General features: G+C 48.6%; 2 protein-coding genes across 4 annotated transcripts; both read right to left on the bottom strand.

The window, feature by feature from the left end:
• Positions 1-61,883: 61,883 nt before the first annotated feature.
• On the bottom strand, positions 61,884-63,129 carry RPL37A (ribosomal protein L37a). Its single transcript, XM_040986404.1, has 4 exons — positions 63,066-63,129; positions 62,652-62,780; positions 62,428-62,510; positions 61,884-62,001 (listed from the first exon to the last, which is right to left on the bottom strand). Exons 1-4 carry the CDS (start codon positions 63,066-63,068, stop codon positions 61,938-61,940), a joined length of 279 nt encoding a protein of 92 aa, XP_040842338.1. The 5' UTR covers positions 63,069-63,129; the 3' UTR covers positions 61,884-61,937.
• Positions 63,130-72,523: 9,394 nt separating this feature from the next.
• SMARCAL1 (SWI/SNF related, matrix associated, actin dependent regulator of chromatin, subfamily a like 1) lies at positions 72,524-122,464 on the bottom strand. 3 transcript variants are annotated; one of them, XM_040986484.1, is made up of 18 exons: positions 122,278-122,464; positions 121,517-121,552; positions 120,071-120,886; positions 119,451-119,501; positions 116,898-117,107; positions 115,104-115,154; positions 110,869-111,055; positions 107,537-107,687; positions 105,979-106,140; positions 103,129-103,194; positions 91,968-92,108; positions 89,523-89,741; positions 85,644-85,714; positions 82,791-82,893; positions 78,072-78,254; positions 76,939-77,039; positions 75,564-75,660; positions 72,524-72,797 (listed from the first exon to the last, which is right to left on the bottom strand). In XM_040986484.1, exons 3-18 carry the CDS (start codon positions 120,825-120,827, stop codon positions 72,585-72,587), a joined length of 2,763 nt encoding a protein of 920 aa, XP_040842418.1. In that variant the 5' UTR covers positions 120,828-120,886; positions 121,517-121,552; positions 122,278-122,464; the 3' UTR covers positions 72,524-72,584. The 3 variants fall into 3 exon arrangements, with proteins under 3 accessions (XP_040842418.1, XP_040842421.1, XP_040842420.1); XM_040986487.1 differs by lacking the exon at positions 122,278-122,464 and adding an exon at positions 121,975-121,993; XM_040986486.1 differs by lacking the exon at positions 122,278-122,464 and having other exon boundaries at positions 121,517-121,881.
• Between the last annotated feature and the right edge of the window lie 20,772 nt (positions 122,465-143,236).

The raw sequence follows: 143,236 nt of genomic DNA, 5'->3' as shown, positions 1-143,236 counted from the left end.
GTGGACAGCATATCCAGGTGTACGTGGAAGATGTGCATTGGAACCTACAGAGGACACCTGGTATCACAACAGAGGTTGGAGAACAGAACAAATCAATCAACTACTCCAGCCAAACATGGGCAAATCGAAACTCTAAGGTGGACTATATCAACCAGTAGATTCTGGAGAGATTTCATTACGCTTGTAATTGCGAGATCGGCAGTAATTCAGAATTGTTGAATTATCAAAACCTTTTGAGCAGGACCCTCAGAGCATGCCCCACATTGGGGACCCTGGGATACTGTCGGTTGGCTGTCCTCCAGCCCTGGGTGCAGAGGTTTTTGAAAGCATGGGTGTGGCTTCTCTCCTTGCCTCCCTTCCCCCAGATACAGAAAGGGAAAAAAAAGAATGTGGAAATGGTGATCTCAACCATTTTCCTGTATCCCTTGACCCTTATCACCCTAATCAGCCATCATAAAAAAATAAACATAATTAATAATAACAATTTTTTTTAAAAAAGAAGTTGAGCAGCTGGGACACAAACTGATGCCCACATGGGATGCCAACACTCACAGGCAGAGGATTAGCTAATTCAGCCATCACACCAGCCCCAGACTCCATGGAATCCTACTGGGATAAAGTAGTTCTGAGTTGGATCAAACCCACTGCAATCCGTTGGAAGCTTCCATGGGTGAGCCAATGCCTCCAGCCAGAGTGGCACCACATGTCCTTGAAAGGAATCCTCTTTTGCAGACGAACACACCCTTCTATTGAGCTGGCATAAGAAAAAATTTCCTGCCTGTCAGTTCTTGTCACACTGAGGAATGGGCATTGAAAATCCCTCCAAAGTGCATCATGCTCAGATCAGATCTGGGTTGGTGTGAACAGCCCTTGATTGTCCTGGGTTTGCTTGGGTTCTGATAGGAGAGCTCAACTGTTAGAGAAACCAGGCCACCTCCATCACTGCTGGACACCACCAGCCCCAGGAAAGTTAATGTGCTGTCATTGCACCTCATCCCAGCTGTGTGGCTCCAGCTTGGATTCCTTTTCTACCTATAATTTTATGTTACAAGGGTTTTTTTTTAAAATGATAATTAACAAAAGTTTACCAGTTCTGTGAGGGTGTGTGTATGAGTGTGTGTGAAAGCAAGAGAGAGAAGGGGAGACAGGGAGAGAGAAGGCTGAGTTAAACTCTATCAGAAAAACAGGCAGATACAGTCTAGCACCTTGTATTCCCCACATTCCTGACAATTGCTCATCTTCTGCTGCTTGATAGCTTGGTCTTTGCACACAATGTCACACAATCAGGCCATAGGTTTTGCATACAAGCTTCCTTCAGTTACCACTATTCTTGAAACACTCCTCTGTGTCTTTCTATGACTTAATACCTCATTTCTTTTTATAGCATATATAATGTTTTATAATATGTAATATATTTATAATACATAATAATATGATATAACATAATAAGATTCGATTGCATGAAAGTACCACAATTTTTAAACTATTCATCTATTTATTTTTATTGGAAAGGCAGAATTAATGAGAGAAGGAGAGACACAGAAAAAGTTCTTCCATCCACTCCCCAAATAGCTACAACAGCTGGATCTGAGGTCCAAAGCCAGGAACCAAAAGTTTCCTCAGGGTCTCCCACATGAGTATGACCTGTGCTACTTAGTGTGAACATAGGCTATCTTCCCCTTTGGATAATTTCCTAGGGTTGCAATTGCTAGATGACGTGCTAAAACTAGATTTAGCTTTATAAGAAACTGCTAACCCATCTTCTGAAATGGCTGTGCCATTTTTCATCCCTACTATGACGTAGTTTTTAGTTGCTATTAAATACCATCCTACATAAAGAAAAAAATAAAGCTTTAATTTATTAGCGTGATTTTTCTTGTTCATATTATATACTGCCAACTTCACTTTTTAATGATTTGTTTGTTTGTTTGGGAGAGAGAGCTCTCATCCACCGGGTCTGTCTTTAAATGCTCCCAACGACTAATGGGAACAGGGAATGACAGAGCCAGGAGACAGAAACAGAAACACAACCCATGCGTCCCAATAGTTGGGCAGGGATCCAACTACTCGAAGCATTACTGCTACCTCCTGGGGTATGCACTGGTGGGAAACTGTAGTCTAAAACCAGGAATGGAACCCACGCATCCAGATGTGGGATTAACCAGTAGGCTAAATGTCTGTTACCAGAAATGCCAGTTAGAAATGAAAATATAACAATATTAATTCATAAGTAGAATCACTGAAATCACAGTTTTCTTTTTTGTGGTTCATACATGCATGCATATAGATTTCAATCTTATGAGAGAGTAGAACTGCACAACCCTAATTCAAATGTTGGTATTATGTGTGGATTCCACTGGCATTCCCTACCTTCAATTTAATTAGCTAGGCAGGACTCAGAGGAAAGGAACTAAGGAACTGTGTGTTTGCCTGGCCCTCCCTTGCTTTCTAAGTGATCATTTCCAGCACACTTGGTTAACAACAGAAATCTTCCTTGGTTACTTCATTTCTACATTTGAAACAAGTTCTTGTCTGAATGGCAAGCATGGCCTTTTAGGATCCAAAAGTGCAAGTACAGTCGTGCTGATAGGAACAGAGTAAGGAATGCTGATGTTCAAGGAGATTCAAGCATGCCAACATCCAGCACATGCTTATTTCATTCTCATTGAGTCTACTAGACAACTATGCCTGCTGCATCTCCTGGAATTCAGGACTCATGGAGAACCTCAAAACCTATATGAAAGGGACAAGAAACACAAGATGCACACATTGGCCCATATCTCTTCAACACACAAGCATGTGCCATTGTTTAACCAGTCTTCACTTACAAAACAGCTTCAGAGATTTGATTACAGTGGACTTTTAGATGATCAGTAGAGCATTAAACCAAGTATAAGGGCCTTTTCTGAGTATAAACCCTGTGACAATACACAAGTTGACTACTCATTGAACTGGCTCCGTCCTGTTCCATGGCGAGTCGTAGCTTTGTCCTGACACAGGAAGAGAAAGTCCTCCTATTCTTATCTGCCTAATGATCAAACCAGGAATTAGAATCCTGTTGAGTCCTGTCTTCCCCTTCGAAGTCCATATTCAATCACCAAGCCCTGTCAGCTCTCCACAGAAATGTCTCCTGATCTTCCCACTCCGCATGCCACCTGTTGTCACAGGGCTTAACTTGCAAATGCTATAGGAGATGCCTGATAGATTTCTTTGCCTCCCATTTCTCCCTTCTAGGGGGATCCCCACATAAGCATTCAAAGAGAAATAGAAGTTTCTGGTTGAATCATGGAGTGACTGTCGTGTTAACCACCCTTCTTTTCATTTCCCTGGGGCCAGTTCTTTGCTAATTCACTCACATTCCTTGGCAGGCTTCATATGCATCTTTATTGGGGTTTTTGGTTCAACAAATACTTCCCAATTTTCCATTTGTCAACAACAGCCCAAAAGACCAGAGACTGCATGAAAATACCAACCTGTAAATGAAATCAGAGCTTTCTGGGCCATCCTCCCTCCCCAGGGAATACATTTGTTTGGCCCAGTCTACAGTTTTTCCAAGTAGGGTCAATCCAAGTTGGCAAAGCCACAAAGAGGGGAAAGGAAATAGGGTAATTTATTCCATTTCCATCAGAGAACATCAACATTGCACACAGGACAGCTAATCCAGTGTGAAGCAGCTAGCATTAGCACAAAACTAATTTAATGCATTTCTCAAAACACCTCATATTGTTGCAAAAACTCTCTGTCCTATTAGAGAGAGAACAAAAAGAAGAAAAGAACAAAACAAAAAAGTTGAGAGCAGAGTGTCGGAATAGGTTCACTTCAACACCAAAGTCACAGCAAAGCAGTCTTGTGGGAGTGCTGACTGTAAGACGTCCTTGCAGAACTCAGGTCATCCACCTGCCTCAGAAGTTGGCCTTGATCTCTCAGCCTTTGCCTCTGCCCCCTGTCCCACTTCACTTGTACCACATGGTATCCACTGTGGTCCCTCCCTACACAGGTGCCATCCTCGGTCACACACAGCTTCTAGGGATGCTCAGCCTCTTCCATGGCTTTCTCAACTACGGTGATCTCAGCCTCTTTAGTTTCCCTTTGTCTTCGGTTCTCCGTTGTTTTCTTATGATACATCTAGAAGAGTGGCTTCGTTTATCTCGTTTGGGGTTTGTTGGGATTCTTGAATCATATCTTTCTTCAGTACTCAGCCATTCTCCTTCATTTCTCTTCTGGAGATTCCTTTTGGTTGTATGTTACACGTTCTCATTTTATTTTCTGTGTCTCCAGAGATGTTTGGGATTTCCATCTCCATCTAGATAATTTTCTAGTTAACTCCAAGTTTTCAAATTCCTCCTCAATTATATCTAACCTATTACATCATCTGCTGATGGACTTTTAAGCTTTTAAACATGTCTTTAAAATCTCTGCCTTTAGGACCCTCGAAGCATAGGCCACATCAGGACCCTGGACCCTGGGTCAATATTGGGTGGTCATTCCCCATCCCCAGCTGCTGGGGTGGTTGGAAGGCTGGGTGTGGCTTTTACCCTTGACTTATCCCTCCCCTCCCCCTAGATCAGGAAAAAGAAGTGGAAAACTTGGAAACAATGATCACACCCACTTTTCCCTGACCGTCAATCCTTCCCACTCTGATCAACCATCTAAGCAGCATCTAAAAATTAAAACAAGTTAAAATAAAAACCTCTGCCTTTTACTCATGTTTTTTAGATGTGAATGTTTCTGACACCTTCTATTAATCATTTCACCACACTTACTTTATGATCTCTTTGACGGTGCTGTAATCTGTATTTTGAGAAAATCTAATCTGTGGTTTGTTGGGCCTGCTGGCTCTTGCTCAGGTTTTTTTCCTTGTGTGTTGCATGATTTCAGATTGTGAGCTCACCTTAACAGGGCTCTAATCTGGAGACACCAGTATAATCAAAGCGTTTGCTTCTCACAGAGTATGATTGGCCCAGACCAAATTTTATGTTATTGCTTAGCCTAAGGACTTTTAGCTAGTGTAAGAACTACTTATTGAAACGTTAAGTTTATTGAAAGCTCATGTCAATGATTTTGAATTCCTAAAAGAGGCCTTTCTCTCTCCTGAACCAAAGTTCAGTTCAAGATAAACAAGGTCTCTTCTCATAGGGATGAAAATGTATCTGTGATAACAATAAAGACAGCCCAGGTATGTTGCAAACATGCCACCTCCCAAGGGCTAAGAATTTGGTTTCTGTCTCTACAGAGAATTAAAGATCCAAGCCTAGCTAGCTAGAAGCTAGGATGTCCACAGCAGACATCAGCGTGGGTTTGATTCGTTGTTCCTGCCCCTCACTCTAACTTGTAGCCAGTGCAGCCCGAGAAGCAGCAGACAATGGCTCAAACGTTTGTGTCCCTGCTGCCCGCATGGGAGACCTGGGTAGGGTTCTCAGATCTTTCGCCTGGCTCAGCCACAGCCATTTCAGGCATTTGGCAAAGTGAATCAATTGCTCTGCTTCTTGAAAAAAAATTAGTTAATTTTTTAAAATCTAAGCCTCCATGTAAGTTAGATCAGTTCTCACACCAGTATCACTCCTGGGGGCAATCCAAACATCTAGCTTCCAGCTCCCTCTTGCCTTTGAGGCTGTGGGGATGTTTCATTCACTCAGTGTCATGAATACAGGCAGGTCTCTTGCTTATAAGCACTGGGCACCATGATGAGTGCTTGTTGTGCCTGGTTGACTCATTTTACTGCTCTGTTATCCCTTGGGGTAGATTCTATTAGTATCATTTCCATTTTCCAACAGGGAAATTAACTCCATTGTCTTAAGGCTGGTAGCTGGAAAATCTTAGATATAAAACATGGATGATGTAACTTTTGAGCCCAAGCTCTTAAGCAGCACTTCTCAGTGGTGTCTTATTTAGGATAATTCAGTACTTTGTTACTTGCAAACTTCTCAGACACCATGTTGCAGGTCCGCCCAAATTTCCCCCTAAATATCTGAATCAAGTGCAACCACATGAGCAGAAAGCATGCTACCTAACAGACAACCTCAAAATTGTTACTTGCTGGTTGCCAGAGAGGAAGTAGAGGATTGCGCATTGAGCACCGAGGAAGAAGTCCAACCCAAGCATCAGTGCGAGCACTTCTGTAAAAGCACATGATTTTGCTGCTGAGGGAATTTCAGAATGTCATCAGTACCAGGAACTTTAGAGACAGTGTCTCTCATAACCCATGAATCATCCGCATCAAAATCAACCCAGGGACAAACTAGAATTCTTCAAATCAAGTCCAGAAATAGACTTTTTAAAAAAATAAATCTTAGGCCCGGCGGCGTGGCCTAGTGGCTAAAGTCCGAGTCTTGAACACGCCAGGATCCCATATGGGCGCTGGTTCTAATCCCGGCAGCTCCACTTCCCATCCAGCTCCCTGCTTGTGGCCTGGGAAAGCAGTTGAGGACTGCCCAAAGCTTTGGGACCCTGCACTCATGTGGGAGACCTGAAAGAAGTTCCTGGATCCTGGCTTCGGATCGGCATAGCATCGACCGTTGCGCTCACTTGGGGAGTGAATCATCAGACAGAAGATCTTCCTCTCTGTCTCTCCTCCTCTCTGTATATCTGACTTTCCAATAAATAAATAAAATCATTTTAAAAGATTTTTAAAAATAAAAAAAATTATTTATCTATTTATTTATTTGAAAGCCAGAGTTAGAGAGAAGGAGAAACTGAGAGAAAGGGAGATCTTCCACCCGCTGGGTCACTCTCCAAATGGCCACAGCAGCTGGTGCTGAGCCAGGTCTCCCACATGAGTGCAGTGTTCGTCCAGGTCTCCCACATACGTGCATAGAGCCAAACACTTGGGCAGTCTTCCGCTGCTTTCCCGGGCATGTTAGCAGGGAACTTGATCAGAAGCAGAACAGCCAGGACTTGACCCAGTGACCATATGGTTTGTTGGCATTGTAGGTGGTGGCTTAACCTGCTATCTCACAGTGCTAGCTGCCAGGAATCTACATTTCACAATAATCTTTCAACCAAGTTTTAATTCTGTTGTGGGACTGTGTTAAAGCTTAATCTGGACCATCCAAGTTCCCCCTCAGATATGACCACAACAGGTGCATCAAAGCTTCTTTACTGCCCTTTTAGTCCCCATGGCTGGTGTATCTCCCCATGTAGTCTGTGAAGGTGGCAAATATTCTGTGGTTAGCTCTGTAATCTAGTTGCCAGGGCTTAAATTGTCCTTTTCAACTCTCCTTTTGAACTCTGCCATTTGAACAGTTTTTCTTTTTTTCTCAAACTTTTGCAGGACATGTGGAATTTCCTTATTGCCCACAAGAAGTCCTAGGTAAAGGTGGCAAGGCATTCCCTCTCACCCCCCTGAAACCAATTGAGACACAGGGATTGCTATCAGCTATCCAACTGGGAGGGCAGTGACCATGGAGAAGCAGCAATGTGGGGATTTCCTGAGGTACAGCAGCCTGGACTGCAACAGCTTCAAAATAAGACATTTATCTTTCCTGGGTCCTGTGCAGTAGCCTAGCAGCTAAAGTCCTCACCTTGCACACACCCAGATCCCATATGGCTGCCAGTTCTAATCCCGGCAGCCCCGCTACCCATCCAGCTCCCTGCTTGTGGCCTGGGAAAGCAATCAAGGATGGCCCAAAGCCTTGGGATCCTGCACCTGCATCCTGCACCTGCATGGGAGACCCAGAAGAGGCTCCTGGCTTCGGACCGGTTCAGCTCTGGCTGTTGCGGCCGCTTGGGGAGTGAATCATCGGGTGAAAGATCTTCCTCTCTGTCTCTCTTCCTCTCTGTATATCTGACTTTCTAATAAATAATAATAATAAAAGTCATTTATCTTCCACTCTTAAAGACAGGATGCTGAGTTGAGATGCAAGTAATTGCCCCTACTTCTTTCCCTCTCCAAACCTGGCCCTTTGATTTGCAGACTTGCCGCTTTGTCGCTACAGCTGCTGTAAAAAAACACAGGAAGGACCTTGTGTCAGAGACATTCCATATCTCAACTCTCTTTCAACGCCCGCTACTCCCACCCAGAGAAAGGAGTAGCCCAGATGATTGACCACTCAGAAGGATCTCCGATCCACCCCCACTTTCCTTACCCCAGTGTGTTTCCTTGCTTGAGATCAGCATTACAGAAGGAAGCCTTCCCATCTGGTTCTTGCAAGACACATTTTAATCTAGCTCTTTCTATGTGGCCACATTGTGTTTTTTCCAGAGATAACTGACATGAGTAGGACTTTGGTCCCCACCCTGACTGTTCAACCAGGAACACAGATATCCACATGCACCTAACCCAACATCACATCAGGACCTTATGCAGGACCAGCTTCAAGCTCACAGCCAGCTCGCATGTCTCCTTCCTGAACAACTGCAGCACCTTTGACACTTGATGGCCGGGGTCATGTCCTAGAGGTTGCTGTTTTAGGACTCATGGCACCTGTCTGGTGTGAGGCGCCCAGGTGCCAGCAGTGACCTGCACCTTTCAATGCCAGCAAGCTCAGCCTGCCACACACCTTTCCCACATAGGAATGTAAAATCACCTGTCTTTCTTACTCCCTCATGCAGGCTCACTTCTGTGTGACCCTGCAGTCTCTGACTCCTCATCTTTCATTTTGGCTGCACTTCCACAGCAACAAGACTGGACCTGCAGGCTGGGAGAGCTTGGCCTTCTGGGACCATAGTGCCACCACCAAGAAAGGACAGAGTAGCCATAGAACCGGCCGGAGCTCACAGCCTGGTGAAAGAGTCCCTGTCGCATGCTCCAACTCCACGCCCCAGAGGTTCCAGCTCACATGTCTGCTAGTACATTTCTTGGTGTGTTGATAAATGCACTCAGACACACACCCAGATAAATAAGCACGAATGTTCATGGATCGAGCACAGGAAACAAAAAAGCCATGTGCTTAGGAGGTGGTGTGAGATGCACCAGCTCCCTCCAGCCCCTCAGAGGCCCTGTAGGGTGGGGAGATGTGTGATTACTAATTGCTGAGAATTCTTGGCTCATGCCTGCAGTGACCCTCAAACAGCATCGTGGCAGGCTGCCAGACAAGAGACACACGAACCCAGGTGAAATCAATTTAAAATGTCTGAAGGACTATTGTCTGCAGGTTTTAAAGTCAATATGTACAAAAGAAGATGCAATGAGCAGTTTACTTTCAAATCTTGTCCCACCATCTCCCAGCTCCTTTTCTTATTGCCTTCCGGAAACATTCTGTTCTTAAACACGAAAGTACATTCACCCAGCACCCATGAACGCATGAACAGTAAACTGTGGCTCTTTCAACTGCTGCCCTTTCTTTGCTCTCAACAACATTCCTTGAGGTTTGCTTCCTACATGTCTGCATAAAGATAACTTTTGCTTCTTTTTTTTAAAAGATAGATTTATTGATTGATCTATTGATTTGGTTCTTTATTGAAAAGTCAAACTCACAAAGATAGACAGAGAGAGAAGGATCTTCCACCCATTGGTTCACTCCCCGGATGGCCACAGCAGACAGCGCAGTGAAGCCAATAGCCAGGAGCTTCATTCAGGTCTCCCATGTGAGTGGCAAGACCCAAGCACTTGGACCATCCTCTGCTGCTTTTCCCCTGGCATCAGTAAGGAACTGGATCAAAAGTAGAGCAGCTGAGTCATGAACCATTTGCACCCATACGAGATGTTGTCGTATCCTCTCTACTGCCTCTAGAACTTTCTCATTTGAGGGCTTTCTTTTTAAATAGCTGAATATGATTCCTTTGTATGTCTATGTCAAAATGTGTTTAACGAATTCCTTGCTGAAGGACTTTGGGGATATTTCCAATCATTTGCTATTATGATCAATACATTAATAATGATGATGCTGTTGTAAATGAACACTACATTTTTAATGACTATAATTGTACATATGTGCTATTCTAGACATAATTAAGAATAAATGCAGGCTTGGCATGATGGATCAATGGATCAATCCTCCCCCTGCAAGCACCAACAGCCCATATGAGTGCCAGTTCATGTCATAGCTGCTCTGCTTCCAGCTCCCTGCTTCTGGCCTGGGAAAGCAATGAAAATGGCTAAAGTCCTTGGGATCCTGCACCCATCTGGAAGGAGCCCTTGGTTCCTGGAAGGAGCCCCTGGAAGGAGCCCCTGGTTCCTGGCTTCAGATTGACTCAGCTACAGCTGTTGCAGTCATTTTGGAAGTGAACCAGTGAATGAAAGATTTTTCTCTTTGTCTCCTCTTCTCTCCATAAATCTGCCTTTCCAATGAATAAATAAACAAATCTTTAAAAATGAAGTATAAATGCTATTAGTAGAATGGCAGTGTCAAGGAGTTGATGTTAAATGAAACTGTCAGTTACAGAGGACAAAACTTAATGCCAGAAAGACTAAAGATAGCTTTTGCTATTCTCATTCTGCTACTCCAAATGACCCTAAAGTGTTTGCATCACTCTTTTTAACCAGTGAGTCTGTCCAGACAAGATTTGGTCTGCCCTATTTATCATGGATGCAAATCCTTGGCATCTAGCACCATGCCTAAAGCATAGTGTCAATAAGTTGTTGCTAGAGGAAGGGAGAGAAGAAAGCAGGGATGTCTTAAATATAGGTTCATCCCTGGGAATGATGATCCCAATGAGATCTGCCACCCACAGGCTCCTGAAGTTTCCAGAGTACACCAGAAGGAAAAGTAACTCAGTCCCCAGGCAAAGCCACAGGCAAGCACATGAGCACACATGTGTTGAGTGAGAACCATGTGTTGGAAGTCAGCCTCTCTGCTCCAGGAAGCAGAAAGCAGAGCTGGAGATAGAGCTGGCTCATGGAGGGGTGAGCCACTCAGCCCGAGGCCTCAGCTTAGTTTTAAATAGATCCATATTTGCTCCCCAGCTTGCACATTGAAGGTGACAAATGTCTTTGTTTTTCATCCAGATATTCTTTGGATGACTGAAAGCATCCCTCAATGGTAGATGTTTTGGCACAAATGTATCCACAGGACCCTCACATGGTCTTACCCCTAAGCAGGTGCAAATTCATTGGCACTAACTGGGGTTGTCTTCAACCCCAACGTGGAGACCTATGCTCTTTTTAAAAATGGAAGTCTGGGGCAGGCATGCCAAAATGTCAAAATGCCATCTGTCATACCCACACTCAAGATTAGAGTGCCTGGGTTTGAATCCCAGATCCACTCCAGATCCCAGTTATTATGCACATTGGGAGGCAGCAAACAGTGGCTCCAGTATTCATCTTTTTGACATATCTTGGAGTCCCAGATGGAGTTCCTGGGTCCTGATTCCTAGTTAGCCCAGTCCTAGCTGTCTTGGATTCTTGGGAAGAAAATCAGAAAATAAAGGATCTCTCCCTGTCCCCATGACATTTCTTTTTTTTTTTAAGATTTATTTATTTTATTGCAAAGTCAGATATAAAGAGAGGAGGAGAGACAGAGAGGAAGATCTTCCGTCCAATGATTCACTCCCCAAGCGGCCACAACAGTCAGAGCTAAACCGGTCCAAAGCCAGGAGCCAGGAGCCTCTTCTGGGTCTCCCATGCAGGTGCAGGGTCCCAAGGTTTGGGCCATCCTCGATTGCTTTCTCAGGCCACAAGCAGGGAGCTGGATGGGAAGTGGGGCTGCCGGGATTGGAACTGGCAGCCACATGGGATCCCAGCACGTGCAAGGCAAGGACCTTTAACCACTACGCTATTGCGCTGGGGCCCTCCATAACATTCTAATGGAAACTGTTGGTGGTCCCTCAGTAAATCTTGTTGAACTGGCCAAGTAATAAAGGCAGACAAGGGTTGGGGGTTATAGAAAATTTGTACCAAGGATTCAAGAACCTCTTCCCTCGCAGTCCAACAAAACTAACCAAGTTTAGGAGGATGAAGAAGAGGAAGGACAAGGGGAAAGGGCATGTGAGGGAGAGCAGAGAGGATGGAGATAGGATGGGAGAGAATTATTCCTGAAAGGAAAATGCTGGGTAAGCTGGAAAGGGAAGGGGAGGGGAGGGAAAGCAGGAGGAAGGGAGAGGAGATGAGGGGCGGGGAAGGCAGGGGAGGAGAGGCCAAGGGAAATGTGAAGACCTGCATGATCACTAAGGTGCCTTCTCCTAAGCCTAGAAGGAGAACACACCTAAATCCCCCAACTTTCCTTCGTGGAGAAGGAAGATCTTTCAGGGGAAAGACCACAGGGTCCATGCCAGATTACTTCCTGGGAGGTTATGGAAACAGAGGCACCGGTCCGCAGACAGACGCATTCGGCTGATGGTCTGCCCCGGTATGTGAGCAATTTTTCCTGTTTAGATAGTTGGCAGCCACTTAAGAGGCAAAATGGAATTTATTAACAGAAAATATTTGTCAGGGATTGTTTTCTCTACATACTCCCACCATTCCTTTTGTTCCTTTTCTTTCTTTGTGAAATCTTCTTCCCAGGGTGGAGGACCTCATCAGCATGGCTCTTCTGTCTTCACTTGTGGTTTGGATCCCTAAGCCCAGAGATGGCTTTAGGGGAAGTGCTCACGCCTGCCCCCACCACGATGGCTTCTTTCTCTGAAGGCAGGTGTCAGTTTTCTGGCAACAGAACAGCCTGGATGGACTGGGAATTGCCTTTCCGAAGGAATGCGTTTGTGTGCTCTGGCCTGGTTTTGGAACCCACAGACCTGGGTGGATTCCATAATCCACTGCATCCATAACCCACTGCTTAGAAGCAGTGTGGTTCTCATTCTCTTTGAGCTTCTACTCCGTTGGTGGTAAAGCGAGGGGAGAATAATACTTAACTCATACTCTATTATTTTGAGCATGAAGAGACAGGGCTGTTCAGGGTCTGGCACACAGCAAAAACTCAGTGGATATCAGCCTTTCAGGAAGACTTCCACAGGGTGTGACTGCTGGCAACCTGCTCTCAGTGTTGCTCAGGTAAGGATTCAAACATGGCAGCTTTGAGTGTCACATAATCCAGAAGAAAGAAGATCCAAAAACTGAGGCCATTCATTCATTCACACCTCATTCAACTGAGGTGTTCTGAACACTTGAACCACTTATGAACACAGCTGACCTGCAGAACGCTCCTGCTTTGGTCCTACTGCTATGCCCAAGGTTAGACCATGGCTGAACCAGCACAGGAACCTAATCTTGCTAGCACACCACCCTATTTTCTTAACTGTTGTAAACACCACACACACTGCAGCAACAAAAATGAGCTCGGAGTTAAACCTTTGTAGAGACTGAACAGGCTCAAGAAGCCAGTTTTCCAAACACTTGTTTAAGAAAAAAGGAAGGGAAGCACCAAGACAGGCCATTCTCACCACAGGCCAGGTAGCTGGTGCGGGTGCAGCCAGCTGCTGGGCGGTGTCTTACAATGAAAGGAGGAAGGATCGGAGCCACTAGGGAGAGATGGCTGGTTAGCCACACTGCCCTGGAGACCGGCAAATCTTAACTGAAATGCCAAAGCGGAATTTCATCCAAATTCAACCTAAAATCCAAGCCCACACCTTTGACTGTGTGTCCATCCAATGGAGACATCAGGAAATACATAGGCCTTAGGCAAGCTGGAGAAAAAGGACCTCTGGGCCAGGGGCCAGCGAGCAGCTGAGAGGCCACTTGAAACTCATCCCAGAAAAGCTGGAATGTGGCAACTGCAGGAACACAACCCCAGACACAAATGTGCATCTCTGTGAAGATGCAGAGCAGGAGGACCTGTGACCATGCCTCTTAGGGGGCCAAAGGAGACACTTGCAATGACCTTAAGAATGCACGGGGTAAAGAAGAACATGGGAAATTGGAGTGCCTTCGGAGGCCAAGAACTCTGAGGTCGCCCAGCCCCATTTGGATCTACCACATTGGATGGAAGAAGCCCAAATCCTTCCTTGCATGATCCAGGGTTGTCGGAACAATAGTCAGGAGCCCTGAACAGTCTGCAGAAACAGAAGAACAATAAACTTACTTCGGGAATAGGGAGAGGAGCCTTTTCTGGTCCTTATTTAGTTCCAACTTTGAATCCTCACCCCCTTCTCTTGCAATGACCATCAGGGTTGCTCCAGAGCCCCCCCCCTCAAAAAATATTAGAATAGATAGAGAAATACAAGGAAAGCGTAGAACTAGACAGGAAACGGTCAGCGTGGATCCACATATACCTTACTAGGTAGGACACAAAGATTAGTTACTCCTCACTAGGATATTGAAGATTTCTCTGCCCACCCCTCCTAAAACTGTTCTGCACCTCAACTGTTGACAAATGCCTTGTTAGATTTATAAGCCAGTTTAGACTATCCTAAAATCTGCCAAGTTCAGCAAAATTATGCTTCAACGCTATAAACTGCTAAATACTAAAATGAAAATAGACACAAGACAGCAGGACAGTACCCTATAGCCACTTTAAGGTGTATAGCAGCCAGTTCTGTGTATAAACTAAAAATGAAATGTCAATGAAGTAGTCACAGGATGTGGTTAAGAACTTGCATGGTTTTAACACATTGATTATTCAATACAATGTCAATCAATTCCATAATGTTGTAAATTGTTGTTGATGTTGTGCTGGAGCTTTCAATTTATCGAGATGACATTCTGCCAGCTCTACCTTTAGACCAGAGATGGTCTCCCCAAGAAACTGTTGAATTTATCTGGACATAAGATGCTGGACTCTATGTTTGTTATATGTTTGCAAAGAAAGAATCTGGACTTAATTTGATCTGTAATACTACAACAAGGTGGGGGAATCCACCATGGGGGAGGACACAGGGAGGGGTTGGGGGAATCCCAGAGCCTATGAAACTGTGTCACATAATGCAACATAATTAATAATAATAATAATAAAGAATGCATAGGTTATGGCCTGGTGCAGTGGCCTAGAGGCTAAAGTTCTTGCCTTGAATGGGTCAGGATCCCATATGGGCTGCCAGTTCTAATCCCAGCAGCCCCGCTTCCCATCCAGCTCCCTGCTTGTGGCCTGAGAAAGCAATCGAGGATGGCCCAAAGCCTTGGGACCCTGCACCCGTGTGGGAAACCCACAAGAGTTCTGGCTCCTGGCTTTGGACTGGTTCAGCTCTGGCTGTTGCGGCCGCTTGGGGAGTGAATCATTGGACAGAAAAATCTTCCTCTCTATCTCACCTCCTCTATATGTCTGACTTTGCAATAAAAATAAATGAATCTTTTTTTTAAATGCATGAGCTGGTCTCTATTTTCTCCCAGCTAGATGGAGCCCATCAAACCTCCCCACCCCCAATAGCCATACACATTGGTACAGCACACAAGCTCTTAAAAACATTGCAAAACATCTGCACCCCTTGGGAAATAGCCACTACCCTAAGCCCCTCCAGTGTGCTCGTGTATTTCTCTCTGCCTCTCCCTATCTGCTCTCTCCTTTCTCTTTCCCTCCAATAACTAGACAGTAAAGCCCTGTTCCCTACAGAGAGCCCCGGGTAGCCTGCTCCTGCCTTCAGAGTTAGCTATGTGTTCAGACTGATCTAGGACTAGACTCATCCTTACTGATTTTAAATTTCTTTGAATGTCAACCCTCCACCACCCTGCCCCCATGAAGCTACCCAAAAGAAATGAGCCATCTAAACAGAGTCACATGGGGTCCATCTGGGGTGGCTTTGTGGAGGACAAATCTTGCAAAGCAAATCTGAAGAGGTAAGAAACAATTTGGTGGCTGGGAGAGTGGAGGGTTGGCCCAAAGCTGGGATTAAGGAGCAGTCCTCCCGCAGCATGCTAGGGTTTAAACACAGGGTTCAACACAGCATGCACATCTCTCTGCCCTCAGCTGCCCTCTGGGCCTTCCCCCAGCACAATCCCCACCAGGGACTCTGAGGACAGCCCGTGGCCACATTATTAATACTCCTTGATCTGCTGCACTCCCTGTGGTTATCCTGCCAGCCATGCCCTCCCTCCCTTCATTGCACACACTCAGGGCTTAGGCTCCTAGACAACACATGCTGGAAGCCTGCTGGCCAGAACTGCTGGCAAGGCACTTCCCAACAGACCACAAAATCCTCTGCCCCCAAGGTCATCTGCACAAGGGCAAGCAGGCATCCCCTAGTTCAGACATTTGCACAGACAGAGCAAGTTTCAACAGCCCCTGTGACAGCTAGGAAAAGTTTCTGTCTTTATCCCAATCACCCATAGTTTTAAATGGAGAAAGACAAAGCTGGGGCTGGAGGAGGGATGAGGCCGATTCGCTTGCATTGAGAGCTATGGGAATGAGCCAGACCCCCTCACCGGCTTTGGTGCCTGGTCTATACCTGTCACCAACCATCGAACACAGGTGGTGTAATCCCCGGAGACCCAGTTTCCTCACTTGTGGTCTCAAAACCATCGTATCCCAGGGTCCTTAAGAGGACTAAGTGTGGTCAGATATGGAAGGCTTCTACCCAAATGACCAACACTTTTCACTCAAATAATCCTGCCACCTGCATATGTTCTCCCCCAATTCACCTGACTTTATATTCCTCATTCCTGGCCCCTTTTATGGGAGTAAGACGATGAGTGCTGCCCAAACAATAAAGAGATGGTTTCCAAAGGCAAACAGACACTTCAAAAGGAGTGACTTGTGCCAGTTTGTGCCACGAAGGATTCCCCAAAATGTCATCATGTCAGGTTTGGGGAAATATTTACTGAGAGAGATAGAAATAGCTAACTAGCTAGAGAGAGAGAGACTCATAAAATAGCAAATACGGTGAAAAGTCTCAGAACTACTTCATGGCAACAGTCATTTGCATACAAACAAACGAGTGGAAGGAAATTCACCAGAATTAGAGTACTGTTCAACTCCACGCAATTGAGAGTCAGCTTTATTCTAAATGTCATCCCTATATGAAACAGACAATTTGGAAAATGAGGACTGGTATAATAAGAAAAGAATGATTTTGTGTTTTAAAATATCCTTGGGGGGAGAATCAAGATGGCAGAATAGGGTAAGGACACGTTTAAATGGACAGAAAAACATTTAATCAGGATGAAGCAAAGAGGATATATTTCAGAAAATAGGAAAGGACAGAACAACAGCAGAGGGGTACCTGGAGACTGATAGACACGGTGTGGTGCTGCACTGGCTAATACTCCAGCGGCACTCAGCGAACAGCGATCTGAACTCCACCAGCAGTTGGAACTCCACCAGCAACCAGGTGGGAAGCGACTTTCACTGGGAGCTTGGAAGGTGAACCCAGACAAAGAACTGTCCATCCTGCTTGTCCGTTTGATTTCACCAGGAGCAGAGACAGAGCAACAGATCACAGAGAGGCAGTGCCAGAACAGCGTGGATTTCACAGCCCAGTCAGTCTCCTAGAGCCGAATTGGGCACCATTTTGTGTAAGGAGGCAAAGGCAAGGGAAAGGACTGAGCATACAGTGAGCTGGGAGTGAACTCATTTCTAACTCAGTGAACTGCAGTGACATGGCATTCTACAGGTTCCACTCCAGACAGGTCTGGGAGGCCTCAGGTCTGACGGCCAGCAGATCAAGAACTCTAGTAGTGGTACATCGGGTGCCATTTTGCACACTGTGGCAATAGCCTTAGGGCTGCAGTGAACTGTGCATGTGCTGAGCTAGCGAGAACTCACCGAGTTCAGTGAATAGTACTGGTACCACAGGAAAATAATACTGACTGAGGCATCGTATGGGTCAAAATAGGTCCTTGTGGCACCCAGACCTAACATCCAACAGGTTCCCACAAGATCAGCGCCACCAACAACCTAACTAGATAGGACACCTAGTGTCTCTCTAATCCTCGGACCTGCTCCAACCGGAAGGGGGAGAAAGTTTGCAGAGACAATGGTGCAGGCTCAGCACAGTATCACAGGAGCTGGAGAGTGGTGAGCCAGGAGCCGGTGCTGTGGAGACCATGGTGGAAATCTGACATAAGAACCCAGACCTGGAACTTGCTGGAGGTTGTGGCACAAGTGGCTGCAAGCAAAAAGTTGTGTACCAACTGCAACAAATAAAATCACACTGTAGACCTGTGGGTGACACAGCTTAGAAACCTGCCCCAAGAAGAAGACTCTGCTAACCAGAAGTGCAATGACCAGAAGCAAAAGAAGAGACAAAGGCACAATGAATATTACTGAGCACTCCCCTGCAAAGGAGCAAAACCCTATGCCAACCTCAGTTAACTGAGAAAGACATCAAGAAAATGGGGGACACAAAATCCATTAGACTCATTTTAAAGCTTCTGATCAAAAATGAGAAACACATAAAAGAGTTCAAAGAATTTAAGGAAGCAATTAGGCAAATCAAGGCTAGTATATCAGAAATTAAGAACACAGTAGAGCAAATTAAAAGTACAGTGGAGAGTCCCCAAAATAGAATGAAGCAAGCAGAAGAAAGAATCTCAGAATTGGAAGATATTTCCTGTCACCAGGGGAAAGCAAGCAAAAAGCTGGAAGTGGAGCTGGATCAGGCCAAAAAAAGTATTCAAGAATTGAAAGACACTATTAAGAGGCCAAATGTAAGAGTTATGGGAGTCGCAGAAGGTGCAGAAAGAAAAGGTGAGTTTGCAAATGTATTTAATGAAATAATAAAGGAAAATTTCCCTAATCTAGACAAAAAATTGGGAAACAAGATCCAGGAGGGGCACAGAACTCCCAACAGGCTTGACCAAAAGCGATTTTCACCAAGACACATGATCATCAAGCTCTCTTCAATTGAACATAAGGAAAAGATCCTTAATGTGCACATAAGGAAAAAAAATCAATTGACATATAAATGAATGCCAGTTAAACTCACAGGAAACTACAGGCCAGAAGAGAATGGAGTGACATATTCCAGATTCTAAAAGCAGCAAATTATCTGCCCAGGATAAAGTGCCCTGCAAAGCTTTCTTTTTCTTTGAAAATGAATAAAATTCTTCCACAGTAAAGCAAATTTCAAAGAATATGACTCTTCCAAACCTGTCCTACATAGGATACTTCAAGATATTCTCTTAACAGAGAAAAGGAATAACACCCACTAAAACCAAAGGCAAATGTAAAGATCAGGAGAAGATTAAATCAATGTACAACCCATTGCTAAAATGACAGAACCAAATTACCACCATCCATATTAACCCTGAATGTAAATGGTTTAAACTCATCAATCAAATATTATAGATTAGTAGACTGGATTAAAAAAAACAAAATGTATCTATTTTGGAGACATAGCTCACCAGCAAAAAAAAGCAGAAACTATATTTCATGGATTTTTATTTTTTTTAAGATTTATTTATTTATTTATTGGAAAGTCAGATATACAGAGAGGAGGAGAGACAGAGAGGAAGATCTTCCGTCTGATGATTCACCCCCCAAGTGAACGCAACGGTCGATGTTATGCCGGTCCTAAGCCAGGAGCCAGGAACTTCTTCCAGGTCTCCCACGCGGGTGCAGGGTCCCAAAGCTTTGGGCAGTCCTCGACTGCTTTCCCAGGCCACAAGCAGGGAGCTGGATAGGAAGTGGAGCTGCCGGGATTAGAACTGGTGCCCATATGGGATCCTGGCGTGTTCAACGCAAGGACCTCAGCCACTAGGCCACACCGCCGGGTCCCAGATTTTGATTTTTAAATTTAGTTTCATCTCTTCAAAATTCTTTCTCATTAAATTCCTCACTAACTCATAGATCATACAGTAGCATCATTTTCTTCAACAAGGTTGTTGATTTTCTTTTTCATTACTTCAGTGACACATCATTCAGTAGCATTTAACTTCAGTTGCATTTTTAATTTCTTTCTTCCTGTTGTAGATTATGTTTTGTAGCTTTTCATTTAAGGGAATGTCTAGTAACTGTGTAATGGAGACTGTCATATCTAGTAGCATGCTATTTAACTTCATGGTATTGTAAATTTCTTTTTTCTTCCTGTTTTTGATTACATATTGTAGTTTTTCATTCAAGGGGATGTATAGTAACTACGTAATGGAGATGTTCAGATGCTAGGATACAATGCAGTATGTATCTCTACTTCAAGATCAAAGGTGGACTACCAATGAAACTGTTTACTATATCTTGACAATAGGATGTTGGACTCTTTGCTATTGTCCATGCCCACAATGATGGACGTATGACTATTCATGAAGAACAATACTATAGTAATAATATAGGAGAACTCAGTGGTGGGGAGGGTAGAGGGAACTTGGAGAGGGGGTAAGGGAAATCCCAGGGCTTATGGAACTGTATCATAAAATGATAATAATAATTTAAAAAGTAAAAATAAATTTAAAATATAAATAAAAATAAATAAGATATCCTTCAGGGCTTGGCGGGGTAGCCTAGCGGCTAAAGTCCTCGCCTTGCATGCACCAGGATCCAATGTAGGCACCATTTGTAACCATGGCGGCCCTACTTCCCATCCAGCTCCCTGCCTGTAGCCTGGGAAAGCAATGGAGAAAGGTCCAAAGCCTTGGGAATCTGCACCTGTATGGGAGACCTGGAGGAGGCTTCAGGCTCCTGACTTTGAATCGGTGCAGCTCTGGCCACTGCAGGCGCTTGGGGAATGAATTACCAGATGGAAGATCTTTCTCTTTGTCTCTCCTCCTCTCTGTATATCTGGATTTGCTATAAAAATAAATAAATCTTTTAAAATAAATTTAAAAATTATAAAACTAAAAAATATCTTTTAAAAAACAGTTTGCTTTTGGACAACCCGCAAAAACGAAGAAAGTTACAAAAATCATCTCCCTGACCAGCTGTTCCCACCTGCGATTTACACAGCACCACCCTCTGTGCACACCTGCAAAACACACACGCTGAGATTTCCCCCAAGTCTTACAGTGCCGTCCTGGCTGGGAAGAGATCCAGGAAAGGAAAACCTGGAGGAGAGAACTGTGAGGGAGAAAAGAGGGCTTATAGAAACAGCAGTCCTGCTGCTTCACTTTGTTCTGAGAGACAGGAGGAGTCTGCAGGATGCTTGGGGCTAGGAGTGCTGTTTTCAGGAAAATAGAAACAATTATCTGGAGGACTTGGAGCATCACTATCCAGAACCAGGTACTCCAGCTTTCCACCGTGGATAGCAGATCGCCTCAGACTCGACAGCTACAGGACGGTAAACCTCCCCTGTGCTCATGGACTGTGGTCTGGGCAGAGTCCAGGAGAGAGCACGGCTCTGTCCTGCGTGCTGTCAGCTCGGGCAGGTTGACTAGGACACCAGGGATGCTGCCCCAGGGCTGGCACACTGGTGCTGGTGTTGACCAGGACCTTGGCCAGGGCTGTGAGCTTGGGCGATCGACTCCTCTTCTCCCCATGGTCAGTTCTGTCTGGCTTTCTCCCAGTGCTGTGGCTGGGTTCCAAGAGCACGTATCCCCAGAGGCAGGAAGTGGGAACTGCCAGTTTCTGAAAGGTTGAGTCCGGAAATTGGCACAGCACCCTTTCTACTGGTATTCATTTGTCGAGGAGTCACTGTGGAGTCCAGGGAGGTGACAGATCTTACCTCTCAGAGGAAGGAGGGTCAATTCAGGGACCATGTTTTAGAACTGCCACAGAGGTGACTAGACAGGATGGGATTAAGTTGGGGCTGCCGCAGGCCGAACTGTTAACATCATGCTGCTCATGGGTGCAGAAGCTTGGCTTATCCATAAAGAACGAGCCTGTTCTGGCCTGAGAAGCAGAAGTCTCACTTCCACCTTTGCCCCACTTCCCCAGACCCTGTCAGCCTCAGGGATCCTCTTCTTTCCATCTCTGGAGCATCCTGCAACACCACAGAGCCTGTCCTGATCCAGGACTACAGGAACCAAAGGCCCTTGGTGTCCCTGGAAGGGCACATGGACCACTTTTTCACTGTGCGATGGACAGAGAGAACTGCCTATGTTGTGCCCAGCCTACGTGCTCCTCTGCCAGGGTTGGGCTTCTTGGGTGGGGACTTTGACACCCGCAAGCCTCTGTAAGGAAGTTTCAGAGATGAAGTCCAGCCCCGACATGCACATATACACACCAATTCCAAGAAGGAACACAAGGCTCAGAGAAGGGAAGAGGCTGGTTTAGGAGACTTAGACACCAGTTCTCCTGAGCCCCAAGTCCAGGGTTCCTTCCACCAGCCCATCTCTATATCCTATGGAGCTCCCACTGTGAGAAAGGCTCTCTGGCACCCCCACTCAGAAATCTCTAATGGGAAAGCTAGGCGTTGTCTCCAAAACAGCCAAGACCTGAAGAATGAGGATCGCAAAGCCCAGGTGAAAAGGCTCCTAGTCCAGCCCGCAGCACCCAAAGAGAAGCTGCTTACAGTCACCAGAGAATCCTCACTAGGTTAAAACGATCATCTAGGAGACTGTGACAGGCTCATGAGGAACTCATCAGCCCCTGGTCCCCCATGTGCCTCATAGCCAGGGTAAAGTGCCCAGCCCCGGGTACAGGCTTTGCTCTGTCACTTGAGTTCTTCAGCCAGCAACATTACATGGAAAAAAATGGTTCCTAAGCCCAATGTGTGGGCAAAAGAGCCAGGAGGGTTTGCATTCTCCAACAGACAAACAGCCTACCAGCAGGCTTTCCCACCCACTGTGCAAGCCCTAGAACACCAGATGAAGGACAAGTGGCAGCTGACATTCTTGGCCTGACATATGACTTGTGCCCCTCACTCTTTCCCGTTGGCCAGCAGCACTTCTCCCAGGATTTCTGGTTAATGACTATAGGATCTGTGTTCCAACCATGGAGCGTGTGTGTGTCAGAACTGAGCCTCCTGAGCAGCTGGCACCTGTGCAGTGGACGGCATGCCCAGATGCACATGGAGGACATGACAGCTCATTGCCTGCAAAGATGTCTAGTACCACGGCAGAGAATGGAGAGCAGAGTAAATTGGACAACTCTCCCAGCTAAACTTATACAGTGAGTTTCTGGACAAGTGGAGACTCTAAGGTGGACCATGTCAGCCAACAGACCTTGGAAGGATTTCCTCAACCTTGGAGCAATGAAGAGCATCTCAGAATTACTGGAATAATTTGAACAGCCCCCTCAGAACATGTTCCATACTGGGGGCCCTAGAACGACATCAAGTGGGAGTCCTCCGTCCCCATTACTGATACACTTAGGTTGCTGGGGATGATTCTCTCCCCCTCTCTCCCTCTTCCCCCCAGATACAGGAAGGAAAAAATAATTGGAAGCAATTGTCTTTCCCCCATTCTTTCACCCTTCCCACCCTTATCAGTGGTCTACATGGGCATGCATCCTTCTCAACTATGTAAACATCATCAAAACCAAAATAAATTTATTAGAAATAAATAAATGTCTCAGTATAAGAATTTGGAGAGGGTGGCACAGTGGCTCAATTGGCTACTCCTCTGCTTGGCAGCCCATATGGGCACCAGTTCATATCCCAGCTGACTATGTCCCATCCAACTCCTTACGTATAGCCTGGGAAAACAATGGAATGTGGCCCAAGTCCTTGGCACCCCTGCACATCCATGTGTAAGACCTGGAAGAAGTTCCTGGTTTTGGATTGGTTCAGCTCAACTATTGCCGTCATTTGAAAGGTAAAGCAGCAGATGAAGATCTTTTCTGTCTCTCCTTCTTTCTGTAAATCTGCCTTTCCAATAAAAATAAATAAATCTCTTTTTTTTTTTCAAATGGCCAAATGACCTGGAGAGACATTTCTCAAAAAGAAAATATACAGGAGCAGGCACTTGTCCTTGCTTCTAAAACACTTACTTGAAATATCTGTATCCCACTGTGAAGTACCTGCTTTTGCACCTGGTTCTCGTTACTTCTCTAGCTTCCTGCTAATGCCGACCCTGTGAGGCAGTGGGGATGGTTGGGCCCTGACATCCAAACTGATGACCTGGATCAACTTCCTGGCTCTCAACATTGGGTTAGTTTAGCTCGAAAAAACGAACTAATGAGCAGCAGCTCTCTCCCTGTCTCTCTCTCTCTCTCTCTCTCTCTCTCTCTCTCTCTCCTCTGTGTGTGTGTGTATGTGTGTGTGTGTTGTGCTTGCTTATTAATAAATAAAAGCGTACATATAGACTGTGATCACTCTGAAGTCAAGAGCCAGGTCTAATTCCATCCATCTGCGTGATCTATATTAAACACAATGTCAATGACTCAGGAGGGAGTCAATGGACCATCACTTGAAGGTGATGAATAGATGGACCATCACTTGAAGGAATGAATAGATGAAGATACATCTCCCACACAGACATAACTTCTTGGTCTCTCTTTAAGTCAACATTCTCCACAAATTTTTTTCTTCTAGGTCACAGAGGGTTTGTGCTATAAATTCTCTATGGGGATGGGGGTTGAAGGGAAAACTGGGCAGATGTACTTCGGGACATTTGAAAAAAAAACTAGGTTGGCATTGAAGAGAAAACAGCCAATATATTTAGCCACCCATGGCATGCCAAAGCCTTATTGAGATAGAAATAGGCACCGTAGGAGGAATCTCAATTAAACATTCAGTTCTGGGCTTTGCCTTCACAGGGATGTGGAAGTTGGGTGAAGCACAGAACAAAATCGAAATGTGAATCATCTTGAGGTCAGCTGTTTGCAGAGGAAATCTGGGAACCCCTGGGGACAGGGGTGCTGGTCCAGCTTCCAGATTCCAGGAGAAGTACCTCCTTCTGACAGGTGCTTCTCAAAATTGCCTACAAATGAAAGACCCAACCTCTTCTTCATACCTTCTCCTAAATGGCATTGTACATCTCCAATGCTCTTTGTAGGAGTCACACGCAGTCATTCCTGTCAATTACCACTGCCTTAGAATGGCAGCTCACCTAGAAAAGGTTCCTGGAACAACTGGAAGTGAAACAATGACACTGAGGCCTGGCCCTCTGCCTTGCCTCCTGTTTGGCAATTCTTGGTTAAGCCATGCAGCACTTCAGTCCAGAGGGGGTAGGGATGCTCATGACAGACTGAGCCAAGCATGAGGGTATGCTCTCCTGCTAGGCAGGGTGAGGGTGGAAGTAGACAGCTGCTAATGGCATGGATGATTCAGTACAGAAGCCAAGTCCATCTTTCAACATACACATGTGTGAATAATAACCCATGTCTTTCCTTTTTTCTTATTTCCGCTAGTCCACGTTTGAAAACAGCTTTTCTCACTTAAAAAGGTATCACCAGTATTTTTCATGTCACCAAATATTCTTTCACAAGTTGATCTTTAACATCTCTATAGCATGCCTTCATTTGGAAGTCTTATTTTATCCCCAGCTGCTAAGCATTTAGAGTGTTTCCTGTTATTGTAACATTGAAATGAGCACCATAGGGTGAATGCTGTGTTCATTTCTAATCATTTCAAGCAGGCAGGACTGCCTGGTGGTTCAGAACAAGGGCCCTCCAGCTGTTCTCCCAAAACTCAGCCCCAGTATCACAACAGGTAAGCTGTAGACCTTACTCAAATCACTTAGTCTCTCTAGGTCTCTATTGGTAAAAAGTGTTACAAGTGCTTCTTTTATAAAGTTGTCTTAAAGAATAAATGAATTAATAGGCATAAAGTGCTTAAAATAATATCATCCCTGACATCATGTCATTGGTGGACAAAGTATTCAAAGTTTATTATACCTTTTCAGGTTCTAGTTCTTGAGGACTTTCTAGGTAAGCAATTTTGCATGATTTTTAGATTTATTTTCGTTTTTATTGAAAAGGTAGATTTATGGAGAGAAGCAGAGACAGAAAGAAAGATCATCCATCTGCTGGTTCACTCCCCAAATGGCCACAATGGCCAGAACTGGGTTAATTTGAACCTTGGGGTTTTCTCTGGGTCTCCCATATGAGTTCAGGGTGCCAAGGATTTGGACAATCTTCTGCTGCTTTCCCAGACCATAAGCAGGGAGCTGAGTCAGAAATGAAGCAGTCAGGACATGAACTGGCACCTGCATAAAATGCTGGCACTTGCAAGCATAGGATTAGCTTTTTGAGCCTCTGAGCCAACCCTGCATACCTGTTATGACTATTGAAACATATTGCCTAGGGCCTACCTGAGGGATTGTACCAACAGTTTATAGACGGTTGCACCAAAGCAGTTTATAAAACTGTTGGGCTCTCCACAGTCATCAAAGCTCCTCTTGTAAAATGCCCACAGTATTTGCTATTATCACCACGAACCAGCCTGCAAGGGTAGGAGTTAGCCTGATTGACCACATTCTCTTTTAACTCTATTCCTCAGTCTCCTCCATCCCAGATCTTTCTTTCCTCACATCCCCTTTCCTGAGACCATGTCCAGACCTCAGCAGTCTTCTTTCTACACATCCTACCCCTCAGAGATCTCCTCCACAGTAACCATCCTGCAGCTTCCCTTTCCACTTGACACCTCTAGTTCTCACTCTTAGACCACCAATTACTTAGCAATTTTGGATGGTTGTTTCAACACTTCAAATCTCCAAGTCTAACTCCCAATCTACTCCATCTGGCTCCGTCTTCCCCTCCACCGGTTCCCACCTTACCTGTCACCATAACCACAGCCTGAAACACAAAGGGACCTTGGACTCCTACCCATGACTTCTGAGCAGGCAAACAGTGTACATTCTTTGTTTCTCTGACCACTTCCTGAACTGCCTCTTTCTTTGTATGGCCGATATTATAATCCTTCTTCAAATTTTTATCATAAGCCAAGTGCTATGTTTTTTAGAATTTGCCTGAAAGGCAAAACAGGGTGGAGAGAGTCCTTCCTTCTGCTGGTTCAATCTGCAAGTGCCTGCAACAGCTGGTGCTGGACCAGGCTGAAGTGAAGAGCACAGAACTCCTTCCATGTCACTTACGTAGGTGGCAGGGACATAAGTACTTGGTCCAGCACCTTCCACCTCTCAGTAGCACCTTGATGTGATACTCCTTCCACAGCATTGTTAAGGGGGTTAAATAAGATAGTGTATGCAAAACTCCAGAAGTTCTTGGCTCATAATAAAAGCTGTGTTTAAGGAAACCTGGGTGTTTCCACCCTAAAGGCTAGACAAAAATAATCATGGCATTCCTGTACCACTTGCCATGTCATAACTTGGCAAAGCCATGGATCCAGTAATGGCCAAAAAGTCATGAGGGAGCCTACTGGGAACTTTTCAAGGATACTGCCTTAACTCTTAACAAAGGGGACATGAGAATACATGGCCTTTAGTTTTCTCTTTGAAAAAAGAATGCTCTTTTATTTGAAAATCAAAGTTAGAGAGAGAGTGACATTTGCCATCCACTGTCTCATTCCCTAGATTGCTGCATCAGCCAAAGCTGAGTCAAACCAAAATCAAGAACCAGGAGCATTCTCCCACGTGAATGACAGGGGCCCACGCACTCTGGCCATCTTCTACTGCTTTTCCCAGGTAATTTGCAGGGAGCTGAATTGGAAGTGAAGCAGCCAGAATTCAAGCTGACGCCCATGTGGGATGATGTCATTCCTAAAAGTCTCTATCAGCTACACCACAGCTCCAGGCCCAGGACTTGTAACTTTCTAGACAGCTCGATGTGTGAAGCCTGAATGTGTTGCAGGGACTCCGTGTTGATTGATGATATCATTGGAGGCCAGATCCTCTCTTGGCTTTGCTATCTCTCTTCCATATGCCTGAATCTTTCAAGCAGTAAGTTGTCTTCAGCAGTTCCCCTCATTGTGTTGTGAGCAAAGAAAATAAATAAACAGAGAATACCTTTCCCTGTGGCTCTTTGAGAATAAGTCAGCAGACCCTATTTAAACCTCACTGTGTCACTTGACCCTTCTTGAACCAATTGATGGTGAAGGAAACAGAATTTTTCTCCAGTCCAGTCAATTACAGCAAACCTATAACGAGAAGTTGACTTATCATCTCTAAAGACTATAAAGCATCTTCTAGCAACTGCTTTAACTATATCCTTCATCCCCTGGCAACAGTGTCGCCAAAAAAAGATTTCCAGGTAGGACTCAAGAGAGCTGAGATCTTGTCCTGGCACTGTTGCTTGCTGGCTGACTGGGTGCTGCCTTTAAACAACTCATTTGACAGCACCTCTCCCCCGCCCTCAACAGTGTCCTCATCTTGAATGAGGATAGTGATAACACTTCGCTGTTTGGAGACTAATGAGAGGATGTGCAGAGACATTTTGGGAGCTTGAAGCTGCTACATGCAGTAAAGAGCTAAAGATGTAAATGGGGTGCTGCCTTTCTTTCAAACTTCACTCTTTCAGACTACAGAACTTTTAGAGCAAGCGTTTAACGAGGGAAGGTGGTCAAGAATCCCTGGGTCCTTGCTGCACACTTCTCTTTGGGACTCCCTTGTCTCACAGTCCATGGTAAAATCTGCATCCTTGCCCCAGGCCAACTGTCTCTCTCCATACCCTCCCCAGTCACAGGCCTTTTTTGGACTGAAGTGTTTTTAACAAAGAAACAGACCCCCACATCCTTGAGAAAATTGTCACTAAAATCTCAAGCTCCAGAAGCAGATGGTCTGTAAATCAATCTGGGCTTCATTTATTCTGTAGCTGGAGGATCTAAGTCAGCTCAGCTGGCCTTTGAATCCCAGTTTTCCCACCTGTAGTATGGAGGTAGGATGCCTACTTTCTTCGCCTGCTCTGAGATAAGATGAAATGGATCAGCCACTTAACACAGCGTGTGGTCTCCAACACAAGCTCACCAAGCAGAAGCTGGACTGTTCTGTTTATAAAACTCCGGGAAGAAGTGTCTCATTCCAGCTCTTCTCTAGCTCTTGGGAAGAGAATAAGCGGATCTGGGTTCAGTCTTGGTTTATCTTGATGAACCATGTGGTCTCGGTCACCTCTCAACTTCTATTTCCTTGGCTCTCAAGTAGGAGCCTCAGGGGGGAACCTCTGAGGTGCTTCTTATGGTGAATGCTCATGAGCTTACTCCGTGAGCTTTCAAGTTCTTCCCTAACAAGACTCTCCAAGTCTGTCCTATCTCGGATTTTCAGAAGTGGCTCCCAGGACTGTTGTTTCCTGGCATTTACTCACCATTTTCGGACATAGATGTGTTTCCAGGTCAGACCTGTTGGTACCCTTTTCACTTCCATCAAGATTTACCATAACACTGTCCCCGCCCCCATCTGTGTCCCCCAGACCTCTTTGTCCTCCCACTTGTATGTCTCTTATTCAAATTCCTGACTCCTTAAGCCAGGTAAGTAAGTAGTTTAGTTCCACCCAAGCTGGCACTTTCTCAGAACCTCCCCTGCCTCTGGCACATTCCTCGTGTTTGGGCAGAGCCCAAAAAGTTAGAGAATTCCTCACGCTCCTTAGCATGGGTCCCTATGTTGGCATGCCAACAGCCCCAAATATTTAAAGCAATCATGAAAATGAGCTCAGAGTCTCATGCCAGAGCCTTGAAAGGAATTAGGCTAAAAACAGGACAAAGGAAGGAGGGAGGCCAAATGGAAAACGCCATGAAAAGCACTGCCCGGCGTGGCCAGAGCCCAGGACTCTGTTCCCTGTCTTCATTCATCTCCAGCCAGGTGCTGTGCTGAGCACTGGGGAGGCAAAAGGGGATGAACTTTCACTCCTGTCCTCAAGGAGTTCCAAGTGCAATGGAGGAAGCTATCCAGAGAGCCACAGCACAGTGGGAAAGGACAAACCAATGCAGCATACAGCCACCAAGGAGGGAGGCGGCAGCTGTGCCTCCAGGTCAGGAAGCATCACCTACAGTCTTGGTCTGAGCCAAGGAGAAGGGTAGAGTTGGGGAAAAGGCAGATGACAGGAAACAGCAATTGCTGGGGCCTAGGAGCATGAAACAGGGTGGAGGAGAGGGAGAAAGTACCCCTGCGTGCCTGCCCTGCAAACCAGAGAGCCCCCACCTCTGTACACCAGAACTCCCCATCTCTGCTGGGCATGTTTATGCACATGTATGAAGCAGTAATTAGACCCAGTCTCAGAAATGCCCATGCTAGAAAACATTCACACCGATGCTCCGATGCTGGTCAGCAGAAGGCAAGTCTTGAGCAGAAAGCTTTTATCAGACGGTGCTTTCAGAGCGTGTCAAGTCCCCTTACACGGAAGTCAGGCACCCAGCAATAGCACTTGTCCTATGATTATGGGGGGACATGGGGGACTCTGTGCTGGATAGGAGAAGGGGTTTCCAAAGTCCTTTGTGGGATGCAGGATTAAGGGCAACAGCCTTAGAGGTCTGACAGGACCCTGGGGAAACCGGCACAGCCCAAGGGAAAGTGCCCAGGTCAAAAACAGATGCCTGAGTGAAGCATGAATAAGGGAGCGCCAGGGTCTCGGTTTCTGAGGGAAGATTGGAGAATCAGCAGGTCCAGTGTTGCATCCTGCCGAGAGCTGCTCAAAGTCCTCATGGCAGGTGGAGGTGAAGGACTGTGACCTGAATCTTGGGGAGCTGAGCAGCCACTGTGAGGGTTCTTTCAGAAATGAGTAAGCCAAATGGAAGCAGTACGAGCAAAGAGATCACCAAGTGACACTGAGAGAAACCCATCGTGGGACCAAGATGTCAGCTAGCATCACCGGTGTTCTTCATCATCACTGCTCTCACCATCATCATCATCATTGTCATCACTGTTTTGACTTGTTTAAATGTTTCCAGCATTTACTAAGCACTCAGAAGTCAGGCTGTATTAACCTTTACAAGCACTTCATCCTCACAAAAATCTGGAAAAATAATCAGTATTTGTACTAGTCCTACTTTGCAAAGGGGAAAGATGTCCCCTAGGAAGGCTAAATTAAGGTCTAAGATGCCCTTAAACAGAGTACATTTTTAAGAACATTTATTCATTTATTTGAAAGGCAAAGTTAGAGAGAGATTTTCTTTCCGCTGGTTTTATTCCCCAAATGGTTACACTGGACAAGACTGAGATCAAGAGCTAGGAATTCCATACAGGTCTCCCACGTGGGTGCAGTATTCCAAGTACTTGGGTTATATTCTGCTACTTGTCCAGGTACATTATCAGAGACCTGGATGAGAAGTAGAACACCCAGGACTCAAACTTGCACTGATATGGGATGCCAGTGTTGTGGGTGGTAGCTTAACGTGCTATGCCACAACACCAGTCTGATTTCAAACATGCTAAATTCTGTTTCACTTTACAAAATTTCCACAGCAACATCCTAACCACTGGGTCCCCAGAATGTGATCATATTTGCAGGTAGAGTATTTAAAGAGGTGATGGAGGTGAAAATTAGGACTTAAAAGGGGCCCTGACATCACAAGACCAGTGAGGAGAAGTTGGGATGTGCACACACAGAGGAAAATCACAGTGAGAGGGACATGGGGAGAAGACAGCATCCCAGCCCCAGAGAGTGCAGGGCTCAGCCCTGCCGACAGTTTGAACTTGGATTTTCAGTGTCCGGCACTGAGACTAAATGCATTTTTGTTGCTCCGGTTACCTGAGCCATCTGTCACAGTGAGCAGGGACCCAGGAAAGGTGGGCCTGTCGGGGCTGACACCCAAATGCCTTTGTCTTGCTCTTGAGCCTGAGGACCCCAGAGCCCCCTGCAGGGAGCTTGTTGAATAACAAGCCCCAGACATACTAGGACGGTACAACAATGATGCGTCCCATGGGACAGATGCTTGAGAACAATGGGAGTCCAGCTGGGACCAAAAGAAAGGAAAGCATGAAACCTAACAGAAAGCAAACCTGCCCTCACCTTCTGCCTTCCAGACTCTTGTGCACCAAACCACCTTAACAAGTAGGGGCGGGGCAGGCCAATACCCCATGGGGCTTAGGGAGCAAAATCAGTGCTTAGTAGGAATTCACTTCCTCCTGGGCCCTGGTCCCAAGGCCAGAGGATGAACCCTCCTACCCTCCTGAGAAGCATCACAGGCTGGAGCGAGGAAGCGGGGATCAGCCACTGGGTCAGCAGTCACTGTGTCTTGGACGCTGGGATTCCTGGAAGCCAGTTCATCATTAAAGGGATCAGGTAAAAGTATAGTCTTGAGGCTTGACTGCACTAACACTGGTCCAAACCCAGAGTGGGGTGGAAAAGAGGGTTTCAGGAATGCCGGGCAGTGCCTGATGCAGGTGCAGACACACACTGTGCCATGGAGCCTGCACTCAACACAGAACCCACCAGAAACCCAGAGGAGGGAGGATTGGTGACTGGGGCCTGAGAGTCAGAGAAAGGCATCCTCTACCTCCCATGTCTGGGGCTGGTACAGTGGCATAGTAGGCTAAAGTCTCTTCCTTCAGTGCCAGTTGGCCATAAAGACACCAGTTTATGTCCCAGCTGCTCCACTTCTGATCCAGCTCCTTGCTAATGCACCTAGAAAAACAGCAGAGGCTGGCCCATGTCCTTGGGTCTCCTGTACCTACATGGGAGACCTAAAGAAACCCCCAGCTCCTGGCTTTGAATCAACCCATCTCTGACCATTGTGGTCATCTGGGGAGTGAACCAGTAGGTGGAAGATCTCTCTTTTTCCTCTCTCTTTCCCTTTGTGAATCTGCCTTTCAAATAAAAACAAATCTTTACACTAGAAGGTCACATTTCTGTGTTAAGCACATACTTCTCAACAGGTGCAGGCTACTGGAATACAGAGCAGGTTAGCCAAGAGGGAGCAGAAATAAGGAGGACTTTCTGGAGGGTGCAGTGTGGGAGAGAGCCCTGTGGGAGGAAGGAAATGAGCTCAGAGGACAGAAGGCGAGTGCTTCATCTTATAAAAGGGTGAGAGATAGCCAGGGAAGTTCCGAAAGCAAGAGGCTGCAAGAAAGAGTTTAGAACTAGACAGGCCTGAACGGCACACGTATGCACGCAGCATGTGATGTATGTTGTATGTGTGTTTCTGTGGGTATAGAGCATGTGTGTGCCTGTGTGGTCTATGAGGGGTGCGGGGCTCCATGATACCTCATGGGGTATGGCTAACGAGAGCAGGTAGGGTGGGTGGGTGCCTGCCTTCCACTGCAGAGGAGGGAGGGGAATGCAGGGTCACGGGCAAAGCAGGCCTGTTGGCTTTTCCAGCAGACCTGTGGGGTCAGGTTTCAGCTCAAGTGATATCCAGATGTCCCCCAATTTCTATTTTATCATTTCCATACTGACTTCCAGTAAGCAGAGTGGACCATCTGCACAAAACCCGGCCCAAGAAATAAAAGCCAAGAGGAAATTGCACTCCGGCGCAGCCACAGCAGCCTGAGCCCCCGGGATGGCGGAGGAGACACCCCTCAGAGTGCCCGCGCCCAGCCTGTTTATGGGCAGGAAGTCTCTCATTCAGTTTGGGTTTGGGGGCAACTCCAAATCGCCCCGTGGAGGGATAGGGTAGTGTTTTCTGATCACCCCTGTTTCTCCATCACTTGCTCACAGTGGCTGCCCGTGAGTCTCATGTGCTGACAAGTTACACAACCTCTGGACGAGACGTCGGGAGGAGCCCTGTGGTTTAAGCATCAAGCAAAATGGTACAGTAGGGAGGCGATGCGAGGCAGCTGTTAAGTGACAGGGGCAGGAGGGGACCTGCCCGCTCTTCCCAGCCCTCTCCTCCTCGCCCCACTGACATGTCCTCTGCAGCCAGACATGTAAACTCTTGGGCGGCATCTCTTCGCATGGAGAGCAGGCTTGGCACTACCTTGCAGGGATGTGCTGCAAATGAGCCTCTTACACAGGCAAAGCCCCTAACGTGGTGTGGGGCACACCCACTCTACTCCAGGAACACCCTGAATGGCGATAAAAGCAGTGAACACTCCCAAGCGGGGCTGACTGTACACCATGCACAGTCATATGCCCTTTGGACAGAATAACCTGTAATGAAAGAGTCCACTTCGCATTGAGGGGGAGACCAAGGCACGAAAGCATCTGTAACCTCCCTAGATTCATAAAACTAGTTGAACTTAATCATCTGCCCCTTCTTAGAGGTCAAGAAGTGAAAATCCAAATGAATTCATGAAGCACTGATGGGTACTTCATGAATGGGTGAACAAAAACCTTGTCTGCCCATGGCTTCAGCAAGCAGTAGATCATGGACATAGCTAAGTTACCAACCCCAAAACCTGGTATTCTTTTTTGTTTAAAAAAAGAATTCTATTTATTTTTATTGAAAAAGCAGATCAGATTTATGGAGAGAAAGACAGATAGATCTTCCACCTGCTTATTCACTCCCCAAATGGCCACAATAACTGGAGCTGAGTCAATCCGAAGCCAGGAGCTTCTTCCAGGTCACCCACATGTGTGCGGGATTCCAAGGCTTTGGGTCATCCTCCACTGCTTTCCCAGGCCACAAGCAGGGAGCTGGATGGGTAGTGGAGCAGCTAGGGCACAAACTGGCACCCATATGGGACCCCAGTGTAATTCCAAGGTGAGGATTTAGCTACTGAGCCATCGCACTTTCTCCAACCCACCCCCTCCCCGTTTTTTAAAATAAGATTTACATTTATTTTTATTGGAAAGGCAGATCAGATTCACGGAGAGATGGAGAGACAGAAAGACAAAGTTGGGGATTTTAATCCCAGCCTCACAAAGTCCAGGAAACATGATTACTTGAGGTGAAGTGGCTTCTCTAACCTCCTGTGGGAGCCAAGGGCTGGGCTGCCATCCTTACTGGAGCAAGGCTGAGAGCAGATGCCATCAGCTGGAAGCTGAGACCAGAAATGACCCAGGGGTCATGTGACTCCTAATTTTACCTTGGAAGAAACAGAGACAAGAGGCTGGGCATGTGACCAGCCCAGGGCAGCAGCACCTGCAGGGGCTCTGCCATTTCTATGCCCAGCATCATTTCTACCTGTGGTTTCTCACATCTGGACATCGGGGAAGGAAGCATGGTTTTAAAAGCAGGTTGAAGTGGCGCCTACACCTCCTGTCCAACACTGCAAGGAAGTCCCTGACTATGTGAACCTGGTCAAGTCTCCCCTGGCCCTGGCACACAACAGTCCACTTGTACAGGGATGGAGTACTTGTACAGAATAAACCCTACACTCAGAATACGCAGCCACTGTCCCCCAGACCATGCCTAGCCCACTCTACATTTTCACCAGGGATCATGCTGACCCACTGCTTAAACCCTCCTGGTCCTTTTCCTTTCTCACGGGGCCCAAGAGACAGTTGAAAAGCTGCCCTCTCTGCAGGACTTCTCCAGTTCTCATGGCCCAGAGCGATTTTCTGAGATTCGTGGGAATCTGAGCCAATGGCACAATGTCCTGGCTCCTATTGTCAGCCAGCCCTGGAGCTCTGGCCTCTGCTCATCCAGGTGGGAGCCTTGGCAAGTGTCTTGTGGTCTGCTAATCTCTAGGTTCCCACTTACCAAGTGGGAATAATAACAATGCCCTCATCACAGGGTTCGGTAAATAAGAGTAACATATGCTCAGAAGGAATTTAGCAGAGCCTGGCGCCCGGTAAGTGGCAGACACAGCTGCCTCCCCAGGAGATCTTATTCCACCTGCTGTTTTGATTTATGATTGTGTGGCTTTGCTTCTTATCTCCCCTCCTAAAGAGATAGATATTTTCTGTTGGCAGGAACTGTGTCAAGTTCATCTTTCCATTCCTGCTGTGCCTGACTCTTGTACAAAGGCAGTGCTGTGTGAGCATGTGCAAGGTAAACTAGACACAGGAAAAGAGCAGGTTAATGGTAGCAGGGAGCAAGAGCCATAGTTTTTGTAAGGAAAAAAAATGAAAGAAGGAAGGAAGGGAGGGGGAGGGAGGGAGAGAGAAAGAGAGAGGAAGGAAGGAAGGAAGGAAAGAAGGAGAGAGGGAGGGGGAGGGAGGGGGAAGGAGAGAGAGAGAGGAAAGAAAGAAAGAAAGAAAGAAAGAAAGAGAGAGAGAGAGGAAGAAAGAAAGAAAGAAAGAAAGAAAGAAAGAAAGAAAGAAAGAAAGAAAGAAAGAAAGAAAGAAAGAAAGAAAGAAAGAAAGAAAAAGAAAGGGAAAAAGAGAAAGAGAAAAGCCACCTGTGGCTCCTGCCTTTATAATAGTCTTCAGATGATCTAGGTGATGGGGTCCAGTGCTGTGGTGCAGTGAACTAAGCTACCACCTGTGATGCCAGCATCCCATATGAGCACCAGCTCAAGTCCCAGCTGCTCCATTTCCAATCCAACACCTTGCTGATGCACCTGGGAAAGCAGTGAAAGGTTCTGTAGATGGTTGGGCCCCTGCATCCAGGTAGTGGACCCTAAGGCAAGTTTGAGGCAGTTCCAGCCCTGGCTGTTGCAGTCAGAAAGATGGAAGATCCCACGTCCTATGTCTGTCTCTCCCTCTCTGTAACTCTGCCTTTCAAATAAATAAACCTTTTTGAGAGAGAGAGAGAAGTTCTTGGTAGGAACAACAAAAGATGGGCTGTGAGCCTTAGCTGTCAGGATCAGCAGTTTTCTTAAGGTTAAGTAGTTCCTAGGACCTTCGTGTCAAGCTCTTCATACTCTGTTGCTTACAGAAACCCTGTGAAGTACACGTTACTGTCTCTGTGGAAAGACAGGGAAACCGTGCGATAAACAGGGTCATCACACATCAACACCCAGGTGCCTAATGTCGAGCCCAGCCGATATTAGAACCCAAGGCTGCCTGCTTCCCAAATGCCACACTGTCCGCCAAAGGCATGCAAGCTGCGTTCTTCCGTCTAACTGGGAGACCGATACCATAAGGCCACCAAGCTAAGATGGGTTTTTATGCTCAAAGCGGTGGAGAAAATGCAAAGATTAATACCCTGCGATTTGTGAAAATTATATGACCTCCTATCAATAATGATTTATTAGAATGCAGCTATGTGTTTGCTTGCGCATTGGCTGCTCTTGGGCTCAGAAAAAAGAACTGAGGCATCCGCACCCCCTCAAAGCCTAAAATACGTGCTGCCCAGCCAAGCACGCTGACCTCTGCTCGGCTTCGTGTCGGTATAGTGAAGCAAACTTTTCTTGCCATAAAAGTGGAACAGCGCGGGAGGCGCCCACGCCTGCAGCGAAATTCTCCATCTTGGGATGCTGACTTTTTGCGTTCAGACTCTCCTGGTTGGAGGAGCGGAGCCCAGGGCTGCCCCTAGATCCGACGAGGACACAAGGCAGACATGTCAGAGCAAGCCTGGACGCACGGGGGGAAGGGATTTGGACCCAGGTGGCAGCTTGGCCTCGTTCATGCCTCCAGTCCTTTCTTGATTCACCGTTTCCTGCCGCATCTTGTTGAGCTGCGAACGTGCGTGCCCAGGGGGCCCCCCAGCTCCGCAGATCCCTCCTCTGAGGCCCTGCAGATCCTCCCCCAACAACCTGCTCCTCCTCAATGCTCTCCTAAGTCTTCGCGTTCCTCTTAAGTAAGAGGCTGGCGCAGCTGCTGCCTTTTCCTTCACACTGCATGGCCACTCCACCGGCTGTCTCTGCCGGATGAGTGCCAGCGAGTATGCTTTGTCCTTCGCAGCGTTCCTCCCTCTAGCAAGGCTTCTGAGCATCTGTTCTGTGTGAGTGCGTGCATACGTGTGTGTGTCCAGCTCTCTAACGATACAAAGGAAGTCGGAGCTACGGAGCAGCCGCGGTTCAGTCCTTGCAAGACTCAAGCTGGAGCTTTGAGACGACCCCAGCCAACCAGGGCTTCTAGAACAGAGGCTGAGCTCCGGGTGCGCGATTGCCAGGCCGTAGTGCTTTAGCTTAAGCTAAGGGAGCAGACCTGTGGCCCAGCCACTTTTACAGATAAATAAACCGAGATGCTGAAAAGCTGCCAATAGACCAAATAAATGACTGCTAACGGGGTGGGGCTAGGTTTTCTTTGCAGGTTTCTTGGATCCTAAAACCTGTGCATCTTTGGAAAACTTGGAGTGGCTTTCTCCACCAGGGTCATTACGCACCTTGGCAGGTGTAGCACAAGAATACTAAGACAATTTTTCCTTTTTTTTTTTAAGATTTACTTTATTTTTATTGGAAATTCAAATATACATACAGAAGGAGAGACAGAAAGATCTTCCATTCGATGATACACTGCCCAAGCAGCTGCAGTGGCCAGAGCAAGGAGCCCAGAGCCTCTTCCAGGTCTCCCACACGGGTGCAGGGTCCAAAGGCTTTAGGCCATTCTCGACTGCTTTCGTAGGCCACAAGCAGGGAGCTGGATGGGAAGTAGGGCTTCCAGGATTAGAATCAGTGTCTATATGGAATCCTGGCATGTGCAAAGCAAAGGCTTTAGCCTCTAAGCTACCCCACCAGGCCCTTAGACAAATTTCTTAAAGAAAAAAGTCTTAATTAAGGCCTTCCACCAGCAGCTGCAGCTGCAGCAAGAGCGTGGAGGTTGTAATCCAGAGTTCCTCTGGCTTTAGAAGGAAATGTCACATGGTCTCCTGGATGGGACCCTGGAGAACAACCTTAGATAAAAACTCAGGAGATTTAAAATTCACCGTGGGTTTCAGCACATAGCAGTGTTCCAGTATCACTTCATTATTTGTCACAAACACAGCAGAATCATGCAGAATGCTAATGACAGGGAAGCTTGGGGGCATGGGGTTTCTGGGGACCACCTGCTCAATTTTTCTACAAGTCAAAAACTGTTTTTAAGATTTTTTTTTTAATTTTTATTGGAAAGGCGGACATACAGAGAGGAGAGACAGAGAGGAAGATCTTCTGTCCGATGATTCACTCCCCAAGTGAGCGCAACGGGCCGATACTATGCCGATCCGAAGCCTGGAACCTATTCCAGGTCTCCCACGCAGGTGCAGGGTCCCAAAGCCTTGGGCCGTCCTCGACTGCTTTCCCGGGCCACAGGCAGGGAGCTGGAAGGGAAGCGGGGCTGCCGGGATTAGAACCGGCGCCCATGTGGGATCCTGGGCGTGCAAGGCCACTAGGCCACCGCACCGGGTCCACTCTGAATGTTTAAATTTCTTGATTTCTATTTTTATTTATGAATTTATTTTCATTGATTTGAAAGAGACACAGAGCAAAGTTATCCTCCATTTGATGATTCATGCCCTGAAAATGCTTATATCAGTCAGGACTGAACCAGGCAGAAACCAGGAGTCTGAAACTCCATCCAGCTTGCTCCCATAGGTGGCAGGGACTCGAGTACTGGAACCATCTACTAAGGTAGCATTGGTGGGGAGCTGAGCCGGAAGCAGAGGAGCCAGGACTTGAAACACGAATTCTGTGGTGTGATTTGAGTATCCAAACAATGCCTCTGCCACAGCCCCAAACGCCCATCCCGATCTCTCTTTATAATGAGTGAAGGAACATCTCGGGCGCAGGCCCTCTGTAGGCAACCACCAGCACAAATGCAGCAGGACTGTTGTTTTCGTTGTTTTTGACAAATACATCTTATTTGTTTTTACTTGACAAATACATCTTATTGCTTAAAACTATTAGCTTACAACTTAGTGATAGAATGTTCCTTTGACAAATACTTTGGTTCAAAATACAAAAACAGACAAACAAAAAAATGACTTTCACCTCTCAGTCTGGAAATCAAATTGCAAGTTTGAAACGCAATTCGATGGTGAAACTGTGGGGAGGCATAAATGACTAGGCATGGGTGCATGGCTGCCAGGATAACAGTGGGTGCCCTGCAAGGGTGACTCAGCAGCAGCTCTCCAATTTGTAAACACACACAATCTTTGACCCTGTGACTTCAAACCCCTGTTTCTGGTGCCTTTGATATCACTGTGTTGATAATCTTGGGTTCCCATAATAAAATATCAACTGGGCAGCTTGAACAACAGAAATTCCTCGTGAGTCCGCAAGTTCAGTATCGGGATGTGGACTTTTTTGATTCTTGGCAAGGAATATAGGCAGTCACCTTCTCGCTTTGTTTTCACGTGGGGAGACAGGGGAGCAAGAACAACAGCAAGAGCAAAAGCAACAGAGAGAGAGACGGGACACGAGTTCTCGTCTTCCTTTTTTGATTCCCCCTCCTTTCTCTTAAGTCTTCTTCTTCCTTTTCTTTTTCTTAAGGCTATGAAATGCACACACAGAAACAGAGAGCTCCCAGCTGCTGGTTCACTCTCCAAGTGCCTGCAGTAGCCAGGCGTGAGCCAGGTTGAAGCCAGGGACCATGACCTCCGTGGGCTCCTTAGGTAGGTGGCAGTGTGAGGGGTGAATTGAACATTGGCACTGAAGGCCTCAACCATATCTGGACTCTGTACTATTTTAGATATCTGCTTCACCTTTCCCTCAGCTGACAAAATTTGCGCTGTTCTGGTTGTCCACCGATGAGATGTGACCTCATGGTGTCTTACCTGAGAAGCCCACCCACCCGTCTCTTGCAGCTCTTCCCCCTAATTCCTGCCCACCTACCAATCACCTGTAACCTCGATAATCTCAGTCACCAATCCCTTGGAGCCCGCCCACAGCCCCTCCCCACCAACTCCCCACGCCCCACACACCTTCCAGGCTACCTGGCTCTCCCCGTGCTCCTGCCCTCCTCCAGCCCTCTTCCCCTGCCCTGGCAACCCCATCCTGCCACCATGCAGGAGATGTTTCCCTTCTTGTTCTCTCTCCCTCCATCCCCACTCTAGTTCCTGCCCTGCTGGAATTAAAGACCTCCTAAGTACCTAGTTGCATCTGGTAATTTGGCTTGCAATGAACTAATTGTGAAAAAAAAAAAAAAACAAACTTCGCTGCAGGAGTTAGCTACAGGTAAGAAGTTAATTACGACTAAAAACTAAAAGGCAGGAGCCCAAGTACCCCAGCCATAATCTACTGCCCACCAAAATACGTGAGCAGGAAATTGCTACCAGGAACCAAGATGGGACATGAATCCAGCCACCCTGCAGTGACAAGAGGGCGGCCTCAGAGTAGACTCACCTGCTCTATCACATGGCCACCTCCTCTTCTGCGTCTGTGGGCACCAGTTTTACCAGATCTGGGTCCCTCCTCTCTAACGTCATAAAAGCTCCAACTCCTCCTCACGAACCCACCCACCAGAGTCATGGTGAGCTAGCTCACCAACACGCAGAGCCTCAGTCTACAACACTTACATGAAGCTAAGTCCACCATACATGCTGAAAAATACAGTGACAAGAGAAAAGCAACACGGCTATGAACAGGTTTTGGAAAGAAGCTACATTCATAACAGCACTGTTTGCAACAGCAAAAAACTAGCGCCAACTCTCACAGTCATCATTGGCCGTCGGGCGGTCACAGATTCCGGTAGAGGCACTCACACAATAGAGATGTTATGGCACCATCAGAACCCAAGAATGAAGGGGCACCTTATGGAACACGAAGGAAATGTTTCCAAAGTAGCTGGTTAAACAGAACGTGCAGGTGGAGATCTCCTTAACCCACACAATGTTTGAGTAGAACAGATAAGGAGTACAAGGTGGGTAAATATGCTTGCCCCTCGTTAAATGAGCTTACAAAGTCATGGGAAGGTTAAATAAGAAGCTGCTCATTGGTCAGCAATGAGGAAGGAGGGAATGGGATTATGGGAGACAGGGCAAGGGAACTTTACAAATAGTTTTCCAGTTCTTAGTTTTGAATCAAATGAATGCAAGTTGTTATTCTAAAAAGTAAGTTGGGGGTCCCGGCAGCATGACCTAGTGGCTAAAGTCCTCGTCTTGAACACGTCAGGATCCCATATGGTGCTGGTTCTAATCCTGGCAGCTCCACTTCCCATCCAGTCCCTGCTTGTGGCCTGGGAAAGCAGTCGGAGATGGCCCAAGGCCTTGGGACCCTGCACCTGTGTGGGAGACCCAGAGGAAGCAACTGGCTCCTGGCTCTGGATAGGCACAGCTCTGGCCATTGTGCTCACTTGGGGAGTGAATCATCAGATGGAAGATCTTCCTCTCTATCTCTCCTCCTCTCTGTATATCTGACTTTGCAGTAAAAAAAAAATGAATAAATCTTTAAAAAAAAAAAAAGCTAAGTTGGAAAAAGAACCAAGACGAGATGATTCATAGCAAACTATTCACTCGAATGATAACCCGGTCGTGTCTGGGTGAGGCAGAGTGCTGAAGGCCGGCTGCACTGGCGGGGTGAGAGACGCCATCCCGCTCTTCTGACGGCCTCCTGACACGGCCTCCGTCTGGCTCCTGTTAGCTGCTCGCCTGAGGATTGATCTCTGCATGCGTGTCACAGGTTGCAAAAATCAACTGAGGAATGGAGAAAAAAACAGCAAGACTATTCTTTCCAGACTTTCAGATGGAAAGAAATTAAGAGAGCCCACAGCACAACATTCTCACAAAGAAAACGGGCGCATGTGTAGAGGCAGGGCTTTAGCCTAAGATTAAGATACTTGGGCCCTGCATCAGAGGGCCTGAGAGCGATTCCTGGCTCCAGTTCCTGACTCCAGCTCCCTGCCATGCAGACCCTGGGATGGGCAGAGATCGCTCAAGTCAACGGGTCTCTGCCACTTCTGTGGGCCACCTGGATCGCTTTCTTGGCCTTTGGTTCAGCCACTGTGGGCACTTAGGGAATGACTGAGTGGATGGAACTTTTTCTCTCTGTGTGTGTGTGTGTGTGTGTGTGTGTGTGTGTGTGTGTGTTACCTCTTTCTCTTTCTCCCTCTCTACTTAAAAAAAAAAAAAATGTGTGGGTAGGAAAAGCAAGCTAACCAGGCTGCCGGTAAGGTTAATGAAGACCTTCCAAGGCCCTGGCACTTGTCTCATGGAGGATAATTATTAGCAGCTTGGCGAATTCACGGCTGCTTACGACTCCTGAATAGTTACCCTGAAATTGTGGGACATCTACTACATGCAAAAACCTCAACCGAAAGTCATTTCCTTGAGATCTTTTTTTGAGTTTATTTAGTAGAAGGGCACAGTGACAGGTTGGTAGCAGGAGACAGAGACTGAGAAATCTTTCATCTGATGATTCACTCCCTCGGATTCCTGCAACTGGCAGGGATAGGCCAGGCTGAAGCTGAGAGCCACGAACTCCATCCAGTCTCTGAGGACAGAGCCATCCCATCAGGCAGGCGTTCGCCTATTCACAACGCAACCAGGTATCATTGCAGGGTCTGCAGAGAGCACCTTCTTGACCACTTAACCAACTCCTGCACTTGCTCAGTGCTTCACCAGCGTCCCTTGGGCCCACCTGGCCACTCAGCCTTATGAGCACCCAGAAAGCACCCACTTGAGTTTAGTCCATGTGCCCAAACAGTTAACACACGGGGGCTTCCTTCCTCTGCCCAGATTTTTGCCAGGTGCCCTCCTCTTGCCACATTTAATTCCCAGAGAAATTCTTTGAATCTGAAATCCCTATTCTATGTGTCTTTTACAGGTGGGGAAACAAAGGCTTAGAGAGGTTGATGTCTTCCTAGGTCCTCTAGCGCTGGGGAGAGCCAGGGAGTCAGGCTTGCGTCCATCCTCTGAGATAGCCACAACAAGCCACCTTGTTGGCTGTCTCCTGATGGCTGTGACTGGTGACCCCGCTCAGTCTCAGCCATGGAAGCCTCAGAGTGTCATCCCTCAGGCGCTGTCCTCAGCGACACCGCCCAACTCTCGGCAGAATTTTATGCCGCAAAGCTTGACCCTGTGTGTATGGGTCCCCCCATAGATTCCTCTAGTACCCTCTTGCCAGAGAGAGTCAACCTGCTGCCCGCCATCAAGCGAAAAGGCCCTGGCCAATCAGTCTTTCTTTGAAACAACTTGACCTCCACCCTCTTTCAAGCCCAGGGCTCTGTCCTTGGCCGCCATCTTGCTCACCCCGTGTAACCCAGTAACCTTGACTGTTAGTCGTCATCTTGTTGACTTAGTGACCTTTTCATCCTTTGAGCCTCGTAGCCACCCTAGGAGGCAGGCAAGGCAGACCTCAGTCACCAACTTCAGCTGGTGGCCAGTTCAACTGGTGTAATTCAAACCCAGCTGTCTAAAGCCAAAGCCACGGTCGATGGCTAGTGCCACAGCACAGAACCTGACCAATCACATGCCAGGGGAAACAGAGGAGACAGAAAGGAAGCTGCGGTTGGAGCGTCTTGGTTCTGGGGGTTCTGGTCTCCTCTGAAACGCTCCCTGCTGTAAACTGCATCTCTCCACAATCCACAGGTTGACATCCTAACCCCCAAGGTGATGGCATTTGGAGGTGGGGTCTTTGCAAGTCAGTCAGAAGGTTAGCATTGCATGCCCTCCTGAAGGCAATTAGCATCCTTACAGAAGAGGCCCTAGGCGGTTAGCAACCTCTTCCTGCAGCACAAAAGCATGCAGCAAGGAGGTACACCAGCGTGAGTTCTCAAAGCAGCTCCTCCTCTTCACGTGTGGGCAGCTCACCCGTCACCTTACATGACCTTGGGCAGTCAGCCTCTTCTGTTGACACTCAGCTGCCTCAGTTGCAAAGCACAGCTAACAAGCAGCCCATTCCCCAGTGCTGGCAGTACCGGAGCAGATCAAATAAGACAGGCCAAGGTCTTTGCAAACTCTAAGACAACAGAGAGATGTCATTATTTTTATTCACTAATCACCTTTACCCTAATTGACTGTTGTACACAAAATGGGTCCGAGCTTCTGCAATTAAACTGTTTTAATGGAAGAGATAAAAGGCAACTAGACTTAAAAAAAAAAAAAGCATAAACACTAGAAAGTGGCACAGAGAGGTGGCCTCAAGCTCAGGTCCACAGCTTGAGAAAGAAATGCCAAGTCCTCTAACCTTTGCACCGCACTTCAAAGCGCCCTGACCTCTGGCTCAACAGCAACACAAATATTTTTTCCTCCACTGTATCTCTGTGTCCGTGGCACTCATTTGCTTCTCCTGAGTCTTCTGCACACGCAACCATATTACGGCTCCTTTTAAGCTGTGAACGTCAAACTCCGAGCGCAATCCAAGTGTCACAGGTGACAGGTCTCTAGGGCTTGCACCTGGAGACTCCAGGTGGGTCCCATGAGTCTGAACAAGCTCCCTGGGCGACTCTTCTGTCCTTCAAGACCCATTGTGGCCGACAGAAAGACCTGCTCTTGGAGAGGTTCCGCTGCAGCCAAGTCCCAGCGAGCCTGAACTTCGCCCATGCCCAACACTCAGACAAGATGCTTGCGAACAATTAAGAGCAACCAGAAAGTTTTAAAAGCTTCCTTCAACAATAGAACTTTCTGTCCCCATAATATTTTATATAATTCCCAGTCCTTGTAAGAATAAAATTCCAGCAAACGTAGACAACACCCCTTGGCTAGATGAAGTGGTCTTATTCTGAGTTTCCACTCTCTCAAGTCAGAACCAACACCTCATGTTCTATTTGTCGGTCTCACAGTCCGCCATCACAGGATAGAATTCTCTCTTCCCCCAAAGACAAGAGCTGTGTTCCTTCCCCTTTCTCAGCACTCAGCCGCAGAACTTAAGGTAAGGAGCCATCAGGCAGACGGGAAAGGATGGGCCAGGGGAGATACTTTGGGAAGGAGAGAGGGAGACTGAACCCTCTGCCACACTCTGCTACAGAAACGATCCTAGGAGGAGCTACAGGAATGTGTAATTCATTTCTAATGAGTGGAAAATGTTCACTTATCCACAGTCTTAGGACTCTGAGAAATAATTTCAAAGAATAGCAAAATGCAGACCCAATGCGGTAGCCTAGTGGCGAAAGTTCTTGTCTTGTATGCCCGGGATCCCATATAGGCGCCGGTTCATATCCCAGCAGCTCTCCTTCCTATCCAGCTCCCTGCTTGTGGCCTAGGAAAGTAGCAGAGGATGGCCCAAAGCCTTGGGACTCTGAACCCGCATGGGAGACTTGGAAGAAGTTCCTGGCTCCTGGCTCCTGGCTCCTGGCTCCTGGCTCCAGACAGGCTCACCTCTGACTGTTGCGGCCTCTTGGGTAGTGAGTCAGTAAATGGAAGATCCTCTCTGTCTCTCCTTATCTCTGTAATTATGACTTTCAACAAAGATAAATAAATCTTGGGGGGAAAAAAAGCAGTAGCAAGATGCTCCTTTGAGTGCTGGGAAGGGCCTTCCAGTCGTTCATACATGCTGGGGCAGGTTGGGAACACCGTTGGTTCATGTACAAGGTTTGTCCCCACAAAGATCACCTTTGCTGCCTTAGCAGATTGTCGTAACTTGTAGCACTCCCCACCAAGCACGTTTACCCTCGTTGTTGAACTCCCATTTGGCCACAGGGCTTTTTTTGGCCATGAAATGTGAGCATGAGTGATATGAGTCACTTCCTCAGGGCCAGCTTCATCTGCTGAGGTCCTGGATTGAGGACAATAATAACAGAGGCAGAGCCCACAGCTGACCCATCACGGAGATCAAGTGTGAAGTAGAAACACACATTTGGGAGTTGTTACTACATCATAACTTACCCTTTCCCAGCTCCGGGCCAGATGCCTGACATGGCCCCTTAGTTTCAGTCAATGAAAGAAAATGTTCACGCATGCCTAGGTGGACTTCATGACTTTCAGATATATGTCACCTCTTTCGGCCTTGGTTTTGTTATCTTTACATCAAGGGAATAACAACGCTGAGAAAAAGACCCGTCATGAGTTTAATGCACATCACGGTCAGGATAAATTACCTCCCTGGGGAAGCAGTTTTGCAAAGCGGTTAAGATGTTACTTGATCAGAGCACGGGGGTGTGGGAGCATGGCACAATGGCTTGAGCCTCTGCCTACACTGCTCGCCTCCCATATGGACACCAGTTTGAGTTCAGGCTACTCCATTTCTGATCCAGCTCCCTGCTAATGTGTCTGACAAAGCAGAGGAGAACTCCCCAGGGCTTGGGTCCCTGTGCCCATGTGAAAGATCCAGGAGAGGCTCCTGGCTCCTGGCTTTGGAGTGGCCCAGTTCCCGTTGTTGTGGCCATCTGGGGACTAAGTCATTGGGTGGAAGATCTCTCTGTGTTCTCCTCCTCTCTGTAACTCTGCCTTTCAAATAATATTGTTTAAATCTTATTTACAAAATACTATTAGGTGAGCATTACTATTATCCCCATTTTATTGACCAGAACACTAAGGTCTGGAGAGATTCGAACACCTGTCCAAGGCTACCAGAAACAATTCAGCTGCTGGGAATGGCCACTGATGGACTGCAAATGGACAGACAGCAGAGCACACCAGGGCTCCTCCAAGTCCTCGTCCATCTGGAGTCACCAAGACTCTGTGAGATTAACAGATGGTGACAACTGTCCTAGGACTTCAGTTGGGAAACCAAGACCTATGTTGACCACTGCTCTATTCTCATAGGGTGTAGCAAACTATTCGTGCTGCTGTCTGAACGCCTCAGAGGAGATCTCCAGAGAAACAGGCTTGATGCAGTGGTTCCCCGGGCAGGACCATGCCCACCTGCTCCGGAGGGCAAGAGCTCTGCTCCAGCTGTGCCCCTTCCAACATCAGAGCTTCCCTGAGGAGATGATTGCATGGCAGTGCTAGAGGCCAAGGTGTGGGAGTGCGGCCCCATGACCTCATCTATGACCCTGAACTCAGGTTCACAGTGGCTGGTCCTTGGCAGTTTTGTTGACTTTGTCTTACCAATCCTCACAGCAGGTGCTCCTCAGCCGCCTAAGAATGGCGCAAGGGTTGAAGGTGTTGCCAAGAATGGTATCCTGCTCCTTTCATGGAACAGCATTGGTGGGCCACAGGCAGACTCCCCGTTCTCCTGTGCCCAATCCAACCTTGGCACGAGCAAAGCTGTCTGTATCCCACGCCACCATGCTTCATGAGGCAGACACACATTCAGAGGAAGTGATTTTCACTTTCCAGAGCCCTTGCCCTGAATGACCCATCTTTTTTGTTTGTTTGATTAAAAGATATATTTATTTATGAGAAACACGTAACAGAGTTAGAGTGAGAGAGGAGAGATTTTGATATCTCACATCCGCTAGTTAACTCCTTAAATGGACACAATGGTCAGAGCTGAACCCATGCAAAGCTAGCAGCCAGGAGGTTCCTCTGGTTCTCCTGCACAGGTGCAGGGTCCCATCCATGCTGGGCCATCCTCTGCTGCTTTCCCAGGCACATTAGTAGTGAGCTGAAACAGAGGTGGGCCAACCAGGCAGTGGCTTACCCTGCACAGCGCCAGCCCCCATGATGCTACATCTCTTGAGGATGACACAGGCTCAAGAGTTCAACTGACCTGAAAAGTGAGCAGCTCCTTCAGAGAATCAGAGACATCAGGCCAAGGGCCCCAGGATCTCAGTCACTGGATGGTAGTGAGCCCCATGTCCCAAAACCTGTGCACAGGACACCCCAGGCCACCCCCAAGACCTGTTGCCTGGATCTTCTGATTGAGTCATGGAAAGATGCCTGGACCAGGGCTCTGACATCATCTAGTTGGTGACTGTGGCCAAGTCATTTTGCTTCCCTACACCTTTATCTCGTTCCCTTTGAAATGTCGAAGTTGGATGAGACAATCCTCATGTATGCTCTCGGCCACACGGCTCCAGGATGCTGCAAGGGCCATGGTTCTGAGGACAGTGTTGGCTTAAATGGCCTGCTCAACTGTTAGCAGAAACAGCATCGTTGGCTTACTTCTTCCCATCCACTCTCTCCCTCTGTAGCAGAAACACTGATTCACCTCAATTCCATCCTCCACCTTTCCTTCCATCCACATCCCACTCTGCAGCCCTCAGTACCACTGTGCATGACCCATGGGGAGGGAGGGACAGAAGATGCCACACATGCCATCAATCACTTTGCCTTATCCTCAGCAGCTCTGGCTAAAGGACGTAACTGCTGGGTCCATTTGAGAATTCAATTCATCTGCCTGATTCTCATCTTCCATTAGCAGTATTCATTGGGGGGGGGGGGGGAACAATTCCATTTTGGTACCTCTGAAAGAGTAATTAATATACCAAAGAGACAGATGCATAAGTTCTAGGGTTCTCAGCCATTGGATCTGAATAACCCCTGTGTCTGTAAAACATTTCAACAGCCAACAGGTCACAGAGGGTCGACTCCGTCCCTATGGCCCTCTGGCCAGCCTCTCTTGGCTCTGTACCATACTGCTCTTCATCAGGTGCTCCTCCCCATGCCTTCCTTTGGATCACAAATTCTTCCCTCAGTCCCAACTTCCAGCAGCCTGCCAGCACCTCCAGCTGATCTTGGCCCTGACTCACTGGTGCTGACTCAACAAAGAAAAGCAGATACTTCAGGCAGCCGGAAGGTGGCTCCAAGCCAGGGCCTGCTGGAGTGGGTGAAAAGGCAGGCAGAGGCAGGCAGCCCATCCATCAGCGTGTCACCCAGGCTTTGCTGAGCCCCCTAAAGACTTGGTTCCACACTGAGCTGCACAGTGGGGATTTCAGGGAAAGCTGGAGAGAAGGCAGGAGTCTTTATTTTGTGGCAACTAAAGAGGTGGACTTAGAGCTCCTTCCTTTTGGGGAGGCCCCCAGACATGACAGGAGGGACATTGGCTGCTGCCAGTAAAGGCCACAACAGAGTTTGGCGACAGCAGGACGGAGCACTCAGGGAGCATGCCGAGGCTGCGTCTGCAAAGATACCAAATACAAATTATAAGGTGATTTTTAAATCCCCAAATCCCACTTCTTGGGCACTGTCTTTGCCACTGGTCCCGCACATTTCTTGCCCAAAGCTGTGCTGGGTGTGGAGCACCTGCTCTGACTGAAGTTATGTAGCTTTTTTTTCTTTTCATGACACAGTTCCATAGGCTCAAGGATGTCCTCTTCTCTCTATTTTTTCCTCCCCAACCCATTGTTTTTCCCATATTATTACAATAGTATAGTCCTTTAGCAAAGTCATGTGGCTGTGCAAAATACTTCAAAATACTCTGAGACGAGCTGAGTGGGCCCACTCGCACGGATGGGGTGGAGGCTGTAGAAGGCGCAGGGCGCAGGTGCTGACTTTGGCCTGTGAAGGGCACGCATCAGAAACCTAAAGCCTTAGGAGCCAGCACCCTGGCCTAACTACTTCCCTTCTCATCAACGCCCAAGGGCACTGAGAAGTCAGGCACGGTAACCGGCACCCATCTCTGCTTCCACTAGGGAAAGAGTCTGAAGTTGCTGAGTGACGTGAGAGTGGGGAGGAACAGGGTCGTCATGGAATGCCAAGAGAAAAAATGTCACTTTCTCCGCAAGTCCAGTAAGATTCTCTGCAGGGACAAAACTTCCCTAGGGCTCCCTCTGCTGTCCACTCTGCGCATCTACCTTTCTTAGTTTGGGTCACAGAGCAGCCCAGGTCCCACCCAGCTCCATCGGTGGAGTCTTGTTTTGTCCTTCGCTCACAGCATCATTGGAAAGAATTCTGTCCTTCTTCTCCCATTGCCACTTACATTCTGTCACTCTGCCTACTGATTTTAGGCTTCTGTTTCCTGCCTAGACAGTCCTCCCATCTCAGTGTGTCCCTCTGCGCCTGTGTCTCTTCTTACTGCAAGAGTAAAGCTCTGAAGAGGAAGGTGGGAAACAGCAGGTCCTCAGCAGGATGGCGTACCTGCTGCAGCCAGAGCTCATCCTTTCCCCACATCACAGTCCCTCTCTGCAGCATCTCGCCTTAGAGCACTGAACATCCCCCTCCGCTGCTTTTGTCTGACCGACCAAATGGGAGACATAATGTTACTGAAGTCATGATTCTGGCATAAAGACACAGCGAGACGATACAGGAGCAAAGGCACCTGCGTGACCAAAAGAGCATGGTGCACGCTGTCACTTCAAATGGGTGCACAAGTGGCAGGGAGGGTCAGCGTGGCTGGCACGCAGCCTGGAAATGGGACAGTAAGGGGACTGGAGGAGGCGGGGACCCAGCCTCAAAGATCCTTGTGAACTATGGGTCCCTGCTTCTCCAGGGCAGAGCTGTCATGAGGACTGAGTGGGTCTATACATGGCTCTGTCCGGCTCATGAGCAATGCATGGGTCAGGTAGTTCTCTTCTTTATGTGAAAGGCAGAATGACAGAAAAGAGGCAGCGAGAGAGAGAGAGGGATAGTTCACAGCATCCGGGGCTAGGCCGAGCCTAAGCCAGGACCCAGGAACCACATCCGGGTGAGATGAGCAGCAGCAACCCAGGTGCTCAGGCGGCCATCCACTGCCTCACAGAGATGCTAGCCGGAAGCTGAACCGGAAGCCCTGAGCAGCCAGGACTCAAACCAGGAACTCTGGCATGGAGGAGTGTCCCAGGTGGAGGTTTGATCAGCTCAGCCTGTACCAGATATTTCAAATAAGCCTGATTCTCATGATTCATCACTTAGAACCAAAGGCAGGGAAAGTGTGAGCAAAACAGCTCGGAATTAGCAACATAAAAGAGTAGTTGCTTGGGCAAGGGTGGGGATCGCAGTAAAAGGCCGATGGCCGACCACCAGGGGAGAGCAGTGGAAACCCAGGTTGGCTGTCTAACACAGCTCTCGGACCTTCTCAGCCTACCTCTGCCCATGAGCATGTGTGTGCACGTCTCACACACACACACAGTGCTCCCACCGACAGAGCGATGCCCCTCTCCTACTGGCTCTCTGCCACTCTGTGCTGGCCCTGGGCACCCTGCTGGCTCCACCCAGTGGCAGCACCGTGAAAGTGTCTCAGCGCTGTAGCCTAACTCCCTTTAGAGGGGTTGAGCTCACACTTAGCTTCCCCCTTTGGTTTGTCCTCACTGCTCTACTGACTTGAATACAAAGTTCAGGGGTTGGCATCAGGCACCAGTTAAGCTGAACACGATGATACTGGCATCTCATATGAGCACTGGTTAGAGTCCAGGCTATCCGACTTCCAGTCCAGCTCGTCGCTGATACACTTGGGAAATTGTCTGGGTCTCATACCCACATGGGAGGCCGAGACGGAATTCCAGGCTCCCTGCCTCAATGTGGCCCAGCCCCAACTGTTGCAGCCATTTGGGGAAGGAACCAGCAGATGGAACATCTCTCCCTATCTATTTTATGTCTTTCATTTTCTGCCAATCTTTAAAATAAATAAAAATAAAATCTTTTTTTAAAACATTGCATGGCCCTGGCATGACGACTCAATGGCTAAATCGACACCTCGCAGGGGCCAGGATCCCATATGAACACCAGTTTGTGTCCCAGCTGCTCAGCTTCCCATCCCTGCTTATGGGCTGGGAAAACAGTAGAGGGTGGCCAAAGGCGTTGGGACCCTGCACCCACATGGGAGATGCGGAAGAAGCAGAAGCCCCTGGCTTCAGAATGGCTCAGCTCTGGCCATTGTAGCCATTTGGGGAGTGAACCAGCAGATGAGAGCTCTCTCTCCCTCTGTCTCTCCTTCTCTCCATAAATCTGATCTGCTTTCCAATAAAAATAAATAAAGCTTGGGCCTGGCACGGTGGCCTACCAGCTAAAGTCCTCACCTTGAACATACCAGGATCCCAATGGGCACCGGTTCTAATCCAGGCAGCTCCATTTCCCATCCAGTTCCCTACTTGTGGCCTGGGAATGCAGTCGGAGATGGCCCAAAGCCTTGGGACCCTGCAGCTGCATGGGAGACCTCCTGGAGGAAGTCCCTGGCTCCTAGCTTCGGATCAGCCCAGCTCCAGCCATCGCTCACTTGGGGAGTGAATTATTGGACTGAAGATCTTCCTCTCTGTCTCTCCTCCTCTCTTTATATCTGACTTTGCAATAAAAAATAAACAAAATCTAAATAAATAAATAAATAAATAAATATTTTTCTTTTTAGATTTATTTATTTTTATTACAAAGTCAGATATACAGAGAGGAAGATCTTCTGTCCGATGATTCACTCCCCAAGTGACCACAACGGCTGGTACTGCGACGATCCGAAGCCAGGATCCAGGAACCTCTTCCAGGTCTCTCACGCGAGTGCAGGGTCCCAAAGCATTGGGTCATCCTCCACTGCTTTCCCAGGCCACAAGCAGGGAGCTGGATGGGAAGCAGGGCTGTCAGGATTAGCACCAGTGCCCATATGGGATCCCGGTGTGTTCAAGGTGAGGACTTTAGCCACTAGGCCATGCTGCCAGGCCCAATAAAATAAATCTTAAAAAGGAAAGAAAAGGAAAACTTGCATTAGATAAGCATGGTGGCATAGCAAGCTAATCCTCCACCTGCAGTGCTGCCATCACATACGGGTATTGGTTGGAGTCCCAGCTGCTCCACTTCCCACTCAGCTCCCTGATTGCAGCCTGAGGAAGCAGTGGATCGCTTGAGTCCTTGTGCCCCTGCACCCATGTGGAGGCCTGGGAGAAGCTCCTGGCTCCCGGCTTCGGACCAGCACAGCTCTCAATGTTGCAGCTACTCAGGGAATGAACTAGTGCTTGGAAGACGTCTCTCTGTCTCTTCTTTCTCTGTAATTTTGACTTTCAAGTAAAATAAATAAATCATTTTTTAAAACATTTACTTTTATTGGAAAGTCAGATATACAGAAGACAGAGAGGAAGCTCTTCTGTCCATTGATTCACTCCCCAGGTACCACATCAGCCAGAGCTGAGCCGATCCGAAGCCAGGAGCCTCTTCCAGGTCTCCCGCACAAGAGCAGGGTCCCAAGGCTCTGGGCCGTCCTCCTGCTTTCCCAGGTCACATGCAGGGAGCTGGATGGGAAGCAGGGCTGCCGGGATTAGAACCAGTGTCCATATGGGATCCCGGGCATGCAAGGCAAGGACTTTAGCCGGTAGGCCACGATGCCGGGCCCAATAATAAATCTTATTTTTAAAAGTTTAAAAGTGCAGCATTAATGAGGCATATTTAAGTCTGTCCTGTACTCATCTATTTAAAGGGAATTTTTTGGAAAATCCTGAAACTGGGGCTGGCCCTGTGACTCAACGTGCCTATCCTTTAGCCTCAAGCGCCACCATCCATACGGGTGTCAGCGTGTGTCCCAGCTGCTCTACTTCTGATCCAGGCCCTTGCTGGTGACCCGGGAAAGCAGTAGAGGATGACCCAAGTTCTTGGGATGCTGTGCACCCACATGGGAGACCTGAAAGAAGCTCCTGGCTCCTGGCTTCAGAGCAGCTTGGCTTCGGCTACTGCAGCCATTTGGAGAGTGAACCAGTAAACTGAAGATCCTTCCTGCTCTCTTGCCTTCTCTCTGTAAGTCTGCCTAATAAAAAATAAACATTTTCTTTAAAAAAACCTTGAACCTGTGTTGAGACCTACATGCCCTTTTTGAAGAAACACATAATAAAAATCTAGTCATACAAAAATTTTTTTTTTAAGATTTATTTTTATTATTTTTTTCATTGGAAAGGCGGATATACAGAGAAGAGAGACAGAGAGGAAGATCTTCCGTCCGATGATTCACTCCCCAAGTGAGCGCAACGGCCGATACTATGCCGATCCAAAGCCAGGAGCCAGGAGCTCCTCCGGGTCTCCCACGCGGGTGCAGGGTCCCAAAGCCTTGGGCCGTCCTCGACTGCTTTCCCAGGCCACAGGCAGGGAGCTGGAAGGGAAGCAGGGCTGCCGGGATTAGAACCGGTGCCTATATGGGATCCTGGGCGTGCAAGGTGAGGACTTAACCACTTGCGCCACCGCGCCGGGCCTTAGTCATACAAATTTGAATGATGTCTTATTGCTGCAGAAGTATTAAGATTTATTTATCTGGGGGTCCAGCACCATAGCCTAGCATGGGATACCCAGAAGAGGTTCCAGGCTCCTGGTTTCAGATGGGCTCAGCTCCAGCCACTGCAGTCACTTGGGGAGTGAATCGTCGGACAGAAGTTCTTCCTCTGTCTCTCTGTATATCTGAGTTTCTAATAAATAAAAAAAATTTTTTAAAAATCTTTAAAAAAAAAAAACATTTATTTATTTGGAAGTCAGAGTGAGAGTGAAAGAGAGCTTTCATCCAATGATTGGTTTCCCAAATGGATTCCTGGCCAGAACCAAGAGGAGCCAGGAGGGGTAGGAACTCAGGCATACTTGGTGGACTTCCACCACCTTCCCAAGCACACTGGCTCGGAGCTGGATTACAAGTGGAACAGCTGGGCTCTCCCACGGGACACTGGTGCCGTAGGCTGTACCAGAGCTTGGTATGCCAGGCCCAGAGGCTTTATTCTTGCAGCAGGTAAAGATAACTGGTAACATTATATATAAATGCAAACACTAAAAATTTTTTTTTTTTAAAGATTTATTTTTATTATTTTTTTATTGGAAAGGCGGATATACAGAGAGGAGAGACAGAGAGGAAGATCTTCCGTCCGATGATTCACTCCCCAAGTGAGCGCAATGGCCGATGCTATGCCGATCCAAAGCCAGGAGCCTCTTCCGGGTCTCCCACGTGGGTGCAGGTTCCCAAAGCTTTGGGCCGTCCTCGACTGCCTTCCCGGGCCACAGGCAGGGTGCTGGAAGGGAAGCGGGGCTGCCGGGATTAGAACCGGCGCCCATATGGGATCCCGGGCGTGCAAGGCAAGGACCTTAACCACTGCGCCATTGCGCCGGGCCCAACACTAAAAATTTCTAACTAGAATATCCCATAAAAGACATCAAGGTTCATCTTAACTGTATTGGTAGTGTATTAGTCCTGAGATTTCATTTTGTACTTGCCTTAGGCAGCCTGGCGGCATTACGGAAGCTTTGTGATAACTTCCTGCTGGGCTGTAATTTCACACAAGCCCTTGCCGATCTTACACGTGCACTTAGGATGAACCTTCCATTACTGCTGCACCCTGCTACACTTCAATAGCAGGACGATAGACTCATGACGGCTTACGAAGGACTGTACTATTACAATATCAGGGAAAGAATTGGAAGGGAGGGAGTTGGGGTGGTGGTAAGTGAAATCCCAGAGCTTGGGCCCAGCGTGGTGGCGCAGTGGTTAAGGTCCTCACCCTGCACGCCCGGGATCCCATATGGGGCGCCGGTTCTAATCCCGGCAGCCCCGCTTCTCATCCAGCTCCCTGCCTGTGGCCCAGGAAAGCAGTCGAGGACAGCCCAAAGCTTTGGGACCCTGTACCCGCGTGGGAGACCCGGAGGAGCTCCTGGCTTCAGATCAGCATAGCATCGGCCGTTGCGCTCACTTGGGGAGTGAATCATCGGACGGAAGATCTTCCTCTCCTTCTCTCCTTTCTGTATATCCGTCTTTCCAATAAAAAAAAAAAAAAGAAATCCCAGAGCTTATGGAATTGTATGAAAAAAGAAATGAAATCGGCGAGGGGAGGGGAGGAGAGCAGAGGGGAGGGGAGAAAAGGAAAAATGAAAAACATGCCCTTTCCAAACATTGATTGCACTTCATTGTCAGGTAACTCTTCATGTTTACACTCTGTCGCCCCCTAGTGTTGAATACATTACCTGCAGTCAATATACATGTTGACCAATTTCTTCGCTTTGTTGAAAGCATGAATAAAATCTATAAACAAACATTTTCCACACGGCAGCTCCCATGCCCACATGGGGGGCTGCCCCGGGCCTGCCAGAGCCCCGTGGACTGTCCTCCTTTGGAACCAGAGATGGTCTCCCCAAGAAGCCGTTGAACTTATCTGGACAATAAGATGCTGGACTCCATGCTTGGTACATGCTTGCAATGAAGCAGTCTCAACTGAACTTGAACTGTGGTTACACAACAAGGTGGAGGAATCCACCATGGGGAAAGGGTTAGGGGAAGGGTGGGGGAAATCCCAGTACCTATAGAACTGTGTCTCATAACACAATGTAATCAATAAAAAAATATATATTTTCCTAATTTATAGATTAGGTTCCCAGAGCAAGTATATACACACATTAGATTCTGAGGCAAAAGTGTACCACACACGTGTAACAACAAAACAAAAACCTGGTGGGATTATTGACTCCACCGTGACTCCTTGTGAAGATGACATTCCAACGTCACAGTATGGACAAGGCATAGTATGGTGCGCATGCAGCTCTTTGGGGCTTGGGGTCAGTCCAGGAAATAAAGTGAAGCTGCAGGCTTCTGTAACAGAAAAAAGCATCTCGACTTTTTCAGTTGTTTCCGAGAGGCATCTATGAGGCCCAGCATGATGGCTCAATGGCTAGGTTCTCACCTGGCAAACACAGATCTTACATGAGTGCCAGCTCATGTCCCAGCGGCTCCAGCTCCCGTCCAGCTCCTGCTTGAGGCCTGGGAAAGCAGTTGAGGACAGCCCAAAGCCTTGGGACCCTGCACCTGCATGGGAGACCCAATCGAAGTTCCTGACTCCTGGTTTCAAATGGGCTCAGCTTCGGCTGTTGCAGTCACTTGGGGAGTGAATCATTGGATGGAAGGTCTTCCTCTCTATCTCTCCTCCTCTCTGTATATCTGACTTTGCAATAAAAATAAATCTTTAAAAAAATTAACTTTTGGAAATGTAATTCTTTTATATTTGCTTCCTATAGACACTAATGATTCTAGATTAATCAGATCCAATTGTAGATTAAGGTGACTGGAACATGGACCCAGCAGGGTGGATCAACAGGCCAACTCTACTTTGCAGGGCTGGCATTCCATACATGCACCAGTTCTAGACCCAGTTGTTCTATTTCCTATCCAGCTTCTACTTACGACCTAGGAAAGCAGTAGAGGATGGCCCAAAGCCTTGGGATCCTGCACCAACATGGAAGGCCTAGAAGAAAAGTCCAGGCTCCTGGCTCAGCTCCAGCTTTGCAGCCAACTGGGAAGTGAACCAGCACATGGAAGACCTCTCCCTCTCTTCTCAGTGTGAATCTGCCTTTCAAGTAATAAATAAATCTTTTTCAGAGATGATTAGATGGGTCCGTGAGCTCCAGGGACAGGGGGCCCAGCAGGGCCCACGTTGCTTGGCCCAGGCTCTTTGTCCTGCCTCAGGTGGATGCTGGGTCCATGAGCCTGAGGGGCTGTGGGGTCCGGCGGAGCACAGGTCACCTGGCCCAGATCCTTGGGCCCGCCTGTGAGGACTGGGTCTCAATGTAAACGATGGACGGCAGACCTTGGTGCATACAGAGAACATGGAAGCTGACTGGCGCCTGCAGAGGACACCTGGTACCACAGCAAAGGAAGGAAAACAGAACAAATTGGACAACTACTCCAGCCAAATGATGACAGCAAAAACTGGGGAGGACGGAGACTCTGAAGTCCACTGTGTCAGCCAATGGTTCCCTCATCCTGGATGCTGAGATCAACAGCATTTCAGAACTACTGCAACCACTGAAGAACCTGGGTGTTTTCTGCCTTTTGTGACTTCTGCCTTAATTGATTGGCTGGGGGCTGTGTGAACTCCAGGCCTGGCAGTCTACTGACACCCGACAGGACACCTGGCAGGTCACATAGGCAGAGCACTCCCCAGGAAGGAGGTCCCTGGCGTTAGAAGATTCACCACACTATAGCCCATCAGTTTGTGCCTTCTGAAAGTTGCTTGCTTCAAACCCACCAAGAGTCTGCCTACTTGCTTTTTCTGAAAGTTAACAGTTAAAACTGACCATTCATGACTGTATAATTATATGGAATTGTGCTGAAATGGTAAGAACCCTGTGCTGTTCTACCTCACCCTTTTTGCTTTCGCTTTTTCCGCCCTGCTGGGCTGGGGGAGGTGGCTGGGACACCTAGGCTAACCTGAATAAACCACCTTTATGCCTTAGCACCAACTTCAGACTTGATGATTTTCTGGGGATTTCAAAATCCAGCACACCATCAGGGCAGAACCCTCAGCACATCACACTGGGGCCCTGGTTTGGCATTGGATGGCTGCTCCCCATCCCCGGGTACTAGGGCGGCTGGAGGCTGAGTATGGCTTCTCCCCTTATCTTCTCCCTCCGTCAGAAACAGGAAGAATAAAGTTTGGAAATGATGACCACACCCACTTGCCCCTAACCCTGGATCCTTTCCGTCCTCAACTGTGTTAACATCATGTAAAGTAATAATATAAATAAATCTTTAAACAAACTAAAAGATTAGTGGAACATATCTCCCATTTCATTAAGAGTGCTTGCTCTTGGGCCCAGCGGTGTGGTCTAACGGCTAAAGTCCTTGCCTTGAACGCGCCAGGATCCCATATGGGCCCGGTTCTAGTCCCAGCAGCTCCACTTCCCATCCAGCTCCCTGCTTAAAGCTTTGGGACCCTGCACCTGTGTGGGATACCAGGAAAAAGTTCCTGGATCCTGGCTTCAGATCGGCATAGCATCGGCCATTGCACTCACTGGGGGAGTGAATCATCAGACAGAAGATCTTCCTCTCTTTCTCTCCTCCTCTCTGTATATCTGACTTTCCAATAAATAAATTAAAAAGTGCTTGCTTTTTGCCCAGTTCTGCTCCCAGGGCACAGCCCACTGCAGTCCTCCTTCATGCTGGATCCTCCACCAGACTGAAGCAGGAGCAATATCCAGGCAAAGCCAAGGCAGCTTCAGAGAATCCTAGAGGCAGGAATTCAGGGGAGGCTTTTTAGAGAACATCTACTCACACTCAATTTCTTTAAGATAGACTTATTTATTTATTTAAAAGGCAGATTAGATTTACAGAGGAGAGCCATGGAAAGAGCTTCCATCCACTGCTTCACTTCACAAATGGCTACAGCAGGCATAGCTGAGTTAACCTGAATCCAGGAGCCAGGAGCTTCTACCAGGTGTCCCATGCAGGCACAGAGTCCCAAGGCTTTGGGCCATCCTCTTGAATTCCCAGGCCACAAGCAGGGAGCTGGATGGGGAAGTAGAGCAGCTGTGACATGAAAAAGTGCCCACATAGAATCCTGGCACTTAGAAGGTAAGGATTTAGCCATTGAGCCATTGTACCAGGCCTCTTGAAATTCAATTTTTTCTTTGGTAAAGATTCATTTATTTTTATTAGAAAGACAGCTAGGAAGATCTTCCGTCCGATGATTCGGTCCCCAAATGGCCACAATGGCCAGAGCTAAGCCAATCTGAAACCAGGAGCTTCGTCAGTGTCTCCCACACATGTGCAGGATCCCAGGGTTTGAGCCATCCTCCACTGCTTTCCCAGGCCACAAGCAGGGAGCTGGATGGGAAGTGGGGCCACCAGGATTAGAACCAGCACCCATTTACACTCCTGGCACATGCAAGGCAACGACTTTAGCCACTAGGCTACGACACCAAGCCCCAAATTCAATTAGAATATTTTTAAGATTTGTATTGGAAAGACACATTTACCAGAAGGAGACGTAAAGAGAAAGATCTGTGCACTGACTGACTCCCCAAAGTGCCTGTAATGGCCAGAGTTAAGCTGATCTGAAGCCAGGGGCTTTTTCTGGGTCTCCTACCTAGGTACAAGGCTTTAGGCCATTGTCTACTGCTTTTCCAGATTACAAGCAGGGAAGCAGAGAAGTAGAAATACAAACCACTGCCCATACGGTTTTTCAGGACCTTCAAGTGTGAATTGCACCAGGTACAAACACTCAATGTTTAACAGTCACCTCTCTGGGACTCTGCCCAGTTCACAAATTATCAGAACAAATCAGTTGTTTGATCAGTTATGTCCATTTGTGTTACATGGCCATCTTTTTTAGGTCAAAGAAAAGGATCTTATTACTTGTAGCTCCACCATAACCAGATTAGTATAGGACTTAAATTTCAGGAGCCAGAAATAATGTCCATTATAAAATACACGGAAAATTAAGAAACTATAGAGATATCACTATGAGCATGTTAAGAGGAGAATATGAAGTCTGCAAGTGCCAGATTGTGAGGCTAGTGTCAGACATGCAGCTTAAACCACCACCTGCAATGACAACAACTCTGTGGGTTTGGATTTTGGCTCCCGTGGCTCCGCTTCCAATCCAGCTCCCTGCCAATGCACCTAGGAAAGCAGCAGATGTCGGAGGACTTGGGGCACTGCCACCACGTGCTTCTATCTGACCCATCTATCTACCATTTGGGGGGTGAACTAGCAAATGGAAGTATGTCTCTTTCCTTAAGCTACTTAAAAAAATCGTCAAAGATTACTGTAAAACATCTGATTTGGCAATAGGTTGTAACAAAAGCAGGATATTCTAATAGGGTAAATGAGGGGCATTTTAAAAAGGGACTATGTATAATGGTGTAAGGAAAAGGAAAAATCACCAAGCAAAGCGCCCCAGGGCTGGTGGGAACCGCCATCCTTCACAAGCCCGAGATGGAAAGGATGGTTGTTTGTGCGAAGGGCCACTAGCGGGGCAGGAGCCTCCACCAGCAGTCCACCTAAACCTGCTCTACAAGCAGAAAGGGGGAAATAAGTCACTATACTTTCACCTGTTGGTTATTTCCCACTTAGTGCACCCAGCCAGAGCCAGGGGCCAAGGTGATGCGAGTATCCACAGAAACCACCTTTTCTTCCTGTTGTTTCAGGGATTACGGCAGGCCACAACCCACCTAGACCGTCTCTGGAGATTCCATGCAAATGGTACCAAAGTTGTGTTTCATGGAAAACATCTAACATCCACAGACCTTAGCAGCTCCAAACTGACCAAATCCAAGGTCAGAAGCAGGAAAAATCAAAATAACTTCAGTGGGTCAACTGGTACAATCCTCAGGGGGGAAAGTCCACCTGCACCGCTTAGATCTATCTTTTAAAAGATTATTGGAAAGGCAGATCAAATCTATGGCAAGTGATAAAGATCTCCCATCTGCTAGTTCACTCCTCCAATGACCGCAATAGCCAGAGCTGAGTCCATCTAAGACCAGGAGCTTCCTCGGGGTCTCCACGCAGGTGCAGGGTCCCAAAGCTTTGGGCCGTCCTCCACTGCTTCCCCAGGCCACAATCAGGGAGCTGGATGGGAAGTGGGGCTGTGGGGATTAAACCAGTGTCCATATGGGATCCCAACACACACAAGGTGAGGACTTCAGCCGCTAGGCCCGTGCCGGGCCCAAGTCAGTGCTCTTGACTTCAGCAGTATGCCACCCAGCTCCCCAGGCAACTGTGAAATCCTCACTGTACACTCTAGAGTCCTAGACGGAAAGGCCCAGGTCAACCTAACTTCCATCACGTCCGATCTCACTCCTACTACGCATGGCAATACTGTCAACTCATCATTGTCACAAAAACAAGAGGAGCGTTTACCTGTGACTGGTCACCACTGCAGGTGTCCAACCCAGTCACGGAGCACGGCCCTGTGATGTTGGGACAGCAGAGAAGTGAGGAAGCGGGCCAAGGCCTCTGAGGACCCAGCAGGAGTGGGCAAAGGAACAAGTTCCAGGATAGGGTACAGGCTAGAAGGAATCGGAGGTTTTTGCTCATCCCCGATGGGGAAACCTGTCTGCATTCTCTGGAGTGGAGAACACAGCAGACCCCAAATCCAGATCACACACAGCGTTTAAAAAGCTTCACGGGCAAAACTGACAACCAGGGAACCGTAAAAAGCCTGTCCTCCAACGAATCTCATTTTCCAAGTGGCCATCTGTATGAAATTTCATCTTCATGAGTATGTGCTTTAAAAACTCAAGTTCACATAACCCGATGCCAACTTTGTATATCAAAGTCAACAAGCAAGACAACGACACGAGAAAGACAACATCTAACCTGTCAGGCTTGGCTGCCTAACCACTGCGGTCTCAGCAGAGGCGTGGACCACAACCAATCTCAGCTGCAAGGTAACGCAGCCCGTCACATCTAATTCAAACAAACCAAGACCACTTCGTAATATAAATTAACCCATTTATTACAGGCTGCTGAGAGCTCCAAGATGGCACCTCTACTGGTCTTTCAACTCCTTCAGTCTTCTGATCGCAGACTTGACTGTGACGGCGGAAGTGGTGCTGTGAAGGGAGAAGTCGTGAGCCTGTTAACAAAAGGCAACCGCGCCTGCCCCGCGCCTCCCGGCCTGCGGGAGAGCTCCGCAAAGCCCTGCCGAGGACGACACGCAGCCCGCTCTCGGGGGATCAGGCCCAACACCTAACCGTGCTTCTATTCCCAGCTGGGACACCCCCACTGCAGCTCGCAGCTCCTCCTCCAGGCCTGACCCCCAGCTCCCCACTGCGCCACCTGGCCGAGTTGCCAGCACCCGGGAAGCGGCAGAGTCTGTGCCTGTCGCAGTGGGTACCAGCTCCCGCTTCCAAACGGCCTCCGCTGCCGGAGCGCAGGGATCAACGCAGCGGGGCCCAGCCCAGGGCTCCAGTCCCGAGCCGGCCTCCACGTCCCACGCGCGCCCCACGCGAGCCCCGACGCGGGAGGGCGGGACTCACTTGTAGGTCCAGGCGCCCCCGGCCACCGTCTTCATGCAGGAGCCGCAGTGCCAGATGCCCACGGCGCGCCTCTTCATCTTGGTCTGCGCAGAGAAGGAACGCCCCCGTCACCGTGACGGCTCGGGACACGAGCCCGGGGCGCTTCGGCACACGGTTTCCCAGCCGGGTGCCCCCGGCCCGTCGCCGCCTCCCGCCGCCCGCCCCTCCCGCCGCAGCCCCCTTACTTTGCCGCAGAAGGAGCAGGTGTACTTGGCGTGCTGGCTGATTTCGATCTTCTTCACCATCTTCCGGAGGGAGGCGCCGTAGCGGGTCCCGTATTTACCCACGATCCCGACCTTCTTGGTGCGTTTAGCCTGGGCAAGCCAGCGACATTCAGTGCTGCGCCCCGGACCCGCCACCCCTACCCGGCGCCGTCCGCCTCACTCGCGCCGGGACCCACATCTCCCCGGGATCCCACCTAACCCAGGCGGCGCCCGAGGCCGGAGGGGCCAGCCTCCGCCGGGACCGCGTCCCCGGGACTCCCAGGGAGGCCATGGGACAAGGCAGGCCAGCAGAGGCCAGTGAGGAAGAAGAAACCCAGAAGGAAAGAGCGGATGCCGGGGGATAGCGATCCAGGCCGCACAGGACCCGATTCTCACCATGTCGACGCCACCGAGGTCCGCGCCCAGAGAGGAAGAGCAGCCGTGCGCAGGCGCGGTTTCAGGCGGGCGGGCGGAAGCAGCGCGTGGAGGCCTAGCTAGGAATCGAGCTCTATGGTCTGGAGGTTTTCCCGTTGCCTGCTGGGAAATGGCTGCAGGGAAGGCGGGAGCTGACAGGCCCGGATGCACCTTGCTGCGCCATCCAGCACTTACCTGGGCGTGCTGACGAACAACCGTCAGCTCCTCAGGGACCGGCCTGCACCCTTCGCCTGCATCCTTGCGCTGCGACTCCGCGTCTCACTGCCTCTCCCGCCCCCCTGTCTTTTCTGAAAGCAGCGGATCCTGCGCAGGGTGACGGCAGGTGTCAGGCCGGCTTACTCAGAGAACCGCCACAAAACAAGGCTCAGAGTGGATTCCCGACACGTGTTTTCGAGCCACACTTGAGTCAAGATGAGGAGTGCATGGATATCAGTGCTGCACAGTTTCACTGCCTTTGCTCGGGAGGTGGACAGAACACAGGAGAGAACGCTCCAGAACTATTGGAGGGGCGGGTAAATCGTACAGATCTGGGTTCAAGTCCCGGCTGCACCGCTTTGCTACACAGCTCCCTGCTAATGTGCCTGGGGAAGCGGCAGAATTTGGTCCAAATGTTCTGGTCCTTGCTATGCATATGAGAGATCTGGGTAAAACTCGTGGCTTTTGCCTGGCTCTCCCCCTCTTCCTCTCTCTCCTTCTCTTCTCCCATATTTCTCCCCTCTCTCCCTCTTCTGCCCTCTCTTTCTCGCTTGCTCTCTCTCGGGGCTGGGACACACTGACTCCCATCTTCCACATAAATTGCTGGCATTTACACAGTTAATGTAGCCGGCACAGTTTTAGCTCTGCAGCGTCCTCGCTCGGTGTCGCCCCCTGGTGAGTTGAGTGGGAACTCTTTCTCACACTATCTTTCCCCACGTGTTGCTCTGGCTCAGGCTGTGTAAATCCAAGGAGAAGCAACAAATGGATTTTTTTTCTCGTATACATGCCTGCATTTTCTACTTATCTTCTATCATGAGCATGAATTTCTTTTAACAGAAAAATGTAAAAAAAAACTCCAGTAGCAGCCAGACCTTGGCTTCCACTACCAGATTCTGTAAAAAAAGAAGCATGATAATGACTGTTTATGAAGAATTAAACTGTTGTATTAACATAGGGGGAATCAGTGGAGTAGGGGGAAGGGAGAGCCCAAAACCTATGGAAAGTATCATAAAATAATTTTTTTTTTTAAGTGTGGAGGCTTGGAGAAGAGGCTGATTCCAAGATCATACCAGGAAACACACAAGGTGAGCTTGGCATATCTTACTGTGCAAGAAAGTAAGGACCTCTCTAACAAACCAGGAAACCTTACACGGATGAGGATTTGTCAAAGAGACGTAGGGGCAAGGCTTCCAACACCAAAAGCTGGAGGGAAAAAGTTTAATTTTATTTACTTGAGAAGCAGAGGGGCTGGTGTGATGGCCCAACTGGCTGATCCTTCACCTGCAAGCTCCAGAATCCCATATGGGTGTCAGTTCGTGTCCCAGCTGCTCCACTTCCCACCCAGCTCCCTGTTTATTACCCAGGAAAGCAGCAGAGGACGCCCCAAAGCCTTGGGACCCTTCACCAGTGTGAGAGACCTGGAAGGAGCTCCTGGCTCCTGGCTTCGGACTAACTGAGTTTTGGTCATTATGGTCACTTGAGCGAACCTGATCTTTCTCTCTGTCTCTTCTCTCTGCCTTTCTAACAAAAACAAAGAAATCTTTTAAAAAAAAAAATCCTAATAAAAGAATAAAAGAAAAACAGAGACAAGAGACAGTTCTTCCCCGACTGGCTCACTCCCCAGTTGCCTGTAATGGCTGGGACAGGACACCTAGGGTAACACAGCAGGAGGTTGGGATGAGAAGGGGCAGGACTCGAACACAGGCAGCTGTGTGGGATGTGGGCATCCCAAGCCGCATCTTGACCACAGGGCCAAACACCTGCCTCGCATAGCTGAAAACATGAGTATGATTTATTTATAAACCAAAGTAAAGAATAAATATCCAAGAGTTCACAGTTGGGTGACTTCAGAAATCAGTAAGTGACAAGCAGTTCTTTGCGGTCTCCGCCCTCCAGAAAGGGGTGGACAATTGCCTGTGTCCTAAGTGAGGGCTGTGCCCAGGGACTTCCTGCCAAAATTCAGCTTACACGGGGGAAGGAGTGAGGTTCCTGGGGCTGCAGCAGACATGCCCCCTCAGCCAGGTCACCAAGGCAGCATCCTCAGGGCAAATGTTGGTCAGGTGCATCCATGGGAGGATGGGATAAAGACATCACACCCTCTGTGGTCTCCCTCCCCCAACCCCTAAACATCAGTATATAAAACACTCAACCAGTGTTCCTCAAAGAGATCAAGGCCATCCAAACAAGATGAGTCAGGAATTGTCACTACTGAAAGAATCCCGAGGAGACATGAGAAGGAAATGTCACATGGATGGGACCCTAGAAGAAAGACTTTAGGCAGAAAACAAAATAAAACAAACAAACAAACAACATACACCACTCTACCAGCTCGCTGTTGATGGGCTGGGAAAGTAGCAGAGGGTGGCCCAAGACCTTGGGACCCTGCAACTGTGTGGGAGACCTGGAAGAAGCTTCTGGCTCCTGGCTTCAGATCAGCTCAGTTCCAGCTGTTATGACCATTTAGGGGGCGATCCGGCAGATGGAGGATCTGTGTCTGTCTCTCTCTCCCTCCCTCTCTCTGTGACTCTTTCAAGTAAAAATAAGTTAATATTAAAAAAAAAAACTCAGGGCCCGGCGCGGAGGCGCAAGTGGTTAAGGTCCTCGCCTAGCACGCCCGGGATCCCATATGGGCGCCGGTTCTAATCCCGGCAGCCCCGCTTCCCTTCCAGCTCCCTGCCTGTGGCCTGGGAAAGCAGTCGAGGACGGCCCAAAGCTTTGGGACCCTGCACCCGCGTGGGAGACCCGGAAGAGGCTCCTGGCTTCGGATCGGCAAAGTATCGGCCCGTTGCGCTCACTTGGGGAGTGAATCATCGGATGGAAGATCTTCCTCTCTGTCTCTCCTCTCTGTATATCCGCCTTTCCAATCAAAAAAATAATAAAAATAAATCTTTAAAAAAATAAAAAAATAAAAAAAAAACTCAGATGTAAATACGCTATGGACATCAGTACGCGAAAATGTGACCATATTGTCTCAATAATTCTAACCACATGCAGCCTACTCTGTCTAATATAGGATGTTAATAAAGGGCTTCTACAGAAATCATACCATCTTGATTTATCCAGAAATTTAAAACTTTTAAATAAAAAAATCATTTTTAAAAGTAAGTTTATAGGGCCCAGCGTGATAATGTAGCGGTTGAAGTCCCCACCTTGAAAGCGCCAGGATCCTATATGTGCACCATTTTTAATCCCGGGGACTCTACTTCCCAGCCAGCTCCCTGCTTGTGGCTTGGGAAAGCATCAAGGACAGCCTAAGGCTTTGGGATCCTGCACCGGCATGGGAGACCTGGAGGAGCTCCTGGCTTCAGATTGGCTCAGCTCCAGCTGTTGTGGCCGCTTGGGGAGTGAATCATCAGATGGAAGATCTTCCTCTCTGTCTCTCCTCCTCTCTGTATCCACCCTTCCAATAAAAATAAAATAAATCTAAAAAAAAAGTTACAATTTTAATTGCAAGTCAGAGTTGCAGAGAGATTCTTCAATCTGTTGGTTTACTTCCTTAAATATCCAGGACAGGGCAGGCTAAAGCCAGGAGCCTAGAGTGCCATCTAGGCCTCCCATGGGTAGCCAAGCCCAAGGACTTGGAGAATCCTCTGCTGCTTTTTCAGGCACCTCAGCAAGGAGCTGGGTTAGAAGTGGAGCAGCCAGAACTTCAATGAGCAGCAACCACATGCAGCACAGGCATCGCAAAGAGCTGCTTAATCAGAAGTGATGCAAGACAAGCACCACCATCACCCAAGCCATGTTAACTCCAGGGAGACAGGGCGTCTGTGGCTGACCTCTGCATCCCAGCAGCCAGCACAGAACCTAGGACATCTGTGGTGATGGGTGGAGGGAGAATTGGTACCCAGGCTGCAATAATGGTGACAAAGGCAGGGTGGCAGAGACAGGGAAGGAGAGAAAGATCTTTCATCTGTTGGTTCTTTTCTCCCAAATGCCTGAGAATGCTTAGCTAGTGTTGGGCCAGGCAGAAGCCTGGGGGCTCAGAACTCTAGGCAAGAACTTAGGCCAGGGCCCAGTGTGGTGGCCTAGTGGCTAAAGTCCTTGTCTTGAACGCTCCAGGATCCCATATGGGCGCCTGTTCTAATCCCGGCAGCCCCGCTTCCCATCCAGCTCTCCCTGCTTGTGGCCTGGGAAAGCAGTCAAGGACAGACCAAAGCCTTGGGACTCTGCACCTTGGTGGGAAACCTGGAGGAAGTTCCTGGCTCTTGGCTTCAGATTGGCTCAGCTCCAGCCAATGCGGTCACTTAGAAAGTGAATCATTGGACAGAAGATCTTCCTCTCTGCATATCTGACTTTACAATAAAAATAAATCTTTAAAAACAATAACAACAACACAGAAGAACTTAGGCCAAACATTAGCAGGAAGCTGGACGGGAATCGGAGTCATGGGGACTCGAACCGGCAGTCTGACATGGGATGTGGTTTAACCTGTTTTGCTTCAGTTCCTACTAGTATGAAGGATTGTTTTATATGTTTGGGGTTTTCTGCCGTATAAGCTCAGTCCACATATGTCAGAACTGAAAAAGGCTTTAGAGATCATCTAGCCCCAATTGGAAACTGAGGCCCCCCAGACTCTGGAGGTCAATGATTAGTCCAAGGTCACATGGCCAGCAAGGGGCTTCCAGACTGGAGTTGGTGGTGGTTTTCTTTTTCCTACTTCTTCTTTTTTAAAGATTTCATTTTTTAAATTGGAAACTCATATATACAGAGAGGGGGAGAGACAGAGGGGAAGAGCTTCTGTCTGTTGATTCACTCAAGTGGCCGCAATGGCCAGAGAGCTGTGTCAATCCGAAGCTAGGAGCCAGGAGCCTCCTCCAGGTCTCCCACACAGGTGCAGGGTCCCAAGGCTTTGGACCATCCTCGACTGCTTTCCCAGGCCACAAGCAAGGAGCTGGATGGGAAGTAGGAATGCCAGGATTAAAATCAGTGTGCATATGGGATCCAGGCACATGCAAGGTGAGGACTTGAGCTGCTAGGTTACCGCATTAGGCCCTTTTTCCTGCTTCTTTAGTTGCATTAGCAGATGCCAGTTTCTGAATCAGATTTTTCAGCTGTAAACTGTGAATGCAATATGCCATGTGAGAGTCCTGGGAGGTTGAAACCCGTGTCGTGAAGCCCCCATGGCTTGTCTCCGTGGTGTTTCTTTGTTACCGCTGAACTGCTGCTGGCCCATTGCAAAGGCGCTGCCAGACCTGAGGGCCAACAGCAGGGCTGCTTTCTGCCCTCCTTAGAAATGTGCCCATGTCTTTTCTCCTGAATACCTAGCTGAGGTACAGCCAATGACAGCCTAGAGGCCCACGGAAGATGCAAGTGGCAGGTCATCACCGGCTCCATGCAGAGCACCCGCTGCATCTCTGGGTGCGAGACAGGCAAGGGTGAGGGAACAGGCCCTTCTCCATTGGATGGGAGATGCACTACGTGTGTGTGTACAAGAGACTTTGCAGTGCTCCCCATGAAAACCATGCCTGCCTCCAGAAAACGACACATCTGAACAGAAATGGATTCCTGTCGGCGCTGACAGATGGGGTAGGTGGCAGGAGGACTGAGGAACACGTGTTCTCTGTGGCATCGCTGTTTCAGGCTGTGCCACTTGGCCCGGCAGGAATGGCTGGCTCTCAGCCGGCCTTGGGGGCAGAGATGCTGCACAGAGCCAGCCCCCTGCCGGGGCAGCCCTGGGCTGGCTGAGGTGAACTCTCCTGCCTGGCTCTGAAGTCTAAGGAGGCTCGTGGCTTAGCTTCCTCGCTGCATCCCTCCTCCTGGCATAGCCGCCCACATCTCTGGCCTTCAGGGGCTCAGAGAGGGAGAGCAAGCGCGAGCGAGGGGAGCATGCATGAGTAAGAATGCCGCAGAGTGGCTGAAATGAGACACTCCAGAAGAGAAGGAAATTGCTCCCGTTCAAAGCAATTTTAATCAAAAGTGAACAATTCTCTCTCAACAGCAAGCTGCAAGATGTACAAATAGCACTCAGGAAATGAGCCCTGGGCGGCTCGGGAGAACTGTGTCTCACCAAGCCTGCGTTTGTCGTATCTCAGGGCCAGTAAATCTCCAATCCCATTGCAGGACTGAGACGCAGAGCGTGTACACCACAGTCCATCTCCTGGGGAATTGCAGGCCAAACCTTGAGCGAGATTTTACCCCTTCTGACTCTTCAAGGGCCAAAATTCTTGCTTTTAGAACAATGAATAAACTAAAAATTGCCTTCTTTTTACTGTTTTCTTGGGGCATCTGGAACATTTTATTCCTTAATTTTGTTTTTTTAGTTTTAATAATTTTTAACATCTTGCCACATTCACTTCATTCGTATATAATATATACATGCATTTCTCTGTAAATCTGCCTTTGCAATAAAAGATTTTTTTAAATCTTGTAAGAAAGGTGTGAGGTGCAAGCTCTGTCCCCAGTGTATCTCATGCTGAACCCTGCACGGTTTCACCTGCACTCTCGGGCCCTGTGTGGCTCCTCGACTCTGCATCTATAGCGCGTTCCTGCTTCCTGGAAGTGCCAGGTGACCGATGAGAACGAGCTTGGCATGGCAGCGTCCAAAAGCTGCTGGGCCCAAGGGAGCAGAGAGGCAGGCTCAGCAGAGGAGGTGAGGCCTGGACACAGCATCAGTGTGTCTGAAACGGGTCACGAGGATCAGTGGAGCATTTACACAGGCCGTGCAGCCAGCAGCACGCTCAGCACTTGCTTGGGAGCCTACACAGGGATGAAGGCCCACTGGTGTGAGGCAATGCCCAGGTAACAGGAAGGGGAAATGAGCCAGTTTCTGTGTGAAGAGTTTGATATGATTTTTGTTCAAAGAGATTCTATGCAGGCACTAGGACTGGACTATAAATGGCTCCGTTCCAGATCATTCACATTAACAACTGCCTCCTGGAAAAAGAGGGGTGGCAGGGAGGAGAATGAAGATGCCTGATTTTTTACTTGCACATTTCTGGGTCAGTTAACTGTATATCAACATCATAATATCGAAAATAATGCAGTACAGAGCAAGGATGAAATGACAATCTTTGCAAGTGGTGGTGTTGGGCTAACTCCACCTCTGTATGGAATATGGTGACCTCGGCCCTGTATGAAAACAAACTTCAGGTGGACGGTAGATCTAAATATTAAAGGTGAAATAACCAGGCTTCTAGAAGATATCATTTTCATGACCTTGGGTCATGGCTACCTAAGCATGTGTTTTTGATTGTTAAGCTATACACTGTTTTGTCATGTGCTTCATATTTTACATTTTTCTCAGAAGGAAAGGGGCTGACAAAGGAAGATGCTGGAACTTGATTGAATCTGCTAAATGGAGTGTACGGGGAAAATATGGGCGGAGGATGTTGCAAAATCAGATGGCTGCTGGCTGTCACAGTCCCCGCAAGACCATGACTCACGGGCTGCTCAGTACTTCATGCTACGATGAGGAATCTATTTCCTTCCCTGAGACCCCACAGGAAAACACAAAAACCCAACAAACCACATGTTGCGTGCTGCTTGACAATCCTGAACAGGTCATGAAAGCTTGGGATTACAATTGCACTTCTTCCTATCCACTCTGTAAGGGAAAAAAAAAAAAAAAGCAACAACAACAACAACAACAACAAAATACAATGGTACAAACCATCAAAAAACAAAGTCAAGGTCCTAACAGGAAACAAAGTGGACTGAGGCAGCCCCAGGAGCTGAGCAGGTGGGGATGGCAATACTGGTTCTGTTTTTCAGCTCCTCCACTAATGGTAGCAACAGGTTCATGGGAAGTCTAAAAGGGAAAGGCCATGAATTCAAGTCCCAGTGGGTCAGGGCTAGAGAGTCCTTGGTGCCCCTCAGCATCTTCTTGACAACAGCCCTGAGACCTACCTGATCATCAGGGTCACTTGAGGAAGATGTCACATTTAGAGGTACTGGTCAAGGGAGGTAGGGACAAGCCCTGTGGACCCCGTGCTTAAAAGGGGAAGTTAGCCAGCTGAGCCAATGTGCCGGGCCCTGTACATTTTATCTTAATCTTTTAAATGTCATATTAGAAACATTAAAATCGAGGTAGGCGTTCTAGTACAGTGGATATAATTACCTGCAATGTTAACATTTCACATGAGCATCAGTTCAAGTTCTCGCTGGTCCATTTCCAATCCAGCTCCCTGCTGATGGGCGTGGCAAAGCAGCAAAAGCTGCTGCAGGCACCTGGGTCCCTGCCACCCACAAAGGAGACCTGGATGGAATTGGGGGTCCTGCTTCTGCCCACCCAGCCCCAGCCACTGTAGCCATCCGGGGAGTGAACCCACAGATGGTAAACATATCTTTCGCTCACTAACTCTATCTTTCAAGTAAATAAATAAATCAATCTTAAAGGGAAAAAAAAAACAAAAGTTAAAATCAGAGGTGGCAATCACTCTAAAACATCATTTAGAAATTGGGCAAGTGCGAAAACCCACTGCCTTGCCTTCTGTACCCCCGGGAGCTAGAGTGGCTTCAGATTTTTAAATGGTCGGGAAAAAAATCAGAACAACCAGTGAGAGACGGAGACTAGTGTAATTTAAATTTCAGTGTCTATTAATAGGTTTATTGGAAAAGAGGTTGTATAACTACTGCTTTCCCATTGAATCAGCTTTTCAATGCCATGGTTTTTTTTTTTATTTTTTAAAAGATTTTTTAAATTAGAAAGTCAAATTTACAGAGATGGCAGACAGAAAAAGATCTTCTACCTGCTTATTCACTCCCCAAGTGGTCACAATGGCCGGAGCTGAGCCAATCCGAAGCCAGGAGGCAGGAACTTCTTCTGGGTCTCCCATGTGGGTGCAGGGTTACAAGGCCTTGGACCATCCTTGACTGCTTTCCCAAGCCACAAGCAGGGAGCTGGATGGGAAGTGGAGCAGTTGGGATATGAACCAGCGCCCATTTGGGATCCTGGCGCATGCAAGGTGAGGACTTTCGCTACTAGGTTACCGTGCTGTGCTGGGCCCGTTTCCCCCCCCCCCCTTTTTGCTTATCAAAATTACTGCTCTGTAAATATTTGTTGAGTCACTAAATTTTTTTAAAATCTAGATTTCAAGAGATGTGTGGGAAGCATTTCATTGTTTAAAGAACATAAATTAAGACCCACAGCTCCACTTCTAAGCCAGAAAAAGCCAAGCTTAACTGAGAGCCCAGCAAGCCTTCACACCATGCACGGGACTGGAGACGCCGCAACTGCTCCGGGTGTTCAGACACAGCCACTATGGCAGACACAGGAGCACAGGCTGTCAAAAACAAAGACTTTATTTGAATGGATTGCATGATTTTTAATTTTTGTTGTTGGTTCTCTCACAAAGGAGAGGTAAAACTGTCCCAGCTATCAAAAAAGTCAAATCTCCTTTTCTTGGGTGGACTGTCGGTCAGTGCGCCTTCTTCCAGGGTGTCTCCTGTGTCCAGGGAACCGGGGTCAAAGGACTCTGCTGCCTCTAGCAGCTCAGTATCACTCCCATCTTCCTCGAAGGACTTCTGGAATAGGTCGTAGATCTTTTGCTGCTTGGGGTCCTGCATCGGAGGAGGGACAGGAGAAGGTAAGAGGAAGAACGCTGACTGCAGTGCAACTCTCCTCTGTGGCTGTCAAGGAGCACGAAGAGCGGGCCCGAACACCAGTGGCATCCTCCCACGCTGCGTGAGGGTGGGTGTGCAGACTTCAGTGCACGGCGTGTCCCTGATGAGGCCTCGCTGGGCCTGACATCCTCCCTGCGGCTCGCTGATTTACCAAGGAGGAAAGGAAACGGCATCCGAGCAACACAGTGACTGCTCTCACTCTGTAACCCAGTTGAACATATTCTCTCCCTTCTCAGTCTCTGAACCAGCATATCAGGACTCGGCTCGCTGCAGCTCACTCCTTGCTAAGCTTTCCTCTACATGATCGGTTAGGCTGTCACCTGACTCCCACGGCGGCGTGGTTAGCCATGACTTACACTAGTGCTCAATATATGGAAAGGTTAGATGCTTGTGCCTGTTGCTGATGTTTTGTGAAGCTACAAATGATGAAAATGACTACCAACTACCTCAACAACCAGCTGCTGTTAACAGTTTAGTGTTAGAATCATGCCAATCTTTCCATCTGGAGGTACATTTTCAATGTTCCTAGTGGCACCCAATACGTTCATATAATTAAACTTGCTTAAAATCAAAACCCCCTTTCTCATCTCTCACCTACGTCCCAAAGCAGCTTCTCCTCCCTACAGGGCTGTTGTTGCCAGCCTGCCAACATGCCCAGGCCTGAGTGCCTTACATCATGTCACGTCACGACACGTCACATCATGTCATGTCACATGTGAGTGCCTCACATCAGCCATTCTTGTCAGGGAACTCCGTTGACTTGGCCCAACGCAAGGATGTGCAATGATACAGGTGCAGCTCCTACCTCTGGCTCCTTCCCGTCGTCCCACACTGATCTTCCTCCAACCCTCACCTGCAGCCCCTAGGTTATCCTTCAGCAAGATGGTCCACCTCTAAAGCCTTGAGTCAGTTCCTCAACTGGCTATGATTTCTCCCCTGTTCCCTAACAAACTCCCTCCTCGTCAGTGAAGTCAAGTTCCCTGGCCACTGATCAGAGGGGCATACCATGATGAAGAGGTTCAAGTTACTCAGCTAACTGCACCACATATCGCCTGCCTGTGGCAGTGGGAAGTGACGTGAGCACGAAGACTGAACCCCACGCCATCTCCTGGTCCCCTCTAGGATACCCTCATCGGCTTCTTTCTGGCCAAATGCAAGGCCAAGGAAAAGCCATCCTACAAGGAAGATAATTCCAAGTGGAAACACCTGCTCGCATGCGTCTGCAGCACTGTAGGATACGGGGCGCATAATGAACTGGAAGCAAGTTCCAAACGAGACTGAGATTTCATTTCCGCTCTCGGAAGGAAGGCTGTCTCAGTGACCTGGATTTTCTCCTTTTGTCTCCCACACAGGAGGCTGCGTTCTCTTTTTCTAGTAGTTAAAAGTTTTGTTTTTTTTTTTTCAGACCTAGTTTAATAAAAAAAAATAATTGAAAGAAAGTGAATACTCAATAAATATGAATATATCTCATTTCCGTTATCTTGCATTCATACTTTGGGAATAAATTCTTAACTAAATCAGAGTAACTGAGGAGAGGACTAGGTGAGTTCATGAGTTCAAATGAGAATCTTAAAAATAAGGTTTTCTTTTCAAAGGGCACTGGAGGATACTTGAAAAAAATTTCATGAAGATAAAAGTAAAGATGAAACTTATTTTGAAGCAAAACATTCCTGAAACCCACGTATACAGCTGCATTATTACCTAGGCTTCTCTCAATGTATTGGTGATTCAGCTGAACTACAGAGCTCTTCCAAAGGCTTGACAACAGAGTCTGAAAACTGGCCTCCTGTTTATTCTGAAAAGGATAATTTATAGTCTACATTTAAAACCATGACCTGCGTCTTCCTTGTCCCGACAATTCTATTAGGAAGAAAGGTTTTATTGGTCAAGTAAATGTAAATGAGAGATCAGATCCACAATCTTAACTCCTGGCATCACCTGCAGGAGTTTGTGACTTTAATTCGTCCTCTAAGGCTAGCAATCCCTCGGCTGCTTGCCGAGTCACTGGCCAGCAGACCCCTGCACTCTTAGGCCGGATTCAAGCGGGAGCACACCCAGGCATCCCACTGTGCGGGCAGCAGTGCCCAGCTGCCCACTTGCCTTGGCAACCACAGAGCAGCAGAAGGCACACACAGGTCTTGGGGAGCCTGGGCCACTGCGTTCCAACAAAATGTTAGCTCAAGAGGCCTTGGCAGGTGCGGTTCACCTGGGGCTGTCCTTTCCAGAGGCACCCCAGCCTCTCTCAGCATCTGGGACCAGGCCCCCTTGGGAAGGGGAAGGCCCTCACTTAAGGGAAGGATGCCCCCTGCTCCTTTCATTCCTTTTATGACGAGGGACTGATGCCATGGGGAGCAATGCTGGGCTGAGACAGGAAGACGCCGAGTGACTTCACGGAAATCTTATTGCTATCCCATGTCTCAGTTTACCCTCCAGAAAATGGGAACACAACGAAACGACACGAGGGGAAATTTTGTCCTATGAAAGCAACACTCTGCGTCACACACTCTCCACTCTGTGCAGGGAGTCTGTCCTTGCTGTCGCCCCGCTGGGTGTGTTGCTATCTACATTTTGCGACAATCCAGCAGCTACCAGGGGGAGTTTTCCTTCAGTGTCTAATGATCCTGTCCACTCAGGACCCACCGGCACAGCAGACGGCCTGCTGCCTCCCTGCCCCTGCGACGGCGAGCTGCATGCTGCCATTACCTTGTGGAAGTAATCAGTGTCTTCTGTCATTTCTGAGAAGTTGGTCTCGGAAAGCCCAGCTGCCCCCAGAACTTTAATCTTCTCTTGAATCAGGGGCCTGTTGGAGGGGGGAGAAATGAGCTGTAGTGAACACAACGGGCACAGAACCAGCGGGCTGGTGGGAATGAGGGTGTTTTTGACTGTTTCACATCTTTGCACCTGCCGAGGCTCACACACACCCATTCAGAGATGTCTCCCCTCTCCATCATAAAGCAGCTCCAGTTTGGGGTTTGTGACATTAGGTTCAAAGTTCTTCTAATGGAAGAAGCACATAAAATAAACTGCCGCCTCCTTATGATAAAATTTTGAACTTAGTAATGTTATAAGCTGCTCAATCAGCAAATCCCCTTACCAGAGGTAAACAGGGGTGGCCCACGCATGTTGTAAAGATAGGCGCCTTAGCTGTAAGGCTGGAAGCAGATGGGTGGTGGAAACTAATGAGATCATCAAGAAACTGAGAATTAAGAAGGGGGGCGGACAGGGAAAAGGACCTGGCGGCGTGGCCTAGTGGCTAAAGTCCTCGCCTTGAATGCCCGGGATCCCATATGGGCGCCGGTTCTAATCCCGGCAGCTCCGCTTCCCATCCAGTTCCCTGCTTGTGACCTGGGAAAGTAGTTGAGGACGGCCCAAGGTCTTGCAACCCTGCACCTGTCTGGGAGACCTGGAAGAGTTCTTGGCTCCTGGCTTCAGATTAGAGCAGCACCGGCTGTTGCGGTCACTTGGGGAGTGAATTATCGGACAGGAGAACTCTGTCTCTCCTCTCTCTCTATATCTGATGTTTCAATAAAAAGAAATAAATCTTAAAAAAAAGGCGGAGGGAGAGTCCTTGTGGGAATTTTTGCTTATGTGATACACACATATTCCCAGGGTTCAAGTCAATGGCAACTGTGCCGATGGAGCAGTGCCTGGCAGGGTGAGCTGCTCCCTTCCCTGGGTCCAGCCGTGATATTATGACGCATGGTCTTATCCCAGCAACACCCGTCACAGGAGGACAGGAGAAAATCTCCTGGCCCAATAAGTGCCCTCATGGCTGCAAACAGTATTTCACAAATGAAATCTCCCTATTTTAGCACAGTCCTTTCCTCGCCCTGTCTCAGGCCAGTAGAAAGGAGCCACACCCCCTCATTCCTGCAAGCTTTTTTTCCACACCCACCAGGAATGCTAGACAAAGGAATCAAACATGTGATGATGTAAGTGGAAGAGCATCACCAATAGGTCTTTCTTCCTGGCAGACTCCTTTTTGCAAAAGCAAAAGTGCCCGGGGAGCAAAGCAAACACAAGGTCTGTGGCCAGCCTGGATCAACTGCAAGGGTCAGGCCACACAGCCAGGCCATACCAGAGGTAGTCATCGGCAGTGCCTTTCGCCACGAGGTAGTGAATGCCCACGGAGTTGGTCTGTCCAATGCGGTGCACCCGATCCTCAGCCTGAATCAGCACCTGTATGGCCCAGGAATCAGAAGACAGCTAGAGACCCACTGCAGTTTCAGCCACTACAACAGGAAGCTGCGTGACCCCAGGGCCCACCGCCCTGCACTGCTCTTCCTTGTCAGAGCAGCCCACTGTCCATAGGACCAGCCAATGACCCACTATTTTAATGAGAGAGAGAGCCAAACAAAGCCCCAGAGAGGGAACTGGATTGTGTGGATGGGCACGCAGCACCGTGAGAGGAGCTGTGAATGGAGAACGCCCAAGGGCCCCGCCTGCAGGCTGTATGCGCCGGGGCATGTATGGCAGGGTCCACCTCCACTCTCTGTGAGACAGTTGCCTCCAAAACAAACCAAGGCGTCCATCGCCATTCGGGGTCAGGACAGTAAGCTCTCTGATAAATAACCAAGATCAAGCACACGGTTTCTATTGTAAAAAGGGCTGCGGCCTTGAGGTCCACCTATCATTAAATCAGTTTCTGACGTGTGGCCAAAGAAAGCCACATGATGTCAGGACAAGGACATCAAGATGCCAATAACTGTGTGAAGCTGAGGACATTTTGTGAGAGGAAACACGTGTCGTCTGTTGTCACAGGCCTCAGCTGAGCAGGCAGGGCCAGTGGGCACCGTGACATCATGTGCAGGGAACACCTGCTGCTTTCTGAGGTCCCCAGGCCAACATGGCTCATGGTGACGGGGCATCAGTGTGACACCGTCAGCAGACGGCCATGTAGCCCCGGCTTCACACCGAGCTCTCCAGTGACAGCTGAAGACCAGGGTCCCTCCCAGCCTCCGGAACTCCAGCTTCCCCTCTCCTAAAAGGCATCAATCATCCTACAGGCTGCAGTGAAGACCTGAAACAAACATACGAGAGCAGTGCAGCCTGACAGAGGGAGGGATCAACATGTTTATAAGGCCGAAGGACACTGACAAAACAAACTGCCAAAAGTCCTCAGAAAAGCTCATGGAAACCACGGCCTCTCAGCTCTCCTTCCCCCAGCCAGCAGCACGCCCAGGGGAGTCCGCGTCCACACGTGTCCCTTACCCCTGGGTTCCAGAACAGCTCTGCGAACACCACCAGGTCAGCCGAGGAGAAGGTGAGGCCCATGTTGGCGGCCGTGATGGACAGCACTGCCACGGTGTGCCTCTCCGACAGCTGGAACTGCTGGCACAGGGCGTCCCGGTCCGCGGAGGACGTCGAGCCATCAATGCGAATGTGCTGCACGTGCTGCAACAAGTGAGGGCAACGACGTGAGCCAGTCGTGGTCAGGGGCTGCTGGGCACGCCTCACCTGGCCACGGCCCCTCGGGCAGAGCTGAGTGCTAGAAAGAGGCCCGCTGGCCTCGCAGCTTTTCTCCTTGCTGCTTCCTTGCCCCCTGTTAACTGAAATGTATGCTAAGATGACTGGTCACGTGGTGTCAAATGACACAGCCAGCCGGTGCTGTGCTGCAACAGGTCAAGTCACGGCTTGTGATGCCACTGGCAACTCATACGAGCTCTGGGACAAGCAGTGGCTGCCCCGCTTCTGATCCCTTTCCTGGCTGACGAGTCTGGGAAGGTGGTGGGAATGGTCCAGCTGCCTGGGCCCTGACCCTGAAGACAGACTCAGATGGTACTCCAGGGTCAGCTTCAGCTTGACCCAGCCCTGGCCTTTGCCACCACTTGGGGAGTAAACCAGAAGACATGTCTCTTTTCTCTTTGTGACTCTGCCTTTCAAATAAATACATTTTAAAAATAAATGAATATTTAAAAAAATACAGAGATTCTTTGCGTACTGTGCCGTTTCACAATGTTTTGTAAAACTGGCACAATATAATTAGGATACTGTGATCCAATCCACGGACCCCGTTCAGATCTCCCATGTTACTCGATGATGGGTTTATCACCCTTGTTGGTTTCTGCATACTCACCTTTGCAGTCCTAACACTGCATGGATAGTCTTACAGCCCATTTAGAATCATCCTCGCCTTCCTTTCCTTCCCCCACTCCTAACTTCTGGAGCCACCAATCTCTTCTGAAATTCTAAACTGTTTCAAACATTTTAGATCCAGGGCTGGTCCTGGGGTATACTGGGCTAAGCTGTCGCCTGTAGTGCTGGCATCCCCTATGGGTGTTGTTTTAAGCCCCAGTTGTTCCACTTCTAATCCACCTCCCTGTCACCATGCCTGGAAAAGCACTGGAGCATGACCCAAATCCTTAGGCCTCTGCACCCCCATGGTAGAATCGGAAGAAGCTCCCGGCTTCAGCCTGGCCCAGCCCTGTCTGTTGTGGTCATTTGGGGAGTCAATCAGTGGGTGGAATATTTTTTTCTCACTGCCTCTCCCTCTCCTCTGTGACTCTGCCCTTCTCCATGTATATATACATTTAAATAATGTTAGATCCATGATGTTACAAGCACGTAACATTTTGGGGTTTTCTGCATCACTATATAGAGGTTCACCCAGGTTTTGCCTGTATCACTAGTTCATTCTCTTATGCACCACGTTTAAGTTCATCTGTGAAGGACGACTGGGTTGATCCAGTTTGAGCTACTGCCAAAATAAAGCTTCAACCGAAAGCTCAAGACACCACTTGGGACAAGCAATCCCACAGCAGAGTGTCAGGCTAAAGTCCTGGCTCCACTTTGCATTCCAGCTTCTCACTTGCAGTGCTGTTGAACACACACACATTCATACAACAGCATGTACTATAAGTGAAATTCAATATTCAACACCCATTAGCAAGTACGGACATCCAATGAGACCCTCTTCAGTATTTACAATGAATAAACCACATGTATACACTGCATGGAGAAACCTCAAAGGCAGAGTTGGCGAGGGGAGGGGAGAGCAGGAGAGACACAGGGAAAGATCTTTCACCTACTGTAAACTAACAAAACGGTTGCAATGACTGGAGCTGGGTCAGTCCCAAGTCAGGAGTCAAGAGCTTCTTCCAAGTTTCCCATGTGGGTAGAGGGTACCAAGCACTTGGGCCATCTTCTGCTGCTTTCCAAGGTACATTAACAGGGAGCTGGATCAGAAACGGGAGCAGCTGGGACTTGAATTGGCACCCATACAGGATGCTGGCAAAGCAGGTGGCAGCTTTACCCAGTATGCCACAGCACTGGCACCTGCTGGGGTCTGTGCAATAGGTGTGGATGACACGAAGGTGTGAAGAGAACAGCTCCCCTGTTTGGCAGGGCCTGGGGGAGCTTCCTGCTGTATGGCAGGGCCTGGCAGATGTCTCTGCAACCACCTGAACGCAGTTCCACCTCCCTTTGCAAGGACACCCAACCACCCCTCTAAGAATTCTGTAATCTATTGAGGCACTGCTGTTTGCCCCTGTGAGATGAGTGTGGGAGTTAATGTTGCTGGTAACATCTGGGTGAAGGGCCTTTAACAATGTATGCTGTCTCGGTTGCTCTTATGACCCTTTGGCTGGAAGAGCTCAAGAATGTCTGTCCTAACATAGTAACACAAGCGTTCAAACTAGTTTAGGTTATTGAGTCCGTAGTAGTAGTGGGAATTTATGTTTGTAGTTTTTCTGCTTCTGATCTTTATCTTCTTCCCTATGTGATATATTTTCTCCTCTGATAAGATAAATTGTAGAATGAGAATTGTAGTAGGAGTGTATTACTGATTAATATGTGTTGTCCACTCTGGAATTCCTGGTTGCAACGTCAGAATGGATAATGCCTTGCCTTAAGGTGAACCAACTGGCAGAATTATTCTTGGAAATATCCACTTGTCCACTGCAGAGTTGAAATCAAAATGGAGTAAACATGGCTCATTGTTAATTGCAATTCTTTTCGCCCTTGTAACTGCTATTTTACTTGCTTGGCTAACAAACTGTAAACTTGCAGGCCTAATGGCCAAGGCGACCTTTAGTGCCAATGGCCCCAATCCCCATAAATCAAGGGTCCGGCCTTATTAACCCATAGACAATTCAAGATCCGGGTCTGGTTGTCACAGGTGGTGCCAAGACTGGAGTCCAGACCTAAGGAGAGCAGGCAGGGGCTGGCAAGCCGAGATGAGCAAGGAATGCATAATCCTTCCTCACTCACCTCTCCAGCTGTTGTAAATTGTGCCCTCCTCCTTGAAGTTGTATCAAACTGCCCCTAAAGAAAACTTTGTAATTGAACTACTCTGAGGGGTGCCTGCACTCTGCGGTCCAGTGGATGCAACACCACAATGTAAAAAGTCTGTGCCAGAGTTTGTGACTGCTTCTATATAAATAAAGGGGACAGCTTCCTTGCATTGTCCATTATGATCCTTGAATTGTAGTAGTTCGTTTCTTTTCTCTCTGAGCCTATTCCACGCACCCTTCTCGAGTTCTGAACTTGGTTGGAGCTGGCCTCCGGCAGGCACTTCAACATAATGTTGAGCAAATTAGTAAACTACCAGATATTTATACTATGGGGATCTCATACAAAACATACAAAGGGAAACTCTATGTTGCTTAAGGAGACATACTGGAGTCAATTATGATAGCATCAAGGGCAAGGTCAAATAACAGCTTCAGGATAATAAGGTAATCCCTGCAGAGGCAGAAGATGGACAGTGAAGTTTTTCATTCATTAAATTTGGCTGAAGGACACACAGGTTTTAATTTTCTATGTGGCCTGGGGCCCTATGTGTTGGCTCAATGGCTAATTCTTCACTTGGTAAGTGCTGGGATCCTATTTAGGTGCCAGTTCATGTCTCAGCTGCTCCATTTCCCATCCATCTTCCTGCTTACAGAGGAGGATGGCTCAATGCCTTCAGACCCTGCACTTGCATGGAGACTCCTGGTTCCTGGTTTCAGACTGGCTTAGCTCTAACTGTTGCAGGCATCTGGGGAGTGAACCAGTGGATGGAATGACTTTGTTTTTCCGTAAAATCTGATCTGCCTTTCCAATTAAAAAAAATAAATCTTTTAAAAGTTTCTATTTGTTTCATATTGTATAAGTGTGGGTATTTAATGCAGCAGTTAAGATGCCTGGGTTAAAAAAACTGATTCCGGCCCCCTTGGCTCCAACTTCCTGCTAGTGCAGACTCCGGGAGCAGTGACAGCTCAAGTACACGGTTTCTGACCATTCACATGGCACGGCCAGACAGGCCCGCCTCCAGGCTTCAGGCTGCCCAATTCCAGACAGTATCCACGGAGCCAACCAGTGCATGAAAATCAATCAACATTTAAAATAAATAACTGCTGCATAAATAGATGTGAGAAAGGCAGACAAAATGTAACTTATGATCCTAAACATAACTCAAAGTCATAAGGAGATGAAATCACCACCCACTCCAATGAACATCCTCAAAAAAAAAAAAAACCTTCAGGCTATATTTTGCTCAATTTCTCAAGTGCCATAACATCTTGTACTGAACTCTGCACACTGTGGTGTGTGGTGACAAAGGCCTCCTAACAGTAACGAGGAACAAAAGGAAGGGGAGATGAGGGCGCTCATTCCAACACTGGTCTCCACACAAGAAAACAACGGCTGCCTTCTCTCTGGCCTGTTCTACAACTATGTCACAGAGGAGCTGACGAGCTGAGGAGCTGCTGGGAGAGATTCTAGAAGCAGACTCCTGAGATGGCTCTTTGAGCACAGAGAAATGTAACAGGACACAGCTGGGACACATTTTGATACCCCTCCACCCCTGGGGAATGTACAAACTGGAACTCCTCAGAAAGCCACAGCCGACATCTGCAGAAACCACTGTCCTCTTGCTTGCTGAGGTCGCCCTGAGCCTGCTCAGACACCGAGCGTACACACAGCACCGGCAGGCACCCTGTGCTGGCTTACCTTTCTCTCCAGCTCTTTGGTAATCGCATCCAGAACCACCTTATGGTGTGCAAACACCAGGAACTTCTCTCTTCCACTTTCCAGAAGGTCCAGGATGTACTCGCTACATTTGACAGACAACACAGATGGAACACACACTTAGGCAGGTGAGGGTCATCCTGAGAAACAGCCACACCTGTGACAGACACTGTCCCCGGGGGGTCACCCTCCCTCCTCTGGGAGCTGAGAGGGTACCATCTTGTGCCATGTGTGGACAGGCACAAGGCCACAGAATGCTTGCTGTCCCTGGTGTCTATGGAAACACTTTTATGTGGGATTGTAGGTGATAAATGGTTTTCCCTTTAGCTGCTGTCATCATGAAGGTGTGCTTTTGGAGCAACTGTTTATGTGGCTCTGCATATAGCCAGGGAAGGGGCCCAGGAAGTCAGTGGGAACTGAATTACTTTGCAAGGAAAAGGAACAGGATGTGAAGGAAGTCATTTACTTCTCCTCCCTTTCCATTGTTTTTTTCTTTTCCTTAGCCTCCACCTCTTCACCATGAACCCTGAACCTCAAGAACAGCAGGCACACTAAAGGAGCTGTAGGAAGGGAGATGCCCAGGCAGCACATCCTTGGGTTAGAAGGCTGGGGAGGAGTCAAGACCCAAAGAGACGTGGCAGCCTGGACAGGTGATTGCTACACCTGGGCAACTAACGTGAGCTCCCCAGACACAAGAACTTCCTGCTCAGCATGAAGCTACCCTTAGACAACCTCTTCCTTAAAGAACAGCAAATGTCAGCAGCTTCCTGTCATACCTGGGTGATGGGAAGGCAAGGTGACTGTCCTCTCAATGTCAGTTATTTCCAACACAACACAATGAGTGACCATGGTGCCAGACTTGAGTTAAATGTGTAAAATGCTTTCATTATTTTGAAAGACATAAAATTCGCCCTGGCATAAGTGAGAAAGTTCACTGGCTGAGCATCGAGAAAGTCACACCAGGTCACAAAAATCAACTGGGTGACCTCAGAAAAGCCAGAGGCACCAATCTTCTGCAGGCCTCCTTCCCTTCCACGGCTTTACTCTCATACAGCTTCTAAGTCAGCAAGCTGGACAGGGGTGCCCACCACAATGGCCTTGGCCTTTATGTTAACAGATGTTCATTACCATGAAAATAAGCAGCACCAAAAAGGGAAGGAAACAACCAGCAGAGGAATTTGAAGTTCTTAGGATTTATAATCTAAGGCTCAGCATGGTAGCCTAGCAGCTAAAGTCCTCACCTTGAACACACCAGCATCCCATATGGGTGCGGTTTCTAATCCCGGTGGTTCCACTTTCCATCCAGCTCCCTGCTTGTGGCCTGGGAAAGCAGTCAAGGATGGCCCAAAGCCTTGGGACCCTGCACCCGCATGGGAGGCATGGAAGATGTTCCTAGCTTCGGATTGGCTCTGCTCCAGCTGTTGCGGCCACATGGGGAGTGAATCATTGGATGGAAGAGCTTCCTGTCTCTCCTCCTCTTTGTATATCTAACTTAGCAATAAAAATAAATACATCTTTAAAAAAATGTATTTAATCTAATTTCTACCGGACAAGTCATGAGACTTGGACACACGGAGATTTACTCATGTGCCTTATTATGATGTAGGGTCCAACATGGGGCCCACAGAGCTCATTCTCCTGATCTCCCAAGATGCTGCAGATGTGTGGGGAATGACTACATCTCCAAATTCTTGGGCAACTACAAAGCACGAAATCATCTGCTATGGAGTTGTGACGAAGCATCACTATCTAAGGTACAACCAAGGATCTGTAAGGTGGCCAAGAGGCTAGATTTCCAACATCTAAGAGAAGATGGGTGACGTGGGCCCCACACCCAAAAAATAAAGGCATTCGGACACCTGGACAAGAACCAGAGCCGCGACACCTGTCAGTGTTGAGCCCACAGGGAGGTAGATCGCTGAGGGAAGCTCGGATGTGTTTCTGAAAGCCAAGTTTCTAGGATGGAACTTGTGGGTTCCCATTGTAAGGAAGGCGGCAGCGCAGGATGGAGGGTGGGACCCACTCTGCAGTCTTTCCGTGTGGCATGGTGGACTGAGTGGTGCAGGGTTAAGGCAGGTTAAGGCTAGGGTCCTAGGAGATGAGGGAGGGTGTGGGGCCACAGGCTGTCTCATTTCATCCACAGATTGCAAGCCCCAGTCTGGCAAACCCACACAAAATCCATTTCCATGGCAGTGTAATCACACAGCCCATTATCCTGCCAGAGCCACACAGCAACGCTCAACGGGGAAGAATTATCTAGCCTGCACGTCAGCACAGTTGCCTCCGGTGCCTAACGCACTGATCCTTGAACATGTGTGGGCTTTTCTTTAAGAAAGGCAGACAACTGAGGTGTCTTAAGGCAGTGAATAGTAGTTCTAGGAATAGAAATCACTTCTTTAACTTTAGTTGATATGGTGGAGAGACAAATGTGACAACGGCCGCTTGCTGTGTTTTCTATATATATGCTGGGATTTGCCTTCTCGATTATGTCAACAATGGTTGCAACCTTTAGTCTTTGGGGAGCCACAGCATCCCGCCATGGTGGCTCCTCCCTCAGCCACATGGCCCCTTTTGCCCTCCTTCTGAACAGCAGCAGTTCTAGCCCACATGGGACATAAGACACGATCCCTTGGGGACCCCAGATCCTTCACAGTAGTGGCTCTCATTCCAGGCCAACTTACGGTGACTGGTGGGTCGTGAGGCCACAGGACCCAAACCTTTATTTTCAAGGCAGCTGTAATCCTAATCTCCAACCACAGACAGCAATACTCTGGCAGCCCACACTATGGCAGTTTTTCTAAAGATGAGACAGGGTAACACTTGGTGACTACTTACATGACGGAAGGGATTTTAGCTTCAGCCGTTCTGTTGAAGAAGAGAATGAGGGCCTCTTTCTGCTCCCGCTTCTGTTGAAAGAAAAGCAGAAGCACTGCTGGCTGCCGGTCTCCCAGTGCGGGGCTGAGCTGATCCCACTGCTGCTGGGAGCTTCACAAATCCCAACCATGAACCACGAGCATCAGGAGGCCCCGCTCCAGCAACTGACTCTTCTGCTCACTCTGGCTGGGCCACCTGCACACTGGACTCTGCTCTTGTCCTCAGAGGTAGCATCCTGTCCACTCTGTCAGTGCCGAGGACTGCTGAAAGACCCAGGACACAGGAGCGCTCTCTGGTCAGGCACCTGGGAATAGCTTCACTGTGCACACCAAATCCATACTCTATACAAACAAAACCTCTGTCCAACTTGATTTTTTGCCCCCTTCTCTTTCTACTTTTTTTTAAAAAGAGATATTTATTTACTTCAAAGGCAGAATAAGAGATACAGAAAGAGGGAGAGCTAAAGAGAAAGACCTTTTCTGTGTTGGTTCACTCCCCACATGGTCACAGCAACCAGGCTAGGCTGAAGCCAGGAGTCTGGAATTCATATATCCATTTTCTCATTTAACAAGCAAGACTGCTATGAGGAAGGTACCATTATCCCCATGACATGGATGAGTAAACTGAGGGAAAAAAAAAAGCCAAGTGCTTTTACCTGTCTCACTGCTTGCACCAAACAGCAGAACCAGAGCTGGTAGCACAAGAGTAGGCTGTGGCTGCTCTACTTCTCGTACAACTTCCTGCTAATGGCCTGGGAGAGGCAGCGGAGGATGGCCCGGGGATCTGGACCCCTGCCATCCGTGTGAGAGAAAGAAGCTCCTGGCTTTGGCCTAACAGCCCATGCGTTGCAGCCATCTAGAGAATAAACCGACAGATGGAAGAGCTTGCTCTTGCTTTCTCTCTCTCTTTCTGCTCCGCTCCTTCCATCCCTCTAATCCCCCCTACTCCTTTTTCTCTGTAACTCTGACTTTCAAATAAATAAGTATTGTTTTAAAATTAAAAAAACAAAAACAAGTGTAGGCTGCGGAACCCAAGCATCTGAACCTAGGTCACCATGGTGGGAAAAAATGACTTCACATACATACATAAAGCACCATGCCTGCACTAAGCACACGTTCTGTAGCTATTACTCATTAGTAGTACTTCTGCTTCCTTTTCAGATTTTATTCAGTAGAAATCTGTTGTATTTTTAAAGTGGGGGGAAAAAATGAAAAGTTTTATCCTGGAAAAAATAAAATAAAGAAAAAAAACCTCCCTCACACATAATGGTAGACATATTATCATTCAGGAATGATCTTGCTTCTCTTGCTAGTTAGGGGATAGGAAATTTTTAAATAACCTGAATTCTTTGTCCCTATCTCCCTAGACTTTTATTAAATTAGAGCCACTGGAATTTTCAAATTTAGTTCCATGTGCTGGAAAACGGCACGGACTATCAACAGCAAGGGGGAACTGATGTTGCCGCCAGGAGGTGTACATGGGCTTGCTCCACTGTTCCGCTCCTGGTCTTGCTGATCAAAACCACCTGTAGACAAAAGATGATTATAAGCTGCTGTCCTCAGCCTGTGAAGAGCCATCTATTATTTCGGTTGAAAAATGAGGAAAAAAAAAAAAAAAGCTCTCATTATAGGTTTTATTTTATAAATTGGCAGCTTCACCTTGGCTGTCGAGGCTCAGAACATTTTTTTTCTTTCAAAAGTCTTCCTCCAGATGCAAAGGTGCGAAGGAACAAAGAATGAATTCTCGCCAGGTGGGTCAGGAGAGCTTGGCTGGTGCCATAACATGCCAAACTGCAGGGAAATCAGGAACTAAAAAAATCACCATAGATACTGAGGGGAGGGGCTGGTACAATGGCCCAACTGGCTAATCCTTTAGGCACTGGCATTTCATATGGGCATCGGTTCATGTCTGGTTGCTCTACTTCCCATCCTGTTCACTGGTTATAGTCTGAGAAAGCAGTGCAGGATGACCCAAGTCCTTAGAACTCTGTACCTGCATGGGAGACCCTGAGGGGGATCCTGGCACCTGGCTTCAGGTTGGCTCAGCTCCAGCCATTGAGGCCTTTGTAAGGAATTGGGGCGGTGGTGAACCAGCAGACAGAAGACCTTTCTCTCTGTCTCACCTCTCAGTAAATTTGTTTTTCCAATATGCAACTATTAAACAAAAACAAAAACAAAAACCCCAAACTCGAGATGGGGGGAGTCCCTCCCTGTAGATTAAATAATAAACAGTTTCCTTAGCTAACAGAAGCCATGATTCCTCATTTTAACCCTGTCCATCTGGGATCCTCAGCTGGGTAGGGTCTGGAAGGGGTACAAGCAGTCACCCTGTCCAGCTCCAAGCAGGTATGACAGCAATGCTTGCAATCAGATCCATGGCTCAGAAACGCAGCGCCCCTGGGCTTTCGCAGGACAGAGGTCCTGACGGCCCACAGATCCCATGTGCTCCTTCCACTAGATCGTCCATTACGACACAGAAGGGCATCAAGTGTGTGAGGACCTACTAAGAGAAAGAATTTAGCATCTGGCTTCAGCAGGACACTGTCGCACTGCCATGTCACTTGGGGAGTGAACCAGCAGAATATCTTTCACTGTCTAGCTCCTCTCTGTATATCTGCCTTTCCAATAAAAATACGAAATAAATCTCAAAAAAAAAAATCAAATTTGCAAACATTAAAAAAAAACATTAAAGAGAAGTTAAAACAAGAAAAAAAAATCCCTCATTCTTTCCATTTTCATCCTGGAAGTGAGAAGAAGCTGATCAAGGGAGACTGGAGTGACGGGGTATGTTGCCCCTGCTCAGGCCTGATTCCATGACACCCTCACTGTGCAACTGGGAGCACTCCCTGGCAAACGCACCATGTCTGACAGCCGCGCTCCCCCTGCCTTTCCAGATGAATCTATAGAGATGAAACACGGGCTGACAACGGGCTGGGACGTCCTCCGTCCCACCCCTGCTTCTTCAAAGTTACCAACCACCACACATTCTGTCTCTTGTCAGTGTTATTTATTTTGTAATCTCCCAGAAGGTTGAAATGTCATCTCCAGCTAAGTTTTTTATATGGGATGATATCAAGCCCAGATAATGCTTTATCATAATGTCAAAAAACACAGATGACTCTTATTTTCTTAGCAGAGAAAATTACAGAATTGATCCCATGGGGTCAGAAACAGAGCTAGTGTGTTTTACTTTTATAGCACCATGTACAGCCTGTCACTGAAGGGTTCTGAAAGCGGAGACAGCCTGAACTAGAAGAGCAAGGGACCTGGCTCCAGCCTTAGCTCTTTCATGGAGCAGGAAGACCCCGTCTATGTGCCCCTGCAGTGGGCCTCAGTCCCCCTCTCTGGAGAGGGTGCCCATCACAAATGGCTACAGAGAAGCTAAAGAGGGCCTGAGGGTCTGTGTTGCTTCATCTGTGTCCACTTGCCCTTGTGGCTGACACACATGACATGGCATGGTTTGAGGGTTCATGAAAGTACTGGATATGTCCAGGACTGATTTCCTAACAGTGGTTCCTAGCCTGGGGAGTTCTCAACCATATACTAGGCATTTTAATATCCCTCGTGGGGCTTATACTATCCATTACCATCCTGCGCCTGTCCTAGGGCTCCTGGCACAGTCACTCGCCAGCAATGCTCTGGACAAGCTAACATCCCAAATCAAAGGCATCTGAAATGCAGCACGGAGGCTCAGGGACAGAAATGGGCCTGCCACCGTCACCACTGCCCAGGGAACTGGGAAGAAGGCTACAGGTGGGCAGGTCTCAGTAACCCACACCATTTCTGCGGGGTCCCTCACAGGAAGAACACCTTCCAGAGCTCACTCCAAGCATAGACTCACAGTTTTGTTCTTGGTGGTCATTTCTTGGGCCGCGGCGTCCAGGGCAGCCTTGGCCTTGGCGTTGATCCTTCCCGGGACAACCAGCACCATCTTGCGCTGCTTGGCGGGGAGCTGGGACAGGACGTCGGCTTTGAGGCGCCGCAGCATGATGGCCTCCTCCAGCAGCAGCTTCAGCTCTCCCAGGTTGGAGGAGCCGGAGTAATCCCAGCCCCACGGCAGCTGCGGGGAACAGATGCAGCCCCGTTACTCCCCTCACAGGGCCAAGGCCAGCCAGGCGCTGGGCTCTGGGCTGGGTTGTTTTTACACTGTCCCCTGCCTTTGTTCACAGGGCTCTGAGTGACTTTACAAAGACATGGAGCCCCCAGATAAGGAAAGAAAAGAGAAACAGGTCAGGAATAAAACTAGGGGATAGAACAAAATCAGAGCATCACTTGGCCTAGCATTCTACAGGTTGGTAGTACGCTTTCCAAGAGCACGTGTCAAAAGGCGAGCAATGTGGTGGTTATTTCATTCAAAAACAAACTTGCTGGACTCTTCCTGTATGCCATACAGAGAAATGAATTTTCCCCAAGGTGTCGCTTATTGCTTGAAGAATAGCATCAGCGATGCCTTGACTTGATGAGGTTTACAGGGGAACTCACAGACCCAACTCACAGCGGGGGTCCCACTAGCTCAGCCAAGTGCCATGTCGTAACAGCCAACTGCAGTGTTGCTGTTGATGGCCGGGGCTGGTCGGTAACCTCCGTGGTTTCCGGAGTCCTGCAGAAGAACCAGGGGCCCAGCACACCCGTGGCTGTGCCTTTCTGGCTGCCTCACCTCGAGGGCAGGCAGGGGCTATTTTGGAGGGTTGGAGGGCCTAGCCCGGCCCTGGAGATGGGCCCATGTCCCACAGACCTGCACTGCCTTGAGAACGGGATGATCAAAGGCAGAGAGGACGACAACCCAATGCTGGTTCTTTCCAACAACATCCCTGAACCCGACCTGCCACTCCTCACAGAGGCTCTCAGCCAGCCAGAGGGCTGCCAACGAGCTCAGTAGGGGCGCCTTCTGCAGCAGCTTCCCTCAACGCACAGACAACTTTCCACAAAGCAGCTCTGACTTGAGGACTGCATTAAACGAAAACCGTGCTGGGAACGAGTGGGCATTATGATTAATTTGGATATCATGTCCCTACAGTCTAGGATGACTAGTCAGTTCTTCAAAGCCCAGTCATACCAAAGATTTAAAATGGGATGCTGACATAACAGCAATTCAACAAGCTTAGATTAAAAACACAGTGTGCCTCTGGCACTCAGCCAGGAGGAGAGAAAGCCAAGAAGCAGAAAAGGCACTATCTGTGAAGGCAGGTGTTGGGCAGGAGCAGTAATAAGCACAGCAAAGAACTCAAGGATGATGCCCTTGGTGGAAGACAACTGGGGGGAGGTGGTCTCCAAGACTGGAAACACAAGATGAGGGGCAGTAAAGGCTGTGCCTTCAGTCGCCAGCCCCTTCCCTCATTGGCTGAGCTGATCTTTTTGCTAAAGTGGATCACTGGCAAATAGAACAGGGAACAAATCCCACATCAAGGACCCTGAGGCATGCTGACAGTGACATGTCATTAATCTGATCTGCAGGAATGTGAATCTCAGATCTGGCTAAAGAAATGTGTGGCTTTCAGGTACATTTAACAGTCAAGAAACTGCCTGCACCTCAAACTCCAGCTAAAAATGATGTGCAATTAACTCTGAGAAGCACTACAATTTCTAAGTACTTTGAATGTTAGTGGATAATTTTAAAGTGCTTGAAAAGTAGTTGACTTGTCTTTTAACAAGTACTTCAAAAGAAGGCAGGACAATTTGCTGACATCATGAACTCGCTTGTTTAGAAGTCAGGTTGTGTGGCTGTGTACCCAGGGTGCCGCTGGACAGGCCAAACAGCCTGTGGGTTCATTTGGCTCTGGGACTGGTGCTTGGGCCAGGGCTCCCCAAGGCTCTGCTCTGCCTTTGTATCCATAGACATGGCTTCTTCTACTCTGACCTCAGGGGCATCCAATGCCCAGCTACCCTCACCCCATCTGGGTCCTCCCATACCTTTGCCTCGCCCCCAGAACCCTTCTCACTGGACGTTGGATGGCAGCTCAACTTTGCTTCTAGAGCTGGGACCCCGGGCGGGAGTGCCAGCTCGGGGAGCTCAACACACCCAGCATTAGCCTCTGATCCCTTTCCTGGAACGATCACAAACACTCAGATTGGCAGGCAGGTGGCGGGGGTGCGGGCTAGGCAGCCAATTTCCATTATACCTTTGAGAATTCAATGGGCAAGAGTTGGGGACAGCTACAACTGATCTTGGCGCATTTTCCTGACTAGTGGCCTTTTGACAGCATTATGGCCAGAGCAGGAGCCGAGATACAGGTGTCAAATCCAAGGGAGGAATAGGGGAATGAAGCAGGGAAAGAACAATGAATACCCGCTTGGCGTCACAATAGCGAAGTCCGAAGGCATGAAACTGAGGGAAGAAAGTTGGCTTGACCGCAATTATCTGCGTGTAGAGTTCCGCTGGCCGGGACATGGCTGGTGTGCCCGACAGTAGGATCACCCTCTTGGCCACCTGGAAGACAAGCAGCCACAGGTCTTCTGAATTGGGAGGGACACAGGGAGTGAACTCAAAACCCCCCAAGAATAGCAGAATCTCCTGGGATGTGGCACAGTCACCTCACATGTACTTGGGCACTCTCACCATTGGCCTTTCTCAAGGTAAAACCACCTTTAAATCCAAGGCAGATACAAATTCTCTAGGTACTGGAGGCCAGCCTGTGTGCTTGACAACCCAGCTCTCCCTACACAGAAGGAAAACCCGAGAAACGACTACCCCTGTGGCAAGAACCAAGTGGTGCTGCTGAGTCATCTCCTGGGGCCGACACAGTGGAGAATGGCCCAAGTCCACGGGACCCAGTGCTCACGTGGGAGATCTGGAAGAAGCTCCTAGCTGCTGGCTTTGGACTGGCCTAAACCTGGCCATTGTGGCCATTTGAGGAATGAACCAGCAGAAGAAAGATCTCTCTGTCAGTCTCTCTGTAACTCCGCCTTTCAAATAAAAATAAATCTTTAAAAAAAATAAAGCTCAAGTATTTTTCTTCAAGTCTCTGTTGCTTCCATGATACCGTCTGCCAGCCTGTATCCTGGCATGTAAGACAGGACATTAAATTCTATCTTTTCTCGGCTGTCTAGAAACAGCTTGTTAACCACTGTAACCTTGACTTAATGACAGTAATAGAAGCAAATCATTGGAAGGAAATCACCTAGGAGAGAAAATTAGCCTTTTACATGGATACACTGCCTCATAAAAATAAATAAACAAGTATGTAGCAGTGGGAAGAAAAATGACTCCTCATGAATATATAAAACATACAGCGCCCGTGCCCGGTCAGCACCCCCAATTCCTAATTCCACCATCATGGGAGAGCTGTGAATTTCTCCAGCTGTAATTTTCCGCAGTCCAATTACCCAGGCCTTCTAATATCCTGCACCGTTTCACACAGAGTCATTACATTAACAATGAGCTTTTTGAACGATGTCTGTAGCAGCTCTTGCATTGACTTAGGACCAGTCCAATGAAAACAGGCAAAATGAAAAGTTTTATCAACAAGAGATGATCTGCCTGTCACCCCCAACCTGTTCCCTGCATTACTGTGCTTGGGCACAGCAGCACATGGACCATGGGATGGAAGTTAGCTGGGGACTTCTAATAAATATTTACAGGATGCAGTTAATACTTTGTCAGTTCTCCCATCCCCCGCCCAGGCTAGACAGTGAGAGGAGAATTGCAAATGAACAAGCAGAGATGGCATTACAGGAGTAGGCCAGCACTGAAAAGAAACCAGAATGGCATCCCATCCATTATGGAGTGATTTAGACGATTCCCTGCTCAGCCACAACATATCTGCATTGTCACCATTGTCATCTCCAAGACCTCTAATCCACGACCAGCCCAAACAAGTCACATGACTTCTTTGTCTCCACATCTGAGAACTTTCAGGTCCAGAAAATATGAATGCATACAATGACTCAAATCAACACAAAGCAGAACACTTTACAGTTTGCTTCTCCGGCTAAGAAAAAAAAAAGTGACATTCAAGACAGCTACCATGGGACAGTATAAGGAAATGACTTTTATTTGGTGTTGGAGAGAATGATTCATGGGGCTGGAGTCAGTGCTTGGCATGCCAATCCTCCACCTGTGGCACTGGCATCCCACATGGGAACCGGTTCTGGGCTCGGCTGCTCCACTTCCCATCCAGCCCCCTGCTTATGGCTTGCTGAAACAGTGGAGGATGGCTCAAGCCTGTGGGCTCCTACACCCACACAGAAGACCTGGAAGAAGCTCATGGCTTTGGGCCAGCCCAGCTCTGGCTGCTGAGGCCATTTGGGGAGTGAACCAGCAGATGAAGGATCTTTCCTCTTCTCCTTTTCTCCTTCTTTCTGACACTGTCTTTCAAGTACAATAAAGCTTTCAAGTACTATATATATATACACACACTTTATTATATATTATAATATTATATATATAAAATATATACAAATATTTTAACATATTATATATGTATATAAACTATATAATTGACAGGGGCAGACACTGCTGGCAGCAGAGCATTTTGCCCACGGGCTGGCTGTGGAGTAGTCCTGCTGCATGGCTCACTGCAGGAAAAGCTGGCACACATAACGTGTCAGGGAGAATCCAAGGTGCTAATTCCGAGCAGATAACCTACACGGATTTTAAAATCTGAATCCAGAGAAGGCCTGCTAGAGAAAAGAGTGAAGTTGTTAAGTTGTTTTAAGGTCACACCAGAGCTAGTCCAGGAACATTCCACTCGTTTCCAGTATCATTATTTTCCCTCAACAGAGCTTTACTGAATTATTCTAATTGGCAGTATCTGACCAAGACCTTCAGACCAGAAAAAAACCCAAGTTACATACAACTCAGTCCCAGTTCTTATACCGAGTATTATTCCTAGTGGTACTTTAAATGGATTTAATGGAATATATCCAATTCAGCAAGACATGGAGAAGGCAAGTGACATCAAAGAGAAGGCCAAGTTCACACCACCCAGGTGTTCAGCACCCGATGCCCATGACCTAACAACACTGGGGCTCTCTGTTTTAATCTGTTTTGAAGTCAGGACATAAATCTTGAAAAATAAGGAGAGTGGCAAGCACAGTTTGGGGGTAAGTGACCCAAAGTCCACTGATCAAGAACAAACACTGATGCCAGATGCTACCCAAAGGGCAACAAGAGCTTCAACACCTGCAGTTAAACCTAAAGGCAAGCATGAGGAAAGATCCAGAACTGGAGTCTGGGAGAAGATGGAAATGGCATTCTTCATTCCTGAATAGTGCTCCTCATGACAAACAAGACCAAGGTTTGCGGGCATTGCTGTCTGGAGCCACACAGTGACATCAGGTCAGTGTATTTCAGTGTGCCAAAGAGACCAAGCTCTAGTCACAAGTCTGAAAGGTGCTGATCTCATTATTCTGATCCGCAGGGTAGCCATAATAGCTCCAGTGCTCTGATCTCCATAAAATCCAGATGGCACGGTGAAGGGCAGATCTCAGATTAGAAGAGACAGCAAGGGCCCACGGTGGTGGCCTAAAGTCCTTGCCTTGAATGCACCAGGATCTCACATGGACACTGGTTCTAATCCCAGCAGCCCCGCTTCCAATCCAGCTTCCTGCTTGTGGCCGGGGAAAGCAGTCGAGGATGGCCCAGTGCTTTGGGATCCTGCACCAACATGGGAGACCTAGAGGAAGTTCCTGGACCCTGGCTTCAGATTGGTGCAGCTTTGGCTGTTGCGGCCACTTGAGGAATGAATCAATTGAATGGAGGATCTTCCTCTCTCTCCTTCTCTCTGTATATCTGCCTTTCCAATAAAAAGAAATAAATCTTAACAACAAAAAAGAAGAAGAAGAAGGGCCCAGCACGACAGAGTAGTGGTAAAAGTTCTCGCCTTGCACACACCAGAATCCCACATAGTCACTGGTTCTAATCCCAGCGGCCCTGCTTCCCTGCTTGTAGCCTGGGAAAGCAGTCGATGATGGCCCAAAGCCTTGGGACCCTGCACCAACATGGGAGACCCCAAAGAGCTCCTGGCTTTGGATGGGCTCAGCTCCAGCCGTTGCAGGCACTTGGGGAGTGAACCATCGGACAGAAGATCTTCCTCTCTCTCCTTTCCTCTCTGTATATCTGCCTTTCCAATAAAAATAAGTAAAACTTAGAAAAAAAAAAAAAAGAAGAAGAAACAGAAGAACATGACTTTTTTGGTCAAAAAATATCTAAATGTAGGGGCCAGCCTCATGCAGCAAGTTAGGCCTCTGCTCCTAAAGTCAGAATCCCGTATCAGGGTGCTGCTGTTTTACCTCTGATCCAGCTCCCTGTTATTGAGCCTGGGAAAGCAGTGGAAGATGACCCAAAGGCTTGGGCCCCACAACCCAAGTGGGAGATGCAGAGAGAGTTCCAGGCCCTAGCTTTGGCTCAGCCCTGTCTGGGTTATAGTGGCCATCTGGGGAGTGAAATCAGTGAATGGATTTTTCTCTTGCATTGCCTTTCAAAAAAAATTCTTTAAAAAAAAAATCGGATGTATAGTAGCTGTGTAATGGAGACTATCATATCTAGTAACATGTCATTTAACTTCAAGGCATTGTAAATTTCGATTTTTCTTTCTATTGGTGATTTTGTATCATGACTTTTCATTTAAGGGGATGTACAGTAGCTGTGAAATGGAGACTAACATTCAAATGTGAGGATGCAGTGTGGTATGCATTTCTGCTTCCAGACAAAGATGGACTTACAATGAAACTGCTGACTATATCTTGACAATAGGATTCTGGACTCTCTGCTTTTGTCCATGCCCGCAAGGATGGACATATGACTGAGTATGAAGAACTATATGTTAGTAATGATACAGAGGAACTAGGTGTGTGGGGGGGAATTGGGGAGGGTATAAGGGAATAAGGAACTGTATCATAAAATGATAACAATAATAATAAAATGTAAAAAAAATCAAAATTGTATATGAGAACATCTCAGATGATATAATCATAGTTGGGTAAGGTACTGCCATTTTCAACTTCAAAGCATGCAAAAACACCTGTGGATAGACATAGTTAATACAGCACAAATCCTAAAATGAAATACCAAGGTGGGTTTTTTTATGTGGAAAAGATAGATTATTTTACTGTACATATTTTAACACCAGTAATTTCCTTTTCACGTTGGACTCTGAAATGAAAATGGGCAGTTATTCAGAATGACTGGATGCGGGGCGCTTCTCTCACCGCCTTATCACACCAGAGAAGAAGGCCGAGTCCACAGGCTGACATCTCTCTCAGTGGCAGCAGGGCCGGGCTTTCTGCTCCATGCTTCCACGGGCATGAAGACACGCCACGTCGGAGGTATCGGCCAAAGCCGGGTTACGATCCCCCAACAGGAAATGGACCACACAGATTTGAATAATTATATAACAGAATGCTACTTTTAAAGTTTACTTATTTTGATTTACTTGAAAGGCAGAAAGACATGGAACACATTTCCACCTGCTAGCTCACTACCCAAACGCCCACAGGGGCCAGACCAGACCCAGGAGCTGGGACTCCCTCTCCTTCCTGGGTGGAAGGGAATGAAGTCTCTGAACCATCACGAGCTGCATTCCCAGGTGCCAACTAGCAGGAAGGCAAACCCACAGTGGAGGCAGCACTCGTTTCTAGGCACTTGGATGTAAGCATCTCAAGTGGCGCCTTAACCGGCTGCACCACAACAAATGACTTGGGAATGCTATTTGTAAGAATGAGGGCAGAGTCATTCGGAATGAAATGGAGTGACTTTCAAAACACATGAAGGGAAAAGGGCGGGCGGACAGAACACTCTACAGAAGCAGCAAGGAAACACACAGAAGTGTACTTACAGGGGAGTGAGCTACCTTACGGAAGTGAACCTGAAAACGTGCCTTGGGGACAGACAGCACGGCTCTGGGGCCCCGGGCTGAGAGGAAGGCCTGCTGCTGGCTGGTCACCTTTTATCATCTATTTAAGAAAAAGGAAACGGAGAAAGCTCACGCCATGGGCCACTACTTCATCCAGCCAGGCAATACACACACAAAAAGCACTCCTCTTCACAGAAACAGAACCCGCTAGTATTACGGAGAGAGGCAAGACTTTGGGATCTTTCCCTTTTAAAGCTGACTTAATTTGTCATTATAGTGTGGTAACAGTACACTAAGTCTAGATAGGCAAAACACACACTAAACAAACCAACCAACCCAAACTCAGCGGTCAAGAGTGCACTGCGGGAATCACATGGAAAAGAAAGAGTTCCCGACACAACCCAGGGGGGAACAAAGTGGCGGTCAGGACTGGCCAGACTGGACAGCACGAGCTTCTAGCAAAGCACGAAATGAAAACTGACACAGCGCCCAGCGCAGTAGCCTAGTGGCTAAAGTCCTCACCTTGCACGTGCCAGGATCCCATGGGGTCCAGTTCGTATCCGGCTCCCTGCTTGTGGCCTGGGAAGGTGATTGAGGATGGCCCAGGGACTTGGGACCTTGCACCCACATGGGTGAACTAGAAGAGGCGCCTGGCTTTGGATTGGCTCAACTCCAGCCGTTGTGGCTTCATGGGGAATGAGCCAACAGATGGACGATCTTTCTCTTTGCTGCTTCTTTCTGTGTATATGTCTTTCCAATAAAAATAAATATATTTAAAAATTAAATAAACTTGGTTCGGGCCTTGGAGCTGATTCTGTGAAGTCAAATGCCAGAACCACCTGGAGACTGCATAATCTGGGAGTGGGTGTGGCCTAGTAGGGAAATAGTGGGCACCTCCCTCAGGGTTACCACCGTCACTGGACAGCACGAAAACCAGGCTAGGAGCAGGGGTGGCTAGACAGAAAGGCACCTGCCAGTAGGTGTATGGGCTGGATAGTAGGTTGGTTGGGTTGAACTAGGCTTCAATGTCCATTGACGTGTGCAAGAGCTAAGTGGGATGTGGGACAGACTGGACAAGCCTGCGGTGCATACTGGCAAGCATGGGAACCAGGGTAGGGGGCAGAACTGGTAGGGGTTTTAGGGAGTCGCCCCAACTAGGCTGCAGCTCCAACTGGTGTGCATGAAGACCGAGTATGAAGTGGGTAGGATCGAGCTGGACTACAACACCTATTGGTTCACGAGAAAGACGGGACTGGAAACCGAACGGACCCAGCAATCGCAATGACTAGCATTTGCATAAGCTGATTGGTGTGACGAAAGGTGTTGGAGTCTGGACTAGCAAACTCACGCAAGAATCAGATCTGGGATCAACTCAGATGAAGTTTCTTTGGATATCTCTCCAACTGAACTGCTGATCTTGGAACCCCAACCATCAAGAGACTGTCAGCCAGTGGACTCTGAATAGGTTTCATTGCAGTTGGGACGGTGAGATGGGCAGCAATCCAGAACTGATGAACTATCAAAACTGTTTGAGCAGGACCCTTGGAGCGCGCCTCATGTTGGGGATAGGGGATGGGTGAGAGGTTGGGTGGGGTATTTCCCTTTGTTACTCGCCTAACCCCAGATTCAGGGAAAAATGATTATATTAGTGTGGAAACAATGATATTGCCCACTTTCACCCCCTAGCCCTTGACCCTTTGTACCCTAATCAACTAAGATTATTAAAATTAAAAAAAAAGAATGAAGGAAATAGATAAATAAATAAATAAACTTCTAAAAAGGAAAGTTGATGGGTCTGATGCAGTAGGATAGTGGCTAAAGTCCTCGCCTTGCACGTGCCAGGATTCCCTAAGGGCACTGTTTCATGTCCCGGCGGCCCCACTTCCCGTCCAGCTCCCTGCTTGAGGCCTGGGAAAGCAGTTCAGGACGGCCCAAAGCCTTGGAAGAGACTCCAGGTTCCTGGCTTCTGATTGGCTCAGCTCCAGCCATTGCAGCCACTTGGGGAGTGAATCATCAGAGGGAAGATCTTCCTCTCTCTCTCCTTCTCTCTGTATATCTGACTTTCCAATAAAAAAAAATAAAATAAAGAAAACTGACACAGCAGTTCCAAGTGTAGAAATCTGTTCTGATGGTGTAATCATGCAAGGTACACATCAGTATTCAGTTATTCGCTTGTAGAATTATTTACAGTTGTAAAAGGGGAAGCAGCCCAGTGCCTGTTCCCAGGGCTAAAGGATGAGCTAACAGAGCGCTCCCATGGTCAGGAAACTGTGATCCAGTGTTGTAACTGACAGGTTAGAAAAACATCTGTTGCCCAGGGTTTCTTCAACAGCACAGAGTTAACTTCGTTCTTTACAGCATCTGGTCTTGCTTGTTTGCATACAGTCACATATAAAACTACGAACACCTTGCTCAGTAGCCCGAGCAAGCATCTTGTGGGGGACAAGAAAGATGCCGCTTCCCAGGAGATAATGGCACCAGTTTCTTACAACCACACCCTTTAGATGCTAATTGCTGTTGCCAAATGCAAAACCCACAGATTCCGGAGAGGACCGAGGCCCTGCTCTCTCCCACACTGCACCACAAAGTCTAACAGGCTCATCAGGCATCTTTCTGAAAGTATCAGAACACAGTTCTAAAAGATGGACATATTAGAGGAACGATCAAGTGGTATGAAATTAGGCCCTGATGTGGCTTTTCAAAGACATCCTTGACTTCCTCCCGATTATCCTCTTATTCCAAAAACATTCAGGTTACTTCCCCCAGTGTACTCGTACTTAGATCAGTGTCTCTCCAGATGGGCGGGGCAGTAGGAGATGGGCAGGGAGTAACTGGTCACCTCCAGGGCACACTTGGCAACATTTGGAGACAGCTTCGCTAAGCACAACCGGGAGGAACTATGGGCATTCGGTGGGTAGAGGCCAAGGATGCTCTCAGACATCCTACAGGGGCCAGGACAGCTCCCCACAGCGAGGAATCATCTGGCCTGAAACGTCACTAAGGCTAGGGCTGGGATATCCCAATCTAGATGGAAAACAGAGCTGAGAGAGGAGAGGTTCAGCTAACGGAACAGCATAAGGTGCCCCACCTAACGCCTTCACCACAGTCCCGCCCCAGTCCGGCGCTCCGTGCAGTCAACTGGACAGAAGACAGCAGCCTCAAGACCGGTGACGGCAGGCCAGGCTTACACGGTCTGGCTTTAAAATATTAATGCACTCAGATGCTACAGCAACTACAGACTCCAACACACCAGTTAGTGGTATGAAGGTATGTTTTAAGCTTGCCACTCTGAAATACAGCCAAGATAAAGAGGAACTGGCTGGGAAGCATGGATCTTAGGCCCCAGCACACAGGCAGCCACCTGACACTACAAAGCTTTCGTAGTCTAATGTTAACGATGCAATCTATTTATTGAGCAATTTCTTTTGTCTCAACAATCGGGGTGCAGATATCCTTTTAGTTATGGCTGTAGTATCAGGTCCACAGTACAAAGACCTACTAACATTTTTTTCTAAATAAAGTACATATAAAAGTCTTCCAAAAGAAGGGTCACCATCCTAGGAAAACCAGTTCATTTAAGTTGGGTCCCCAAGTGGCTAGTGACACACAAATATTTATAGGTAATACTGGCAGAGCATCAAGCTTTTTGAGTAAAGGACTTTGCTTTTTGATGTAGGGCCTGTGACACAAGCCTGTCCTGGAAGAGGTATTATAGTACTGCTGGTCCTAAAAATATTAAACTTTTAATGTAAAACACAAGTACCAAACCACACTGACATTTAGCATATTTGTTCTGCTGAGTTTGGATAAAAAGTTAAACCTTCTTATTGTATCTTTTTCCTCAAAGATTTAATGTATTTATTTGAAGGCAAAGTGAGAGAGAGAGAGATCTTCCACTTGCTGGTTCACTCCCTAACACCCACAGGAGCCACAACTCCGGCCAGGTCTCGCACATGACTGCTGGGAACCCAGGGAGCTGGGCCACCTCTGCTACTCAGGGTGCATGTTAGCAGGAAGCTGGGCAGGGAGTGGAGGCGGGACTGGATCCCAGGCACTCTGCTACGGCAGCAGCTTAAGCACTGCTCCACAATGCTGGATTTTCTTAATGCTGCTGTAACACAAATGCATTTTTTTTTTTGATTCATTTATTGCAAAGTCAGATATACAGAGAGGAGGAGAGACAGAGAGGAAGATCTTCCATCCATTGATTCATTCCCCAAGTAGCCACAATAGCCATAGCTGAGCTGATCTGAAGCCAGGAGCCAGAAACTTCTTCTAGGTCTACCATGCAGGTACAGGATCCTAAGGCTTTGGGGCCATCCTCGACTGCTTTCCCAGACCACAAGCAGGGAGATGGATAGGAAGTAGGGCCACCGGGATTAGAACCAGTGCCCATACAGGATCCCAATGCACACAAGGCAAGAACTTTTGCTGCTGGGCGCTGCGCTGGACCCAACAAATGGTATCTTAAAACAGCACAGTGTATAGATGCACTTGGCTTGCTCAGCCCACAAAGAACAGAGTGGATATCTCCAGCCATCCGTGAGAGGTTTCTAACTCGTCACATGAGGAAAAGGAACTTTTCTAATTATATTTTCCTTTCCCCAGGCTGTTGCAGGAGGATTCGCGGGGAGGAATTTGCAGGGTTAGGCACTATGGCACAGCCAGTTAAGCCTCCTTCTGCAGTGCTGGCATCCCATATGGGCACTGGTTTGAATCCCAGCTGTTCCATTTCCAATCCAGCTCCCTGCTAATGCACCTGGGAAGACAGTGGAAAATGGCCCAAGTGCTTGGGCCCCGCACCTATGTGGAAGGACAGGAAGAAGCTCCGGCATCTTACTTTGGATCCACCCAACTCTGGCACACTGGAAAAACTTGGGGAATGAACTAACTGGATGGAAAGATCTGTCTTTCCTTTTCTCTCTGCAAATCTGCCTTTCAAATAAATAAGTAAAGCTTTTTAAAAAATTAAAAACAGAAAAAAGAAAACCTGGGAGACAACACTGTGAGGGGTGGGGCCTACAACATGGAACAGACACAGGAAGGAGGCCAGAAGACACTGCAGAGTGCGTGTGGGACAACATTCAGATAAAGATGTGAGTTCATACTGCATTGCCACGCCTGCCCACCATGGCAGAAAGGAACGTGCAGAGCTGGGCCTCCTGTTGACAGAACAGGCATAGCGTAGCATTCGGCCTCGGCTTCTGAGACAAGGCCCAGTGTGGCCAGCAGTTCAGAACCAGCTGTAGCCTGGTTCTAAACTCGGGTAACTCATCTCCTTGGCTACCAGCACCCTGCTGGCTTTGCCACTCTCAGTGACTTAGCAAATGGTGATATCTCCTAAACTGCATAGTAGACTAGCTGTTGGTGGCTCCTGCTAGACCAGAAGGAAGCTGGAGGAGGAGCCTGGGGTTCAGACTCGGTAGTTCTTCAACTTCCAAGACAGGTATGACAGCGCGGGCTGCTGGCTCTGTAGCAGGGTCTCAGGAGGAAAAGGAACTGGGTGCTGTGAGTGACTTGATGCCGAGTCCTGTCGCCAGCCCCACGCCTGGCCGCAGCCCTGCTCTGCAGGACCCCTGGGAAGCCTGAGCAGATGCTGCTGATCCTGCGGTGGACCCAGCCCTGGGCTCCCGGCCTCTGCTTGGCAGTACTCACCTTCAGGAGGGGCATGGCTGCGCGGCAGCGGGCCGTCTTACTGTTCTTGAGGAAGTGAGATTCATCCTGAAAAGCAAACAGCCACGGAGGTGAACAAGCCTTCCAGAGTGGACAAAGCGCACACCTCCTGCCTGGCTCTGGCCTGCTGCCTGCCAAGTGTTGGACGCCTCCCTGGGGCTATATTCACTAAGGAAGGATCCAGGGTTCTGGGGACAGTGTCTCTGCTGCTGCATTCTGGAACAAGCATTTCAGCTCCTGGGGAGGCTCTGCCAGCAACGAAGTGGGCTCCAGAGGCCTCTGCCTTGCGCCCTGCTTCATGAGGGGTATGGGCGTGAAGTGCGGCAGGCCCACTGAGCACCTTGCCCTGGGTAAGGCTTGGGGCAGGGAGGTGGCAGGGAAAAGGCCTGGTCACCCCCTCTGCGGCTCACAGTGCAATGTCAGGCACACCAATAGCAAGGCTGGCACACACATGGGCACAGAGGTGGATGTGGACACAGCACCATGGGACTCAGACCCAGGGGGATGAGGGCGCTGCCGGCCTCCAGGGACTGCCTGGGATGCTTGGAGCCCAGAGGCTGATTATCCAGAGCTGCACAAGCCAACATGGAGTCTGCTGTGGTCTCTACGCTCAAGTGTCTATACCTTACTAGTGACTGGGGACAAGGTCACAGGTGGGTACAGAGATTCCTTGTTGAAGGACTCTGGGTGACATGTGACTCTTGCCTCTCTGTGATTTCAATTTTTCCATCTGTAAAGTGGGTGTAACCGTTCCTAATGCCTGCGACTGTGGTAAGTCTTCAGTGTGCTGACAGACGGCAAGTCCTGACCCTCAGATAGCATTCTATGGCGTCGTACGGCCTGTGGCTGCCAAGGCTGAAGTTGGACAGGAAATCCCGGCTCCATTTCAGCTACAGAGAACAAAAGCGGCCTCAAAAGCACCATGGAAGGGTAGGCAAGATGACAAGCACAGACTGTCAGGGCAGGTTCCAGTCCCAGTAACATCTGTCTGCCAGTTTCACGACAACTGTAAGAAAAGTGCTAACAGAAAGAAACTGCAACAAGTAGGGTAAATCCCAGGGCTATGGGAAGACAGCAGAGCCTTTCAGCCAACGGATCACAGCAGCGGCTGGAGGTGAAGCATCCTCCTAGCGACGGGGCATCTCAGAGCCACCGTCTCATTCCTCCAAAGAGACCTGGACTCTCACTCAGCTGCAGAAGTAACCAACGGCGGCCCAAACTCAGACAGCAAGTTAGGTGACGGCCAGGGACAGAGCCAGACAGGCAATGATGCTGAGGCCAGGTACGATGAGGCTATCATGAGCATTCTCCAACTTGCTAGCTTCTGCCTGCAGCCCTGCTCACTGCCAGGTTCACCTCACATACACAGGATAGGACCAGGCGCTGTGGCAGTGCGTCAAGCTGCTGCCTACAACACTGCCATCCCGCATGGACACTGATTCAACTCCTGGCAGTTCCACTTCTGATCCAGCTCCCTGCTGATGTTCTGGGAAAAAGCCCCTGCAACCCACTTAAGAGATCTGGAGTGAAGTTCCTGGCACTTGATTTCACCCTGGCTCAGCTCTGGCTGCTGGGGCCATCTGGGCAGTCTCTTTTCCCTCTCTTGCAAACACATTAAAAATAAATAAATCAATAGAGCAAAACAACATTGAAACACAGGACATCTGCCTGTGTGGGGCGGGGCGAGACAATGGGAGGATCCCAAGGTGACAGACAAGAAAGGCAGGCATTCTTTTCCCACACACCCTTCGCCATTGTCACCATCCTGGCACACGTCTTCCGATGGGTTTCATTTCACACAGAGGCTGACAATTTGTTCAAAGCCACATCTGAACTGGTGCTAAATCAGAAATCAGACTTCATAGCTTTGTAAAAACACGCAGGGTTGAGTGTTCTAGTGCTACGAACGCGGTGGTGCTGTCAGGTGAGAGCAGAAGAACAGACACCCGCTCCCTTCTCACCGGCAGCAGCTGTGTCTTCTCCCACAATACTCTGTGTGTGAGCTGGGTCGACACACTCAAGTGTTGACAGAGCTGGCCGGCTGTCCAGGCTGCCTGTGCTGCCCTTACGAAGTGTGTGAGGAGCTAAAAGGAGGTGACGCAGGGACTGAGAGATGTGCTACCAAATCTGGGAGACACTTACAAATAATAATTATAACATTAACGTAAAACTTATTTTCTTCCCAGTGGTGTGAGACAGTATGATTCCACAGCGGGTTGACTGTTGGCCTATAGAACTGACCATCCCTGCTCAAGCTCCTGCTGTCCCTTGCTGTCTCAGGTGGACTAAAGGCCACGTGCGGGGCTCCACCCACAACCCCACGTTGGCCAGAGATGGGCTAGAAACCTCCAGCGTGGCTGATTCACCCTGTTTTGTTAAAAACTTCCCACACTGGAGAGCAAGAAATGTCTGTTCCCTACAAAATAAACACAAGGGTATTTATTCTAGAAACTGACTGAGGCTCAGGGAGACATCTAAATTCTCAGCGTTTTCAAGCAAAGTTTCCACAGGTAAATTCCTGTGCCAAGGGGCAGGGGTGTGGCCTGTCAGCTGAGACACTGGTCCCAACATCTGTGTCGCAGCATCTTCATTCCCAGCCCTGGCTCCTGACTGCAGCTTCCTGCTAATGCAAACTTCTGGAAGTGTCAGCGACAATCAAGAGACTGGGTCCTGCCTCGCCTGCAGGAGCTGGCGGCTTCAGCCTGGCCCAGCTCTAGCTGGTGTGGGGATTTGGGGAGGCAACTGGCGCATGGGTTCTTTCTCTCTCTGCTTCTGTGATAAGAAAAAAAATAAAACAAGAGGAAGCAAAGCAATCCTTGTGAAATCACTTACAATGATGATAACTTTAAAGGAGGCAGTCTTCAGCTGTTTGTCCAACCTGCTGAGAAGGTCAAAACTGACAATGTTGACCAAGCCGGCTGTCAGACAATCCTTGCCGGTCACCACAACGTTGACCTTGTCTGGGCTCAGAGATGGCAGCCACCGCAAGAAGGCCTGGAGGGGACGGGGTCGGTGACAGGAGAGAATGAGGACCTGGTGGTGCAGCTGCCAGCACCCAGCGGCACTCTCCCCACGGGCCAACTTCAGCATTCTCAGAACGAACCCCGTGCCCCTTGTGCGCGCCCTGCACCTTTCACACCTTGCCCCACGAGCAGGTGTTGCTCCCCACCTCCCACTCTCTCACTGCCCACGGACCCAACATTTCCCTCTGCTAGTCGCCGCTTTGTGCTGCCTGTGAGTGCCACGTAAGTGGTCTTTGACCACACAGCAGCTTTCTGTGGTCAAAGAACACGACGTGCTTTCAAGAGTTTTACAAAAGGCAAACTGAAAACTTGTTGAAGATGATGAAAATATTTATGGCAGTGTTTCCAACCAAGCCACCTGCTGACCCTGGCAATCTTTCCCTCTTGAGCCAAACCCAGGGCCTGGGGCAGGTGGAAGCCTTGCAGTTTCCTCTACATCAGCACCCAGAAGCCAGCTACTCCCTGGCTTTGCCCGATGCCATCACTCCAATATGAGGAACACGGGCCTTCGTTGTAGTCCCAGGCCTGCTCATAACCATTTGACTGTCTGACTCTCCTGCAGCATCTGCGAGGGTACACAAGGAATCTAACACACACAGCGTGCATCGTGAGGTGTCTGCCTTCTGCATATAGTGACAGAACTCGGGAAAAGAACACGGCACCCGTTCCAATGCACACTTGTCCAGCTGCCTGCCACCTCTTCAGGCAGAGCGGCACATCTGGGCATGATGTCCAGCGGCAGCCGCAGGGGGCGCTGTCTCCTCCGTTGAGGATGCACAGGAGGATTTCAATTGGTGTCACAGAAGTACTCTGACTCCTGATTTACAGCTGGGAAAAGCTCCAGGGTGAGTGACAAGGCACTGTTTACATTGGACTTTTCACTGCCAAAGTCACCGGGCGGCCAGTGGACACGGAACAGCAGCAAACTTGGAGCACAGCGTCGGCCAAGGGGGGCATCAAGGTTCCATCTGCTTCCCCAGGAGCAGGAAGTGGGGAGGGAGCCCCATGGGAGCCAGTCTTCTCATCTGTGGGGATCACTGCTCACTGTGTCCACCGCACAGGGCTATGAATGGAGCACGGGAGCTAACGGAGGTAAAGACGGCGCCGCAGGCCCCAAGAGGCAGCGTCTTCTGACACTGTGACCCAAGTCTCTAAGACAGTCACTCCTTGGCTTTCCTCCCTAAAAGCACAACTGGACTCTTAATTCAGGAACCACCTGCTGCACCCGGAAGTTGTTACGCTGCTCTTCGGGCCTTCTTGCTGCAGGACCTTTAACGTGCCCTGTGCCTGCCCCCAGACCATGACTACCTGATTCCTTGAACAGTGAGGACGACCCCTGTTCAAAGCCCAAGCCAGAGAGAACAAACCTGCTCCCAGGTGAAGCGCACAGAGGACGGCACCACCACCAGCAGTGGCCACTCCTTCCGGTAAAAGGCAGCGATGCAGATGGCTTGGATGGTCTTGCCCAGGCCCATGTCGTCGGCCAACAGCAGGCGGCCTCTCTTGGCTATGGCAAAGCTGAGAGAGCAGATGAGGGGCACTTAGCAGCGCAGCCCTTTCACCGGGAGTGGGAGTTAATCTGGCTCCAGCAAAGCAGTGAGCACTGTGCAGTGAGAGCCCTGTGCACAACACCTGCTCCCCAAGGAGGAAAGAGCAGGAGAGACAACCAGGGCAGAATACATAAATAAAGAGGAAGCAGGGCTGGGTGTTCAACTGCACAGTTAAAACACCAGTTGCAGGGCTGGCATTGTGGTGCAGCGAGTTAAGGCGCCGCCTACAGTGCTGACACCCCATATGGGTGCAGGTTTGTGTCCCAGCTGCTCTGTTTATGATCCAGCTCTCTGCTAACAAAAGCTGCAGAGGATGACCTAGATCTTGGAGCCCCTGCACCCACAGGGGAGGCTCCGAAGAAGCCCCAGTTTCCTGGTTACAGACCAGCCCAGCCCTGGCCCCTGGAGCCATTTGGGGAATAAACCAGTGGACTGAAGATCTCTTGTTCTCTCTCTCCCCTCCTCTCTGCCTCACTTCCTTTCACATAAATAAATAAAAAAACCTTTTTAAAAAGTGAAGGATAGAGAATTTTTTACAACAGGGGTTGGTCATGACAGTGGTGTCCCACTCTGGAGTGGCTGGCACCATGGCTGGCTCCAGCTGCTGCCTCCAGCCTCCTGCTCGTGTGGACCGTGGGAACAGCAGGGAGGGCTCAAGTCACCGTATTCCTGCCAACCCTGAGGGAGACGTGCACTGAGTCCCATCTGGGCTCTCAACTTCAGCATGGCTCAATCTCAGCTGAAGTACACATCTGGGGAACAAGCCACAGGATGGGGGCTCTCTCCCTCTCTGAGTCTCTTAAACACATACTAAGATGGGACAAATTGTACCCAGGGTCTTGCAGGGAGGGCTTATATGCACATTAGCCAGTGCCTGCGTCACCGCAAATACTAAGCACGTGTTTCAATTGTGACTCTCATTCTGTGTAAAGGAGAAAAGAACCAGGACACGGATAGTAAACATGACTTGCTTGGGTCATGCGAGAAACCAGAAGGATCCCAAGTGCTAGACACCTGGTCCTCTGCTCCCACACCAGTCCTCCTGCAAACTGACTCCGAAAACACGGCGAAGCTGCTCAGAAACCTCCCAGCAATACGCTGCCCGAAGAGCAAAACTTCCCTGGCAGAATTCTAGGCTGCATGTTTCACTGCCTGCAAGCACTGCGTGAGAGAAGCAGAACTCAGCAACGGATCTCCAGATGTGGAGAAGGCGGGCGTGATACTGTGGCTCTTCTCTGAACAGACAGATCGGGTTGGCAGGTGTGGGCAGATGCCCTTTGCTCTCCCACTTTCCGATCTGCAGGACTGGTCACCAAGGCAATGCATCCATGGAGAAGCCACATCCTCGGAGTGGCTTTGTCTCAGCCTCCTGCCTCAACTTCCCCACCCACCACTTCTAGATACCAAGCATAATGAACGTCACCCCCCCACAGACACCGAATGTCACTCCCTCCCTTTGTCCTTGCCTTGAGGTAGCCCACTAGGGCGCAAAGTGGCCAGAAATTGATAACAAAGAACAGGCAAGGTTGGGTAAAACAAAAATAATACAAACAGCTCAAGGACATTCCCAAGAGAATTACAAGCAAAAACATTGCACTCATTATCAGGAATCACTGACCCAAGCCCCCCTCCACCTTGCAAGCTGGGTGACTTTGGGCACAAGACACTGCCTTTCTAATCCTTGCCTTGTTCACCTGCTGAGGGGGCCCACTTAGATCTGACAGGAAGCTGACATCTGAGATATTCTGCTTAACACATGGAAGGGGGTGTGCAACACAGCATGCGACTGACTGCCCCCAGCCCCTCCAACATCAGACTGCCACTCCCGCAGAGGATCAAAGTGGAGATCTGGATTTCGTGAGCCACTGCTGAAGGAAGCTTTACAAATCCCATCTGTGGCTTCAGAGCCAGAGAGAGGAGAAAGCTGTGACCATGCTCTGGTTCTGCCACTACTGCATCTTGTGCCCACCTTCCCGGGCCGCCCACACGGTCCCTGGATGTACTGGGGTTAAGTGCCAAGACCAGCAGGCACATGCATCCCAGACATGCATGAAGATCCTGGACACAGCAAACAGGGGCTAGCCATGGGCTGGGGCTCAGCCTTTTCTGTCTCCCCTTTAGCAAAGGAGGCCGGGCAAAGGGAAAAGCCATCTGCGAAGTCTGGCTAAAATGAGTTCCAAAGAGAATCTCAACAGATGCAGGGCTGGTGTGGCAAAACAAGGTGACAGCAGAGAAGGGAGATGGAAGGGCAAGAAAGAAAAGGCTGGTGGGTGTGGCTGGGGCCATGGGAGCGTGGTGAGGGGAGGCTGGCCCTAACAGGCACGAAGGGAGCAAAGTCCACAGGAGGCAATAGCCAAGTTTCCACCAAACTCCATGTGAAGCGCCTGGCTGAAATGCTGCCTGGATTTGGCAGCTGCACTGATACTATGGGTATCAGTGGATGTATCAACACCATGCCCCAACAGCTGTCATCCTTACTATTTTGGGCTTAGACTTTCCATATCTCCTTTCTCTCATTCTTGAACTCCCACCTTTTAAAAAGAAGACAAGTTCAAAGTGGTTGCCTTGCTTTTTCCAAGGTGCTGCAGAGGAGGCCTGGTTAGGACACAGGTTTATATCTGTCTTCCCATCAATTCTAGCAGCAACCCCAACTTTCTTCTGCAGAACCACTACTTCCCACGCTCAGCCCAACCAACCGGGGTGTGGCTGGTTGTATCCTCGGGTCTCACCAGCTAGTATGGCAGCCTCTGTGGCCACTGCAGTGTCAAACTTATTAGAAAAGAGTTGCTTCCACTGGGCTTGGTTGGGGAAGGGCTCCAGCCGCCACCCATGAGCAGCACTGGGCTGAAAACAGAGCAAGCTCAGAAGGTGGCAGAGAAGCCAGAGTCCTGCCAAGCTCTTCAGAGGCCTGTTTTCTACGCTGTGTGGGGGAATGGCTCCTTCCCTGAAGCTCGGCTACACTGGCTTTCTGCATACCTGTGACCCAGAGTCTGGTTATACAATGAAGCCTGAGGGACAGCACACCTGGGTGACGCCTGGATGCCTCCAGGCATGCGTGCAAGGTGAGTGTTTCGGTGAGGAAGCGCCTGAACCCCGTCACCTGCGAGTGATGAAACCCAGTCAGAGGGAGCGGGAAGTGGAGAACCTACTTGACTGCTGCTCTCTGAAAGGGCATCAGATTGGACACGAGCTTGGGGTCCACTCCGGAAAGGTCAGCCTCGGAGACTTCCGGTGTGGGGTGGAGGGACGTCTTCTCCAGCTGCGAGGCGAAAGCCAGGACCACAGTCTTGGGCAGGGGATCCAGCTGGACCTGCGGGAGGCAGCGCACCCTTTCAACTGGAAGAAAGCAGAGGCCAGTGAGCCAGGGTGTCCTGTAGCTCCCACAAGAGCTGGGGGAGAAGGGGCTCAGCTACATGTGGAGCAAAAACTATAAATCAGCTGTAGCAGGCTGACTTCAGAAAGGGTTAACTGGTGAGTAAAGCGGGTGCTCACACTTGCACCCAGGAACCCAGAGAACGGGCATTCATTCGACCATTAACCCGTCGTTTCTGAAAAGAAGTGGAACACTTGATGACAGACACTGGAAGGAGATACCAACTTAAAGTGGTATTTTTAAAATTCCCATTCAGATAGACAAAGTGCCAAGGTCAGCCTAGGAAGACGCTCAGGGAACCAAGTCTTCAGGGCCTGTTCCCTTCTCCCGATAGCCACTGTTGGTGGTTTCTGTGACCGTGGAGCAGCCACCGGTCAAGGCAGGGTCCCCTAGGCTCTGTCTGGAGAAGCACCCACGTGTTCCTGGTAAAGACTGGGGACAGCACCACAGGCAGGATTTGTGTGGCCAGAAACCAAGGAACATGCACGATGCTGACCCCGGCACAATGGCAAGTAAGGCGGGTTTCACACTAGTCAATCCGCGGTGACTTAGCTTGTCACCCATTCCCCAGAGATGGTGGCAGCAGGCCAGGGCCTGTGTGCCAGTGGGCCCACTGCCTATTTTGGATTGTTGAAGTTTTCCTGGAACACGGCTGCACCATTTGCATCTGGGAGCGCTGACAGCCACTTTGACTCTCCCAGGGGACTCCCGAGGCCCAGAACGTGAGATGCCAACTGCCTGGCCCCTTAGGTTCCCCACTGAGCTTAGGGTCTACACAGGAACTCAGTGGCCGCTGCTCTGACCTTCCGTGTGGACTCAGGGCCCCAGACGCTTGTCTGAACCTCAGGATGCGTGCAAGCGTGTCTTCTGGTGTGCCCTGTTCACCTGACTTAGTGGGAAAATAAAATACTTGGGAATGACATGAAAACGAAGACAAACTCTGACATTTCCTCTTGAAAGACTTGAAAGTCTGACCTGGCTTTAAAGTTGAGAAAAGAAAAAGAAAACTTTATAGAGGAACAGAGAAGAAACCAATCAGAGGTCAAAATAAAATGTAATTAACAGCAGACAGGACAGTAAGTTAAACACACAACAGCAAGAGAGGAGGCGGCCAGTAAAGACCTCTGCAGTTAGTATCCTAAGTTGTGCGGTACGGCCTGTTGTGCGGGACACGCTCCATGACCCCCTTGCCCTACATGGCTCGCCTGTGAGATGTCTCCTCAGAAGAGTCACTGTTGACAGATCACTCGCTCTGATCTTTTATGTTTTCAAGGATTCCCTGGGAGTCAGGGTCACCCACTGAAGGGCACATTGTCCTTGGTGTCTAACCAAGCAATCCTGCCCAGTGTACTCAGAACTCTGCAGCTGGTGGGTCTTCATTCCATGTGGTCCTGTGTGACCGCTGTTTTCTTTACATCCTTATGACGGACTCCTGCATCCACGGCTGGGAACGCCTGCTGGCTGGCTACGTTCATTTGTTCTGCGTGTCCAACGTTTCAAATCCATCCCTGCCCTGCATTTGTTCTGAAAACAATTTCCATGAACAGATTCCCCACCATAGGAAAACTAGGCAGGGCTGGACCATGCTGATGACATACAAATACATTTTCTACATCCAGATTCCACCCAAGCCTGCTCATTTGCTCACACTTCAGGGGCTGGGGAGCTCTGGGAAATCATTTCCATCTCGATCCAGGTCATCTTTGGAGGAATTCATATCCCTGTTGAGGGTAGGGACGGGGTGGAGGCTGCAGCCAGCAGGGAATGTGAGGCCCCACAACCACTGTGTTTCTTCAGCCACTCGCGAGGGAGCCACCAGCACCAGCCCAGATTCCTACCAGCCACTATCGCCAGGCTTGCGCACTACTGGGTGGACCGGTGGGGAAGCCACCACTCTGCCAACAGCTGGCCCCACTGGCCCTCCCTGGAATGGGTGATGGCAGGCACAGGCTGTCTGGCTCTGTCAGTCATCGAGCCCCGAGTTCTGAGAGGTGTCCCTTTGGCGGGGTGTTACCACTCACACAGCTAAGAGATGTGACTGTTTTCAAAGAGCAGCTGCCAAGTCCACAGTGTGGAGCCTCTTTTAGACTGTGACAGTGAGGGAAAAACAAAAGACCTTGAGCCAATTCCCATGCAAGCCAAAGGCCTCTCTGGTCAGTGGAGCAGAGAGAGCAAAGGGGAGGCTCCTCGACTGGCTTTGCCAGGCAAACCAGCCCTCAGCTCACCCTCTCGGCTCTCGCTGCTGCTGCCCAGCTGCCCACGCACAGGCATACTTGTGCAGGCTCAGCAGCTCATCCCACTCATGAGGAAGGAGACCTCAGGGTGAGGCAAGAAGACAGAAACCCCCAGGACCACAATGTGCTGAGGACAGACTGGAAACTCAAGTGGGCGCTGTGCCAGACTCTGCCAGGCCTCCCCTCCCTGCTGCCACATTTCCTAATGGGTCAGCTGACAGAGGCAGAGTGCAGAGGTTTCAGCCTTGCATCTGCCACTGATGCCATGTGACTTCATCATGCTCCCAACCAGAAAGCCAGCTACTTCCCTTTTCTGGGCCCCAGCTTTTCCTCACCTACACAGCAGGGTGATCAGTCTTCTCTTCCACAGAGCACGGCAAAGGAAAGGCAGCACTTTAAAAAGTGCAAAATCTACAAATTCCTAATTCAAGTATTGTTATTACCAAAATGGTCACTGTATGCCTTTGGGAGGTGTAGCGGGGAGGAGGGAAACACCCACTGTTCAAAGATAGTCTGGCTCCTAAGACTAGGAACCGTAACTCGTGGATATCCAAAGCCATGCTACTCGGCTAATGCTGTCAGTAAGCTGCTTTTTCTCATTCTACAGGATGAGAAAGCCTCTGTAGCTATTGTACTTAGATGTTTTCTTGATCGAAAGACAAAGAGGCGGGAGCAAGCAGCTCCATCTTCCTTCTTGTGAAAGGTTCAGTCCCAAAGAGCAGCAGCGGAGGCTCGGGTTAGTGAGCACACAGATGCTGCGCGTGCCTCGCCTCCTGCTCGCACTTAACCTTGGAGTTCACACAAGGATTCCTCCAGGAGTCAAATTTCATCCTTTAGGTTTAACTCCTGGATCAGTTGGACACAGAGGTTTTATAACCCCTCCAGGGTCACATGACCAAGTGGGACCCAGAATGTCCACTGATCTACCTGACACATTCAGTACATCACGTGAGGAGGGGACAGTGGTGACGAAGCCAGCTTTCCCTTCTTCCTTCAAAGTTTCTGCCTCACAGGCAAGATGGCCAATGACTCGGAGCTCCCAGGTCTGTGGCTGGTCTCCCATGGCCTGCCTGCTTGCCAGCAAGCAACTCCCTGCACTGTGGGCAAGGCCCACCGAGCTCAGAGGGTCACATGGGAGGAGCCATGTGCCAGCTGCACACCCAAGGCAAAGCCCCTATGGCCTGGAAGACAGGACACGCTGTGCGCGACTGCATCGTTTTCTCAGGTGCATCAGAAGCAGTCATTCCACCTAAGCAGAAGATGCAAAGAACAAACGAAAAGCCTAAAGCGGCTGCTCACTTTCGCAGTGGTGACCGCCCAGTCTCCCTTGACCAACGCCCACAGTGCTTGTGAAGACGCTCAAGTCCAATGACCTTGATGCCGTCACCTGACACAATGCAGCCCTCTATGAAGCACCACTTTTCTGGATCACCTCATTACAGAAGTAAACTGACAGCCCGTTGCCAGCAGCAGACTAAAGTGGCTTCTAGCTAAGTCCACAGCCCTTGCTTCCAACACTGACAAGAAGCCACTAGGAGATTCTGCAGGCTGTGGTGTTTCACCAGCACCACCTCACCCCGACGAAGGAGAGGGTCCATGTCTGCTCAAGCCACCTCAGGCCACCACCTCGGCAGACACAGACAAGGCTGCCCTGGGCTTGCGCACCTGCAGTTACCGCGGCAAAGGCAGGAGGGACTCTGGCCACACGTTTGTTTAAAGGCAGGCCAGGAAAGCTCAGAGATAGCATGATTGCAAAGCAGCAAGGCAGGCTTCTTACTTAGCTTATTGTGCTCTTCCAAGAGAAAGTTCCACTTCCTGGTCTTGACATCTGCAAGGAGAAGAAAAGAAGTAAACAAATGGGATACCCTGCCACAACCCTTGGCTATGTCTCCAAACTTGACAAAGACCGGTCCTGCACTGGGCCCTGCGGATGCTGTGATCATGACAGCACCTGCCCCTGAGGCTTCCAGAACAAACAGGGAAAACGGACCAGCAGAGGTGGGGACAACAGCAGGCCACGAGGGCTGTGACAAACGGTGCTATGGGGATACACGACCAGGAATGTCCGAGACAGGGTAACACGCAGGCTTATGCTGGTTCGGTAGCCCCGTTGGGCCAGGCACTGTGTCAGGAGAGGCCCTTGCTGCCCTTCATGGCTTAGGAGTGGGTGGGGGCTGTGTTTCCCACATGGGGAAACAAGTTGTGTGTGGTCGGCTGGTCGTTGCTCCTACGTTCGAATCATGGAGCAATTCTGGGTTTTGGTTTTCCCATTGTGAAAAATGAGAACACTAAACAGTTCCTCCTTCACAGGGTTACTGCAAGGATTTCACGGAGTTTCAACACAGAGTGCTTGTCCTGGAATGCAGGGAAAAATTGCACTGCAAAGGGCTCGTTCTTGTGAATTACTGTTACAGCTGTTAGGACACTGTCTGCTAACTGGGAGAGTGTAGTACAGATGGCGTACAACATGAACCGAGGGGCGTGATTCTCTCACTGCCCAGCAGTGGTTAATTCCTCCTCTCACCATCTATCATTTGGGAAAATCAGGAAGCTGAGGTCAGCAGCAAGGTCTAGAACCCAGGGCCTCTAGCATGGGTTAGACACCCCAACTGGTGTCCTAACCACTAAGCTAGACTCACCCTACGCACTCAGAACCCCAAAGCCTCTCTCACCCTGTATTCCAACCAGACAGGATTGAAAGCAACTCACAAACATGTAGCCCAGAACCGCCTGGCTTTGGCTGATGGTCTTCAACTAGCAGTCTCCTCTGAGGATCTGATAATACTAAAGGCCAGGCACCGCCTCCCCCACATCACCAGCCTCCCTGCATGAGCAGCAGACGATGAGGCTCATGATGACACTCCTCAGACGGCAGCACTACTGAGCCCAGCAGAAAAATAAACCACTCACCCAAAGGGGGCCAGGACTGGGAACCAGCTCCACTTCCAAGTCCAACTTCCTGCTAATGCACACCCTGCCAGACAGCAGGTAAAGGCCCGAGAACTGGGGCCCCTGTGGCCAACTCAGGCCAAGCTCTTGGCCTTGGCCGGGCCCAGCCCCAGCCATTGCAGGCACTTAGGCAGTCAACTGGTGGATGGAAGATACCACTCTCTTTCTGCCTCTCTTCCTTTCAAATAAAAGCAAATAAAAGCAAATAAGGGAGAAAGCAGCAGGTCACGTGGTCCTATCACTACCTCCTGGAGTGAGGCCAACACTTGCAGCAGAAGGGGTCCCGCTCCTGCTCAGGTTGGAAACCACTGTCTCAGCGTGGAAAGGCATTTATTTTTAGGGTCACCACCTATTTTTTGGCAAGACCAAAACAAAAACAGATGGGTTTGGATGGTGAAGACAAGGTGACTGAGAAACATGGTGGGAATCTTCTCTTTGGGAGGCCTTGGCGACCAAGAGCCCCCCACACTCTATGCTCACTCTCTGGAACCCCTGAAATGCTCCTACAGTAAGAGAAGCAAGCCAGGAAAAGAATGACTAAGTGTCATTCTCAGACAGATTAAAGACACTGTGATGAGATCTCAGACCGCAATGCATCCCGGGAATCAGACCCATCACTTGCCGTAAATTCTGGACTCCATCTGCTTAAACAGGGCGATCAGCTCCTCGGAGTAGCCAATGTCGGCCTCGAAGCGGGCGCGGGAGATGAGCATGCATCGCCCCTTGACGAAGGCGAGTGACGGGGCGGAGGGCAGGCTGGTCTGTGTGCTGCTGCCCTCGGCCCCCTCCAGGGGCTGCAGGGTGACGGCAGGGAGGCGTCCCGCTGCTTTCACTGCGAGAGAGAAACAGGACCGGAGTGAGGAGGCACATGACTTCACAATGACTTCCAGGAGACGCTGGGTGCTTGGGTAGGGACAATGACGTTGGCAGGTATAACTGGAGCTTTGGGGAATCTTTTCTTTCTAGACCGTGTGAGGGAGATCTTTCCTCAGCTGGTTCACTCCCCAGACGGCTGCAATGACCAGGGATGAAAGCAATAAGTGAAAAAATGATTTGTAAATATTGAGAGAAACATTCATCCTCCTGAATTGAGAAATAGAAAGCCAGTTTTGTTGTTGTTGTTTTGTTTTGACTTCTCCAAGATTGTGGGATTAAAAAAAAAGAAGAAGACATCATATTGTGAGCTGGGATTAAGCCTTTTGGGACGTCACGTGGGATCACGCGTAACAGGAGCTCTAGATGGCGGTCACGAGGACCCCACTGCTGGGAACCCGCACCAACTAACAAGCCGAAGGCAGGAATGCCCCAAGGTGCCAGCTTTAAAACAGACCAGCACGCCGCAATTCAACAGCAGGAACTCAGTCGATGCAGTTTATGACCCATACGACGGAATGTTACGTACCACAAATTATTTTCACTAAGAATTTCGGAAAAGACAAATGTGTACAAATAGTTTTGGATTCAACAATATACCATTCTTTTTGAAGTTTAAAATGGCCCATTGTAATAGTCACCTATGCTTTCATCACCCATAGTTAATTAACTGTTAACATTTTTGTTCATGTAAAATTAACAAACAAAGGCAAGAACCACACAATTTAGAAAATTCGTGTCTCAATGCATGAAGACTAGAAAGAGGTGTTAATGGCGACTGTGTGGGCGGCTTATGTGACATAGTTTCTTTTCTTAATGTTACGTGTTTCTGTACTTTCCTGTGCTCTATAATAAGTACGAGGTGGGGTTTGAGCAAGATCCAGGTATTTAGCTCAAGTAAAACAACATCAGAAGCTCCTGGCTGCAGGCTGGCCTAGCTTTGGCCACTGCAGCCTCTTGGGAAGTAATCAGCAGATGAAAAGATACCTCTTTCTCTCTCTTTGTAACTCTGTATTTGAAATAAACAAATAAATCATTAAAAGAAAAAAAAAGAGTATTCCAAAAAAGGCCACCAACTGAATCATCTCCCTCTCAAATTCCTATGTCCAAGTCCTAACACCCAGAATGCAACTGACCCCAGAGATGAGACCTCTAAGGAGGTTACTAAGCTAAAAGAGGCTACCAGGTAGCCCTAACCCAATCTGATGTCCTTCCAAGGAGAGAATATCAACGATGCAGGTGCACAGGAGCTCGGCCCTGCCAAGTCCTTCCAGGCCCTGCCAAGTCCTTCCAGGCCCTGCCAAGCCCTGCCAAGGACTGCCAGCCTCCAGCTCAGGCCGTTCGTTCAAGGCCCCCAGTCTGAGCTATGGCAGTCCTTGCAAACAAGCACGACAGTTCCCCACAAGAGATACCACCCTGATGCCACGTGTTCCAGGAAGCGCAGATCAAAGAGACAGCCAGGGAGTTCCACAGCCAGCTGGTCAGCTGTGCCCCTCCCCCGCCCTGCTCTGGAGAATGCACAGTGACTCCAGGTCTACAGAGCCGCCATCTGAACATGCAACCTCATTCTTCCCTGTTTGAACTAGCAGAGGGAAGAGAAAACAGGGAAATGGCTGCTGGGGGAGCTGAGTGAGACCCTGTGTGGCTAAAACCCTGCACATAATTTCAGCTCCAGGCACCAGGACCAGGAGAGGAAATCCTTGATGCTGACCTGTCAACAAAATCTCACAAACCAGAGCTGGGCGGCCGGGGGCTACTGGGGCTCTGGACAGAGGGGCGGCCGGGGGCTGCAGGGGCTCCAGACAGAGGGGCGGCTGGGGGCTACTGAGGCTCAGGCTGGAACCACACCTGGATGGCTGGGCAGGGAACCTTCCTGCACTCAGCGTCACACAAGATGGTGGCAGGGACTGGTATAGTTTGCTGACCTGTTACCTTCCCAGGAGCAGGGCCTGCCTGCCACTGCTAGGCAATTTGACTAGCTGTTAGTACATTAGTTATTTGTCCTCTTTGGGCCTCAGTATACCCGCTTGCAAAATGGCTCTTACAAGCAATATAAGTGTAACTTGAGGCCTCAGGATGAGCTACGGGCACCACAGAGCCTGAGCTTTCGTTTGTAATCCCAGTGACATTTGTCCCAAGAAGCCACCTAAGGCTGGCAGAGTGGGAAGGAACAGGGGAATGGTGAACACAAAAGCTCTCACTACAAAACCAAGCACATCTAAGCCAGAGGACATCAGCTACCCCAGGGACAGTTTCCAAAGCCAGGATCCCCTCCACGTCAGGCAACGGTGTGCCTACTCACTCAGGGCACCATAGTCGGACATGCTGAAGCTCCACGTCTTGCTGGCAGGGTCTGAAATGAAGCAAAAGGCGGCAGCTGCTATTAACGCTGGCACTGAGGCCCTCAACAAGAGCTTGTCTTCCGAGTCAGCAGTCAATGGACACCATGTTCAAAACAGTTGAGCACTAAGTCACCCTCCACCCTGGATTCATTCCATGGAGAACAGTAAACAGAGAGAATTTTTCAAATCCCACACAGTGGCAGCAGCAGCAGCCATATCCCCACTCCAATCTCCACACGGGTCAACCTGACTATGCTAACGGAACCCGCTGCACTAGCGCCAGTGTTTTAAAAATCTTATATCACACAAAAAACTGTTGTTGTGGACACGGGGCACCTGGCAGAGGAGCTGGCTTCTCAGGAAATGTTTACCCACTCCTCGCATGACCAGGCAGCAGTTCCCAAGTCTGATGGCCATTGGAGAGACTCAATCAGATAGAGGACCCAAGTCCCCATAGAAGACATGGCAACTGGATGGCCAGAACGCTCTCCCTTAAGATTTATGAGAAATCGTTAGTCTTCAGAGATTCTAAAACTAGAAGAAGAATAAAAGCTAGCCCGAAGCACCAAGAACTCATTACCGTAACTTCTGCTGGGCAGGCTCTTGAACACTGCAATGAGTTCTGCATTGTAGCCAATCTTCACCTGGAACCGATCTCCGCTCCTCACGCAAATCCCCTGCTGGGAGCTGACTGCTTTTGGCAGTGGAGCCCCTGATGTCTGTGGCAGTCTTTCTGTTTTGGGGGTCGTAGTCCCTGACCCACAAGGGGTACTGCAAAGATTCTGTGTGGAGGAGGAAGACGTGGACGGAATCGCTGCACTGCTCTCCCATCCTCCAAGATCCTGGGGAGGTTGTCCGGAAGAAGAAACTGGAGCTTTCGGAAAACTTCCTGTGTTAGTCAAGGGCTCATGAGTTGTATCAGCAAAGGGAGTCGACTGGTCCTTCAGAGAACTTTGCGCCAAGGGAGGAGAGATCCCAGTGTGGGTCACCGGATTTGGGGTGCTGTGGCAGGCTGTGGACACCTCTTCCTGCCTCTTCTCTGTCGCCTGTGTTGGCTTGGGTGTGCTGAGATGAGAACAGTGGGGATTCTGAGGTCTTTGGTCACTGCTAGAAGGCCCACTGAGGTTCTGTTGCTTGGAAAAGACCCCATGGCTCAGTGGCCTTGAAGGCTTCTGTGGGGGATGCTGGGAAGGGCCCTGCTTGTGCGGGGACTGGCACGCAGCTATGGAGGAGTTCTGGGGCTGTTCCCCCGACAGCTTCTCAGCTCTGCGGGCCAGTGCCTTCTGCCGATTCTCTTCAATTTTCTTCCTCTGCTCCTCTGTAAGGGGCAGAGACATTGTAACAAGGAAGGTCTTACCGCAGAAACCTCAACCTTTACCTGGAAAGTGGGCAAAAGCTGGGAAGACAAGAAAAGGCCGAAGGAAACATTATTTATTCACAGTCATGTTTCTGCCTTGACTTTAACAAGCGTTTGTCCCAGGAAATGCAGAAGCAGCCAACCTAAGGGATGCATTCAAGCTTGTGTAATGATAAGAATGAAAGCACGCAGGGACGGAAATAGCACAGGTTAAAATACAGATGCTAATAAAGGGCAAAGAAAACAAACTATAAGCCTTAAAGGTATTCCAAGGGATAGAGCTGTGAGGCAGGGGTTAAGCTTGCAGCCCATGAGTGTGGATTCCAGTCCCAGCTCACTGCTGGAATGCTTGGGAAGGCAACAGAAGATGCCCAATGCCGAGGTCCCTGCCACCCGCCTGGGAGACCCCAGCGGAGTTCTGGCTGTCGGCTCCAGCCAGCTCCAGCCTTGTCTGGCATTTGGAGAGTGAACCGGCAGATGGCAGATCTCTCTCTCCGTTTTTCTGGCAAACGCAGACATTCAGCTGCAATATTTTCCTCTCTTCCATCCTCTAGCCAAGCTAAGTTATGCAATTGCCAAGGAAGTTCTGTGGTGCAACCTATACCCGTCAGATAAGGAAGAAGGGAACATTTTAAACCAGGAGGACAATGGATCCAAACAACCACATACCATGGCATGGTGCTTGCCAAACAGCCTCTTCCCAACCTGGAAGAAGGAAACAGGTATGAGCTCTCAGCACCGCGGCCAACCCCCTGCTTTCTCTGCTAAATCAGCCCGCACAAGCCCCAACACCTGGCCTCGAAAGCGCCACACCATGGCGCAGTTCAAGAACTCTCAGGCACACCAAAAAAAGTAACATAAAATCACAAGTTCCAGAAAGATACAAACTGCAATTCATCTGTAACCTCACTAGTCATCAATGTCCAAAGCTAATAATTCAGTTCTCTCTCTCTTTTTTCTTCTATTACGTAAATGAATTTACTGCACCACAGGCTCATCCTGGTAACTTTCCAGTTAGTTTCCCCCCCGCCCCAGCCGAGCTATTTTTAGGACATCTTCAGAGACCCCATTTCTCTGACGTGGTTCAGACCACACAGCTCTCTTCGGCAAAGGCCTCCCAAACGCACCTGCCCCTCGGAGACCCTGCAGTGAGGGCCGCTGGGGAAGGCTGGGCCCCTGGAAGCCCTCCAGCTAGCTCCCCCGGGACCGATCCCGGCCGGGGTCCCGTGAGCCGCGCTGCCTCCGCCAGCTAGAGCGCTGGGGCTCCGGCATGAGCGCTCTCCCCGTCAGCCCCAAACCACAACGCCGTCCCACCGCCCGGCCGCCTCTCTTCCCGGGTCCGCGGGGACCCTCCGATCCACGCCACTTCCGGGCCCGCTCCCACCCCTACCATCACCGTTTGGATTCTCCCTCCCCGCTCGGCCCGCTACCTCCTCCGGGCTGGCGCTTGGTGCTGTCCTCCTTCCCAGCTGGCGCGGCCGCCGACGCCGAGCGCAGACCCGCCGCGCCGGATGCCTCTTGCCGACGGACGGTTAAGGGAGCGGGTGCTGCAGCGCTGCCAGCTCACCAGCTTTACTGTAGCTCCCAGGCCTGGAGGGCTCCGGGCACTGCCGAACTACACTTCCCAGTAGGCAACGCAGACGCAGTTTTTCTTCAAAAAAGTGGGCGTGACGAAACGGGGCGGGGGCGGCAAGGGCGCCGCGGCAGAGCCCTCTGGGATTGTAGTTTTGACTTGGAGACCGGCGAGAGTTACGAAGGACGCATTGTCTTGGGCCGGGGGCTGGACTCGTGTATCTTGGGAGTTGTAGTTTTCTGTATCCCCTTTCCCCACCAACAAAAGTTCAGCCGGGGATCTTGAGCTTCTCAAAACTGGAGTCTCACTATCAGTGCTGTCTCCAGAGCATATTCCAGAGAGCCATACGGATTTGATAGCGCTTAATAAAAGGCATTCATTCCTGGTTTTGATAACCTTGCAGTTGCTGTCACATCCCCATCTTCTCTTAGCATCATTCTATGGTTGTCAATCCTGCCGTGGTCGTTATCATGGTACAGGACACTGATGTGAGTTAGCTCATTAATCCAAACTCCAATCCATGGAACACAGAGTATGCTCAAGCCCACATGACAGATGGGGTCTGAACAAGTGCTCATAGACAATAACTTTATTGAGTCCTGACTAGGCTAGTTCTTGATTCTGATTCCAAAGCTTGGTCATCCTGGGCTAACCAAGGTGGACTAATTTACCAATATCTGGTGACAATTTTAACTTCAAGCTTCATGATTTTTCCAAAGGATCTTGGGCAGGTCCTTTTCTCTTTTAATCGACAAGTCCTATGAGGCACAAATGATTCCTGAATTAATTAGTTACTTGCAATGTACCCGCAGCAAAATAAGCAAAAATAAGTGAAAGATGGGGGAAAAATGTAGGCAAAGAAATAGGTAAAAGAAAATCACTCAGATTCCCAGCTAGCCTTGGTCCAGTTTCTTGTCTTCCAGCCTGTAAGAATATAACCAGATGCAGCTGAAGGTCAGAAAAACAATGGTAAAGAGATAATACACAAGCAGAGTGGGTAAGGGTGACCTCAGGAGAGAGACTATCCCCCAAGAAGGCTGGAGTTGTCCTTCCCGCAGGGTAGGGATGATGATCTGAGCAGGGTTAGATTGAAGATCCAAAGGAGGCAGAGTTGGAGGTGGATTCTTCCCAACGCTGTCACAGGGTCTGGAGTGTGAGGGAAAGTGAGGCTGATGGTGGTGGGCATGCCCGGTCTTCAGCCATGTGGAACCAGAAGGTGGTGGGATTGGCATGGTCCAGAGAGCTTTGCTGTCAGAAGTCCCTAGTTCCTTGCCCCTCATTGACTTCCTGCCCAACCCACATCAAAAGTATAGTAACAGCCAGTCATAATTTAAATAGCAGTTTGCTTAGAGCCACAAAAATTGTAACACCACATAGTGTATATCACAACCGCCTGCTCTGAAGGGAAAAGAAGTGTCTGGGACTTGCAGGACCCGTGGGCACCGTTCCTGGGCACTGGCATCTGTGGCTCTCCACCGTCGGACTTGGGGTAGATGTAACATTTGCTTGCCATAGATGCATGTGCATATGCAACTATTGTCCTGTTTTCAAATGTGGATCCTTTGAAAAGCAGGTAAACACAATTAAGACACATTAAAAGAAAAAAAGTCCAGTGATGTGTGTAGTTTGATCCATTCAACAAAAATGCCTGAAAATTACTTAGAAAGACATCCAAGAAGGAAACTTGAAAACGGATGAAACTGGGGCCTCTTCCAACAGCATCCTACATGGGTGCTGGGTCAAGTCCCAGCTGCTCCACTTCCGATCTGCTCCCTGCTGATGTACCTGTTTTAGCAGCAGAGAACAGCTCAGCAGTAAGTCCCCTGGATCCTGACTTCAGACCAGAGCAGCTCCAGATGTTGTAGCCATTTGGGGAGTGAACTAGCAGATGGAAAATCTCTTCTCTCCATATCTCCTCTCTCTGTAAACCTGCCATTCCAATAAAAATAAATAAATCTTAAAAAAGAAAACTGACAAAAGTATTTGAGAGCGTGACAGGGTGGGATACACTCTGACCTTTTTTTACGCCTGTATTCCCTGAATTATTTGAATCTTAATAATCATGTAGTGCTGTGTGACTCAAAGCAATAAATCAAGCTTTTAAAAGACAGGCACTTTAACCATAATCTGTATGTGTGTGAGGCTTAGTAGTAGAAAATTGATTACAAGCCCAACTCCCTTCATTGGCTTTGCAACTACGATGGCCACGCCTTCATTTTCTTGTCTGAAGTAAAGGTAGAAAACAATCTCATTTTGATAAATCGCATTGTTAGATTGGAAAGAGATAATATGAGGGAAGTGTTCAGTGAACTGTGAAATTCCAGAACAGATAGGAGAGCATGTTGCTATTATTTGAAGCAAATGTTCTTACGTCTGTCATTTCCCAGCATCCCACGCCCATCTCCTGTCCAATATGAACAAAACGTTAGTGAACACCTGTCTTGGCTCTCCCTGGCTCCCAGCAGGGAAGTTGACTGGCTAAGGAAGCCGGGTACTGTGCCCTTCATCCATGCCTGTCACCAGCTCACATGCCAGACACTTGGCTCTCCTGGGCCTCCTCATTTCTTCTGCAGAAAGACTTGAGGATCCTAATCTTGACTCCAGGAATTCCTACAAATTCAGGGAGTCTGAGTCTCCAAATCCTGTGTCAGCGCATCCGGAATTGGACTAGACATGATTGTCCCTCCAGCCCTAACATTGTAACATTCTGAGTAGGAAGCTAAAATGAACATTTAGTGTGACAGTCATCCTCACAGAGTCAACTAGTCAGATCCCACTCAACAGCCACATCTTTGGCTTTCGTCTACAGCATCGTTTACTAGGGCCAAACTTGTTATATTTTTAAATCTCTTTTTCTTTAAAAATTCTTAAAGCATCTTCCAGCGGGAATGTTCTAATTAAGAAGGTTTAAAGAGCTCGGGGCCCAGGAATGACTGCAGAGAAGACTTGAAGCAGTTGACCTGTGTTTTAATCTTGAGATTCCTGGCAGCAAAAGCAAAAATGTCAAGCAGTTGTACAAACCATTCAACTAAAAATAACCTGCTAAAGTTCCCAAATATGTTAGTCAGACAGTGCCAGACTGATTTGAAGCTTTACTTGGTTGCCTAAGAAACAAAACAACAATGTGATCAACATTTTTCTCTAGTTGAATCTTTAGAATTCACTAAATGTGGAGAATGTTATGTTAGTTAGCTCTTTACTACTTATAATGAACTGCCCAGGATGGGACATTGTTTCAGCTGATTTATTCAGGTGAAAAACGCCTTTCAGCTCACACTCTTGGAGGTGCAAGGTGCAGCGCCCTCCCCTGGCGGTGATGAGACGATGCAGGACAAGTGAAAGACAAGGAGTGTGTCTGCTCGCATCTCCTTGTTTAAAGTCACCAGGATTCAGTCAGGGGCCTCTACCTTGGCCTAATCCAATTGAATCCTCTATACAACGTCACTGGGTCAAGTGGCAACCCTCGTAGGACCATGGATTTATGACTTTTAGGTTTAGATTACTGCATGAGCTCAAGGGCTGGATTCAAACCGCCACAAGGCTGGTTTGTAGTATTTACAGTGTTTAAGGACTTTTCTTTAGTAATGAGATAAGGATTATAAATTTTTTTTAATAATCATTTTTTTTATTTTGTCAATCTTTACATAGTTAATTTGGGCAAAAGGGTCAAGGGCTACAGGAAAGTGGGTAAGACTATTATTTCCATATTGTTTCCTTCATATATCTGAGGTAGAGGGGGATATTGAGGGAGAAGCCTCACCCACCCACCCCAAGTCCCGCATGTGGGGCATGCTCCGAGAATAAATATTTTTAATTGCAAAAAATGAAAAGTTGCTTATCATGTTAAAAATCAAATCATGTTTATTTTGTGAAATCCAAAAAACATTTAGCAAATACTGTGTTGGGGGCGTTTCGAGGCAAGTCAAGGCCTATCCTTCTATAGGGCTAATGTTTGAAGAACAGAAGGTAAATATGTGGAATTGCCGGATTTAGCAAATGTCCCAAATATTTGTCCCAAATATCACCTGAGACACACTTATATACAAAAGGGTTCATTCTTTATCTAACATTCAAATGTAACTGCACGTCCTGTATTTTATCTGACAACCATGAAGACCATCTACTCTCACCATCAAGGGTTCAGAACCAAGTTGAGCTGTGGACAAATGTGCATTGGTAAACAGTTGACCCTCAGGTACATGGAAACACCAGATTTTAAATCTAGAAAAGCCTTTGGTGTTGATCTGGCTTCACAGGTGAGGGACCAGAGCCAGATCAGCTGCTCATCCACCTGGCCCCTGCATGTCTTTGTTGGGGCTGCTATAACTAAACACTATAGACTAGGCAGCATTCCTTCTCCAGTAGTTCTGGAGGCTAGGAGTCCAAGTTCAAATTTTGTTCATTGTGAGAGTTCTCTTGCTGGGTGTGACTTCTGACAAAGTAAGCAAGGGAGTGATAGAAAGAAGAAGGAGAGAGAGAGTTCTGTTTTGTTGTTGTTTGTTTTTTTTTTTAATCGTAAAGGCAGATACACAGAGAGAAGGAGATACAGAGTGAAAGACCTTCCATCTGCTGGTTCACTCCTCAAGTGGCTACAATGACCACAGCTGAGCTGATCCAAAGCTGGGTGCCAGGAGCTTCTTCTGGGTCTCCCACATGGGTACAGGGTCCCAATGTCTTGGGCTATCCTCTACTACTTTCCCAGACCACAAGCAGGGGACTGGTCCAGGGAAACAAAACAGTTGGGGTATGAACTGGAGACCATATGGGATCCTGGCAGATGCAAGGCAAGGATTTAGCCAGTAGGCTATCACGCTGGGCCCAGATGCATCTTCTTCTTCTTCTTCTTCTTTTTAAGAAATTTACTTATCAGTTGAAAGGCAGAGTGATGGAAAAAGAGAGATCTTGCACCTGCTGGTTTGCTCTCTAAATGGCTGCAACAGCAAGGACTGTGTCAGGCTCAAGCCAAAGGCCTAGGAACTGTCTAGGTCTCTCACATGGGTAGCAGAGGCCAAAGTACTCGGATCATTCCCTTTTGCCTTCCCAAGCACCTTAAAAAGGAACTAGATGGGAAATAGATCATCCAGGATGACAAACTGCACTGCTCCAATATGGAGTGGCTGCTTGCTGTGGTGTAACACCTGCCCAATATCTCTCCTTTCCTATCAGAGCCCTCATTCTGATCTCATTTGACATTTAATACCACTTTGTAGGCCTCATCTCCAAATACATATACATCATGCTTACATATGATTTGGCTTTGCAAACTTGTGTAGACAGCTAACCCCGGCCTCATGCTGATGTTTCATGCCTGAATGGGTTCAGAGAGGAAGTCCTGTTGGCTGGGAGGTGGGCCTGGGCAGTGGTTCTCAGCTCATTGGAGGGGCTTGCCCTGGGGGTTGGTTACGTAACAGTGAGTTCCAGGAGTATCTCTGTCTCTCTATTTTCATGCCTTCACCTTGCTCTGCCAAGGCCCGCACTCCACCAGGCACCGCCCCATCTTGGATTGTGCACCTGCAAACTATGAGCTGAAGTAAATTTTCTCTCCCAATTTTCTCTCCTTTCCAGTGCTTGAGCTCAAATAGAGAAAAACTGACTAACCTGGAGTGATTGACTTTGAGCTTACAAATTGTAGGGAGACACCATCAAGTTCATCTCAGGACCTGAGTGTGTTGGGAGGCATACATCTTCCTCGAGGGATGGCAGGAAGGGCTGTCTCAGGCTCACTGCCAACTGAGCAGCGCCAGACCTGGAGGGGGCCTTTGTGGAGGACTAAAACTGGACAAGTGTAATGCTAGTCTTGACGCCACCCTCAAGGGGTAATGTGATCTCATGGGGTCATTAAGCGGAAGGACCTGGTCCTTTTTTTTTCTTGTTTGAATCATAAAGACGGGGAGAGAGAGAGAGAGAGAGAGAGATCTTCCATCTGCTGGTTTACTCCCCAGATAGCTGCATATAGGCATCTGGAACTTGATCCAGGTCTCCCAACACTGTGGGCTCCAACACTCCTTCTCTAGACAGCAAGGGGTTGATCGGCAGCTGGGACTCAAGCTGGCGCCCATTGGGTTGCCGCTGGGGCAGGCAGTGACTTCACCACCACCACACTGGCCCAGGGCTCTGCTTTTCCATTTCACACATTTTGGGGAGAGTGTTAATCAGGAGGGGTCTTGTCCTCTTGGTAAATCAGTGGCTGCAGGATTCCAATGGAATCAATCAGACTCACCTGTAACCTTTGGCGTTTTATAGTCTTTGGACAGGTGTAGCCCAGTCGTGGCTTTGAGGGCAAACTGTTGCTTAGTTCCCACTGTCCGGCTTTCCAGAGCTGACCTGTGACCCTGCCACTCCAAGCCCTGATTCTGATATTCCTGACCTGTCTATGGCTTTCCAGAGAAGTCTTTGTTCTGAGGGTGGGGATGGGGGAGTGGGATGGGATGGGAACATGTTTAAGCAAAGTCAGTCTTTGTTGCTGTATCCAGTGAACTCTGAGGGGCCAGAAGGGTCTTTTGCTCCCACTGTCTCTTCTTTCTTCCTAATGCCACTTAGCTCAGAATCTGCTATAAAATAAGGGCATAACATGGCAATGTTTACAAAAGGATTCCACTACTATATGAGTTTGTCCTTCTCAGGTTCAAATAAAATTCTTTAGGGTTCCACAGGATTATCTCTTTGGTAGCCTCCGACTGTGGGCCCCTGGAGGACAAGAACTGCATTTAAGACGTACTCTTTGCTCTTGATTAATTTCCGTCTAGTGTACTCTGGGGGTCCCCAAAGCCTAACAATGACATGACTAATGCATTTTTAGAAAATGTGTCCTGTTCTTTCCCCCTAATCTATAAGGGGAAATTATGGGGGATTTTAGCATTAAGCTCCTCCTAGATAAGTCCCCAGTGCCTGATGCTGCACACCAGGCCAGAAGGAGGAGCCTGGATCCCACAGTTGGGCTCTTCCTGCGGTTGGAATCAAATGCATGAAATGGGCCATGCCCTTCCTGGACAGAGTGTCTGGGCATCACAGGAGATTCAGTCTCTTTCCGGAGCTTCCCAGTTGGTGAAGATAGTGCTGCCATTCCCTCCTCCCTCTTGGGCTGATCTCCTTTGCGGAGGGACTTTCTGACTGTCGGCACAAGGGCACCTCACCGCCAGGATTAACTGCACCTTGAATGTGTGGGATAGAACCATGGGGGGAGGGCAGATGCAAGAATTTGAATGGAGCTGGAGGTAGTTCCCTCGGAGCCCCACCCCGTCCCCGGGCTGCCAGTGCGGAAAGGCATTTGCATACCCCAAAGCTCGGGGAGCAGTGGGAAGGTTTACAAGCCGGGAAACTCACCTTCTTTAGCGGTGGTTCCGTTCTGATGGATTTAATTGCCCCGAGTTCCTCCTTCCTCTTGCCTGCCTCCTCCACTCCCTCCTCCCTCCCAGACTCCGAATGCCTGTAAGGACAGACTGCCCGTCCTCACTGCAGTGCTTCCAGGCGTGTTCTGGGATTTGGCGTGAGGGTTCTCTGCCTGAATTTCTCAACTGTTTGGGCTTGGTGGCTGTGCTTACTTCACAAGCCTCCCTCTCAAACGTGGCACATTTCCTGCTGGAATGATTTTATATGCACGTCTTTTGCCAACAACTTCCCCCTCTACACCCTACTCCAGTTTTCTTAGACTTGCAAAAATGTCACTTTCTTTTTCCCTGTTCCTCCGGTATCACACATTGCGCTTCATTCATTCATTCATTCATTCACGCACAAAGTTGTCCCTCAGCGACCATCCGGAATTGAAGGACTGTAGCGGGAATTCGGCATGGTGCTTGTGAAGTCACTGCTTAGGATGCCCGCATCCCGTATTGGAGTGCCTGGCTCAAAATCCTTGGGTACTCAAGCCACTTTTATGGAACGGTACAGTGTTTACAAAAACCCACACACATCCTCTGCATACTTCAATTTAACCTCTAGATTGCTTAATACCTAATTCGATTGCTGTATAAATAGGTTTTACACTGTCTTCTTTAGGGAAACTTGACATGAAAAAAAAAAGGTTCTATGTGTTGGTGAGTAATGAAATCTTCTAATTGTTTACTTATTGAGGGAGAGCAAAAGTGAAAGAAAGAGCAATCGAGAGACAGATTCTCTCATTGATTGATCCATTCCCTCAGTGCCCCACAACAATCAGGGCTGGGCCAGGGCCGGAACCAGGACCTGGAAACTCAATCTAATTGGCCTTGTGAGGAACAGGAAGTCAACTCTTTGCTCCATAACTGCTTCCTCCCAGGGATCCATATTGCAGTTTGAAAATTATTTTTGAGCCTGGAGTAGTGATTCAACAGGTGAATTCCCCACCTTGCAGCACCAGCATCCCATATATGGGTGTCGGTTCTAGTCCCTGCTGCTCCACTTCCAATCCAGCTTCCTGATCCCGGCCTGGGAAAGTAGCCGAAGTCCTTGGGCCCCTGCACCCTCGTGAGAGACCTGATTCCTGTCTTTGGATTGGTTTATCTCCAGCCGTTGAGACCATTTGAAGAGTGAACTAGCAGATGCAAGATCTTCTCTTTCAAAAGTTTATATATACACATATACATTTGTTCTGTCCTTGTTTGAATCCACAGATTCAGAACTTGGAAATACTGAGGCTGGCATTTGGCCAGGTGCTGAAGTCATCGTGTGGGATGCCTGGATTCCGTTTGAGGGTGCATGACTCAAGCCGAGCTATTCTGCTGCCTGCCAACACACAGGAAGCAGTAGGTGATGGGTCACGGGCTTGGGTCTCTGCCACTCGCATGGAGGACTTGGATGGTGCTCCTGTCTCCTGGCTTTTGATCTGGCTTAGGCCATAGGTATTATGGGCATCCTGGAAGTAAACCAGAGCATGGAAGCTCTTTGTCTCTCTGTATTTCAAATAAAATATAGATATATATTTTAAATTCAAGGACTTATAAATGATACACTGTGCAAGGGCCCTAGGGTTGCCACCGTGCATAAAAATTCAAAGATGTTACCATTTCTTCATAGAACCAGAGGAGGCAGATTAAAAGAAGAGGGGAAAAATGGAAACTAACAAAATGAGAAGTGAGGTGAACCACCTGAACAGAGATGGAGAGGATTGGTGTAATGTCTCTGGTGAGGGCTGCTCATTGGCTGAGTCCTGGCGTGGCCTGGACATCTCCTGGTAAGAGACTGGAGTGTGCTCTTAGGGAGATGTCCTTGTGTCCCTTCTCATACAGCCACCAGGATTCAATTATGATGGCTGGGGCCCAGCACAGTAGCCTAGTGGCTAAATCCTCACCTTGCATATACTGGGGTCACATAGGGGCCCTGGTTCATGTCCCAGCTGTTCCACTTCTCATCCAGCTCCCTGTTTGTGGCCTGCAAAAGCAACTGAAGACAGCCCAAAGCCTTGGAACCCTGCACCTGCATGGGATAGCCAGAAGCAGCTCCTGGGTTTAGATCAGCTCAGCTCTGGCCATTGCAGCCACTTGGGGAGTGAACCAGCAGATGAAAGATCTTTCTCTGTCTCTCCATCTCGGTAAACCTGACTTTCCAATAAAAATAAATAAATCTTTTAAAAAAATTATGCTGACCCCACCCTAATGGCCTAATCTAGTCTAGTCACTTTCTAAAGCCTCAAACTGCCCCCTCCTTCTCCAACATCATGATTGGGAGTGGATTCCACCCTTGCTGTACCATCAGCACAGACCTTGGGGTTGTGAGGAGTCAAATTATATTCAAATTATAGTGGCTCCTTAAGGCTGGATGGTATTCAAAATTAAAAATAAATCGTGGGGGGGCTGTCTACCCTTGACTGGATTAAAACAACAGACATATATGCACACACAAAAGGCCATTCAGTTATTGAGGAATTTCAGGACTAGAGAAACATAGAAGGGACCTTGAAAATTGCATGCTGTGTCCGCTGTAACTAAGATGGCAACTGAGTAACCCCCCCCCCGGGAGAGTGCGATTACTGGGAAAAAGGTAACATCCTGCTTTCCCTCGGCAGTGTTTTCTATTTCTTACTGTCAGGGAGATCCGTCTTAGGACCCAATGTAAACTCTCCCCAAGTTCAGCTTTGTTCTGTTCATGGGAGAAAGATAAATGGAGGGAGCTGCTGCTGCTTTATGTCGGTGCTGACCTGGGGGCGTGGTGCCAGCCATCCTGCCAGCCCAGGGTGGTGAGGATACAGTCTGGCTGTCTACGGCCAACACGATGATTCACGCTTGCATCTGACGGAGGCACGTTCAGACTACTTCAACGACAAGGCCGGATCTCATTCATCAAGAGCCAAGAGAGTAAACGCTGCTGGGTGAGCCGCTACCAGCGTGCACTCTTTCGAGGCAGGTTGCAGAGGGGGAGTTGATGCGCCTGTCCACCACCCGTAAGCCTCCCTCCGAGGGGAGGAACCGCAGCGTCCGGTCCACCCGCCTCCCCGCTCCACCTGCCTCCCCGCTCCCCCTGCCTCCCTGCTCCCCGGCACTGCCCTCCAGGAACTCTACTCCCTCTTCGTGAGCGATTCAGTAGATCTGGGGTCTTATTTTTCTCCTGTAAGCTTGAGATCGGCTTGAGGTTCGCTTGTTATCTATGCTCTTGAACAAGCCACTTAGCTCCCTTTGCTATAATTTTTGCCTTAGCACATGTAACAAAGGAGGACTACTTCAGTAAGTATCAAATATTCCAGCCCCTCAGATTTCTGACTCAAGTGTCTCCTGGATAAAGGAGCTGAGTATCCCCACTCCCCCACCGCGAACCTGGCTATCTGAAAGTGGACAATTCTGGAATTCTTTTTCAGGCCCCTTCCTGCTTGCTACCGGTTTGTCCTCCCCTGCCTGTGGACAAGCAAAAACGTTTATTTATCTGATTTTTGAAAAATGTGACAGTTCTGTGTCATGATGTCAGCTGCGGAAATGGCCGTTGCAAGCATCAAAGCACTCACGCATCTGTAGATTTTTGAGGCAAGCTTCCAGCTTGCACACAGTAGGGCTGGTGGGATGTCTCATTCCCTCCAGGAGCTGCTGGAGCTGCCATCTCAGACCCTCATTTGCATACACTCCTTCTAGAGCCGTGCCCCTCACTTGTTTGGTATTTGGTAAAATGTCCTTGACATTGTGCTAGCTTCAGCGCACCTGCAGCTTGATTCTGTACTGCTGTCCTGTTCCCACGCCGTACCATATTCCATTCCCAGCAGGCAGCCAGTACCATCTATTTCTTGCTTACTTTCTAGATGTATTTTGTGTATTTGAGTAAAAACATATACTTATCCTCCTATTGACTCAAATGAAAGCCTATTATAGCCATGGCTCTATACTTTTGTCTTTGTATTTGAATTGAAGATTATCTCTTTAAATCTTGTTTTCCTCATCTAAGATGTAGATGTAATTGTAGCTATTTATGTAGGCTTCCTCTTAAGATTAAATCAGATAACATAAAGTATTGAACCTGATATAATGTAAGTTATTATCCTTTAAAAATGTTTCTAGTTGCTTGATAGAAAAGAGAGAGAGAGAGAGAGAGACACTCCCCTATGCTCGTTCATGCCACAGATGCCTCCAGTGGTTGATGCTGACCATGTGCCAAAGCCAGGAGTGAGCAGTTCAGTCTGATCTTTGTGGAGGCCTGCTTGTGCCCTCCAGCTGCCTCCCAGAGTCCTCAGCAGAAGGAAGCTGGAGCTGGGAACCCAACCCAGGAGGTCCAGGGAGAGTTAAGCACATCTTAACTGCTACACTAAAAGTCCACCTCCAAGTTACTTCAATCTAGCTCTCTGGTGTGCCTAGGAAAGCAGCAGAAAATGTTCTAAGTATTTGAGTTTTTGTCATCCTGTGGAGACCCAGGTGAACAGCCTGGTCCTCTCTCTGTCTGCTTGTTTCTTTCTTTCTTTCTTTCTTTCTTTCTTTCTTTCTTTCTTTCTTTCTTTCTTTCTTTCTTTCTTTCTCTCTCTCTTTCTTTATCTCCTTCCTTCTTTCCCTTCCCTTCCCTTCCCTTCCCTTCCCTTCCCTTCCCTAAGAAAGGAAGGGAGGGAGGGAGGAAGCTAAGTTTGTTGCCCAGTCCTGCCTGGTCTGTTCCCCTCCAGAACCAACCCACATATTTGCTGATGGCTGGAGCTACTTAGCTCAGCCTGACCAACACCCACACCTAAATCATATGCTCACCAGCAGGAGCTATGTCCCAGCAGGGGAGTTTCCCAAGTCCCCCCACCAGTCCTGCTTCCAGATTCAGACCTCATATGTGCCAGCAAGTGCTAGGCTCTTACCTGGCACAGTCTGCTCCCTCTTTCTTGGTCTTTGTATGAGTTGGTGGATATTGCAGCCTGGCCCACCCCACACCCTATTCTTGGGTATGCCTGTGGGTACTGTAGCCTGGACCATCCTGGCCTGATCCCAACCCCAGTACCCAAGAGTGTCGGAGAGTTCTGTGGTTATGCCTAGCTCAGCCAGTCACTACTCCCAGCTCTTAAGCAAATCAGTGGAAATTATAGTTCTACAGGAGTGGGCCCACAAATCCTCCATAAAATCTATCCTCAGACCTGGTTCTGTTGAGTCTGGTTAGTGTCATGACCCAGCATAGTGTGACCTGTCCCCTGTTCTGATTATCACTGTCAGGTAGTGTGATCTAGCCCTGCCAGGTAGGCCCCCAGCCCTAGCTTTAGTGTGGACCAGAGTGTGGCGGTTGCCAGTGAGGTATGCTTACTAACCCAGCTCAGGTCTTCCACATGGGCTGGTGTATTGGTCTGATTCATAAAGGTCCTTCAGTGTTCCTCCTCCAAATTGCTCCTCCTAGCCCCCTCACTTATCTGCAAGCGCTTATCTTGTCGATGGAAGTCCCTCAGCAATCATTTCTCACCTGCAATTCTCACCTCAGCGGGCCTCCTCCCACACCTCCCCTTGTCCCTGTCCCTGATCAACCCACAGACCCTGCACCCCAGAGAGCATGGGTTCCCCCAGCCCAGCTTCCCATAGGCCAATCTTCTGGCAGAGTGGTGTGTTGGCAGAGTGGTGTGTTGGCCTGAAGCTCTGCCTGCCCACTAGGGTCCCAAGCTCCTGGTATGTGTGCTGGCCTGGGATCCTATCCCTTCACATACCCAAGACCCAGGCCCTTTCAAAGTTCCCTAAGCCCTCTGCACCAGCACACCAGGCCAGCGTGCTAACCTAGGGCTCTCTCCTCTTCTCCCCCTCTCTACCCCAGACCATGCAAGTGGAAAATCTCCAAGCTTGCTCTGCCTGCCTGGATATGAACATCTCTGCACACCCCTGCTGGCACCGTCTCTTATAGTCTCTCCCATAATCCCACACCCCCAGGCCTCCATGAGCCAGCTGAGGGCACCACAGCACAAAAGGTGGACAGTGGGGGGCCTGGGCATCCCAACCTCTCTACTTGTCTTTCTTCTGTCTCTGTAACTCTGTCTTTCAAATACACAAATAAATAAACAAATAAAGAAATCTTCAAAAATTACTTTATACTCAAAGACTTAATGGTCTATAAAATAAAAAGTTCAGCAAATAAAAGGTAAGAAGACCACAGTCCAGAAGTAAAATAAGTAAGAACTATAAAAAAAAAAAAAACAATCAAATGAACAGAAGTCTAATTTCACTCCTACAAAGTAAATTTAAAAATGGTCACAAATCATTAAATTCACCATAGCATATAATTTCAATCAATTTGTTTGGCAAAGGTTTAAAAAAGTATCAACATGTTTTTAAATTTTAAAAAATGTTATATATATTGGAGAGGCAGAGAGAAAATCTCCTGCAACTGATTCACTCCTCCAATGTCTACTACAGCTGGGACTGGGCAGAATTGAAGCAAGGAACCCGGAACTTGGTACACTTCTCCCATGTGGGTGGCAGGGACCCACCTGCTTAAACCATCACCTAGTGCCTCCCCAGCTGCACTTCAGGTCAGAATCAATGCAGGCACGCCTGTGTGGGATCCAGCAACTCCAAGTAGCACTTCATTGCTGCACTGAACACCTGTCCTGGTATCAGCATTAATAAAACCAATCCATCACACACAAATTCAAAGTCTAATCTTTAAACAAATTTTTTAAAAGATGTATTTATTTTTATTGGAAAGGCAGATATACAGAGAGAAGGAGAGACAGAGAGGAAGATCTTCCCTCCAATGGTTCACTCCCCAAGTGAGCACAACGGCTGGAGCTGAGCCAACCTGAAGCCAGGAACCAGGAGCTCCTCTGGGTATCCCACTTGGGTGCAGGGTCCCAAGGATTTGGGCCATCGTCGACTGCTTTCCCAGGCCACAAGCAGGGAGCTGGATGGGAAGCAGGGCCGCCTGGATTAGAACCAGCGACCATATGGGATCCCAGCGTGTGCAAGGCGAGGACTTTAACCACTATGCTATCTCGCCGCGCTCAAAGTCTAATCTTTAGCTAGCACTTTATCAATAATGTGTTCCAATCACATTTGAGGATTTGAAAATATGCCTTGGTAGGATAATTGCTGTAAAGCAGATTTTAGCTGTACAGGCGTTTGAATTGCAGTTGTACAGAAGAAATAAGGAGCTTGACAGCATCATGTGATTGCATATGCAGATAGCGGTGGTATAACAGGTGCCTCCTGTCCCCCATGTATTACGCAGGTAAGCAACATCACATACGTAAAATGGTCCAAACACTACCTGGCCACATTCCAGGACCATATGGAGCTTTGGAGAAACTAAGAGCAGATTCATTTATTGGATGGAATGCTGCTTGTATCATCATCCCAGAAATTAACCAGCCTGCAGCTCAGCAAGATTCAAGCTAGCTTCCAGAGAGATCCAAAACCCCAGAGAAGGACTGGTCCCCATGGTTCTGTCATAGGATTGAACTCATATCCAAAGAGAAGGGAGCTCTTGAAGCCACGACCACCTTGGTGCACACAGGTTGGGCTTCCTCTGCCCAGTTGGCTCCTCTTTATGCAACTCTCCTTCAGTCTAGACTGCCTGCCCCAGCCCCCCAGTCCTTGCTCAGTCAATGTGTGCTGCTTGTGTGATCAGCAAGCCATTCAGGGAAAAGCCTTTTAATTAAGAAGAGAGCAACAAATTATTAAATCAGAGTCATTTATTACCATGCCATCTGGCCACAACTCCTTCTGGCCCCACTTTCTCTTCAAGCCTGCACAGGCGTAGAAAGTGACAAAGAGAATGAAAAAGAGAAAGGGCCCTGCCAGGGCTGGTTCCCTGAAAGCAAGGTGAGTGTTCCAGGAGGGCTTTTTACTGCCTTATCTTTAGCTGTAGAAGTGAAGTCTCAGTTTCCTTACCCATAAAATGGGAGGATAATGTCTATTCCCAATGTTGTGAGATGCCAGGTGCCATGACTGGCAGTGAGGAGATGTTTGGGAAAGAGGAGTTGAACCTGAGGGTTGTACATGATGAGCTTTGATCTGGGTGTTGGTACACTGACGATCCAAGTGAGGCTACTAAATGCTTCCTCCAGGTGAGCTCCAGTGGTCTGCTTTCTGTTGTGGTCCACCTTCGATTTTTTTTTTGTTCACCTTCCCCAGATGTCAGGAGAGCTTACAGAACCCATGCCACCTCTTGTCCCTATTCCCACTAAATTTGGAGGCTGGGTAGTTATCTCATTGGAAATAAATATCCCTGGATACTGTGGCGACTGGTTTGGGTATGGTATGAAGAGGGGCTTAGGGAGATGTAGAAAGAGGCCAGGGTCATCTTTCAGCAGGTAACAGCTCAGAGAGCAAGCAGGATACCAAACATATAATGAAATAGTCACCTGCTATTTCCTAAATGTTAAACCACCACAGATGTGACAGCTATACATGAAAATGAATACAGGCATCTTGGAGACTCAATTACCACAGGCAGTGTGGCTGCCAGTGAGTTTCCAAATAGTGCACAGCTCTGGTAAAGAGCTGAGCAGAACAAAGGATGTGTGTTCTTCCCTTAATTACATAGTTGGTCCCTTCTCACTGCAATGCAATGTATGTGTAAAACTCGGTCTTGATTATTTGTGTGCAAGATGCCATTGCCAGTGCCAGTGAGTGAGTTACAAACATGCGTCAGGAAAAGGATGTGCGCTATTTTTTTTAAAAGGCTTTCTGTTTAAGCATTACACAAGGGCACATCTTAAAGCTCAGAAGTTTGTAAATTTTCACCTCTATAATTATTTAGTGGGACATCTGAAAGTGGTATAGAGTGTGGGATAATTTTCCTGCAGGACTATCTCACAGATTACAAAATGTTGAGCTGCCTGGGGTCCCAGCTTCTACCCTTCAGGAGTTAGCCCCCTACCCATCCCTGGGGTCACCAAAAACTGTCCACACTTTTCCAAAATTCTCAATAGGAGTGATACCTTCTTAGACTAAAAATTAAAATGTGTGGGGCTGGTGTTGTGACACAGTGAATTAAACTACCACATGCACCAGCATTCCACATTTGGTTCAAAGTCCAGCTCCTCCACTTCTGATCCAGGTTCCAGCTAATGTGCCTGAGAAAGCAATAGAAAAATGATCAAAGGACTTGGGCTTCTGCCACCCATATGGGAGACTGGGTTAGAGTTCCAAGCTCCTGCTTTTGGCCTGGCCCAGCCCCAGCTATTGTAGCTAATAGGGGACTGAATCAGTTGGTGGAAGATGCCATTGTCTAACGCTGACTTTGTCTTTCAAATAATTTCAAGTAAACTAAAATATTTAAATGTGTGCCAAACAAAATGAAAAGAAATAAGTCACCTTGAAGCATTAAGAAAATTTGAATAACAAACAGTACATGATACAAAAAGTTTTTATTCATATTGTTGCAGATGATAATAAAATGTTTTAAAATTAATCTTTATTTATTGGCGATACAGAATGGCCCCATCTACTGACTTACTGCCCCAACTGCCATCCAAACCAGAACAGAGTCTAGGGCTGGGATCTCAATCTGGGTTCCCTCAGTAGGCAGCAGGATCCCAGTTACTTGAGCCATCACCACTGCCTTCCAGGATTCACTATAGAAAGCTGGAACGAGGAGTTGGAGGTGGGTACCAACATGCAGGCACTCCACCCAGTGTTCTCACTGCCAGACCTAATGCCCACTGGTGAAATGGCTTTATGAAAAACATGCCTACATATGCATAAATAAACAGAAAAAATAAGTTGTCATCACCATAAAACTTTGGCCGTAAGCATCTGAGTACAATATGTTCACAATCTTTATAGAAACTATTTCTTAGGGTAGTTGCTCAGCTCCTAAAGCTCCACTCTTCTCTGGAACCTTTCTTAGCACGTGGGTATGATGGGCCTCTGTTTTAAAGTTGGTGTTCCTAACTGCCCTGTCCAAGTTGGGTTGGGGCACTAGCAACCCAACTCAAGTCCATCCGGTGCTTTTTCACTGCAGTGGTACCATGAAAGGAGAGAGGGTTGGGTGTGGGAACCCAGTGCCACTGTCGGCAACTCCCAGGGAGGCCCCAAGTCCTACAGGTGCTTAGGTCTTCAGGAATATCTTGTCTCCTGCCATTCTTGAGATTTTCTAATTCAGCCCTTCTGTGGTTTTGGTGGGACAGCCGGAATCCTTTCCCTCCCATAAGCTGGGGAATTTTGAGTCTCTGATTTGGTTGTTAGTAGGTACGCCCTACAAAGGGCAGTATGTTGAACTTGTCTGCCTGCATAGATTGGATGTTGTTCTCTAAATTGGATAGCTGTGACAGCTCCAAAGGTGCCCCCACTGGTGCTCACTGCCTGGTGTTCTCATCCTTGTTTCATTCCTTCCCATATTGAGTCAGCCTGTGCACCTCATGAAATACAGAAATGTTGTATGTTGAGTATGACAGCTAGGGTTGGGGTTTGAAAGGCATCGAGAAGGGAGGGAAGAAGTTCCTCCCTCATGCCCTAGAAACTTCTTAGGAGCTCTGTGGAGACAGACAGATGATAAGGAGCCAAAGTCTTCTGCCAACAGCCAGTGCCACTTTGCCAGGCACGTGAGGCCCCTTGGAAGCAATTCCTCCAACCCGAGCCAGGAGCCCTCAAATGAATACAGCTGCTGGCCAATCTCTTGATTGCAATCTCATGAGAGATCCTGGAACACAGAAGCTGTGAAATAATACAGAGCTGCTACTGTTTTAAGCCTTGTTTGGAGAAAATTTGTTACACTCCAATAAGCATATAATCTTCTCACAATCATGGACAAGGCCAAAGGAGCTCTATCCCCTTGTTTTCCCAGACTGTATCTTTGATGTCACCTCATAGTCCTCACATTCTTACATTCTGTCTTATGTAAATGGGTCATCCTGCTTTTCTTGGAACTGGCTCCTGGCACACTCTTATTTTTGGACACACTTACTTTTTAAATTTTAAATTTAATTTTAAATATTGTTTATGTAGTTGAGAGGGATGCACACCACGTGAGCCTTTGACTAGGCTGGGGAGGGTCAAGCTATGCAAGAAGGTGGTTGGGACATATGTTTCAGCTTTGTTTATTTTTCCCTCTGAGTCCACAGGGGAGGCATGGGAGAGGGCTGCTTCTTGCTGTCAAACTACATGAGCACCTGGGGATGGGGGACAGTCATTTGTTGAAGCTTTGGACACCTCTACTTGTGTCCAAGTACCACTTGTGTGGTTCTGTTAGTTCTGAGAAATTGTTGCATTGAGAAAAACATTTTCAAGGTGTAATGGTTGACCAAGTACACCATTAGTGCATCCACAGACCCAGGAATATGCTGCCAGGTGGGCCAGGAGAGTTACTCAACCTGATCAGCTCTCAATCCTCCACAGAGGCAGTCAACAACCTCTGTTGGCTATGTCCCCTGTGTGCGTCTGGCCATATTGTTTTGGACACACTTCTGTCTCACACACTTTTTTTTTTAATGGGAAAGTCAGATATACAGAGATGAGGAGATACAAAGTGGAATGTCTTCTGTCCATTGATTCACTCCCCAAGTGGCTGCAATGGCCAGAGCTGAGCCAATTCAAAGCCAGGAGCCAGGAGCCTCTCCCAGGTCTTCCAAGTGGGCGCAGGGTGCCAAGGCTTTGGGCTGTCCTCTACTGCTTTCCCAGGCCACAGGCAGGGAGCTGGATGGGAAGTGGGGCTGCCACCATGATTAAAACCAGCACCCATAAGGGATCCAAGCACATGCAAGGTGAGAATTTTAGCTGCTAGGCTACTGCGCAGGGTCCTATCTCAGATACTTTGTTGGTCTTAGCCAGAACCATTTTTTTTTTAAGATTTTTTTTTTTTTTGCCACTATTCCTGCTAGGACAGGAGTTGAACTGAGTAGGTTGGCTCATGGACCCCCTGGTATGTGCAAAATCTCGCATTGGGAGAGGTTCTGATGGAGGAGCTTGGGCAACTCCTCTGGCAGGACACAGACCCGATAGGTAAGCGCAAGAAGCATGATAGGACAGCCCAGAATCGGCCATGGAAAGTTTCCCACTGGCATACATTTGGCATGGGTCGGGGGCAGACTGAATCAGTTCACGTCATCCACTGGCGAATCCGAGCACCAGAACAGAGTGTGGGTCGAGCCAGCTTTGGTTGCGACAAAAACCAGTGCACACTATGGAATGCCAAGGTGAGGTTGCCTGTACCGGATATGACCACAGCAACCAGCATGTGTGAGAACCAGGAAGGGAGGGGGTGGAGACTGCAGTGGGAATATGGGGGGGGGGTTTCCCCTGCTGGACAGCTACTCCCACTGGAGAGCATGAGCTGGGATGGGGGGCAGACCAAACTAAGCAGGGCTACAACACCTGTGTGCCTCATGTGGACTAGATCAGGGAAAACCCAGGGTAGGCTGATTGTTCCTACTGGTGCAAACAAAATTAGAGTGGGTGAGGGTTGTTTTGGCTTAGCCACAGCATCAGCTAGTAGAAGCTGGCACTGGGGGCTAATTCTGTCAAGTCAAACCACAGAACCACCTGGAGAGTGCATAATCCAGGAATGGGAGAGACCTGGGAGGGAAAGTGGGCTTCTCCCTCTTGGGTTACCACTCCCGCTGGAGGGTATGAAAACCAGGACAGGGGCTGGGGTGGCTAGACAGAGAGGCACTCAATAACAACCGTGAGGGCTGGATAGTTGAGCCTGGTTGGAAGGAACTAGGCTTCAATACCCATTGACATGTACGAGAGCCAAATGGGATGTGGGACAGACTGGACTAGTCTGCTACATATACTGGCAAACCAGGGTAGGGGGTGGGCCTGGTGGGGGTTATTGTGGGTCACTCCGACTAGGCTGCGGCTTCCACTGGTGTATGTGAGGGCCGAGTGTATGCTGGGCAGCACCAGGCTGGACTGCAACACCCATTGGTTCCAGTGGAAGTTGGGGCTGGAAACAGAACCGATCCAGCAATTGCAAACACCAGCTGATCAGGACGATGGACTGTGCCGGGCCCTGTACTTGCTAGAACACAGAAGAATTTGATCTGGGAACACCTCAGACAAAATTTTTTTGGGGATCTCCCCAATCAAAATGCAGGACTCAGAACCCTAACCAAGAAAAGACAGAGGACAGAACAAGTCAATCAAACACCTCAGCTATATGTTGGCAGTGAAAAACTGGGCAAATGGAGACTCTATGATGGACTATGTGAATCAGTGGATTCTTCAACGACCTTATCGTGCTTGGAGTGGCGAGATTGGCAGTGATTCATAACTGTTGAACTATCAAAACCACTTGAGCAAGACTCTCTCAGCATGCCCCACATCTGGGACCTGTGATGGGTGGGAAACTGTGTGGGGTTTCTCCCTCAATATCCCCCTTTACCTCAGATACATGAAGGAAACAATATGGAAATAAGAGTCTTACCCACTTTCTTATAGCCCTTGAACCTTTTCACCCTAATTAATTATGTAAAGATTGTCAAAAATATAATAAAAAATGAAAGGAAAGAATTTTTTTACATTAAATGTGAGTTT

This window comes from Ochotona curzoniae, unplaced genomic scaffold (assembly GCF_017591425.1).
Source record: "Ochotona curzoniae isolate NIBS_2020 unplaced genomic scaffold, NIBS_Ocur_1.0 contig_4514, whole genome shotgun sequence".
In the NCBI taxonomy this organism is placed as follows: Eukaryota; Metazoa; Chordata; class Mammalia; order Lagomorpha; family Ochotonidae; genus Ochotona; species Ochotona curzoniae.
Note: the sequence above shows the minus strand (reverse complement) of the source record. Positions and strands in the feature narration are given on the sequence as shown.

Coding starts and splice junctions, on each gene's coding strand:
- RPL37A (XM_040986404.1), bottom strand. Junction 62,511..62,651: donor CCTGCTCCTTCTGCGGCAAA/GTAAGGGGGCTG, acceptor TTCTCTGCGCAG/ACCAAGATGAAGAGGCGCGC. Junction 62,002..62,427: donor GGGGGCGCCTGGACCTACAA/GTGAGTCCCGCC, acceptor CTCCCTTCACAG/CACCACTTCCGCCGTCACAG.
- SMARCAL1 (XM_040986484.1), bottom strand. CDS start 120,827: ATGTCTCTGCCCCTTACAGAGGAGCAGAGGAAGAAAATTGAAGAGAAT. Junction 82,894..85,643: donor GCTAAAATCCCTTCCGTCAT/GTAAGTAGTCAC, acceptor TGTCAAATGTAG/CGAGTACATCCTGGACCTTC. Junction 77,040..78,071: donor AGCTGTTCTGGAACCCAGGG/GTAAGGGACACG, acceptor TGGGCCATACAG/GTGCTGATTCAGGCTGAGGA.